Raw genomic sequence first — 144,179 nt, forward strand, 5'->3', positions numbered from 1 at the left:
CTTGTGCACAGCAAGGCCAAGTGTTGGCTTGTGGCACTGATCCGGCACTGATTGGCAGCCTGGGTGGGGGAGGCCATCCTATTAAATCTTAATCACGCCTGTGGGCTTCCATCCCTGGGGTTCTCCCGCTGGGAAGTCACAAATCGGTGCCAGAGCTCAGTGCCAGTGGCAACTCTCCCTGCCAGGTCTGAGTCAGCATCAGATGCAATTTTTTGGAACTGTTATTTGACAATAAATCTGAGAATTCTGGGAGATGTCTCTTAAAAACTGGAATGAATTACACGCACATCTACCTTGGAAGGGGATGTTAACTATCATGTGAAACTGTATCTTATAAATGATGAATGAGCCAATTTGCCAACATTAATTTTGAAGTTATGGGTTAGGTTAAGACTAGCAAAGTATCCTGTACTTCAGATGTTATGAAACTGTGCCTCCACCAGGACTGGAGGAGGAGATTAAGAACTGAGTTGGCACTCAAGGCCTCCACTGCCCCATTTTTGGAAATGCCCACAAGTTCGCCTTCCCACCAGCCTCCTCCCTTCGGTCACTGTTAGTTGTGTGCTAGCTTTTGAATCATTTCAGCAGGTACCTTGTCTGACAAACTTGGAAGATAGGAAGAACACTCTGTTGTGAGTTGAAGCGTATCCCCCAAAAAGATGAGTTGAAGTCCTAACCCCCAGGACCTGTGAATGTGACCTTATTTGAAAATAGGGTCTTTGCAGATGTGATTAGTTAAGATGAGGTCATACTGGATTGGGCAGGCCTGATCCAGTGACTGGTGTCCTTATAAGAAGAGATCACAGCAAGGTCCTACTGTATAGCACAGGGAACTATGTTCAATATCTTGTAATAACTTATAATGGAAAAGAATATGAAAAAGAAATCACTTTGCTGTACACCTAAAACTAATCCAACATGGTAAATCAACTATACTTCAATTTTAAAAAAAAAAGAAGAAGAAATAAAAAAGAAGAGATCACAGAGACGCACAGGGAGACCACCGTGTGATGTCTGAGGCACAGACTGCAGTGATTCATCTACCAGCCAAAGTGTGCCAAGGATTGCCGGCAACACCAGAAGCTAGGAAGAAGCAAGGGAGGATCCTCCCCTAGAGCCTTCAGAGACAACACAGCCCTGCCAACGCCTTGGCTTTGGACTTACAGCCTCCAGAACTGAGAGGATAAATTTCTGTTGTTTTAAGTCACTGAGTTTGCGATACTTTGTTACAGCAGCCCTAGGAAACTTATACACAATCTACTCCTGGCCCCGCGCTGCTGATTGCCTCAGCCAGCTTGCCTCTCTGCTGAGCTTCTTGATAGGCTTGGTCACCCTTGCTCCTTTCACTTTCTGAGAGGTCTTATACAGGGAAATCCCAACTTGCTAGAAGGTTTTTACAAAGTGGGAAGTCAGACTAAGAAGACAACCTCATCACATCTCAAGTCTTGCGGATGATTTTTGAAACATCTCAGTCCAACTTCTTGCCTAAGTGGAGGTGAGTAAGCACAGTAAGATGGCTCATGGACAATGGAGGATGTCGCTCTGCTTCGGGGGTCATCACTCTAAATTCAAGTATCCCTGGTTGGCATCACAGATACAGAGAGAATAAGACGTTGGCATAAAATTGTACTGACCCCAGCACTTATTCTGGAAACTGAAGTTTTATTTTCACATTCCTGACTAGCTCTTTGTCTCGTCTAAAAGCTGAATGTATAACAACAACAAAATTAGAAAAAGTTAGATTGAGAGTTCAAGCTAGGTGAGTTTCTAGTAACCAAGATTCTATAATATTCTGTTGTAGCTGTGAGAAGGGATATTGAACTTGAGGTCAGAAGACTCGGACTTGAATTCCAGCTCTGCTCATCCTCACAACAGCCTGGCAAGGTAAGTATACTTATCCCCCAATTACACATGGCAGGATGGACTGAGGCTGCCCCCATCCCCTCTCCAAAGAGACACACTCAAGAACCAAAAATGTGTCTTCTGCTTGGTCTTTGTTTTGCTGAGTGGGGCTCACCTGCTGAGGGTAGAGACGAACTGCTCCCGACAACAGAGAGAGTTTTTTAAAGTTATAGAGGTGAAAAGGAGAGAGCAAGAAAATGATTGGCAGGGAAGAGGAATTTGGGAGGATGGATGGAAAAGAAAGGTGTCTGATGGAGAATTTGATTGTGTCTCTTATGTAGTGTGTGATCTGTGTCTTTTTCCCTATATGCCCCAATAGATTTCTAACTAATGTGTTATGGAGTTGAATCTGGTTTGGGATGTGGGCATTTGATGAGGAACGAAGACCACCCATGAGAATCCAATCATCCCAGGGCTACAAGGGAGCTAAAGCTCAGAGAGCTTGAGCACCTTGCTCAGGGTTACACAGCCTTAGGTTCTGAAGTCAGATCTGTCTGACCTCACACCTATGTTCTCTCCTGTAATATATGGCTTATCCTCATGGTGAACTTGCCAAACTATTTCAGACCCAAGAGGTAGTACAGGTTGAAAATTTAAATATTCCAAAATTATCTGTGTAAATGCCCTGAACAACAAACAATAATGGCCTATTAATTGTAGCTTTCATATGGCTAGAGCTTTGCAGTTTCGAGAAATGGCCTCTGCTTATTGAGCGTTTACTCAGTGCCAGACCCTTTCCTGCGCATTTTATGATCTAACCTTCCAAACAGGTCTGAGAGGTAGACATTTTTATCCCTATTTTACAAATGAGGAAATATTAAAGAGTGACTAGTCCAGGTCACTGTTGGAAAGCAGCAGACTAATACCTAAACACCAAATATCATGTAATTTACTTTCCCAGTAGGTAATACATGCACATAGTACAATGTTTACCAAGGAGAAGGCCAACAGTGAAAAGTTAGAGCCTGTCTCTCCACCATCCCCCAGAGGCCCTGTTCCCTTCCCTGCTACCCTCACACGTCCTGCAAAGACATCCTCGGTATTTACACATATGACCACCGGTGCCTCCCTCAGGGGAAAAGAACGTTTGAAGTTAACCCAAGGAAACAGTGCCTTCCCTCAGCCCTCTCTAAGCTTCAGTTCAAACGTCTGGAGCTCAATATCCAGGCGGAGCGTGTTTCCATGTTTTCCTGGGGGCTGGCGAGGGATACTGAACAGAGCACGCGGTCTGGGATCTGATAGGACTAAGTTCAAGTTCATGCCGAGAGCAGGGGACTTGACCTCTCTAAACCGTTTCCACACCTGAAAACGGAAGCAAACATCCCTACCTCCAAGGGCTGCTGTGAGGATAATATAAGAGAATAAAGGTAAAACATCGGGCATATCCGGTATCCTCCCTCCCTCCCCTCCTGAACAAGAGCCTACAGTTTTCCTGATGCATCTTTAAGAATACAGAGAAAGGGAAAAGCAAACTCCCCAAATCTACATGCAGTTTAGTGATCAGCTTTGACCTAATTCTACTACAAAGCATTTCCTTCTCTTTCCTAACCTCCCATTACCTCCCACCCAGCTGCCAAGTATAGAGAATACATGAAAACTTGGGCCAAATGGGGACCTGGAATGTTAAAGCCTTTGAGAAAACAGCTGTTTGTTTGTTCATTTATTACCATGTTTTTGCCCCTGTCTCATTTGATCACAAGAGCCTGTGGGGAAGAATAATAATCCGCTGCGCTTAGACTACTCTACACAGGGATCTTCCAGCCTTGATTTCACTCTGCAACAGCTCTGTGAAAGAGGCAAAACTGCAGCTCAGAGATTAAATGCTTTGGCTCAGAGGAGCAAGGCAGAAATAGGGCTAGAACCCAGGTCTTCACTGATTTCCTTGCCTTTTGCTGTCTCTAGTAGTTTTTTGTGTGTAATCGCTACTGCATCCATTAGGATGCATGTGGCTGCAAGCAACAGAAAATCCAAGCCACACTTGCTCATGTAGCTGGAAGTGCAGAGGTTGGATGGCTTCAGAAGCAGAGGACAGTGGCTCTGTGCTCGTTCTGTTCCTCTCTTATTTCTTCCCTCCTCCGTGTATTGGCTTCATTTTCAGGCTGGCTTCCCTCATGCCAAAATGATTTATTGCACTCCAAACACCACACCAACACATCACAATGTCCAGAGGAAAAGAGAGTCTCTTCTTGTGTCTGTCTTATGCATGAGGAAGAGAGTCTTCCTAAGAAGTCCCAACAAACAATGCTGTTGTGCCTCATTTTCTCAAACTGGAGCCAACCTTGTGGCAGAATCTGTCATACTTGTTACCACTCTGGCTCTTTTGAACACTCATCCTTTATTAGGACAAGTTTAAAATGTTTAGTCCCACCTCCCCAAGGTGGAAGCCAGATTTTGCTCTCCTGACACAGACACAGGACATTTACTCCAGCTAGTGATGCAAGAAGAAAAGTACAGAGCCTGCTTCTCCTCCCTCCTCTCTCCCTCCTGCAGTGCAGGCATCAGTGGTTGCAGTAAAGTTGAGCTCCTGGCACAGAAGCAGCTGGGGTACAGTCTGCAGCGCCCGCATCCAGAGCTTGGTGGTGGCAGCAGTTTTCTTGTAGCTCTGCACTGTGGAGTGGTTTGGGCCAGCTTGGCCTGGAGCCTGGCTCTCCAGCTCTCCTTATGATCTTGTGAGCCACCCACCCATTGTCCTTTTAATAAATTTGTAAAGTGCTGAATCACCCAGAGTCAGCTTCTGTTATTGCAGCTAAGAACTTGACTGATCCACACACCCGTTCCTGAGCACACGGCTGGGGCTGGACCCGTGCTCTCTGCTGACCAGCACATACCTGAGTTCCTGAACCAATAATGGTGGTGAGAGGGTTGGGATCGCCCTACACCAATCAAGACCAGCTCCGAAGTTCAGGGTGAGATCAGTTTCGCAGGAAGCACAGGAGGACGTGTGCGAAACCTATGTAAAAATTGGGATTTGTGAGAGAGGGAATGGATGCTTCATGGACAGCCAACAATCTACCAAGCCCTGCCGTGAGAGGCTCTGCAGCTAAATATGTTCACCCTCACAGCACTCCATAAGGTAGGCGTCATCCCCATTTTAGGGACATGGAAACAGACATGGAGACATTAAGTACAGGATGATAGAATTTTGTTTGTTGGTTGGTTTTGTTTTTTTGAAATTAATTAATAGACTTCTTTTTTTGAGGAGTTTTAGGCTTACAGAAAAATTGAGAAGTACAGAGAATTCCCCTATACCTCCTCACCACCACCACCACCATCCCTGACTCAGTTTCCTCTATTATTATTAATATCTTGCATTAGTATGGTACAATTGTTACAACTGATGAACCAATATTGATACATTACTATCAACTAAAGTCCATACTTTACATTAAGGTTCACTCATATCGCATAGTCTGTGGGTTTTGATAAATGTGTAATGATGTATATTACCATTACAATATCATACAGAATAATTTCACTGCCCTAAAAATCCCCGTACTCCGCATACTCATCCCTCTCTCACTTCTCTGAACCCTTTGCAACCACTGATCTTTTTACTGTCTCCATAGTTTGGCCTTTTCCAGAATGTCACGTAGTTGGAATCATACAGCATGTTGCTTTCTCAGAATTAATAAGCTCAAGTTCAACCTAGGTCTATTGGACTCTAAAGTCATTTATACACTCATTTTTCTCACTCGCAGGTCTGTGGATCAGCTGTGGCTCTCCTGAGACCCACTGGGTTTGGCTCCAGCTGCAGGTTGTGTTCAGAATGGCTCCACAAACCTCCTCATTTTTCTTGGGCCAGTGGCTACTCGGGGGCCACCCAGGTTCTCAAGGTGGAAGGAGGAGTGCATGGGACCAAGTAAATTGCACAAGCACATTTAAGCTTTTGCTGGCCTCATGTCCACTAACAGTTCATTGGCCAAAGCATATCACATGGCTGTGCCCAACATCAGTGGAGCAGCGACATATTCTTCACCTACTCTGTAACAGGTACTGCAAAGTTAAATGGCAAAGGACATGTATGTATAATAACTGTAACAAGAAAGAGTAAAGAATTGGGAGTAATAATGCAATCTATATGATGTGGGATCCTTTTTTTCTCAACTACTTTTTGCCCATATTCATTCATGATTTCAATAGGTATTTATTGAGCATCTACTATGTGCCAGGCACTGTTCTAGGCAGTGAGGCTACTGTGGCGAGAAAGGCAGATTTGGTCCCTTGTTCTCGTGGAACTTACAGCCTAGTGAATTCTTCCAGTGTGTATATATATTCCTTTCAGTGTCTTCAAAATCTTGCCAGAAGAAGCCAGCAAGGGAGGACAGAAGAATGGAGGAAAAGTCGAGATGGGGGGAACTGGAGAGGCAGATCAGTCTGGGGCCCAACCAGAGGCCATCCTACAGCTGAGCCTCTCTCACCTGCTCTCCTTACCTACTCCTACCTCTGTATCTCATTCTGCCTGCCTTTCCTGTCCCAGGTTTGCTAGGTTCTGCTACTCCAGGAGGCCTGGCCTTTCCCCCTTATAATCTGTCCATGTTGTAGTAGATGTTTGTCTTTTGGGGGATGTCCATCATTCCCTCCAACTTCAACTTCATACCGTTTCCTTAATTTCCCTTTGGCAGGCTACAGTGCTGTGCAGGCCTGAGCACTTCCATGGGGTGGCCCTGCCTAAGGCTCAATTGCCTGGCCACTGACCTACCTGTGGCTCTTGTCCCACTTTCCAGGCCCAGCCCTTCAGCCTCTCCCCTTGTGGATTCTGGAAGCCTCCACTATCTTGCTGATAATTTCTTCTTTGTTCAAGAGGGCCAGGGGCAATTTCTGTTGTTTGCAATCAAGAACCCCAATCATAGACTATGACCAGACAATTCCACTTCTAGGTATATATCCAAGAAAAATGATATATCCATGCAAAAACTTGTACACCCATGTTCTTAGCAGCATTCATCATGATAGCCAAAAGTGGAAACAACTCAAATGTCCATGAACTGATAAATGAGTAACTGAAATGTAGTATATCCATACAATGGAATATTACTCAGCCTTACAAAGGAGTGAGGTGCTGATACATGCTACAACACGGATGAACTTTGAAAACATGCACTAAGTGAAAGAAGCCAGCACAAAAGACCACATAATATATGATTTCATTTATGTAAAATGTCCAGAACAGGTAAACCTATAGAGATAGAAAGTAGATTAGTTGTTGTCAGGGGCTTGAGGGGGAGGGTGATTACTAATGGATATGGTGATGATATTGGTGGTGATAAATGTTCTAATATTGAGTATGCTGTTGGTTGTACAATGCTGTGAATATACTAAAACCCACTGAATTGCACAGTTTAAAAGGGTGAATTTTATGGTATAGGAGTTATATCTCAATAAAGCTATTATTTAAAAGCCAAAGAGCCCTAATCAAAACGCCTTCTGGTGCAGGGAGCTCAAGGGGGGAAGGTGGCCTGGGCTACTAAGAAGAACACCACACTGGGCTCTGGAGGATTCAGTTCTAACCCCAGGTCTGCTTCTTGCCAACCTTAAACTTCACCCTTTTGGACCTCAGTTTTTTCAGCCCTAACATGAAGAGGCTTATGAGACCAATGTTTTCCATACTACAGTCATTTGTGAGCCGCCTTCATGACTTTTGTTGTATCGTTGTGCCAACTGAACAATTATCTACCTAGTTCTTTAAATTAATGCATTTATTTAAACCTAGCGTCATTCTAAACAAAAATATTCATAAAATCATGCATTTGTTATGCTGGTTGTATTTCCCAAAACACATTAAAATCAACACTAGATAGTAAAGTTAGAAATGTTCACTCCCCCTGTCACTGTCTGACTTCTACCATTTGGGAATCCTGGACTAGGGTCTTCAAGGGTGGTCTACAAACTAGCCCATTGGGTAGAAGACCAGGCCTTGCCTTTGTTCCTCCCTCAACTAAAGTGTACTTTTAATTATTGCCTCTTAGGACGTGACCTTGTCCTGTGGCCGCACCTCACTCTGGTTGCAGGGATTTTCAGTCATAGAAAATGAGGGCGTCCCAAGGCTGACTCCATGTAGTAACTCAAGGGGCATTTCCTGGAATTCTGGGGATGGTTATTGTTTTTCTAATTTTACAGAGGGGGAGATTGTCTCAGAAACATTAACTAACAGACCAGAAGGGGAAGAGACAGGATTCAAAACCAGATCTTTTCAAAATTCTTTTAACTATATCATAATAGACCACGTACTCTTTTAACTACAGCATAATAGACCATAGGGCCAGATATTTTGGGGTGGACATAACTTGAAATGAATCAGGCCATACACATAACCGCCACCTTTGCCTATGGGCGGGAACCGCATAGAGGAATGGGACACTAATGTGGCTTCTGAGATGAAAATTGTATCCGTTGAATTTCTAGCATTTCTATATATCAGTAATAAACAGTAACAAACTAACTCCCCTGTACTTCCTCATTACACACATCCCACTAATATCTACTAGTTCAAAATCTCTATTGCCCACTAGTCAGGGACCGTGTCTTTCTTATTCATTGCTGTGTCCGCAACACTTGGCCCAGTATTTGGCACAAAGTAGTCCCCTAATGAGTTTCCGTTTAATTCACCAGCCCCTCACCGCAAAGATCCTCTAGCCCAGGTGTGCGTGGTTGGGAGGTAGAATGAGGTGGGCTGAGACAAGCCCACAGGCAAGAGCAGGACTCACCATGCCCACGCTGTCCAGGCACCTGCACAGCAGGCAGGAGGAGGCTGGTAAGCCCTTCAGTCGTGTTCCATACATGGATCACGTGTATCCTGCATCCTCTGCCATGGAGCAGACTGCCGCCGCCACCCAGATCTATCTGTGGAGGTGGTTTCAATCTGTCCAGATCAGAGAGCAGAGCAGAGCAGTGATGCATTTATTCCACCCAAAAAAATAACTGTTGACAGCCAGCCCCATGCAAAGCCCCGTGCCAGGCACCGTGGAGGAGACAAATGTAACTCAGGCTCGCACTGACTCCCATGCCAGGGCCCTGAGTACACAGATCCACCAGCCTAGGTCCGCCAGTTCCTTGTGCAGTGTTCTTTCCACAACAGCACTGCCTTCCGAAAGTGATGCCCGAGCTGCCAGGGTTAGGAGCATTCTTCCTGCTGTGTCCTCTGGAAGGATGCAACTGAGACTTCCCCACGAGGGACCTGCAGTGAGCTAGTGTGAGGGTTCAAGGGAAACAGGACTCATCCCACCCCAGGAAGCTTCCAGTGGTGGCTGGGTCAGTATCTAGGTGAGATGGAGCAGGTAAGAAGGACCTGCTCTCAGAGGGCTGGATGGGGTAAGATGTGGGGTTAGTGCCTGGGGGCCAGGAGCAGAGGGAGAAGCAGGTATGTGGGGCATGTGAAGCACTCTCTTTGGGGCTTCAGTGACCTGGGGCTTTCTGGCTGGTTCCTGTCAGGGGAGGGGGCACTCCTCCCTAAGGTAACAAACCCACAAGCTCCTTCCGCAGCCTCTGCCCCTCTTGGGACCAGCAATGACAATGGACCTAAAGCCTTGTGCTTTCTGCTTCTGGCAGTCAGCACTCTTTTCTCATGAGGTTTCTACCCTTTAGGCTCCCCAAGAGCCAGGGTGTGCTCTCAGGATGCCTGTGCTCCCCTCCGTGGGATGGGCCACTGTGGATACAGCAGCCCACCCCATTGTGAGGCATTTCAGTTGCGCAGGCAGATCAAAGATGGAGAACCAGGTAAAAGAGCTTTCGGGAATCCTAAAGAGATACTATAATGGGTGGTCTACACGGGGTTTCTCAAACTTGGCACTATTGACATCTGAGCCAGATCATTCTTTGCCCTGTGCAGTGCAGAATGTTTAGCAGCTTCCCTGGCCTCTATTTACTATGTAGTAGTGAGCAGTTCCCCAGTTGTGACAACCAAAAATGTTTCCAATCATTTCCTATGTCCCCTGGGGGGTGAAATAACCCCTAGATTAAGAACCACTGCTGTATAGTCTTCAAGGTTTTAGGTTTGAATCCTGGCTCTATCATTTGCTAGCTGTGTGAGCACTGCAGGTTGTTTAATCCAGGCCTCAGTTTTCTTATCTGTAAAATGGGCATAATAATAATACCTACCTCATAATATTGTTATGAAATAAGTTAACATGTGTAAAGAACAGTGTCCAGCACATAATAACCACTCAATCAGTGCTATTGCTCTTATTGCCAGAAACCAAATGCAGATAAAGTGGAATGTCAAAAAGACTGCTCCATAAACACTCACTGTGGTAAAAAATAAGAAATTTAATTCATTCATTCATTTTCTGCCCTGCTTATTTCTGGTAAACTATTTGAGGCAGCTTAAAATAAAAGCACACACACTACTGAGCAATTTAAAGAAAAATTTTTTTACAATACAAGGTTAATTTTAATATTTAAAGAAATTATACAGATCATAAGTAAGCACTAATATCACTTAGATTAATGAGGACAGGACATAAAGCACAAAAGTTTATAGAAGAAAATAACATGAAAAAAAGTTCAACAAAGATATAAAAATTAAATGGCAACCAAAAATAACCTATTAAAAATGTCAGATTAACGGATAAGAGGCAATGAAACTGATACTTTCATATATTGTGGTTAGAAACATGGCAAATTAAAATTGATTGAGATTAATAACCATGAAAACTAGAGAGGGGAAGTTAATTTCATCAAGAACTCAAAATCAGATGCAGTGTTCACTTAAGCAACAAATAGAAACCCGAGCTTCCTAGCAGCCACTGCAAAAATAAAAACACAGCCAAGAGAACTCACCACCAGGACCTGCAAGGTCCACCTAGATTTACTTAAATGAACATAGTCGACCATTCAACCATCTTTGTTTTCCCAACTTCCAAATGAGATAAACTTTGTTCACTAAGCCCAAGAGGAACTTTCATCAAGTGAGTCCTAACACAAGGGCCTTGAGTAACAGAGTTAGACAATGTTTCAACAGCAGTTCTGAGGCCATGTATCAGCTGCAATTAAAGCTCATCTAAGGCACCACACACAACTCTACACCTCTGCTCTGGCCCCTCCTCCTGCATGGATGAATGAATTCCCTGGATATGCCTACCCATCTAAGCACAAGTTGGGGCTGTCAGGAGAAGCAGCCTCTCCCCACTGCCTGCCCGGCTGACGTGCAGGCCCCTTCCAGGCTGACTGGCAGGGCTGGTGGCCAGGGCATGCTGCCAGCTGCTTAAACACTCCTGATGGCTTGGCTCTCTGACTGCAGCCCCTCAGTAAAGGGAGGCCCATAGCAGAGCCTGGCACTGAGGGCAACACTGTAGCCAAATTCCCCCAGCACTGTGCTGAATGGTTCCCTGTGGGCAAGGAGGCAGGGGAAGGGGCCAGCTCTGAGTGTGGAATAAAAGAAGTAGGGGCTAGAAGCACCCCAAGGCAAAGGAAAACAGTCACCTGAACAGGACATAATGAAAGCAGCTCCTTGGGACCACCCTGGTGGCACAGTGGTTAAGAATTTGCCTGCCAATGCAGGGGTCACAGGTTCAATCCCTGCTCCAGGAATATCCCACATTCCGTGGAGCAACTAAGCCTGTGCTCCACAACTACTAGAGCCCGCAAGCCACAACTACTGAAGCCCACATGCCCTAGAGCCCACGTGCTGCAACTACTGAGCCCACTCACCGCAACTACTGAAGCCTGTGCACTCTAGGACCCGCATGCCACAATTACTGAGCCCGCATGCTGCAACTACTGAAGCCTGCACGCCCAGAGCCCGTGCTCCACAACAAGAGAAGCCACTGCAATGAGAAGTCTGCGCACCGCAACAAAGAGTAGCCCCGCCGCTCACCGCAAGTAGACAAAGCCCATGCACAGCAACGAAGACCCAATGCAGCCAAAAAAAAGAAAAAAGAAAGCAGCTTCTTGCCCTCTTAACCTCACTATGCCTCAGTTTCCTCTTTTGTAAAATGGGGATAATATTGACCTATGTGGTTATTGTGAGGATTAAAAGAGTTCTACATACAAAGTGCTTAGAACAATGCCTGGCACACAGTAAATGTTAGCTACTATTATTGTTATTATTTTTGCCCTCAGCACTCTTCTGTGTATATCCTAGACTCAAGCAACACATCTCCTGGAGGGTCTCACAGTGCAGGGAGGTGATAGGAAAAGGTTTCTGAACTTTGAATCACAGTGTAACCCTCAGCCTAGAGACTAGCAATGGGACCAAGTACTAGTTCACAATACACAGGAGGAGCCTTAAGCATGGAGTACTAGTCTAGCCCTGCCACTAACTGGGGCCTTGGTGCAAGGGCCTGGGGCCTTGGGCATATCCTTGCTCCAATCTGGGCCTCAGTTTACTCACCTACAAAATGAAGAGAAGGGACTAAATAATTCCTAACTTTGACTATGCATCCAAATCACTTCACGACATCATAAAATGCAGATTCCCAGATTCTGGCAATTGAATCCAAGTCTGGAAAGGGAGACCGAGAATCTGCATTTTAATGAGCTCCTTGGAGAATCTTGATGTTCAGTCAGGTTGGAAAGCCACTGACTAGCTAAGCTCTAAGGCCCTCTCCAATATTCATGTGCTAAATTAAAATCATAGACTCATGGAGCAAAAGGAGCTTGCAGTGATCATGCACCTTAGGGGCCCAGGGCAGATGGCCACTTGCCTGTGAGAGAGCTCCAGAAGAATAATGCTAATGCCCTTGATGCTCTCCCAGGGTTTAATCAACCCTAGAGGTGAGAAGTTATACTTTCTGTCTAATCAGACACTCTATCTCAGCAATCTACCTCCAACCCTGAGGGCTTTGTTCTCAGAGTTGTAGAGCAGGGCTACTTGGCGCCCTTCCGCACGACCTTCATGACCTTGAGTGCTGCTTGAAGTCAGCCTGGTCCCAACAATACTACTGGTGAGATGGCTTTTGATTTTGGCCCTTTCTTTCCATTCCCACTGCTGTTGCCCTAGTTTAGGCTGTTAATACCTCTTGCTTGGACCATATAACAGCTTCCCAGCTAATCTTCTGCCCTTCGATCTCTCCTCTCTTCAATCTCTCCTTCATGGCATCAACATTTTCCTAACCCCAACTCTGATTGCATTACGTCTCCAGCCTACAATCTTCCATGCCTACCCATCAAACCCTAACTCCTCAACCTGTCATTCAAGGCCTTTCAGCACCAAAACCAACCCACATTTTTGCTTTTATAGCTTATTGCATTTCTCTTCCATAACCCCCTCTGGCCAAGAGCCAACCTGGGCTACAATTGACTTTCTTGAATATTTTTGACAGAGGGTTTCCCAAACTTGAACACTGTGGAACATCCTCTCCCCACTGCTGTCTGTTTTTCACGGCAAAATACTGATAACATCTCATGGATACTAAGTGATTCACGGAAGTCAGCTTGGGAAACACTCTCTATGATCTTCCACCTGCTTATCGATGACTTGACTCTCTATTCTGGGGTCTGCCCAGGTCTTGAACTCCAACTCAGAACAAGCACCTAAGGTTGTCATGCCTGCTCTCTCTCCATCTGGCTGTTTTTGAATACTGTCAAGGTCCTACAGCGACGTGGAACTAGAACACTAGTCTATCACCACCCTTATTCCTTCTTCGCCTTCCTTCTTGAGCTGGTACCACATTTTCCCCCAACGTTGAATTTCTCAAGGTCCATCTTGATTTCCTTACATGAGCGTGGGAGGCCATTCAAACATTTTTGTTTTCCCAGCTTCCAAATTAACAGCCTCCTCTTCTCATTAGCAACTTTAGCAGGTAAATATCTACCCCTCTGGGGACTACTCCCCTTTCCCACATCTACAACAGACACTGTTGACTGATCACAGCACTTGCTCCTAAGCCCCAGACGTGATGATGTAGATTCAGAATCCTTCTCAACACTGTTCCCCAGGCAGGTATTATCAATCAATCAAAGTTGGCATGCCAGTTGAGACAGTCCTACTTACCATCAATGACCTAGTTGAGTAAATAGCTAATGTGTTTACTAGAAAAGCTCTGTTGAGTTTCAATTTCAACTCTCTACGGAAACTTAAACCAGTCTCTACTTACAGCCTATCTATTCCAAGTCTTTTAGGCTGGAGGATCTGGGCTGTGGGAGAGGCTCTATTAGAAGTCTAATTTGGCATAAGAATTAGAATAAGATTGCCAAAGTCAGAAGGGCTTCAACTAAGAACTGTCCTGGAGCATTGTCCACCTCCCGTCTTTTTCTCCTGCCAAAACCCAAAGAAGTGTCTGGTGAGCTGGCTAGGCTCTAGCCATAAAGAAGAGCACCTGAGCGGCTACAAGACAAATGAACTACCCCTAGAAAGATGAATCTCTGGGGCAAAGAGCAATTGGAGATGCCTTTGATGTCCCTCAGCAGCGGCAAGGTTTTCAACTTGGCCTGAACAAACGGAACCATCATCATTGGAAACACTGATATCTTCAGTCAGGTAGCAGGCTGCTCCGGTTTCTTCTCTCTCCTCCGCCCCCTCCTTCTCCTCCAAGCTGATCACATTTCCTTGGTGATTTTCATGCTTAGTCAGTAGGTCTTAGGGCACAAGTCTCAATTCCATAGGGACCTTGTCCATATAAACTACTCTGTACTAATGTTATCCTCTGTACGGTATACTCCTTCCTTTCCTCCTTCCATAAGCGCTGATTAAACACCTACTATGTGCTATGTGGTGAGCACCACTGTGGAGAAGAAAGCCCTTGAACAGCAACGGGAGCCACCAGGGGAGGCTCTGTGGAGACAAAGATAATGTCACTGCTCCGATCAGCAGAAAAATGAATTTCAAGTTACTTTCTCTCTTCTTGAGATCTCAAAAGAGCTTTAACTGAGTGGGAGCAAATTGAGAGCCTGGCAGCTAGAACGCAGGAATTCCAGGGAATTCTACAAAATCACGAATAGTCCCCATAAGGTGAACACAAACCAGTCTCAAATCCAGCATACAATTAAGAGAGAGATCAACAGAATACTCTCTAGCCTTTAATTATTACCAGGGACTATTTAAAGTGTTTTACATATATTAACTCTCTGAATCTCCACCATAATGCTATGAATTAAATATTTTATTATCATCATTCCAAAGATGAGAAATAGAGGCACAGAGAGCTTAAATGACTTGCTCAAGGCCAGCAGCTAGGAAGTGATGCAGCCAGGACTTGAACTCATGTAGTCTCATTGCAGAGTCCTAAACTACCTGAAATATGTACATTTAACAACAAAGAAAGTGTTAATTCATAGATTGGAGTGGCGGGGGGGGGGCGGGGGGTGGATAATAGCTGGATGGAGCTTTTGATCCCAAGATAGTCTATCAAAGACAGAAGGGCTTTTTTGTTTTGTTTTGTTTTTTTGGGCACGCTGTGTGCCTTGTGGGATCTTGGTTCCCCGACCAGGGATTGAATCCTGGCCCTTGGCAGTGAGAGCGTGGAGTCCTAACCACTGGACCACCAGGGAATTCCCGATAGAAGGGTTTTGGTAGATGAGAAGCTCAGAGTGCCTAACATGCCCTCATACTTTTAAGGAAGTCCTCACAAAGGCCAGCCACTCCCCCAGACCCACCCACATCTCCTGGTGTCCCCTTGACAGATAGCAGACTGGGGCCCCAGTGCCTGAGCCAGCTTACAATGTTCATGTTCTTGAATGCCAGACATGGAGACAGATCTGCATGGGTCCCTGTAATAGCAAACCATATTTTTGACTGGAAAAAAAATATGATGTAATTAGTACCTAGTGCAGCAATGTCACTGGTCCTAGAAGCCTGAAGCCCTAACCTCTAGACTGGACTCTACCACCTACTGTCCCTTGATTTGGTTTCTTCATCTGTAGATGTTTTTACATTCCGTAAACAATTTTGAGCGCCTCTCTGTGCCAAGCACCACTGCTAAACCCTGAAACCACTAAGTTGAATTCAGTAGTTGCCCCCAAGGAACTCACTATTTGCTGGTAGAGACAGACAGGGAAAAGGGTCTTTATGATGCCCTGTGTCCTCTCAAGGCTCCGGAAACCAAGGGAGGGCCTCACCCTGTCCCTCCGCCCTGGGAGTCTGTGAGCAGCAAATGAGATCACACAGGGGAAAGTGCTTTGTAAACAGCAGAGGGTGAGAATGAGGTATGCCGGGAAAGGGGAGGGCCATAACCCAGGAACTGTCTGCCATGTCTGGAGAACTTGGGCAGGCAGCTGACCAAGCTAAGTGCTCCGTCTGGGTCTGGGAGCCTGGGCAAGGCCTCCTGGATGTGAGGGGACAAAGCCTGAAGCCCTGGGCTCACTCTCCCAGCCGGCCAAGCCCAAACCTTGCTGCCCAGGCCAAGCTACTCTGGGCTCCGCGTGGCAGGAACCTAAACCTGTGTGATGTTGCTTGGAACTAGGCGCTTTTGCGGACCCCTGCCGCCCGTGATCTCTTCAGGGTTGTAGCTTGAACGTGACAAAGGCCAGGTCTCCCCTCTGTTGTGCAACCCGAGGAGCCCGATTCCCATGAATCCCCTTATATAATGAATATCCCTGAGAAATGTTGGCCCGAGGGACGCCAGCCACTGCCATTCTCTGTGCTGAAGCGCCACCTAGAGGCCATCTCTAGCTCAAACGACTGTGTAGGTACGTTTCAAAATTTGCCTCGGCAGGGGGAAACGCGAAAAAGAGATGTTAAAAGGACTAAAAGGCAAGAAAACGGCAGAGGACCAGTAAGAGGAGCCCATCAGTCCCTTCACCAGGCCTCCTGTCGTTTGCTGAGACAGGAGCTGAAATGTCTCAGCTTCTCACTGGACAGGGTTTCCTCCATGGCTAGGGACCAGTGTGAGAATGTCACTGTTTCTCACATACTCCAAATTCTAGATCCGAAGAGCAAACATGCCAAGAAAAGCCTCCAGTTTGCCCTGCAGCCCGGACCCCAACCACCTGCCCCTCCTCTCCTACCCCAAAGTTCAGACTCTCTGGCTAGCTTGGGAAAATGGTTTTTCAGTGGATAAGTCCTCCTCTTGGGGAGAGTTTGCTGATTCTGCTTACATTTCTGGAATCAGCTACCCTACACTGAGCGTGAACACACATTTATCGTGGGCCATTTATTCAGAAGTAGCTGGGTGAGTCTACAAAGGCATCAAAGATAAGCCAATACTTCAAAATCAGCACAGAGTTATTTTTGCCTGAAGAAAATCCAAGCCAGATGGTAGCAGAAAAGTATCAAGAAAAGTAAGCCAAAGCTCTCAAACTGAGCAAGGAGTTTTTTTTTAAACCCTCTTACTTTAGGTTTTTCTCTTCAATCTTTTGCCAGACCTGCAATTTAGTTTCCTACTACTGAGCTTACTGAACTCAAGTATAATTGGAAAACAAGATACGTAAAATATTCAAGCTCTCATTGTCCATCAAAGCATCCTAGTTTATGCTGCTTAAAGATGGCACTATGTGCAGTATCCATGGAATACCCACAGGGGCGACAACACGTCTTTGCCTGCAAACAGCTGCTGGTCCCTCTTCACCCCAAGGACAATTCAAACTCAGGGTAAACCCTGAGGAGCCTGGGGAAAACTAGAATCCATTAAAAAGCTACAGCTGTTTCTCATGGATAAACTGCAGTCCACTGACTGGCCAAAGAGCCCAGAGGAAGTGAAGTTGTCATTTCCTTCACCTATACTCTCAAATAAGTTAGATTTACCAAAACTGAAATTTGCTTCTCCCCGGTAGAAACAATTCCACTTGGTGTTCACAGCAATCTCGATGTGAGATCCTGAGATGAGTATTATTATCATTGCTGCCTTGCAGAGAAAGAAATGGAGGCTAAAAGAAGGTAATTTTCCTGTAAGTGAAGTAGCCAAGATTTGAACTCAAGTGCTCTGCTTCCAGTTTTCCCAAGGTCACCATCTCTCTTGGCATGAAGTCAATGTATTAAGTACTGAAGAGAATATTCTGAAAAGTAATTCAGTTTGCCACAGATTGTTGCAAGAATTCTTACAGTCATTAGGACTACACTTTAAGGTGGAATTTGTAGACCAAGGATGACCCTCATTCAGAAATAATGCTCACTGGAGGTCAGTTCACACAATACACTTTCTGGGAGACTCAATGTTTCTCAATTAAACAAAAAGACTTCTTTTGATTTTGTTTCCCACTTCATTCCTTTCATTTAAGCTAGACAGGCTCTTTGTCCGCTATAAAATCCCATGCAAGTGTTGTAATTATTATTCTCTGATAAAGTGAGTTTCCTCCTGGGAGAGAGAAGAAGAACAACTAAACAAAAAATTGGAAGAAACAAAGGCAAAATAGGGACAGTGGTGAGGATGGTCTCTTCACCCAGAGAAATTACAGTATTTCAGAGCTGGAAGGGACCTCTGAGAGCATCTGATGACAGTCCAAATGCTCTCTTGGCAGATGATATCAAGACCCAGCAGTTAAGCGACTCCCCAAGATCACAGCTCTGAGTGGCAGAGCTGATCAGAATCCCAGTTCAACTGATTCCTAGCTGAGGGAACTTTTCATTTAATCAGTTTCAGGAGATTGTATCTTGTTTCTAAATAAAATCCAGCTAGGAAACCAAATCTCCAGGGCTACCCCTGAAATGACTCTTTGGGGAAACTGCTGACATTCCCCATCTTGAGCTGTTCCAGATGGGATGGGATGGGATGGGAAGGGGAGGGGAATAGAACGGAGAAGAGGGGAAGGGAGGGGAGGGGAGGGCTCCTTTCTGAGTGCCCATAACAATAGCCAATAGTGAAAGTTTGTTGAGCTGTGCTGGGCACCGTGCTTAGTACTTTAAATGCATTAGCTCCTTCCTCCCAACAACCATATAAGGTAGGCATGATTCTTTCCACTTTACAGAAAAGGAGAACGAGGTACAAGGAACTGGCTTAAGCTTTTACAACTTGTAAGAGGGGAAGGTAGGATTGGAACAGCTCTGTTCTACATCAAAGTCCAAATCAGTGACTTAAAAACCATGTAGTAAATGCAGGGCCCAGGGAAACTCAAATTTTGGCTGTTCATAGGGAATCCTCATATACTAGTCAGCTGTCTCTGCAGAAAACCACAGACACGGCCTAGCTTGAAAGAGGGCATTTCCACCATGGATGGCAGATGCGGGACTTAGGAGTTTAGTTTCTTGCTTCTTCTGCCCAAACTCTCTTACTGGATGGGTGGGGGAAGAGTAGGATGATCAATATGGAAGAAAACATTCAGGACCGGAGGTTTAGTGGGGACAGGAAGAAAACAGGCTTGCTTTTTAAACCAAAGGTATTCTAAAAGCCCACTCTGCCTTCAAGAGCTACGGAAGAAATTCTATGCCATTCTTAAATTCTTTCACTACCCCCAGTAACCATTTCACTAACAAATCTTACATATGCTAGAACTTGAATTAGACACAAGAAAGGACTTCTGGGGAAAACGAACCAGTTATCTCTGTAAATTGGAATTTCTCTGTATAGAATCCCTTTCCTGGAGGGAGGAAATATACCCAGCCAGTTCTTAGGGCCTTCTCTAAATTAAGACTGCCCAAAGGAAGAAACACCAAGACATTCAACAGGGGAAGAGGAGGAGGTAGTTTTCAAACTTCTTGTCTCCTTGGGTATTAAAGTCTTTCCAGCTCAAAGGGCCTTCAGGAAATGGTACAAACTCAGAGGTAAGACAGGTGACTAATGTGTCAGAGAAAACTGGTGCTGTGGAGGAGTGGGGCCCAGGATGCCAAACTCCTGCCAACATGATGCATTGCTTTTTCCCCAAATCTGCAGTTTATTGTGATTTGTGCTTCTCCAAAAGTCAAAAGTTCTCAACATTACACACTTGAATCTTTTTTAACATCTTTATTGGAGTATAATTGCTTTACAATGCTGTGTCAGTTTCTGGTGTATAACAAAGTGAATCAGCTATACGTATACATATATATCCCCATATCCCCTCGCTCTTGCGCCTCCCTCCCACCCTCCCTATCCCACCCCCATAGGTGGTCACAAAGCACCGAGCTGATCTCCCTGTGCTATGTGGCTGCTTCCCACTAGCTATCTATTTTACATTTGGTAGTGTATATATGTCCATGCCACTCTCTCACTTCGTCCCAGCTTACCCTTCCCCCTCCCCATGTCCTCAAGTCCATTCTCTGAGTCTGCATCTTTATTCCTGTCCTGCCACTAGGTTCTTCAGAACCTTTTTTTTTTTTTTTTAGATTCCATATATATGTGTGTTAGCATACAGATTTTTGTTTTTCTCCTTCTGACTTACTTCACTCTGTATGACAGACTCTAGGTCCATCCACCTCACTACAAATAACTCAGTTTCGTTTCTTTTTATGGCTGAGTAATATTCCATTGTATATATGTACCACATCTTCTTTATCCATTCATCTCTCGATGGGCATTTAGGTTGCTTCCATGACCTGGCTATTGTAAATACTGCTGCAATGAACATTGGGGTGCATGTGTCTTTTTGAATTATGGTTTTCTCTGGGTATATGCCCAGTAGAGGGATTGCTGGATCATATGGTAATTCTATTTTTAGTTTTTTAAGGAACCTCCATACTGTTCTCCATAGTGGCTGTATCAATTTACATTCCCACCAACAGTGCAAGAGGGTTCCCTTTTCTCCACACCCTCTCCAGCATTTGTTGTTTGTAGATTTTCTGATGATGCCCATTCTAACTGGTGTGAGGTGATACCTCATTGCAGTTTTGATTTGCATTTCTCTAATAATTAGTGATGTTGAGCATCTTTTCATGTGCTTCTTGGCCATCTGTATGTCTTCTTTGGAGAAATGTCTATTTAGGTCTTCTGCCCATTTTTGGATTGGGTTGTTTGTTTCTTTAATATTGAGCTGAATGAGCTGTTTATATATTTTGGAGATTAATCCTTTGTCCGTTGATTCGTTTGCAAATATTTTCTCCCATTCTGAGGGTTGTCTTTTCGTCTTGTTTGTAGTTTCCTTTGCTTTGCAAAAGCTTTGAAGTTTCATTAGGTCCCATTTGTTTATTTTTGTTTTTATTTCCATTACTCTAGGAGGTGGATCAAAAAAGATCTTGCTGTGATTTATGTCAAAGAGTGTTCTGCCTATATTTTCCTCTAAGAGTTTTATAGTGTCTGGTCTTACATTTAGGTCTCTAATCCATTTTGAGTTTATTTTTGTGTATGGTGTTAGGGAGTGTTCTAATTTCATTCTTTTACATGTAGCTGTCCAGTTTTCCCAGCACTACTTATTGAAGAGATTGTCTTTTCTGCATTGTATATCCTTGCCTCCTTTGTCATAGATTAGTTGACCATAGGTGTGTGGGTTTATCTCTGGGTTTTCTATCCTGTCCCATTGATCTATATTTCTGTTTTTGTGCCAGTACCATATTGTCTTGATTACTGTAGCTTTGTAGTATAGTCTGAAGTCAGGGAGTCTGATGCCTCCTGCTCCTTTTTTCCCCTCAAGACTGCTTTGGCTATTCGGGGTCTTTTGTGTCTCCATACAAATTGTAAGATTTTTTGTTCTAGTTCTGTAAAAAATGCCATTAGTAATTTGATAGGGATTGCATTTAATCCATAGATTGCTTTGGGTAGTATAGTCATTTTCACAATATTGATTCTTCCAATCCAAGAACATGGTATATCTCTCCATCTGTTGGTATCATCTTTAACTTCTTTCATCAGTGTCTTATAGTTTTCTGCATACAGGTCTTTTGTCTCCCTAGGTAGGTTTATTCCTAGGTATTTTATTCTTTTTGTTGCAGTGGTAAATGGGAGTGTTTCCTTAATTTCTCTTTCAGATTTTTCATCATTAGTGTATAGGAATGCAAGAGATTTCTGTGCATTAATTTTGTATCCTGCAACTTTACCAAATTCATTGATTAGCTCTAGTAGTTTTCTGGTGGCATATTTAGGATTCTCTATGTATAGTATCATGTCATCTGCAAACAGTGACAGTTTTACTTCTTCTTTTCCAATTTGTATTCCTTTTATTTCTTTTTCTTCTCTGATTGCTGTGGCTAGGACTTCCAAAACTATGCTGAATAATAGTGGTGAGAGTGGACATCCTTGTCTTGTTCCTGATCTTAGAGGAAATGCTTTCAGTTTTTCACCATTGAGAATGATGTTTGCTGTGGGTTTGTCATATATGGCCTTTATTATGTTGAGGTAGGTTCCCTCTATGCCCACTTTCTGGAGAGTTTTTATCATAAATGGTTGTTGAATTTTGTCAAAAGCTTTTTCTGCATCTATTGAGATGATCATATGGTTTTCATTCTTCAATTTGTTAATATGGTGTATCACATTGATTGATTTGCATATATTGAAGAATCTTTGCATCCCTGGGATAAATCCCACTTGATCATGGTGTATGATCCTTTTAATGTGTTCTTGGATTCTGTTTGCTAGTGTTTTGTTGAGGATTTTTGCATCTATATTCATCAGTGATATTGGTCTGTAATTTTTTTTTTGTAGTATCTTTGTCTGGTTTGGTATCAGGGTGATGGTGGCCTCATAGAATGAGTTTGGGAGTGTTCCTTCCTCTGCAATATTTTGGAAGAGTTTGAGAAGGACGGGTGTTAGCTCTTCTCTAAATGTTTGATAGAATTCACCTGTGAAGCCATCTGGTCCTGGACTTTTGTTTGTTGGAAGATTTTTAATCACAGTTTCAATTTCGTTACTTGTGATTGGTCTGTTCATATTTTCTATTTCTTCCAGGTTCACTCTTGGAAGGTTACACTTTTCTAAGAATTTGTCCATTTCTTCTAGGTTGTCCATTTTGTAGGCATAGAGTTGCTTGCAGTAGTCTCTTAGGATGCTTTGTATTTCTGCAGTGTCTGTTGTAACTTCTCCTTTTTCATTTCTAATTTTATTGATTTGAGTCCTCTCCCTCTTTTTCTTGATGAGTCTGGCTAATGGTTTATCAATTTTGTTTATCTTCTCAAACAACCAGCTTTTAGTTTTATTGATCTTTGCTATTGTTTTTTTGTTTCTATTTCATTTATTTCTGCTCTGATCTTTATGATTTCTTTCCTTCTGCTAACTTTGGGTTTTGTTTGTTCTTCTTTCTCTAGATCCTTTAGGTGTAACGTTAGATTATTTGAGATTTTGCTTGTTTCTTGAGGTAGGCTTGTATAGCTATAAACTTCCCTCTTAGAACTGCTTTTGCTGCATCCCATAGGTTTTGGATCATCGTGTTTTCATTGTCATTTGTTTCTAAGTATTTTTTGATTTCCTCTTTGATTTCTTCAGTGATCTCTTGATTATTTAGTAAAGTATTGTTTAGCCTCCATGTGTTTGTGTTTTTTACTTTTTTTCCCTGTAATTGATTTCTAGTCTCATAGCGTTGTGGTCAGAAAAGATGCTTGATATGATTTCAATTTTCTTAAATTTACTGAGGCTTCATTTGTGACCCAAGATGTGATCTATCCTGGAGAATGTTCCATGTGCACTTGAGAAGAAAGTGTAATCTGCTCTTTTGGATGGAATGTCCTCTAAGTATCAATTAAATCTATCTGGTCTATTGTGTCATTTAAAGCTTCTGTTTCCTTATTAATTTTCTGTTTGGATGGTCTGTCCATTGGTGTAAGTGAGGTGTTAAAGTCCCCCACTATTATTGTGTTACTGTCAATTTCCTCTTTTAGAGCTGTTAGCAGTTGCCTTATGTATTGAGGTGCTCCTATGTTGGGTGCATATATATTTATAATTGTTATATATTCTTGGATTGATCCCTTGACAATTATGTAGTGTCCTTCCTTTTCTCTTGTAACATTCTTTATTTTAAAGTCTATTTTATCTGATATGAGTATTGCTACTCCAGCTTTCTTTTGATTTTCATTTGCATGGAATATCTTTTTCCATCCCCTCACTTTCAGTCTGTATGTGTCCCTAGGTCTGAAGTGGGTCTCTTGTAGACAGCATATATATGGGTCTTGTTTTTGTATCCATTCAGTGAGCCTGTGTCTTTTGGTTGGAGCATTTAATCCATTCACGTTTAAGGTAATTATCGATATGTATGTTACTATGATCATTTTCTTAATTGTTTTGGGTTTGTTTTTGTAGGTCCTTTTCTTGCGTTTCCCACTTAGAGAAGTTCCTTTAGCATTTGTTGTAGAGCTGGTTTGGTGGTGCTGAATTCTCTTAGCTTTTGCTTGTCTGTAAAGCTTTTGATTTCTCCATTGAATTTGAATGAGATCCTTGCTGGGTAATCTTGGTTGTAGGTTCTTCCCTTTCATCACTTTAAATGTGCCATGCCACTCCCTTCTGGCATGTAGAGTTTCTGCTGAGAAATCAGCTGTTAACCTTATGGGAGTTCCCTTGTATGTTATTTGTCGTTTTTCCCTTGTTGCTTTCAATAATTTTTGTCTTTAATTTTTTTCCAGTTTGATTACTATGTGTCTCGGCATGTTTCTCCTTGGGTTTATCCTGTATGGGACTCTCTGCGCTTCCTGGATTTGGGTGGCTATTTCCTTTCCCATGTTAGGGAAATTTTCGACTATAACCTCTTCAAATATTTTCTCGGGTCCTTTCTCTCTCTCTTCTCCTTCTGGGACCCCTATAATGTGAATGTTGTTGCATTTAATGTTGTCCCAGAGGTCTTTTAGGCTATCTTCATTTCTTTTCATTCTTTTTCCTTTATTCTGTTCCGCAGCGGTGAATTCCACCATTCTGTCTTCCAGGTCACTTATCCGTTCTTCTGCCTCAGTTATTCTGCTATTGATTCCTTCTAGTGTAGTTTTCATTTCAGTTATTGTATTGTTCATCTCTGTTTGTTTGTTCCTTAATTCTTCTAGGTCTTTGTTAAACATTTCTTGCATCTTTTCGATCTTTGCCTCCATTCTTCTTCCGAGGTCCTGGACCATGTTTACTATCACTATTCTGAATTCTTTTTCTGGAAGGTTGCCTATCTCCACTTCATTTAGTTGTTTTTCTGGGGTTTTATCTTGTTCCTTGATCTGGTACATAGCCCTCTGCCTTTTCATCTTGTCTATCTTCTGTGAATGTGGTTTTTGTTCCACAGGCTGCAGGATTGCAGTTCTTCTTGCTTCTGCTGTCACCCCTCCGGTGGATGGCTATTGTTTTTGAGAGAGAGGAATTCACATAGGCTTTGATGGAACATTTAAAAGGGACACACAATTAAACTATTTGATCTGGCATATGACTCAAGAGCAGCCACTCATTCCACATATGGGGTTGTACTTGTTGATTTAAAAAGCCAGCTTCTCCTTGGGAGAGAAGAATAAAATAGAAGCTTAAAAGCACTTACTCTTGAATGCTCCAAATACTTTGCTTCTTTGTTCCCAGATGCACTCAACTTACAATCATTTATGCTGTAAACACGTGTCAGTTTTTTGTGTTCTGGCAAAGCATCGTGCAGTGCCTCAGTCTCTTTTGTTTGAACTGCTGTGTGGCTGGGGATGTGTGGTGCTTCAGAACTGCAAGCATGCCAGCCAGTGTCTTTGTCAGTTTCATTTCCAGTTCCTCTACAGTTCATTTCAGTATACAAAGCATTGACTGGGGTCTGAGAAGCAGCAGCAGCTCAGTAGAAGACCATGGGCTTCAGATCATGTGACTGTAAGCAACTTATTTAGCCTGAGTTATAAGAAAATTCTGCCAACCTGGCTGGGTTATTGGAAGGCTGTATTTAGTTTGCTCAGGCTACTGTAACAAAATACCACAGACTGCATGGCTTAAATGACAGAAGTTTATTTTTTCACAGTTCTAAAGTCTGGAAGTCCAAAGTCAATGTGTCAGCAGCTCTGATTTCTTCTGAGGCCTCTCATTGGCCTAAAGATGGCTGCTTTCTCGCTGTGTCCTTCTCGCACATGGTCTTTCTTCTGTGCACATGCAGGTCTGATGCCCAAATTTCCTTCTTCTTATGATGACACTGGTCATATTAGATTAGGGCCTACCCTAAAGACCTCATTTTAACTTAATTACCTTTAATGATCTTATACAGTCGCATTCTGAGGTACCGGAGATCAGGGCTTCGACATACGAATTTGAGGGGCATGGAATTCAGCCCATAACAAAGACTAAATGACAAAGTAGGGCCTTGATAAAAGCTCCCATTTTTTCCTTTCTTTGACATGGGGAAAGAACCTGTGCTTTGGAATCATAAAGCATAATTTCAACTCCTGGTTCTATTGCCTGCTAATTATGTGAATTTGGCCAAGTTGCTTGTTTCAACATCTGTAAAATGGGAATAAGACTACCTCCCTCAATCCACTGTTGTGAAGATAAAGTGCTGAGTATGTAAAGTGCTTAATACCTGGAAGGGGTAGGCAGAATGTATTTGCTAATTTTGCATTACTTGTTCTTAGCAATAATTGTGATTAATGCTTCCTACTTGTCTCTTTTTGTCAAAGAGCTCTGGCAACTGGCCTTGATGATGGCCTGTGAACTAAATAAACAAAGTGACCAAACTTGGTCCTAGAGATTTCAAGATTTCTTGACTGGCTGAACAAAGCAGCAGAGGTGGCAGATGGCACATCCCCAACAGAGCCTTGATTACAGAAGTCCACATCAGACCCCCAGAGCATCAGACCATCTCCTTCCCAGTATGACCACCCCTGTACTTCTGCTTTCCTTAGCCTATCTCGTGACAGAATTTCCCCTATAACAAAAGTCACAGGCAGCCCGTCCTGAAAGCACTGGCAAGAAAGACAACAGGACTGGAACACAAGCAGCATCTACAAAGGACTCTACCACACAAGGGAGGAGCTTTAGTGCAGGGGGAGGTAGCTGAGCTAAAAGGTGTTGTAAGTGTTACTTCTAGTCAGGGAAGACTCTAGACAGAAGCCTAGTTCTCCGTTTCAACCACTGCAAACCAGCAAGTTTAAAGGGAACCTCCAGAAATGAGCAAGACCAACCCCCATCATGACACATAACCGGGTTACTACATGGTTGCAGCAGTGCTACTCCAAAAGCGGTCTGCAGATCTTGCCTATCTGCCAACTCTTTGCTACTAGTTCATGACAAAGCACAGAATAAGCACTTAGAAACTTTAACAGCAGTTTGACAGAATAATTTTATATGTTAAATCTATAATAAAAACTTTACACTTTTATTTTGTGTCCTTTATTTTTCTAGAAATTCATTCTTATTATATTTTACAAAAGTACTGGTCCATGGCAACTGGCCCTGCAGCACAGACAACTTCAGCGCTAGGTTACAAGCTTCTAAATAGCTGAGTGCGAATAAATATCTTTCATAACTCAGCAGGACCCTACTACTTGGGCCCTAGTACATCTCACTTCAAAACAAAAAATATGATAAAACCATGGCATTTTTCTTCATTCCACCTAATAAGAAAACGATAGTCAGGAATAAAGTAAAAATCAACTTCCAGTATACATTCCAGTCCAGACTTTCACCATATTGAAAGTGATCAATGTCCAGAGGCTTTTATTCCAATGTTTATAAAGACTGGAGACATAATACTCTGTTCAGAACTGGAAGGTATCACAGTGGGAAAAATCCTGAATATGAGTCAGAAATTCTGCATTCAAATTCGGGCTTTAAAAGCTTTTTGACATTGTGTAGGTGATAATCTAACTGAGCCACTTTTGTTAACTACAAAAAGTGGAGATTAAAATCCTCTGCCCAATCTACATCTTAAGAGTGCTGTGAGAGTCAAATAAAATAATGTCTGTGGGATGTGCCTCATAAAGTGCCACACAGGTGACGATGGGATCAGTATTGTCAGCTGAGCCTTCAAAGAGTTGACAGACTCAAAGGAAACAGCCCCTAACATGGTACAGTGAGGAAGCTGACCAGAATACTGACATTCTTTAAATATCTTGTTAAAGATTTACCAGATTAGAAACACTGCCTTCAAATTCTTCTCGGTGCAGAAAGCACTCTTGTTTTCTAACAAACCGTTAGGTGTGTTTGTTTTCATCCTGCCAAGTGTACAGCACCCTGGTGGGCAGCACGAAGGAGAAAGAAGAGAGTGCACAGTGCCTGCCTGGAGCAGCTCACAGCGCGGGGTGCGCCAGTGGCAGGCTCGAGGCTGTGTGTGTGACTCTTAAACATGGCAGGAACTAGAGAAGGGCAACTCTTTCCCATTTTAACTTGCACAGCTATTTGGAGACCCTCTCAAAAGGATCACAAACTTAAAAATGAATCATTTCATTCCTGTCCTTTAGGCAAGAGAAGACCAGAAAACCATAATGTATTTTAGCTTTATTGAAGACATATTACAGTAGACAAACAAGTAGACAAACACATGCTTTATAAAATATACATTCTCATGTGTGAGAAAATATAAATAGACACTAGGAAATGGCCACAATGAACACAACAACTTGGCTTATAACTCTCTTTAGGTACATCTAGTACTAGGGCTGCTCAGACTGACATCCTCTGATAGGGGTAAAAAGGGAGAACAGGGGGAAAGTAGAGGGTAGAAGTAGTCTCTCAATGGATCAAGAGGCCACTTTAAGTAGCCAAAAGATATTCCAAGAGCACTTGACCCCTTGATGATCAATTTCTCTTTAAAGACAGAGTTGACAAAAGATCAGTCTACTCCTTACATTTGAAAACAGGCTCAAATCAAGCTTTTTATTCACCTTCACCCCACCTATTGCTGGAGATATTAGGATTGCTAAGAAACACTCAACACACAACCTTGAAGGAGCAGGTCCAAATATTACTCCTCACCCAAGCATGCACGCACACACACACACCCCTACCCCTTACTACCCACAAAACCTCCAGATGATTCATGGGCTTTCAGGTATTGTTTTGTTAAGAGAAGCTTGTACCATATCTCAATTCAGAACATGTTATTTTTGTCAACAAACGAGGAGGAAGGGAGGAAGGGGGTAAGGAAGGAAGAAAATTAAGGCTAACTGATGTTGGCTTAGATCGTACTCCAAACAAAAAAGTTTTAAATTAGAAGAAGCAAGAAGGAAAAACATCTGCCACAGTGAACTGGGAAAGAGACCACGTAAGGGAAAAATGAAACATTACTTACAGGTTGCCTAAAAATCTTAGCTCAACTTTCTAAGGTCCAACTGTTTCACAATTACTTCGGTAATCTGCATCAAGAAGCAAAGTAAGAAATGGAGGCTGTAGCATAAAATGACAGCCAATTTACCTCTGATACTCCATTACCCTTTTGGCATTTCTGTGGATATTAAAATGATAAGAAGATGCCATAACACACTCGGGTAAAATACTGGGTATAAACTTGAACATCACAATTCTAACCCCATTCCAAATGGAGTCCCACTGATACAAAGAAACAGGAATAAAAATTAAAGAGTAAAAGGGAAGGTTATAATACATTATAGGCTTTAAAAGTTTTTATTATGGTCATACCATTTGGGTTAGGAACCTTATAGATTTTCTCAGAAGAATAAGCCCAGAGTTTCATGTTTTCAGCCATTAACACAAAACAGGCTCCTTTTGTCAATCAAAGAACATAATCTTTTAGTTAAAAAAAAAAACTTTTTAAGTGTTCCACACTTACTGTATATAAAGAATTCTGAAAGACAAAGTTTTAAGCCTGTCTTGCTTCTGAAGATTTCCAATGATAAAACTGAAAGAGAGCTAAAAGTCATCTTGCCCATATTTGATTTCAATGCAGAAATTTCTTCAATGCTATTAACAGATGATTATTTAGCTTCTGTATACACTTTTTCCATGAAAGGCTGATTATTCCAATTGTCAGACAAATCTAATTGTTAGAGTGTTAGCTTATATAGAATTATTGGCAAGCGTGTACTGCATCTCCCTGTAACTTCTTCCCCACTGATATGACCCCTGTCCGCTGGAATAAAAAGAGTGAATCTAATCTGTTTCATATGACAATCCTTTAAGTAACTAAAGACTTTTATCATCTCTCCCTTTTCTTAGGAAAATGGATAATAGAGTCTAAGTTGCTTAACATCTTAATGTTTCTTCTTTTATAACCTGCCAATGGGCAATGTGAAGGCAACTGTTTTTAAACACGAAAGTTACCTTACAGAGAAAATACACATTTAAAGCATTCTAAGATGGCACATTAGAGGGAATGGCACACTGGGCTGGGTTTCTGGTATTTCCTATCCTACAGATTAACTTACATCTAGGGAAAGCACTTTAGAGGTTACTGAGTGACAGACAGCCAACGGGTCAGGCATAGACTCTGTGGCAGGAAGACTTGGAGTACAAGCACAATGTTATTTCTTCTTCCAGGTATACTTACAGAATCAGTCTAAGAGGGGCACAAACAAATTAAGAGAATTTATGTATCCCTACTGATGTGAAGTGGTAATTGGGACAATATTTCTCTCAGCATTTTAGTTTGCCTTGCTTTTGCAACATTTTTGATTAAATTGGTGGCAGGCAGACATTACACTGATGGGAAGAAACACGGATGAGCCACTAATCCAGTTTATAGTAGAGCATTTGCTATATGCTCTACATATGCAATACTGAAAAATTTCAGGAATTCCATCTCCTAAGATTAGAATTTATTAAATTTACTATATTTTTAAGACCAGGGATAGGCTATTCACATTTAAACAAATTCCTGACTAGTTTTTTAGGCAAGTTTTTTAGTTATTTAGGAAAGCTAGGAATACCTGGGAGGACATCTCAACCATTTGAGTTGACAGAGAGAACCTGGCTATTCAGGAGACCAGCCTGACACCACTGGCTAAAGCAGAGGCAGCAATCACGTATTTTAAGTTTTCTAGAGCACTGGTTTGCAGCCTGTTTTTTGTCCTCTCACATGTAACAGCTGATGCTCACTTACAGCCTTGTTCTAACTCCACTTTTTTCACTAAATAAAGTCCATCAGAATGTAAGAGTACTATAATTAGAGAGATGACCTTGAATACATTAGAAAGGTAAGTGAGTCACAAACTAGTTACAAATTAGTTGTGGCACACCTCTCAACTGATTCTGGTACTCTGGTGTGCTGTAACACTAGCATTCAGACCTGGTGTTCTGGAGGGCAATGGGTGGTTCTCAATCTACTAAAGATTCTTTATGTTTACTGACACTGTTTTAGAAGCTGAATATTTCTTCTCCTCATGAGGATTTCTTATAGCATTACTCCTGCTAGAGAGGAAATAAATCTGGCTCAAGTCAGAGTAAGCAGCATCACTCCTGTTCTACTCTAAAAAATATTTCATGAAAGCAGCTTTTTATTAGAGTAGATAATCCTCCTTGATTCCAGGAGGGATCACAGATTCATAGAATGTTACAGCTGGAAAGGGCTTTAAAGCATCTAGTAAAATGCCCTCATTTCATAAATGAGAAAGTCAGGCTGAGATGTAAAGGGACTTGCCCTTGATTACACAACTAGTAAGCAGCAGAGCTAGGAACTAAATCAGGTTTCGTGATTCTAAGTCAGTCCAGTACAAATTATACTACAACCTAGTAAGTAAGAAGATGGATCAGAAATTGAAGGGAGAAGAAAATAGTGATACTTAAGGAGTTCAAAGTGAAAATGAAGAGAGGCTGACAATTTAAAAAGGAAAAAGACAAAGGCATGGTGGCATAAAACAGCTAGAAAAGTGCTGCTGCTTATGGGAGAAAAATTTAGGATTGAAAAACAGTATGAAATTCAGCTAAACTTCCTGGCAAAGAGCTGAGAAATTATGTGAGTTTAAAACCCTTGAAATGCACAATGACTTAGAAATAGATTATTTTCATTTAAGTGGTTGAAGTCGTCTAGTAACTAGTCCTCACTAAATTTAGAGGACAGAATCCGGCAGCCTTTCTTTTTTTCTGAAAGCAGAAAGAAAGAAGAGCTTTAGTCCATTACACTTTATTAGAGCACTAAGTCTTTTGTTTACATAAAACTTTTTGCTATCAGAAATTCAAGAAAACTTTTTGGCTTAAATAATCACTTGTACAAAACAAGGACCACTCTAAAGCTTTACAGTATAAGAATTTTGCACGTTCTTCTACTCCCAAAAGCAGTCTTCCCTTCTTAAGACATACTGTGCATTGGTAGAAGAGATATTATTTTAAAAAACAAACACACACACACAGAGAAAAAAAAGCAATCTTTGGTTTCCTCATCAACTAAATACTTTGCTGAAAGAAGATATTCCCCTAACAAGTTTTCCTTTATCTATGTGCATATGACAATGACAAGACTGCTAGTCTTTTGAAAAAGCCTTTTTATGCTTGAAAGATTATATTACCTGGCACTTGTAAACAGATGACAAATGATTAGCTGTACAAATCTTTAGGTATAAAGAAAGTGGTTAATTACACCAAGATTGTGTTTGTGTGTACACAATCACTAGGTACCCTGCTTCTATACTTATACTTCTTAACAAATATGTATTTAAAACTTTAAACAAAGTCTTTGGATTCACTAAACCAAGTTGTACAAAATCTGTGGTCTGAGAAGCTGCTGTCAATATTATAACTGAATATTATATATAATTTTGGCATATCAAAAATATTTACATTGCAACACATATGACCAATGAATACAAAAATTATTTATAAATGCACATATATATACAGTGAGATCCCTGGGCGATAGGGACCAAAAAAAAAAAAAGAGAGAGAGAGAGAAAGAGAGAGATTCACAAGAATACAAAACCCTCGACCTGGTAATAATTGGTCAAGTCTGGGATTCTTGTCGAAGACCTTGAATATCAAAGCCCCACTCTCAACTATAGGATTAAAACCACTGCAGAATCCCAGGCACACTTCCCGGGGGGCTCCAAAGTTATTTTTGTTCCTTGGAAGGCAAAATAGAACAGCGTTGTTTACTCAGGATCATTCTGTAGGTTGAGACAATCCAGGGTGTTAAGCAGCAAAGAGACTCTCCCTAACAGGCAATGCGCACCTGGGCACATCCCAGTAGAACCATAAGACAGCACTCTGTCCTCTACCTTCCTCCGCCTGTGTTGCACATTTTCTATTAGATGTACCCATTTCTGTCAGCCATTACCCTTTCTTCGTCAAGTATAAGCCCAGACAAATGTCTGGCCCCCCTTGATGTGGTCAGATGTAATTGTAGACAAAGAGCAAAGCAAATGCTGACTTTGGGGTTTCTTCCGAACTCTGAGGTAGTAAATACAAAATCAACTAATTTGAGTCTGCCCAGATTTCATTCTGGAGTGAGTTTCATGTGCCCTCACTGCCATCTTGAATGTTCCGAGTCCTACTAAAATCAAAAGTGTGGTCGTGTAACCTGTGACAGGGCATGGGAGAAGTGGAACAGTCTGGATCACTCTCTGCCAGGCCCTCGTTTTGATGGAGTTGTGGTGACTCAAAGACTGACTGCTGCGATAAAGGAGGACGAGGCATACCTGGTTCTTTGTTTATGTTCCACAGAGGCCGCTGCAAGGGTTCTGAGAATGAGAGACAGTAATAATTATCAGCGGTGAATGGAAGTTTAAAATTAATTTTCTAAAACTTAATTTTCTTCTACCCAAGTCTTCAAAGAAATAATAAGAAATAACCCAATATTCCTGAATAAGGACGTTAAGATAAAATGTATACTTGCCATTTTCTTAGAAAAAACAAAAAAAAGAAAACAAAACAAAAACTGGAACCATGGTCTTTCAAACCCTTCTACTCAACAACTTTACCAATTAATTACTGAAACCATGCTATGTGTCATCTACTTTCACCTATTACTGGTGTTTCTACTGCCATAAAACTTAAAACTCTTTAGACACATGGGAACAGACTAAAAGAGAATTAGTATCCATATAGTAATGAAAGTTGCACAATACATAGGTAAAAATTATTGATTCAGTGCAGTCGTTGTATCTATAAATAACAATTAAATGCCTATCTTAAAAAAAATCATTTTGGGCTTCTCTGGTGGCACAGTGGTTAAGAATCCGCCTCCCAATGCAGGGGACATGGGTTCGAGCCCTGGTCCAGGAAGATCCCACATGCCATGGAGCAACTAAGCCCGTGCAACACAACTACTGAGCCTGCGCTCTAGAGCCCACGTGCCACAACTACCGAAGCCCGCATGCCTAGAGCCCGTGCTCCACAACAAGAGAAGCCACCGCAATGAGAAGCCGGCGCACCACAATGAAGAGTAGCCCCCGCTCGCCGCAACTAGAGAAAGCCTGCAAGCAGCAACAAAGACCCAATGCAGCCAAAAATAAAATAAATACAATAAATAAATTTATTTTTAAAAAATCATTTAAAAAAAAAACAACCATTCCCCTCCAGCTTCTAGCAAGCCAATAACTCTCACAACAAAATAATAACCAAAAGCTGGTATTTTAAATCAGGTTATCTGTACTTTGGTTTCAAAAATATGCATTTCTCATTATTATTTACTGCAGTGGTGGGCTCTTTCCCCAGAGAACATTTACTGAAAGTTATATTAACTTCATGGGGATGTATTTTGGAAAAAGCTAGCCAAACAGTCTAGAAACAAACACTCAGAAATAAAAATAAAACCCATGTGCAAAGTAAGCTAGAGCAGGGTTTCTCAAGCTTTAATATGCATACAAATAACCTGGAGATTGTGTTAAAATATAGACTCTGGTTCACTGGGTCTGGGGTGGGACCCATGCTCTGCATTTCTAACAAGCTCCTAGGTAATGCTGATGCTGATAGACCACACTTTGAGTAGCAAGGAGCTAGAGCACCCTAGCTAAGGAACAAGCAATGCATCAAAGCACTCTCATTTGCTGATTTCCTCACTTACAGGCCAGATTAACAATTAAGACATCCCTAAAGTTGGGGAAAGATACTGCATTTTTAGTTCTACTTAAAGTTATTTTGTGTGTGTATATCTCTTCTAGGACACGGGGAAATGGATTTAGTGTTGGCGCCTTTCTTTCATGGACACAGAATTTTAAAGACAAGAGACTAACTTCAATAACAGGATATTTTTCTCTGACCTGTACCCTCTTTAGAAAACTTTAGAGGTGGTCTCTTAACTAAGAACAACAGAGCACATCTTAAAAGTCCATGTCATTTCATTCACTCCAGCCAGAACCATCCCTGGAAGCACCACTATACAATGTCTTCCACTGTAAACCTGCGGTGCAAAGCCCCACCCTATTTCCAGTGCTCTTTCATTTCAGGCTGACAGGAGGGTGACAGTGGATAAAAAGCCTGGATGGACAGGAAGACATGCTCAGTAGTGCCCTTCATGGTCTAGAAAGAGTTTTGTTTTGTTTTGCTTTGCTTTATTGACTGGGTTGTTTCAAACGCCTCGTCGGCACAATATAACATGTGTTTCTTTTCCTGGACTACTATCCCCAAACTGCTTTCCCACTTATGGCGCTGACTGTAATACTTCACAGATGAAAGCAAATACCTGCCAAGTGATACTGACATCCAACATTTACCTGATAGAACAGCAACCAAGTAAAACATTTTTAAATCTTCTCAGTGAAAATCTTCATCAAATTATGCCCAAATCATTATATCCTTAGCATTTCAAGTCTCCATTATTTAAATAAACATGGAAGAAAGAAGTAGTGCCTGTATGAAACTTCTTTATAGAAACTTTTTCTACATGGCTTCTGAATCTTTAGAAGTAAGATCTTGTTACTCCCACAAAAGCTGTTTTCATCCTACAGATCCAGACTTCTTTCTAAATCTAATCTCTAAAATCTCTGGCTCTAGTTTATACCAATTAATGGTAGCTAATTACTCCATTATACCAACTTGTTTGCTTCTGTCAAATGAGAGTGCTACCTATATGACAGAAGGAAAAATCAAGTAGGTGAAAGTGAAAACAAACCAAAATAACAAAAAACACTGTGCCCTTTACCACTGCTCTTCTGTGTGGAGGAAAGTTTCTTCTCATTTATCCTCTCATGGTTGGTGGGAAAGGCAGACATCTCTCTATCTGCTGATGATACCAGGCTCTCCAGGGTGGTGGCATCTTGGGGAAGATGTGCCAAATAAGTCTCTTTGGGCATCTGGACCATAAGGCTGGACAGTGTCTGATCTAGAACATCCTCTTCAGCAATGTAGGTGTACGGACAGTATTCTCGGGTCCGGGAGTAGATGTTAGCATTGTCATAACAATCTGAGCAGATAACCCGGGTGCCAGTGCCACCTAATGACAACATGGGAAAGAACCCAAACATCCTTCAGTTAAGGAATCAGTTTTGCCAACTATCAGTTTTCTCTAACAGTTGTCATCATATCTGGCATTTGTTCAAAACTTGCATTATAAACAGGATGAAGTTTCAAGGTCTTTCTGCGAACTAACTAATTTAATCCTTATAACATCCCTAAGAGGTAAGTATTATTATTATCCCTATATTACAGACAGAGTAACTACAACACAGAGAGGTCAGGTAACTTGCCCAAAGACATACTGCCCGAGTGAAGAGCTGCAATTTAAACTCAGGCCCTCTGGCTCCAGCACCCATGCTCTTGAGTAGTACATTAAGCCACCTTTGTCCAGCCTGGATAACGTCATGCTCAAATCAAGGGAGCCAAGATAAGGCTGGCACTGTGCTACAAGACACATGTTTGGCTTAAGCAAACTAAAACAGAGAACAAGGAGTTTTGATGATTTTATTTCACAAAAGCCCACATAACTTTCGTTAAGTCAAGAGGTTAAGCAACACTAATTGCTAAAAGGACCCCTAGAGAAAGCCTCTGATGGTCAAGAGTCCTGCCTGACAACTGTGTGTTTGGCAGAAGTAAAAGTTTAATAATGAGCTCCCTGGACAATTATGTGCTTTGAAAACTGAATGATAAAAAAAGAGGAAAGTGAGAAATAGAGAGTTACTTATTCATGTTCAAGCAACAGAATGTTAGAACTGGAAAAGAACAGGAAGTAATTAAGTTTAATCCAGAAAGCAGTGTTATTTCCTACAAATTTCAAAAAGTAGAGGCTTCTAAGTATTCTTTAAAAAGCTAGAGGGGGACTTCCCTGGTGGCGCAGTGGTTAAGAATCTGCCTGCCAATGCAGGGGACACGGGTTTGAGCCCTGGTCCGGGAAGATCCCACATGCTGCGGAACAACTAACCCCGTGCGCCACAACTACTGAGCCTGCGCTCTAGAGTTCATGTGCCACAACTACTGAGCCCGCGTGCCACAACTAACGAAGCCTGCGTGCCTAGAGGCCATCCTGGCCGGGGAACTAAGATCTCACAAGCCACACAGTATAGCCAAAAAGAAAAAAAAAAAAAAAAAAGCTAGAAATACCCCCCTTTCCATGGAAAGCCAAAATAATGGAATGGAGTTTCCATGTGTATAGTACTTGAAGTACTACACAGATTTGTGGAAAGAATATTTAAGAATCGTGAGAGAAACGCTTTATAAAATATTGTTTCTTTATTTTTAAAATGAGGAAAGTAAAGCTCAGATTTTAAGTAACTTGTTGGTGACCACATGGCTGGAAAGAGGAACTGGGAGTCAAACCCAATTCTACCCCTTAATTCACTTCCCTGTGTTCTGTCACTCCCTATGGGAAGAGTGGACTTGGGAAAAGTAGTGTTGAGAAGTCAGGTTCACTTAACTATTTTATATCTCTCTGATGTTCTCCAATATAAGCTGAGAATCATCAATGCCCTTTAAACTTTGGTGAATGTCTACCTGTCAGCAGGAGATACAACCTCCCCTGGATATGGTCTGAAGGGTGTTCATGCCTGAAAAGGATAAAAGACACCTGAAAAAAGTTTCTAGAGCGTCTCCTTCCCATAACAATACTTTGGTTTGGGAGCCTCTGCTGTGTTCTCCAATCTCTTAAGGATGTGTTACTCCTTTCTGTCAGAAGATTTTCTCCTCTCTTAAGACTTCAGAGCCTGAACCAATATGGCAGAGTACAAGGACGTGCTCTCACTCCCTCTTGTGAGAACACCAGAATCACAACTAACTGCTGAACAATCATCGACAGGAAGACACTGGAACTCACCAAAAAAGATACCCCACATCCAAAGACAAAGGAGAAGCCACAATGAGACGGTAGGAGGGGCGCAATCACAATAAAATCAAATCCCATAACTGCTGGGTGGGTGCCTCACAGACTGGCGAACACTTATACCACAGAAATCCACCCACTGGAGTGAAGGTTCTGAGCCCCACGTCAGGCTTCCGAACCTGGGGGTCTGGAAATGGGAGGAGGAATTCTTAGAGAATCAGACTTTGAAGGCTGAGGGATTTGATTGCAGGACTTCAACAGGACTGCGGGAAACAGAGACTCCACTCTTGGAGGGCACACACAAAGTAGTGCGCACATCGGGACCCAGGGGAAGGAGCAGTGACCCCACAGGAGACTGAACCAGACCTACCTGCTAGTGTTGGAGGGTCTCCTGCAGAGGCGGGGGGGCAGCTGTGGCTCACCAAGGGACAAGGACACTGGCAGCAGAAGTTCTGGGAAGAACTCCTTGGCGTAAGCCCTCCCAGAGTCCACCATTAGCCCCACCAAAGAGCCTGCAGGTTCCAGTGTTGGGTCGCCTCAGGCCAAACAACCAACAGGGAGGGAACCCAGCCCCTCAACACTCAAGCGGATTAAAGTTTTACTGAGCTCTGCCCACCAGAGCAACAGTCAGCTCTACCCACCATCAGTCCCTCCCATCAGGAAACTTGCACAAGCCTCTTAGATAGCCGCATCCACCAGAGGGCAGACAGCAGAAGCAAGAAGAACTACAATCCTGCAGCCTGTGGAACAAAAACCACATTCACAGAAAGATAGACAAGATGAAAAGGCAGAAGGCTATGTACCAGATCAAGGAACAAGATAAAACCCCAGAAAAACAACTAAATGAAGTTGAGATAGGCAACCTTCCAGAAAAAGAATTCAGAATAATGATAGTAAAGATGATCCAGGACCTCGGAAAAAGAATGGAGGCAAAGATCGAGAAGATGCAAGAAATGTTTAACAAAGACCTAGAAGAATTAAAGAACAAACAAACAGAGATGAACAATACAATAACTGAAATGAAAAATACACTAGAAGGAATCAATAGCAGAATAACTGAGGCAGAAGAACGGATAAGTGACCTGGAAGACAGAATGGTGGAATTCACTGCTGCTGAACAGAATAAAGAAAAAAGAATGAAAAGAAATGAAGACAGCCTAAGAGACCTCTGGGATAACATTAAACGCAACAACATTCACATTATAGGGGTCCCAGAAGGAGAAGAGAGAGAGAAAGGACCCGAGAAAATATTTGAAGAGATTATAGTCGAAAATTTCCCTAACATGGGAAAGGAAATAGCCACCCAAATCCAGGAAGCGCAGAGAGTCCCATACAGGATAAACCCAAGGAGAAACACGCCGAGACACGTAGTAATCAAATTGGCAAAAATTAAAGACAAAGAAAAATTATTGAGAGCAGCAAGGGAAAAACGACCAATAACATACAAGGGAACTCCCATAAGGTTAACAGCTGATTTCTCAGCAGAAACTCTACAAGCCAGAAGGCAGTGGCATGATATACTTAAAGTGATGAAAGGGAAGAACCGACAACCAAGATTACTCTACCCAGCAAGGATCTCATTCAGATTTGATGGAGAAATCAAAAGCTTTACAGACAAGCAAAAGCTAAGAAAATTCAGCACCACCAAACCAGCTCTACAACAAATGCTAAAGGAACTTCTCTAAGTACGAAACACAAGAGAAGAAAAGGACCTACAAAAACAAATCCAAAACAATTAAGAAAATGGTCATAGGAACATACATATCAATAATTACCTTAAACGTGAATGGATTAAATGCTCCAACCAAAAGACACAGGCTTGTTGAATGGATACAAAAACAAGACCCACATATATGCTGTCTACAAGAGACCTTCTTCAGATCTAGGGACACATACAGACCGAAAGTGAGGGGATGGAAAAAGATATTCCATGCAAATGGAAACCAAAAGAAAGCTGTAGTAGCAATACTCATATCACATAAAATAGACTTTAAAATAAAAAATGTTACAAGAGACAAGGAAGGACACTACCTAACGGTCAAGGGATCAATCCAAGAAGAAGATATAACAATTATAAATATATATGCACGCAACATAGGAGCACCTCAATACATAAGGCAACTGCTAACAGCTATAAAAGAGGAAATAGACAATAACACAACAATAGTGGGGGACTTAACACCTCACTTACACCAATGGACAGACCATCCAAACAGAAAATTAATAAGGAAACGGCAGCTTTAAATGACACAATAGACCAGATAGATTTAATTGATATTTATAGGACATTCCATCCAAGAACAACAGATTACATTTTCTTCTCAAGTCAGCACGGAACATTCTCCAGGGTAGATCACATCTTGGGTCACAAATCAAGCCTCAGTAAATTTAAGAAAATTGAAATCATATCAAGCATCTTTTCTGACCACAACGCTATGAGATTAGAAATCAATTACAGGGAAAAAGAAACGTAAAAAACACAAACACATGGAGGCTAAACAATACGTTACTAAATTACCAAGAGATCACTGAAGAAATCAAAGAGGAAATCAAAAAATACCTAGAGACAAATGACAATGAAAACACGACGATCCAAAACCTATGGGATGGGGCTTCCCTGGTGGTGCAGTGGTTGAGAATCTGCCTGCCAATGCAGGGCACACGGGTTCGAGCCCTGGTCTTGGAAGATCCCACATGCCACGGAGCAACTGGGCCCGTGAGCCACAACTACTGAGCCTGCACGTCTGGAGCCTGTGCTCCGCAACAAGAGAGGCCGTGACAGTGAGAGGCCCGCGCACCGCGATGAAGAGTGGCCCACGCTTGCCGCAACTAGAGAAAGCCCTCGCACAGAAACGAAGACCCAATGCAGCCAAAAATATAAATAAATAAATAATTTTTTTAAAAAACCTATGGGATGCAGCAAAAGCAGTTCTAAGAGGGAAGTTTATAGCTATACAAGCCTACCTCAAGAAACAAGCAAAATCTCAAATAAACAATCTAAACTTACACCTAAAGGAACTAGAGAAAGAAGAACAAACAAAACCCAAAGTTAGCAGAAGGAAAGAAATCATAAAGATCAGAGCAGAAATAAATGAAATAGAAACAAAAAAACAATAGCAAAGTCAATAAAACTAAAAGCTGGTTCTTTGAGGAGATAAACAAAATTGATAAACCATTAGCCAGACACATCAAGAAAAAGCGGGAAAGGACTCAAATCAATAAAATTAAAAATGAAAAAGGAGAAGTTACAACAGACACCGCAGAAACACAAAGCATCCCAAGAGACTACTATAAGCAACTCTATGCCAATGAAATGGACAACCTGGAAGAAATGGACAAATTCTTAGAAAGGTATAACCTTCCAAGACTGACCCAGGTAGAAACAGAAAATATGAACAGACCAATCACAAGTAATGAAATTGAAACTGTGGTTAAAAACCTTCCAACAAACAAAAGTTCAGGACCAGATGGCTTCACAAGTGAATTCTATCAAACATTTAGAGAAGAGCTAACACCCATCCTTCTCAAACTCTTCCAAAAAATTGCAGAGGAAGGAACACTCCCAAACTCATTCTACGAGGCCACCATCACCCTGATACCAAAACCAGACAAAGATACTAAAAAAAAAGAAAATTACAGACCAATATCACTGATGAATATAGATGCAAAAATCCTCAACAAGGGCTTCCCTGGTGGCGCAGTGGTTGAGAATCTGCCTGCTAATGCAGGGGACACGGGTTCGAGCCCTGGTCTGGGAAGATCCCACGTGCCACGGAGCAGCTAGGCCCTTGAGCCACAACTACTGAGCCTGCGCGTCTGGAGCCTATGCTCCGCAACAAGAGAGGCCGCGATAGTGAGAGGCCCGCGCACCGCGATGAAGAGTGGCCCCCGCTTGCCACAACTAGCGAAAGCCCTCACACAGAAACGAAGACCCAACACAGCCAAAAATAAAAATAAAATAATTTAAAAAAAAAAAAAAAAGCATCAGCCTCAAATCCAACCCATTCCTTTCTTATAAAAAAAAAAAAAATCCTCAACAAAATACTAGCAAACAGAATCCAACAACACATTAAAAGGATCATACACCATGATCAAGTGGGATTTACCCCAGGGATGCAAGGATTCTTCAGTATATGCAAGTCAGTCAATGTGATACACCATATTAACAAATTGAAGAAGAAAACCATACGATCATCTCAATAGATGCAGAAAAAGCTTTTGACAAAATTCAACAACCATTTATGATAAAAACTCTCCAGAAAGTGGGCATAGAGGGAACCTACCTCATCATAATAAAGGCCATATACGACAAACCCACAGCAAACATCATTCTCAATGGTGAAAAACTGAAAGCATTTCCTCTAAGATCAGGAACGAGAGAAGGATGTCCACTCTCACCACTCTTATTCAGCATAGTTTTGGAAGTCCTAGCCACGGCAATCAGAGAAGAAAAAGAAATAAAAGGAATACAAATTGGAAAAGAAGAAGTAAAACTGTCACTGTTTGCAGATGACATGATACTATACATAGAGGATCATAAAGATGCCACCAGAAAACTACTAGAGCTAATCAATGAATTTGGTAAAGTTGCAGGATACAAAATTAATGCACAGAAATCTCTTGCATTCCTATACACTAAGGATGGAAAATCTGAAAGAGAAATTAAGGAAACACTCCCATTTACCACTGCAACAAAAAGAATAAAATACCTAGGAATAAACCTACCTAGGGAGACAAAAGACCTGTATGCAGAAAACTATAAGACACTGATGAAAGAAATTAAAGATGATACCAACAGATGGGGAGATATACCATGTTCTTGGATTGGAAGAATCAAAATTGTGAAAATGACTATACTATCCAAAGCAATCTACAGATTCAGTGCAATCCCTATCAAATTACCAATAGCATTTTTTACAGAACTAGAACAAAAAATCTTAAAATTTGCATGGAGACACAAAAGACCCCGAATAGCCAAAGCAGTTTTGAGGGAAAAAAAAAGGAGCTGGAGGAATCAGACTCCCTGACTTGACTATACTACAAAGCTACAGTAATCAAGACAATATGGTACTGGCAAAAAAACAGAAATATAGATCAATGGAACAAGATAGAAAGCCCAGAGATAAACCCACACACTGATGGTCAGCTAATCTACGACAATGGAGGCAAGGATATATAATGGAGAAAAGACAGTCTCTTCAATAAGTGGTGCTGGGAAAACTGGACAGCTACATGTAAAAGAATGAAATTAGAACACTCCCTAACACCATACACAAAAATAAACTCAAAATGGATTAGAGACCTAAATGTAAGACCAGACACTATAAAACTCTTAGAAGAAAACATAGGCAGAACACTCTTTGACATAAATCACAGCAAGATATTTTTTGATCCACCTCCTAGAGTAATGGAAATAAAAACAAAAATAAACAAATGGGACCTAATGAAACTTCAAAGCTTTTGCACAGCAAAGGGAACCACAAACAAGACGGAAAGACAACCCTCAGAATGGGAGAAAATATTTGCAAACGAATCAACGGACAAAGGCTTAATCTCCAAAATATATAAACAGCTCATGCAGCTCAATATTAAAGAAACAAACAACCCAATCCAAAAATGGGCAGAAGACCTAAATAGACATTTCTCCAAAGAAGACATACAGATGGCCAAGAAGCACATGAAAAGCTGCTCAACATCACTAATTATTAGAGAAATGCAAATCAAAACTACAATGAGGTATCACCTCACACCAGTTAGAATGGGCATCATCAGAAAATCTACAAACAACACATGCTGGAGAGGGTGTGGAGAAAAGGGAACCCTCCTGCACTGTTGGTGGGAATGTAAATTGATACAGCCACTATGGAGAACAGTATGGAGGTTCCTTAAAAAACTAAAAATAGAATTACCATATGATCCAGCAATCCCACTACTGGGCATATACCCAGAGAAAATCATAATTCAAAAAGACACATGCACCCCAATGTTCACTGCAGCACTATCTACAATAGCCAGGTCATGGAAGCAACCTAAATGTCCATCGACAGACGAATGGATAAAGAAGATGTGGTACATATATACAATGGAATATTACTCAGCCACAAAAAGGAACGAAATTGGGTCATTTGTTGAGACGTGGATGGATCTAGAGACTGTCATATAGAGTGAAGTAAGTCAGAAAGAGAAAAACAAATATCGTATATTAACGCATATATGTGGAACCTAGAAAAATGCTACAGATGAACCGGTGTGCAGGGCAGAAATTGAGACACAGATGTAGAGAACAAACGTATGGACACCAAGGGGGGAAAGTGGCAGTGGGCGGTGGTGGTGGTGTGATGAATTGGGAGATTGGGATTGACATGTATACACTGATGTGTATAAAACTGATGACTAATAAGAACCTGCTGTATAAAAATATAAATAAAATAAAATTCAAAAATTCAAAAAAAAAAAAGACTTTAGTCAATTTTCATCCTATTTTGCATGGGGCAAATGTTTTCATTGAGTAGCTTACTTTAAAATATTGCTTCAGATTACTGGGGAAAACTATACACTTAAAAAAAAACTAAACAGGGTAGGCTGAAATTGTAAGCATACATAATAAAAAGTCATTACCGTCAGCGCCTTTGTGTAAATATCCATTGGCAGGAGGCATAAGTTGCTGATGACTGCCTGCCTCAGAGTTGCTGTAGCCTTCCTGTGGCTCAGACAGTGTTCCTTGGGAAGACAAGTAGCTGGGAATGTCTGCAGGCAGATTGAGCTCGTCTGTAAAAGAGACATCTGTAACTCTCAAATAAAGTTAGGCAATTTAAGCCAAAACTCAGAAGACTATCTTGCAAATGTATTCTACTTTGGTACTAATGGCCAGGAAAATGTTATGTACCTAGGAACTCAACAACTCCTAGAATTTTCTCTGAAAATTATTTCTCACTAGAATTCTCCCCCAAGCCTCATTTTAAAAGTATTACCAAAAGAAAAAAACCCTAAAGTCTGAAATCTTATCCATAGACACACTTTAGCAATCTCTCTGGCTGTACCTCTTCTCTTACAGGATTTCAGGGTGAGGGACAGGTGTGAAAGACTGATCTCTGTCATAAGGACTCCACTCTTCCCCAAAGGAAAATTACAATGGAAATGAGCCTTAGGTATTAAAGAAAGAAGGTGCACCTGCAACTGTTTATAAGAACAAAGTTTTGGGGGACTGTCTACAAATTCTTAAACTTATTCACTAGAGCGGTTCCAATACATCAAGGAAGTAGGACATTTTAACAGAAAAACTCTTCCATCACATATAAATTATCAAAGCTCCTTAGTTTTTTATATTTAACAACAAATCCTACACTACATTACTGACTCAGGTATAAGCCACAAGGGTCAACCGGGTACCACTCACCTGTGTTCGTGATACTATAGTCTTCATTTTTCCTTCTCATGTGGTAAATAACAATGACCCAGATCAAAGAGGTACCCACAACACAGCAGACCACAACAATGATGACAATGCCAACTGTGGTCCACCCATCGTCTTCATGCCCAATGCTACTCTGGGAAGAGTCACAATTGGGGGTTGAAATCACATTTAGGTAAATGTGACCACGTTCTGTCCCAAGGGTGTTGGACATAATGCACGTATATTTCCCAGCATCTTCTAGCCCAGCATCTACAATGATGAGAAGCTGGTTGGCTGCAGCAAAGAAGTGCCGTTCTGTCACCAGCAGTGGTCCATCATCTTTGGTCCAGTTGAGGCGAGGGGCAGGACTCCCTCCAGCTATGCACTGTAATACTGCAGTTTCACCTCGGGTTACTGTCTTGTCCTCCAGCGGTCTAATAAATGAGGGTGTCTCTAACAGAAAGATGCATTAAAAAATATTAGGCAGTTTTATTCCTAATTGAATTAGACTAATTAGGTTATGATGAAATAAGCACTTTCATATGCTCATGGGAGGATTAGAAGTTAATGTTTCAGAAAAGCAAAAGCCTCAAAAAATCTAAATCTCATCTCAGGAATTCCATCTTGAGCAAGCTATCCTAAGCAAAGAATTCAAAGATTTATATACAAAAATGTTTATTACAAAATTAGTTGTAATTTTTAAAGGTAAAGGGAAAAAATCTAGCAGAAAAATGAGTAAGTAAATTATACCACAGCCACATGATATTCATGAAGACTTAATGACAAGGTAACCCTGGGATACAATATTAAGTGGAAAAAAGTAGGTATACATAACCACATAAAGATGAGTGTTTTATTTTATTAATTTTTTTTTAGATTTTTTTTTTTTGGATGTGGACCATTTTTAAAGTCTTTATTGAGTTTGTTACAATATTGCTTCTGTTTTATGTTTTGGTTTTTTGGCCGTGAGGCATGTGGGATCTTAGCTCCCCCGACCAAGGATCAAACCCGCACCCCCTGCATTGGAAGGCGAAGCTTTTGTTTTGTTTATAAGTATTTCTTTCATTGATCTTTTTAATTCTTTAAATTTATTTATTTATTTATTTTTGGCTGCGCTGGGTCTTCATTGCTGCGTGCAGGCTTTCTCTAGTTGCGGTGAGCAGGGGCTACTCTTTGTTGTGGTGCGTGGGCTTCTCATTGCGGTGCTTCTTGCTGCAGAGCATGGGTTCTAGGTGCACGGGCTTCAGTAGTTGTGGCTCACCGGTTCTAGAGCGCAGGCTCAGTAGTTGTGGCACGTGGGCTTAGTTGCTCTGCAGCATGTGGGATCTTCCCGGACCAGGGCTCGAACCCATGTTCTCTGAATTGGCAGGTGGATTCTTAACCACTGCACCACCAGGGAAGTCCCAGAAGGCGAAGTCTTAACCACTGGTCTGCCAGGGAAGTCCCAAGATGAGTTTTGTGGGGTTTTTTTAAAGATTTATTATTTATTTATTTATTTAATTTATTTTTGGCTGTGTCGGGTCTTAGTTGCGGCATGCGGGATCTTCATTGAGGCATGCGGGATCCTTCCTTGCAGCACGCGCGTGGGCTTCTCTCTAGTTGTGGCGTGTGGGTTTTCTCTTCTCTAGTTGTGGTGCACGGGCTCCAGGGCGCGTGGGCTCTGTAGTTGTGGCACGTGGGTTCCAGAGCACATGGGCTCTGTAGTTTGCGGCACGCAGGCTCTCTAGTTGAGGCGCGAGCTCAGTAGTTGTGGTGCATGGGCTTAGTTGCCCTGAGGCACGTGGGCTCTTAGTTCCCTGACCAGGGATTGAACCCACATCCCCTGCATTGTAAGGCGGATTCTTTAGCACTGGACCACCAGGGAAGTCCCAAGATGAGTGTTTAAAAAGTCCAGAATATGTCAAAATCTTTAACAGTGTCTGAGTGACTTTCCCTCTTTTTTTCTAATTTTCTACATTATCTTAAATTTTTTAAACAATAAACTTATTTTTCTGATTACACAAGTAATTATACAAACCAACACATTTTAAAAAACCCTAACATCTAGAGGAAAAGAGAATTTGCCTTGAATTTGAGTCCCATGAAGAAAAGTGTTCTCCAAATGTATGGACGCCAAAGGGGGAAGGGGGTGGGGGGTGGGATGAATTGGGAGACTGGGATTGACATATATACACTAATATGTATAAAATAGATAACTAATGAGAACCTGCTGTATAGCACAGGGAACTCTACTTCACTTCGCTGTACAGCAGAAAATAACACAACACTGTAAAACAACTATACCCCAATTTAAAAAGAAAAGTGTTCTCGTAAGAAAACAAACTGGCTTGTCAGGGGAAATCTATGGGGAAAAGACATTTTACCAGAGGATAGGATTAACAGGAGCACGCTGGAAGGAAAACAGGAAATCTAACCAGAAGACAGATCATTTTTTTCCTCTTATAATTTTTTTTTTAAAAACGAACTAGGGGGGAAAGTTACATTGTCTCAAGTTCTCTGTGAAGCAGTATGTGAGGCAGTATAAAAGTGTAAACTCACTACTGAATAGTAGAAAAAACATATACATGAAGTAGAAAACTTACAGAGGGAAATATAACAGGATAAAGGGATTTGAATTTTCAATTCATGGGATAAAAATCTCTAATTCTGCCCTCAGAATTTCCCCAGATTTCAGTTAACTGATCCACTAATATCCTAGGCTGACATAACCCTGCATAAATTGGCAGAACAAGGAAACAAAGATATAAGAATCCCAACTAAAATCTCAAACATAGATTCTTCTTGCCATTAAGACCAAGAATCAATCCATAATAAAAAGACTCCCACAAAAGCAGGGACCCACGTAGCAATAAACATACCTAACACGATTAATGAAGCATTTGCTGAGAGGCCGCCTGCTATGTTCTGTGCCATGCAGCTATAGATCCCCATGTCTTCTATTTTCACATTTGCAATGAAGAAGACATCATCCTCAGGCATGACATGCATGCGTCTCTCTCGAGCCGCAGGAAAGTCAGTACCACCATCTTTCTGCCAGGAAATCTGAGGTGCAGGGTGCCCCTCTGCAGCACATTCTAATCTGGCCATGGCACCAGTGCGAATAGTTAGATCCATTGGAGTTTTCAGAAAAGATGGCATCTCTGTTCCAAAAAAGATCACCAAGAGAAAGTGGGTGGGGGGGAAAGAAAAAAAAAAATATATATATATATACACATACACTCATACATACATACAAGGGAGACTCTATTAGGCAAAATACCAACTGTTGTAATGCTCCATTTCTTTGAGAAGACATGCTCCCTGCATTGACAATAAATTCTACTTCAGAGGCCATCTTTTCTCCCAGAACCTCAGAGCATGGAGTACAGTGATGACTAACTCTTCTAGAATGCATGGCAAATCTACCTGATCTCCTTGATAGGGACAGAAAAAGCAGAAGCCACAAACCTTTTTGAACATATATTTTAGAACTTAATATTTACTATGACTCCCTTACTTAAGAGACTAAGTGGTGCTTCCCAAACAAACATCTACAAAGCTGTCAAGGAAACTGCATGATAAAAAAAATTTATGCCTTCAAACATCTCATGAAACAACCCAGGAGCAAGACATATGTACATCCTTCGGTTGCACAAAGCCTGAAGTGTTGTAGTTCTTCAGCCTAACAGGCGATAGATCAATCAAGCTGTTTTGTTTTTTTCTTTCACAGCCACAATGAAAAAGAGCATTGTTTTCAAAAATGGTTTTGTGTGACTACATTTAGACAATGATAATGATCACTGGACCCAGAAATGTTCTCAATACTCCCAGTTATTGGACGGCCTGTGAACAACGTCAGGAATAAATTTCATAGTTTTTAGAACAGAATTATGGTTCTGGAAAGAAAATGGAGAATTAAAAATTTTTTTTTCCAAAAGCATAAATAAAAGTGAAAGTAGCCCATCTCCTAGAGCCACAGAATTCACCTTTACCCCTCAGTCAAAGACTGATTAGGGACAGTAAGTGGGTAAATTAGCAATCCAGTCTGTATACTGTCATAACCCTAAAGACAAAAACAATAAGGCCGCCCCCTGCAATGTCAGGTTTATCCTAATTTTCTTGGTCGAAGATTCAAAAATTAAACATGAAAAATCCTTCCAACCACAAAACTATCAGGGAGCATAATTTCTTACCATTCACAGTCAGTTTGGCTTTATGAGAATAGTTAGAACCAAAGTGATTAGTAATAATACACTGATATTTTCCTTCATCTGTGAAATTTACATTGAAAAGATGTAAGACACTAGTGTATTCCAGAGCTTCTCCAGCTTGTTGCTGATAACGAACAAAATTCTCAATATCAGCATCATACAAGATTTCGCTGTCTTTGCGCCACACAGTAGACATGGGTGAATCACTGCTGCTCACTGCAGTGCATGTCAGAGTCACGTTCATGCTTCTTAGAGCAACTGTGGTTTCAGGATGGGTTCTTATCTGCGGCTTGAGAAAATCATCTAAGGAGAAAAAAATGGGGCAGGAGCCAAGTCAGTTATTTATTTTTGCTTCTATAGATTCAGTTTTAAAACAAATAATGTAAAATTGCATGGTATGTTTACAAAATGTCACGTTAAGGTTGAAAGGGACTATAGAGCTAGAATCCAATTTCCTTGTTTTAAGATGAGGAAGATGATGCCCAGAAGGGTCAAATGACTTGCTCTAAGGTATGTAAGTCCGCAGCTAAGCCTGGACTGGAACCCAGGTTTTCAGACTTCAGGGCTTAGCGCTCTTTCTACCATCCCTTACCGTCACTTATGCTTTGAATGTACTTCTTAAGTATTACCAGTTACCGAGAAAAGGAGAAACCTAAATTAGAATTTTAAAACAAGCTCTAATTCTATTACCCCTTGTGTGTATGTGTATGTGTGTGTTTGTGTGTATATATAACATATATAAAAATAGGTATTCCTATTAATAAAACATACTATTTGAAAATACTTTGTGCATAACTTTCACCTAAAATAGTGAAAAATTCCAAACATGTCAAATGTCCAAATGAAGACTGGCTTAGGACTGGCTAATAAACTATAGATTCATAAATAATAATATATTATTGGACTGATTCAGAGAAGCAGGTATATGAATTCTTAACCAATGTCTTCACTGGGTAACATTTCACTGTGCCATAAAAGTGATAACTAAAAAAAGAACATAAAATGTATGGTGTATGCTTACGTTTAAAACTAAGTAAAGTCAGAAGGGCATTCATGGCAATGTAAGCAGAATTTAATCATTACTAGATTCTTTGTTTTCTTCCTTAAAATTTGTAAAAACAAGTTAAGTATTTTATGTGCCTGAACTTCCAAATGTCATAAGCATCTTTAAGTAGACTGTGGAAATACATCTGGCAATATACAGGTATCTAAATGATCAGAGTTACTAGTGATATGCAACACAGATACACTAATCTAAAAGTTCCACTGTGTAAAGCTAAGAATTAGTTACTTTAAAGGAAATGTAAATGTAAAAGAAAAATTTCCAAATTGAGAAAAAACAATATAGATGTATACTTGAAATTATAATTAAGTGCTAGAATCAAGACAACTTGTCTATGACAACTTGTCTGTCTCCCTTCCCCTCCAAAAAACTCCCAAACCCTGCTGCTTCTGTCTTAGGAAAATGCATCAAAAATAGAAACCAAATGAAACTGGTACATTCATACATTGCTGGTGACAACATAAACTAGTGCTATCTGTTTGAAAACACCGGGTAGCACTTTTCAAGATCTACTAAATATAAAATCATGCTTTTGAATGAATTCATGAAAAAAAACTCACACTTTTTGATTCAGGAATCTTACTACTAGATATTTATTCTAAGGTTAATAATCTCCCTAAAAGGGAAAGGCCTACATTCATAAAGATGCTGTTATACTGACAGTATTTTAAATGATCATTTAAGAACACACAGAGGGAAAAAACTGCTTATGATATATTAAGTCGAAGAACACAAAATTTAAGCTACAATTACAATACAAAAATGTTAGATAAGAATCTAAAGAAATGGAAATAGATATGCTAGTGGGAAAGCATTCTATTTAAATTTTTTTAAAATTCTGTTGTTAAGATAGTAAGTGCGTAATATACAAAATATTAAAACAAAAATACAAACCACAGACAAAATCTTTCAGATCCACATTCAGGATGCTTTGCCCTGCTAGCCATTCAGGGTGTGCACAGCTTACATTCACAGAATGTTGAAAGTTATTATCAACCAGCCACTGAAGCAACCACTTCAAATGGCAGTCACAGAGCAAACTGCTTGTGTTCAGAATTCTGCAGAAACAAAGAGGAAGAGAAGTGCCCTTTACTTTTCATTCCAAGTTTCTCCAGCATTAAAAGCTTACTACACGGGACATCCCTGGTGGTGCAGTGGTTAAGAATCCGCCAGCCAATGCAGGGGACACGGGTTCGAGCCCTGGTCCGGGAATATCCCACATGCCGCAGAGCAACTAAGCCCATGTGCCACAACTACTGAAGCCCACACACCTAGAGCCTGTGCTCCGCAAAGAGAAGCCACTGCAATGAGAAGCCCGCGCACCGCAACGAAGAGTAGCCCCTGCTCCCTGCAACTAGAGAAAGCCCACACGCAGCAACAAAGACCCAACACAGCCAAAAATAAATAAATTAAGAGAAAAAAAAAAAAAGCTTACTACACACCTAAGCATTTTTATTGCCAAAAAAATGTTTAACCTGGATCTAACCATGAAAAAACAAATTTAGACTGTCAGCCTTGTTTCCTCAAATATGAGTGTCATGAAAGACACTAATAAAAGGGGTGGGGGGAATAAGGGTAAGGGATTTATTTTAGATTAAAGGAGACAAAAGAGTCATTACAACCAAATGTAAAGCGTGATCCTTCATTAAGAAAATATATATACACAAAGAACATTTTTGGACATTAGGGAAATCTGAGTATGGACTGCATATTAGATAATATTATTTTATCAATGTTAATTTCATTGGGTGTGATAATAGTGCTGTGGTTATATAAGAAAATAACCCTGCATAGGAAATACATGCTGAGATATTTTAGGAGTGAAGTGTCATGATGTCTGTAGCTTACTTTCGACTGGTTAAGCAAAATAATAAGTGTATGTATATATGTATATGAGTGTGTGTGGAAAGAGGGAGAGAGACAGAAGGAGAGAGAAAGGGAAAGAAGGAAGGAGGGAGGGAGAGCAACAGGTAACAAATTTAGCAAAGAGTTAACAATTGATGAATCCAGGTAAATGGCATATGGATGTTCATTGTACTGTCCTTTAAACTTCTGACGTTTAAATTTTTTCCCAGAGAAATTTGGGGAAGAGCTTACTATATATATTGGGACACAGAGACATCTTTGTTGTGGAGAGGATATAATTATTTTCAAATTATTTCATCAAGACTAAAAACATTTCAGCCCTGTGGCAATGTGTTCTGTAACCTAAACTAAGAACCACTGAAAAATGGTTTGTGGTTATAATAGGCCTATAAAATATACGTGAAAAGTCAGTGTTTCATTTTAATGACCCTTAAATGTCTCATCCACTTGGAAGTAGGGAAAGCAAGTGATTCTGACAACATTATAACCTGCTTTGCGTGCATCACCAAAATCCTCAAGTAATTTTAAAGTTTGGTATAAAAATACCTAAGATCTGATTCCAAAGAAGTTTCAAACAGTCTTTAAGGGTACCCCAAAAGCCATACTTTATCAAGGGCAATTTTAATTAAGCAGGCCAAAAGTTACCTTTTGCATTTCAGAATTCTTATGTTATATGCATTCATTCACCGAGAAATATTTGAGTCTACTATATGCCAGGCACTGTTCTAGGCTGTCGCACTACAGCTCTCACAAAGCTTATGTATTTAGAGCCAAGGAATAAACAAACAAATGCAAAGTATAGTGTCAGAAAGTTAAGTCCTATCAAGAAAAACAAAGCTGGGCAGAGACATAGAGACAGCAGCTACCAGTTTAGATAAAGCAGTCAGCGAAAGATTCTTTGAAGAGATGGCATTTGGGCAAAGACCTGAAAGAATCGAGAGAGCAAATCACATGAAGATCTGAGGTAAGAGTGTCACAGACGGAGGAAACTATGCACAAAGACCTTGAGGCAGATGCTTAGTGTGCTCCAGGAAAACCAAGGAGGCCACTGAAGCCAGAGCACAGAAAGTGAGGGGACAGTGACGGGAATGAGGTCAGAGAGATGGGCAAGAAGGACCAGGCCATGCAAGCGCTTTATAAACTAAGGAAAGAACCTGAGTTGTTTTTTTCCTATGTGTGCTGGGAAGACACCGGAAGGTTAAGAACAGAGGAATGATATGGTCTAACTTTTTTTTTTTTTTTAATTTATTTATTTTATTTATTTATTTTTGGCTGCGTTGGGTCTTTGTTGCTGCGCGTGGGCTTTCTCTAGTTGCGGCGAGCGGGGGCTACTCTTCATTGTGGTGCGCGGGCTTCTCATTGCGGTGGCTTCTCTTCTTGCAGAGTACGGGCTCTAGGCATGCAGGCTTCAGTAGTTGTGGCACGGGCTTAGTTGCTCCACGGCATGTGGGCTCTTCCCGGACCAGGGCTTGAACCCATGTCTCCTGCATTGGCAGGCGGATTCTCAACCACTGCACCACCAGGGAAGCCCTAACTTATGCTTTCTCAGGTATAACATAAGTTGCCTCATGAGACATGTACTTACATCCTAATTCCACTACTTACCTTAGGCAAGATACTGAATGCCTCCAAAATCTCAGTTTCTATTCCTGGAAAATGGGATTAAGAACACCTACCTCAAAAATTTTTTTAAATAAAGCATTTAGCATAGTGTCTGGCCACAGATACCACAAGATTCACTTAGTTCCCTTCACTTCTGTTTCTTTTGCATCTTTCCACCCTTCACATGCTAATGAACTCTGCTGTACCTAGTGGAGTATATCCTGCATTCTCTCCGCAAGTATATGGATAGATATATATCAAATATCAACAGTGGTTGTCTTTTGAGTACTGGGGATTTGGGGTCTTTCTCTCCCTCTTGGTTTAACTATCTAATTTTCTACCATGATTACATAATTTTAATGCAAAACAATTTTTAATTCATATTTGACTCTCCCACCTCTCCCCAGTATTTATGCAAAGCACTGTGAAGGATACCAAAAAGTATTAAGAGATACTTTAATAAATGTTGATGTGAAATTCCGTATTATAAATATGACTTAAATTTAAAGTAACCAAGAGCAACTAAAACTTCTCAGTAAATAAGCTGCATTAGAGTTCTTGAATTAGCAGCTTGTTCAAACCAACTCAAAAAATCACCAAATGACTCTCTGAAGAATGAAACTACGATATTTGCTTTCACCTACTATAAAAATTATATTTTAAACTGATTTCTCTTAACAAGAGTTAAAACTTTCTTGCTGGCCCTCAGATTATCACAACCAAAAAAAGGTAATACTGATATGCAGTAAGTTGTGCCTTTTCAAGTTAAAGTAAGTCTTAGGAGAAATAACTCAAAATATCTCAAGAGACCCAAAAAAAAAAAAAAAAAAAAAAAAATAAGCAAGCCACTTTAAAAATCTGGCAGACGACAGCAAAGGAAACCATAAAAAAGACCAAAAGACAACCCTCAGAATGGGAGAAAATATTTGCAAATGAAGCAACTGACAAAGGATTAATCTCCAAGATTTACAAGCAGCTCATGCAGCTCAATAACAAAAAAACAAACAACCCAATCCAAAAATGGGCAGAAGACCTAAATAGACATTTCTCCAAAGAAGATATACAGATTGCCAACAGACACATGAAAGAATGCTCAACATCATTAATCATTAGAGAAATGCAAATCAAAACTACAATGAGGTATCATCTCACACTGGTCAGAATGGCCATCATCAAAAAATCTGGAAACAATAAATGCTGGAGAGGGTGTGGAGAAAAGGGAACACTCTTGCACTGTTGGTGGGAATGTAAATTGATACAGCCACTATGGAGAACAGTATGGAGGTTCCTTAAAAAACTACAAATAGAACTACCATACGACCCAGCAATCCCACTACTGGGCATATACCCTGAGAAAACCATAATTCAGAAAGAGTCATGTACCAAAATATTCATTGCAGCTCTGTTTACAATAGCCAGGACATGGAAGCAACCTAGGTGTCCATCATCGGATGAATGGATAAAGAAGATGTGGCACATATATACAATGGAATATTACTCAGCCATAAAAAGAAATGAAATGGAGGTGTTTGTAATGAGGTGGATGGATTAGAGTCTGTCATACAGAGTGAAGTAAGTCAGAAAGAGAAAAAGAAATACAGTATGCTAACACATATATATGGAATCTAAGGAAAAAAAAAAAAAAGGTCATGAAGAACCTAGTGGCAAGATGGGAATAAAGATACAGACCTACTAGAGAATGGACTTGAGGATATGGGGAGGGGGAGGGGTGAGATGTGACAGGGTGAGAGAGTGTCATGGACATATATACACTACCAAATGTAAAATAGATAGCTAGTGGGAAGCAGCCGCATAGCACAGGGAGATCAGCTCGGTGCTTTGTGACCGCCTGGAGGGGTGGGATAGGGAGGGTGGGAGGGAGGGAGATGCAAGAGGGAAGAGATATGGGAACATATGTATATGTATAACTGATTCACTTTGTTGTAGAGCAGAAGCTAACACACCATTGTAAAGCAATTATACTTCAATAAAGATGTTTAAAAAAAAAAAAAAAAAAAAATCTGGCAGACGACTTCCCTGGTGGCGCAGTGGTTAAGAATCCGCCTGCCAATGCAGGGGACACAGGTTCGAGCCCTGGTCCGGGAAGATTCCACATGCCACGGAGCAACTAAGCCTGTGCGCCACGACTACTGAGCCTGCACTCTAGAGCCTGCGAGCCACAACTACTGAGCCCGTGTGCCACAACTACTGAAGCCCGCATGCCTAGAGCCCGTGCTCCACAACAAGAGAAGCCACCGCAATGAGAAGCCCGCGCACCGCAACAAAGAGTAGCCCCCGCTCGACGCAACTACAGAAAAGCCTGTGTGCAGCAATGAAGACCCAATGCAGCCAAAAATAAATAAATAAATTTATTTAAAAAAAAAAAATCTGGCAGAAAATAACAAAAGATGATCTCCATAACATTTTAACTTTTGTTACTATCTTAGTTATTCACCTTTTACTATATGCCAGGCTCTGTGTGGAGCATCTTCTCAAAACCCTCAAAAGCTTTCTAATGCATTTAGGGGGAAAAAAGTCCTAACTCCTCATGGCCTATTAGGCCCTACATGATCAGGCCTGCTTATGTTTCTGACCTCATCTCCTACCATTCTTCCCCTTGCTCTTGTCTTCCAGCCGCACCAGTGTCTCTGCTGTTCTTCAAGCACAAAAAGCAAGCTCCTTCCTCAGGGCCTTTTCACTTGCTCTTCCCTGTGCCTGGAATGCCCTTCGCCCAGTATAAAATGGTTTGCCATTTCATCTCACTAAGGGCCTGGCTCAAAGGCTGTTATCTTCAGAAAAGCCTTCCCTCACTACTTCAAAATAGCAATCCCTGTCACTATGTACACCTTTGACCCAGCTTTTTCTTCAGAACATTTATTATCTGATGAGATATTATATACCTACTGGTTTATTAATTATCTTCCTTATAGAATTTATTGTAATATGCTACGAGGACAGAGACTTTGTCTTGTTCACTACTGCGTTTTTAGCATTTAGAACAGTACCTTACATAGCAGATGACAATAAACATTTCTTTCATAAACAAATTATCTCATTTTATCCTCACATAAGCCTGAGGGCAGTGCTCTTCCCATATTGAGAAGGGAAACTGAGTCTTAGGCTAAACACACAGTTGTAAAGAATGGGGCAAGAATCTAAACCTAGGCAATTTGAACTCACATACTTCCAGTGCATCTCAAACTATATGTGGAGAAGGACCAGTTTTTTAAATTCCCAATCTGTTATAGATCAATTATAAAATTCAACACAAGTGTCACAGTAAGGTCAAATTGTTCTATAAGTTTCTAAAAAGCTTGTTCTGAATTTCTATCCTTCTCTCGTCATGAATCAGCTCTGGTCCACAGACCTCCCTTTGAGTAGCCTTCAGGCAAGGCAAGATAAGTTGATATAGCCCGTTGATTCTTACCAGTGGCTCAATATCCGAATCACCAGAGTTTAAAATTAAGAGCAACGCCCAACTAACCACCCCACCCCTGGGAAATCCCCCCTGGGAAATAAGAACAATTTTTAAAAAATCATGAATGAAAAAACGTTAAAATGATATGTACTTTTCTATCATAACTATTCAACAGTTTTGGAACATTTTAGTAGTTTGAACAGATTAGAGACATCCTCTGTGACCACTATACTGAAAGTGCTAGATCACCTCCAAAAATTACATAATACCTTAATTGTAACTCACCCCAAGAGACCACATGTCTCCAATAGTCAAAAAAGGAAGAGGGGAATAAAAAAGGAACAGTAGGGTAAACATAAAGCATAAGCAGCGTTGCTAAGGTCTCTTTAACTATATGCATCAGCAACACAGGAAAAGAACAGAAGGTCCTGGAGCCACACACTCTGGACTTCTCAATGTTGAGTTATTTTTAAATTACATCCAGCCACTAAAATAACTGAATGTTAACACTTTCTTTTTTCCTGCCTGAATTGTGTGCTTTGGGAAACATCTGGGTCACATTCATCACACTTTAAGCACAAGCGTGGATAATGATCTAATAGTGACAAAAAAAGACTTAAGTTACGTACAGTTCTTTCAAGCGAGTCTGGGAAAAAGCATTTTCTTGGATAGACATTATAGCATTGTTGTTCAAATCTCTGAAATGAAGAGAAATGAAACATTACCAGTCACCGTTTCTACAATTAAGTTATATAAACACTTTAAATGGTCATGAAAACCTCTGCTAAGAGCAAAGATTATTTATATACTGAGCAAAGTGGCTGAAAAATACTTACAGATGCTCAAGGGATTCAAGACCAATGAATGCTTTCTTTGTAATTGACTTAATCTGATTTCCTTGTAAGATTCTGAAATACAAACAGACCTTTCTAATAAAGCTCTCCACTAAACAAAATTAAATTCATTAAAATAAACATTTATCTATAACGAGTGAAAATAAGCTTAACATGCATTTTTAAGAAAGTCGTGAACCTTTATTATTAACCAGTGTGAAGCATAGAATAAATGTGTCTATTAAGATGTCAGCACTCAGTGAGGTATCTGTAAACAACCATCCTGACCACAGATACACCTGTAGTTTTCATATAATAAACTGGATTACATTCCCAGTTTCTCCCTTCTCAGCAAAAGATCATCCGGTCAAAGAAACTCAGACAAGTGTGAAGCCTGGGAGACATTCTTATGGGAGAAGACCTAAACTCTTACTTGAGAGAATCCTCTCTTGCTAAATTACCCATAAATCTCACATGATTAAACAGATCATGGTTCAATTCTGGTTTCAGTGCATTTCTTTTACTTAAATCAAAATTCTAGTTCCATAAATAACTTCTCTTTAAGTGACATAAGGAATGTTCTTTCAGAAAGTGCCCCACCACAAAAAAACAAAATGAAAAACAAACCAAAAAACAAAAACCTTAATAAACAACAAAGCTTCTTCCTTTAGTGGGTGAACCAGAAGGCTCAGACTTTCTAGCCACAGCAAATAGACACAATCCAATCACATCTACAATTGGTTCTTTAAAATATACCTTCATAGACATACATAAATATCATAAGTACGTACAATTTAGTGAGACTTGTGAGTCCAGCAAAGGCTTCACTAGCATCTTCTATGGCCCATGAAATTTCATTGTTTCTTAAGTTTCTATGAAAATGTCAGGGATAGACAGGTTATGTTAGTCAACATGACCATTACACCATCAGGCATCATTCTGACATAGCAATGCTAATTTTAATTTTGATCCTTAGAGTAAAGGTTAAGTTATTTATGATAAACACCCAACTCTTCTTTTTAAAGAATACCTGAGATAAGCATGTAAGAACTAATTCTCGTAAGCTAAGAATTAAGCCGACCTTGATAAATAAATTAAGCAACCTGTTAAGAGTATTAATCTTCCTAGCTAATAGCCCGTAATTGTGTTAGCATATTAAAAATTATAGTCAGGGCCCTACAAAGAGCAGGAGGATTTCAAGATGCAGGGGGTATGGCTTACAAATCTGATTTCAGACTAATGGGATTTTGGGGTGATCCAAGCCTTCCCCTGAGCCCTTAAATCTAAAATGGCTGACAAAAAGTAATGTCAATACAGAGCTTCACAGCTCAACAGCAATTAAACATGCCCCCTGGGAAGTAAGAATGATATACCCATGTGCTAGAGTGATCACTCTGTTTTCTTTAAAAGGAAAAGTATGGATCTTTTAAAATCCACTGTTCCATTCTCAGACGAAATGCAATTGCACCACACCATGTCATCATGGAAGAAGTGCCAGTTAAAGATATTTAATCACTTTTGCTTCCTTAAGTCATCTCATAATAAAGCACAAAGTTTTTTGCTTTATAAGACATATGTAAAGTTATGTGAATAACAGTAAGGAGATAGGAGATCACTCTTCCCATTTAGCTATGTCTTTACCTGAAGTGAAAGCTAAGAAAGATCATTTTATTTTACTAAAGAATAAACACTGAAACAACTGATGGCTCAACTCTGCAGGACTTTTCCCTCTCCTCCACAGAACAGCATAAATAGAACTCACTCACCAAAGTGAGTAAGAAGTATATCTACTCTGGCAAGAGCATTGGTCTAAAGCCGGAATATCTCAGATCTGTTCCTAATTCTGCCTTAACTATCTTTGTAGCATTAGATAATCATTTACGTCTGCAATTACTTTCCTAAACTTTATACTAAAAGTAATAATCAGTGGTGTCATAAAAGAACCTGTCTGCCATCCCATGCACTGCCAAAAGACTACAGCTGCATCTAATATAAATTCCTGAGTTTGCACTGATCTAATTTAACCTCTGATAACACAGAAAAGAGAAAAATTTTTTAAAAAAAGGAAATCACTTTTACTTTTTCAAGGCCAAATCTAAAGGAGGACTACTTCATTAAGTTAAAAAAAAAAGAAAAAAAAACATCAAACACACACTTGTGCATGCATAGACACCTTCACAAAATTATCATGCTTTCTTTGTCACTTATGGTTAGGTCCCAAAGTTGGGAACCTGCCTCTTTTCTGAGACCATTTATCAACTAAACCTGATGACCAAAAAGTCCCCTGTTCAGGAACCTTAAGAATCTACAAATTCTACTAATTACTCTTTTTCTCTTATTCTGCTCTATGTTTGAGATTACTATATTTCATTAAAATACCTCTTCATTCAATTATATTCCATGATCAAGGTAAAACATTCAACTTACAGAACAACAGAAGTTTAGAGTTGAAACTGCCTTTTGCAACCATCTAATCCTATATCCATCCTTCACTGGACATAAAAAAAAGAAAAAAAAAAAAGGGCTTCCGTGGTGGCGCAGTAGTTAAGAATCCGCCTGCCAATGCAGGGGACACGGGTTCGAGCCCTGGTCCCGGAAGATCCCACATGCCGCGGAGCAACTAAGCCCGTGCGCCACAACTACTGAAGCCCGTGCGCCTGGAGCCCGTGCTCCGCAACAAGAGAAGCCACAGCAATAAACCCGTGCACCGCAACGAAGAGTAGCCCCTGCTCGCCGCAACTAGAGAAAGCCCGTGTGCGGTGACGAAGACCCAATGCAGCCAAAAATAAATACAAATAAATAAATAAATTTTTAAAAAATGAAGTTTATTTAAAAAAAAAAAAAAACCCCAGGAAACGCTAAGTGATTTTGTTCGTCTGACAGTAAAATGAAAAGCACATGAGGGACTTCCCTGGTGGCACAGTGGTTAAGCATCCGCCTGCCAATGCAGGGGACACGGGTTCGAGCCCTGGCCCGGGAAGATCCCACATGCTGTAGAGCAACTAAGCCCGTGCGCCACGACTACTGAGCCTGCGCTCCAGAGCCTGCTCACCACAACTACTGAGCCCACGTGCCACAACTACTGAAGCCCACACGCCTAGAGCCCATGCTCTGCAACAAGAGAAGTCACCGTGCACCGCAACAAAGAGTAGCCCCCGCTTGCCGCAACTAGAGAAAGCCCGCACGCAGCAACGAAGACCCAACGCAGCCAAAAATACATAAATAATAAATAAATAAATACATAAATTTATTTTTTTAAAAAAAGCACATGAGCTTTAGTATGAAAAAGACCTGGAAAAAGACCTGGGTTCTAATCCTGGCCCAAACATTTACAAGGTATATGACTTTAAACAAATCATTTAATCTCTCTGAACCTCAGTCTCCCAATATGGAAAAGAGCAATAATATCCCAGTACTCTGAATGCACCTGGCACATATCAGATCATTAATAAATGTTAGTTTTTTCTGTCCAAAGTCATACAGCAAATTGGTAACAGTGAAGAGGTCTCCTGCCAGAGCTGTTTCCACTATACGTCCTGCATCCTTTTAAATGAGAAGTGGTAGATCTGGTACACTACTGGTAGTTCAAGGTCAGAGGAGTAAGAAAATGTGCATTCCTGACACTAGCAACTGTGTTTTATTCCACAGTAACTGGCACAATAAGAGATGCTTTGTTGTTTAGTTAACTCAGAATTAAAGTACAAACTGAAATGGCTAGAGATACATAAAATTTACATATAGGGATAGAGATAAGCAAGACTGTCTTGTCCCAAGGCATAGGAGAGAAGAACTGCAAAATATTAACATACATAATATGTACACTGATTAGTTGTTTTGCTTTAGTGCTTTAAAAAAATTATTAAAAAAAAAAAATCCCGGGGCTTCCCTGGTGGCGCAGTGGTTGAGAATCTGCCTGCCAACGCAGGGGACACGGGTTCGAGCCCTGGTCTGGGAAGATCCCACATGCCGCGGAGCAACTGGGCCCGTGAGCCACAATTACTGAGCCTGCGCGTCTGGAGCCTGTGCTCCGCAACAGGAGAGACCGCGATGGTGAGAGGCCCGCGCACCGCGGTGAGGAGTGGCCCCCGCTTGCCACAACTAGAGAAAGCCCTCGCACAGAAACGAAGACCCAGCACAGCCATAAATAAATAAACAAATAAATAATTTTTAAAAAAATAAATAAAAGGACAGATATACTTACAGTGTCTGAAGATTGGAAAGAAACCTAAATACACCATCAGCAATGTGAGTGACCCTGTTGTCCCCTAAGTTCAATCTCTCCAGTAAGCTCAGACCCACAAAGGCAGATTCATCCAGGCGGGTCAACTGGTTATAGGACAAATCACTAAAAACAGGAAACATGGAAGGTAAAAAATTCACTCTCTTCTAGTTCAACTTTCATATTCTTATTCTACTTACATGATAAATTTAGGGCTTTCAAACTTCTAATAAAGAGGGATATTAGATCTCATTACTGGCCATGGGAATGACTTATTCAATCTGCTCTATCTCACAGCTTCCACTGAAATGCCATCCCACACTTACAGTTCAGACAGTCTTTGGCAGAACTCCCATGCATCAGGGCTGATTCTTTCAACAGCATTCTGGCTCACATAGAGCTGTTGTAACATTCGCAAGCCATACAACCACCCCTTGTTCACTTCTGTAAGGTTATTATGCTCCAGTTCTCTGCAGAATTAGAGAAAGAAAGGAGGAAATATGTTTCAAAACAAGGCATGCAGGACTTCCCTGGTGGCACAGTGGTTAAGAATCCACCTGCCAATGCAGGGGACACGGGTTCGAGCCCTGGTCCAGGAAGATCCCACATGCCGCAGAGCAACTACGCCCGTGCACCACAACTACCGAGCCTGTGCTCTAGAGCCTGTGAGCCACAACTACTGAGCCCGCACACCACAACTACTGAAGACCACATGCCTAGAGCCCGTGCTCCGCAACAAGAGAAGCCACCGTAATGAGAAGCCTGCACACCACAACGAAGAGTAGCCCCCGCTCGCCACAACTAGAGAAAGCCCGCGTGCAGCAACAAAGACCTAATGCAGCCAAAAATAAATAAAATTAAATCTTTAAAAAAAAAAAAACCAACAAGGCATGCAACGACAAGATTCCAAAAATCTTCATTAAGTCTTGCACAGAGAGGCATATACCTTTGCTCAACCCAAGTGAGCAGACAAATTCTATTCATAAATATGTACATGTTTCTTAAGATTTAGTGCAAGAAGCCTATAAGACTGTCTAAAATATCATATCTATAAAATCAACTCACCAAGAGATATAGTATACCTGTTCTGGATAAATCCTGATAATTTTCATCAGCCAAACATTAAGGGAATATAAACTTTTCACATGAAATGTTTGGAAGAATGATGACAAAAATACCAGTTAGATAACAAAGCTTAAATCTTAATTTATTTCACATAAGAGAAGGGAGGAAGAGCTAAAGTACTTTGTTATAATTAAAGCTACTATCCTAGCTGTTCGGCACTGAAAAGCCCCATACTCCCTTCCTAACAATCTCCTATTCTAGTTCATAGTACTTACAATTCTTCCATGTTATCCAAGCCAAAAAAAGCTCCATCCTTGAGTTTGCTAATTCCATTCCGCTGCATTTTCAAAGATCTTAAGGAGTCTAGACCTTGGAATGTGAGACCTTCCACAACTTTAATCCTGTTTCTTTTAAGTTCCCTTTAACAAAAATAGTTTTACAGTCAGAAAACTAGTTTGCTGATTTGCCCTAATAATAATAAAAAGAAACAGACACTATAAGAAAAAACAATCTTCTTATAATCCATCTATTTAGTTACTCACAAGAATTGGAGGTGAGGTAGCCTGAAGATCTTGGGTGGAATCATGCTAATTCTGTTCCTGTTTAACTTTACCACTAATAAGGAACTTGACAAATTATCGAAGCAACCAGTCTCCAAGATGGTTATCCTATTATTGCTCAAATTCCTAAAATGAACAAGATAACAACAAAAAAAAATTCAGTGAAACTAAACATTCTACCACTGTAAAGCTGCCTCAAGTCTATGACTGAGCCCCAGCTCTACCACTTAGCAACCGTATGCAACTTTACAAATCATTTAACTGCTTTGTTTCTTCAAGTACAAAATAAGGATAATACCTACTTCATTTGGGTTGAAACAGTATGTGTGAATATGCTTTGTAAACTGTAAAACACTAGCACTCACGCTAATTATCACCACCATTACACAGGTTAAGCACTGTTTAACAAACTACTCCCATTTACCTTTTACATAACTGTTAGTAAAACACAATCCAGAATTAAATCTCAAAAATTACCCTGGATACTTAATATTTTCTGAAAATAGTGTACTCTTTAAGGGCAGAAAAAAAAACAAAAAAATCTAACCTAGGTTTGTTTCACATAAGCATATCAAAATCACAATAAATAAGACATATCTGGGAAGATAAATATCAATGAATAATAAACATGCCCTTCAAATTAAATCTAGTTTAAACTCTATTTTACTTACAGGTATTTAAGCTGCATTCGAGGAAATGAAGATGTCTTGACTTCTGATATTATATTTGAGCTGAGATCTAAACTCTCGAGAGCAGGGTAAAACTGGAACGCTTCTGCGTTTATTTCTGGGATTATATTATGGACTCTACAAAACAAAGATTATATTGAAGCTATTGCCAGTGATCCACCCTTAACCACAAAAATGTTAAATAATTAGGATCAACAACAAGGGTACCTAAAACAAAAACAAAAAAACTGTGTACTATGCATAATTTAAGTAAAAGACCTGAAATCTTATTTACTTACAAAGAGAGAAGAGTAATATTAGTGGTTGGTTCTCCAAAATATGGGATTTCAGTTAGCTCATTATAATTCATTTTCCTGAGTAGGGGGAAAAATAGATATAAAAATTTAGTGAGGGAAATGCTACCTCGAGTTCTAGTTTCTGGCTAGTACATATTCTTTAGGATAAATGCCAAATTTGAAAAAAGCCTATGACCCAGAATGAGTTAGACTAAATATTTTCTATTGAGAAATTAGAGATTTTAATAAAAAAATGTTTTCATGGTATAGATCTATGATTTGATACCAATATTAGAAAGGTTAGGAAATATTTTACACATTAAATATTTTTAATCCCAGCAAGGTTCTTTGAATAGTTACTTTTATGACAGCTAATTTAAGTCCTTCTTAAACAAAGAAAGAATAATTCATATCTCTCTATATATATTTATTTATAATAAATAAATTTATATAGAAGTTAATTAAGTAAATTTTTAAAATACACACGCACACACACATATTTTTTTGTTACTCAAAGTTAGGGAAAGTTGCTTGAGACCACAGACCTAACAGATTATCTCAATTGTTTTAGTAGCAAATCTAATGCAATCACATCTCACCAACCTGTTTTTCAATCACTGAACAACCTCAACAATCTAGAATACAGAAAAGAAGCCAGAAGTAAAAGGCCTCCAAGTAACCAACTGAAGTTACAAAGTCCATGTAATAAATAATAAAGCTCATGCACTTCCCACTGAGCATTTTCCTTTCCTCAGGACCTACTCTTTCAGCTAATAAGCTTGTCAACTGTTCATTCAGTCCACAGCAGATTAGGGGCAGCCAATTTGAGGCAGGGAAGGAGAGAATGCAGAGACAATGAGAGCACAAAGTACCCCTTGTCAGAAAGAAATTCAAAAGAAAAATTCATTTGAGGATTCTGAGGGTGTTTAGTATAGAGGTAAACAGGCCTCAACAGTTGTGCCTCTGGGAATACCACAATGCAATAACTGATATTAATAATATTTTAGAAACTTCTCTCCAGAAACTACATAATACATCTCAGTACTAAAGGAAACACTTCAATGAAGAGGAAAACTGAATTATATTAACTATCATATTCCAGGTGATACCAAAAATATTGCATTTCATATAAACCTACTTCAGACATGATGCTTCCACCTTAGACAAGTCAAAACATTAAAAAAAGAAAACAAAAAAAAATTTACACAATAGAGTTTCACTGGCTGAAACTCTGGCAAAAAAAAAATAAAATATATTCACTCTGAAGAGGGAAAATCTTACTTTAGGCCCCAAGGAAGTAGAAAAGTATTTCTACGCAGTTTACAACTTGAAATCACCAACGCAATGGCATAATACCCAGAGAGTTTGTGATACTAACAAAGCCAAAGACAAGTTTAGGCTTTTAAACATGTTTTAATCTAAAGTTTTCTTTCCTTCAATTTTTTGACATTTTTCCATTGAACATCCTGAAATTCATAATTCATCAAATCACCTCAAAGAATTTAATGTAAGTTTAAATAAATAAAAATAACTTACACTTCTTGTAATGTTTGAGATTCCAAGCTGATGTTCCAGTTAGACAGCCGATTATGACTCAAATCCCTAAATGGAGGATAAGAGATCATTCTTAGTTTAGCCCTGAAAAGCACACTTAAAGGAAAGGGAAAAAAAAAACAAAAAACGAAACGAAAATAGGAATCTAAAAGCCCTATCAAATGTGAATTTGAGTAGTACAGATAAAAAGAAATGTTTATAAAGGATGAATAAAAATTTATGTAGATTTCAAAATAGCTCTTTTACTTTCTCCTTTTTATGAGGGTTTTTTGTTTTTGTTTTTACTAACTAGGAAATACATTCACATGGTTCAATAATCAAAAAGTATAAAAGGATATACAGTAAAAAGTCTCCCATCCTTGTCTCCAGCCATCCAATTTCCCTCCCCAACAGCAACAAGTGAAAATACACCATTTCTTTTACAGCCTGTCAGATACTTTATGCATGTACCAGAAAAGTTTTACACAAATGGCAGAATAATTTACACATTATTTTGCCCCTTGGTTTTTTCACTTAACAACACATCTTGTAGATCATTCCACAGCGATATTATAGTTTCTTTATCCCTTCTAGTGATTATGTTACACTTTATTATAATGCAGTATGCTTTACATACTTTTGAAAGAAATATATACTTTTAAAGTAACATAATATAAAGTAATATATACTTTTAAAGTAATATATACTTTACATAATATATATTATAATATATAATATATTACACTTTAGCTATAGATAAACTTGAAGATGGATTAGATTTCACAAGTCAAGACAGTGAGCTTCTGTATTAGAATTGGGGTTGACCACATCCTTGACAGAGATGTAGTCTTCCTTAAAAGCAAAAAAAGCAATCTAGCTTCAGGGAAGGGAAATTCATCTCACTCCAAGTTACGTTAATGATGATGATGGTGGTGGTGGCGGCAGCAGCTAACATTTATTAAGTGCCAGGCACTCTTCTTTGCACTTTATACATATAATCTGCCTAAATCCACACAACAAATTTATGAGGCAAATACTTCTACAATCCTCACTTTCCAGACACAGAAACAGACAGAGATTAATAATTTGTCAATCCAAGGTCACACAGCTAATAAGTGAGGAAGTCAAAAACTTGAAATTCCATCTCACTTCTAGTGAGTAGTTTATTAGATACAGCAGAGATTTCACTGAAATTAGTCATGAGTCTAAATATTTAAATAGGCTTAAAAATTCACCTTGCTGCTTTCTGGCATATTTTCAAGACTGAGGTGGAATCTAGCCCACACAAGCTGTCTGCCCAAGAGATGTATTACACATTACAATATGGCTAGCAATAGGGATACACTAGAGAAACATTACAGATCACTTTATCTCACTGTACCACCACGGGCAGTTGACAGATGCATGCAGTTTTGAACGATGTCTCTATCACAGCACAACAATTTGTTCTCAGCTAGTTTCGTGTCTGTCCATCTGTAAAACCTAGCCACTTTCATTTAAGAGCTTAATTTACACCATACTATAACTAAGGCTAGATCAACTGTCACTTTTTCACACAGTTCTAAAACCTTTATTCTAAGATATGTGGCACCAGGTATCAGCTCAAGGACACTCATGAATGGAGGGGTGTGTTGGGAAATGTTAAGAGAGAAAAACATGAATTCACTCCACATAAAAATCTTATATGCAGACACTGTCATCCAATTCACACTTGCTACCGAACAACAAACACAGAATTTCACACGAGTGAAAAGATGTTTATTTACTGTGGTGTTTCAACTTAAGGAGAAGTGCGACTGCTCTAATTTAAGTTAGATACTCCATATTCTACTCCAAGGTGGCTGGTCTGGCAAACAGCTAATATCATCTGTATAGTAGGTTACCACAGCATCATTTACTTCTACATCTCATGCTTTCTGGAATTTTCCTTTTACATATTAAGGGCTTTCATTTTAATCAGTGCCGCTAATGCCTTTCCAAACCCTAACCTCCTTGACAGTATAACTTTTTTTTTTTTAATTAATTAATTAATTTATTTTATTTTTTGACTGTGTTGGGTCTTCGTTTCTGTGCGAGGGCTTTCTCTAGTTGCGGCGAGCGGGGGCTACTCTTCGTTGCAGTGAGTGGGCTTATCATTGAGGTGGCTTCTCTTGTTGCGGAGCATGGGCTCTAGGCGCGCGGGCTCAGTAGTTGTGGCTCGGAGGCTCTAGAGCGCAGGCTCAGTAGTTGTGGAGCACAGGCTTAGTTGCTCTGCATCAGGTGGGATCTTCCCAGACCAGGGCTCGAACCCGTGTCCTCTGCGTTGGCAGGCGGATTCTTTTTTTTTTTTTTTTTCTTTAGTTGGGAAGGAGGAGAGAGGGGAGGAGAGGGGAAGGGAAGGGAGGAGAGGAGGGAAGGAGGGAGGAAAAAAAAGTGTCTCCAGCAGGCGGATTCTTAACCACTGTGCCACCAGGGATGTCCCAGTACTGTGATTTAACAGGCTGATTATCTTAAGTACTCTTGGAGTATACTAAAGACAGGGATCCCAAAACAACTCAAAATTCTGTCTGCTTTTAGGTTTACTTTTCCTTTATCACTAACAGCTTTATACCAAAAGCTATCTCAAAACAGCAGAGTCTCAAAAACAAAAAAGATTAATGATGACTCAAAAGTGTACATATATGACTGGGCAGAAGAAAACTTCAACATCTCCATTGCTACAGGACTTCTTTGCAATTAGCTTGCAGAACTTGATTCTCCTCAAACTGTTGTGATTGCTCTGCATATCCTATAAATTATTTACACCCTGATGGTACAAAATGGCTACATTAATGGCACCTCTGGCTCCACATGGTATCAAGAACTTTAATAATTCATCTTTTATTACAGCTACGTCCCTGTAGATTAGCATGAGTGGGAACTGAGTATAACAGTGAGCTAAGTAAGGCCTTCTCTGAGACCTTTACTCTCCAAACATCGTATCCATAAATATTCAGATGTTAGTGCTGTTAAAAAATAAAGATTATTGACTGTTAAAAAGCTAGACTCTTTAGGCTATGTTTGTCAAGCATTAGATTACTTCACGTATTTAAGTGCATTTTAAGGATATTTCAAGGGGAAAATCTTTGAAAGACATTCTCCATTTCAGGACTTGAACTTAAAAAACAAAAACAAACAGATAAACTAGCATTAGTTTATGTGAACTAAATGAAATTAATGACTGGCCACTGGCAAGAATAGAGACTTTCATTTTGAAAATTATTCAAATTCTTAATCTAAGAGTTTTACATCTGATATTTGAAGTCTTCAAATTTATCTTCTCAGTCTTTTTGGACTACCTTAAAAAAATAAATTGGAAATTTCTTATGGAGAGCAAAAGTGTGTCTGTGTACCTTCATATACCCATGTCATATTAAATGCCAGAGTGAAATTTAGATATAAAAGAAAGTTAATTTACGCATTTTTCAGTGAAGGATAGTAGTTGAGTTGATGTTGAATTTATGTTTACCATTTTGAAGTGACTCCACAGAGTACTACAAATGTTGCTTTCAAAAAAGACAAAAAGGTTACTAAAGTTGACAGTGGTTGTAACCTTAGCACTTAGCACAGTGTCTGGCACATGGTTCAGTAAATGCTTATTGCATGAATACCTGGTGATCAGGTAAGAATATATGCCTCATTCATGCCTCAGCAATGAAGACCCAACGTAGCCAAAAATAAATATATAATAAATAAATAAATAAATCACAGTACTATAAATGAGCGAAATGATAATCCTAAGTATTATTTTTTAAAGTAAATTATGCTGGATACACTCTAATTAGCAAAACAGGGATTTCCATTCACAAAAGAAAGGGCAAATTATGCTGGATAAATACATAAAACATTGTCATACCCAAACTATTGGATATACAATATGTTATTATCTTTTAACTTTTTGCAAAGGGTCCCTTTATCAGAAATTTTGTTATCGTTGAAGTTCACAGTTCAGCCTATTCTCAAAAGCTTGTATTACAGCATGAAGCATAATGCTATTCCAAATTAAAGTTTCATCCTTCAACTGCATTACTTATTTACACTGTACAACACTTTTTATATGAATCCAAAAAGTTGGATGTGGTAGGAAAATGGGAGCATTAATTTTCAAGAATAAGAGGCATATCTTATTTTCTTCCATTATCTTTCCCTGGGTTCTGAATGATTGAAAACATTGCTTCACTGTGGGGACTACAACAACAAAACAAGAAATATGAATTCTACAGTTACCTTTAAGAATAGAGTTTTTGCACTCCCAGTTCTGGTACCTGGGGCAAGTCATTTAACCTCTCTAAACTTCAGTCTCATCTACCATTAAATGAGGATGCTAGTACCTACCTCAATGGATTGCTCAGATGATTAAAAGGATATAAATAAAATGCTTAGAATACAGGTCAGTGTGTAAATAGTAGGTCATTATATAATACTAGATTTGAAATAGAATGATGGTCCAGCACTCTCACCTTTTCTAAGTATTTATCTTTTGTACACACAGGCATAATCCACTTCCCAAGGTGAAATCTTAATTAATTGGAACTACTCCCCTAAATTAGCTTATTAAAGTAGTAAGTTAAATATTGCTTCTGAATTCCAATTTCATGAGAAAGATGCCAATAACAAGGCAGCCCACCAAAGATTCGGTCAAATTATTGAGGTATAAACCTATATCACAAGATATGATGTTTTAGAATAACCTAAGAATTCTATTCTACATATAGTCATATAATTATTAAGAGATAGCTACCAGGAAGTTACTGTAATAGCAAAATCATAAAATAAAAAGAAACTTAAATGTTCAATAAAATGGGATCAGTTAAATAACTTATGAAAGTTCCATACTATGGAAATCTCTGCAGCCAGTAAAAAGCATAGCATAAGGAATATGGTCAATAATACTGTAATAACTTTGTACGGAGACAGATGGTTATCATGACACCAGACTAATCATGGTGATCACTTCATAATGCATGCAAATAAAAAAAAATGCATGCAAATGTCAAATCATTATGTAGCACACCTGAAACATAATATTGTAAATCAACTATATTTCAATTAAAAAATAAAATAATAACAGATATTTATACATAGTGCATAGTACAGCTTTGTGGTGGGGAGGTGTTTCTAAAGAAAAGGGAAAACTCTGTGAAAACTCTGTAAAACTCTGTGGAAGTACACCCAAGAAATAGTTAACAGTGAATTTTCCTTAGGTGGAACAAGGAACTTGTTACTTTTCCATTTTATATGCTTTTGTACTGTTTTAATAGTTTATCATGGGAAAGTATTATTTAAAAATAAAGTCACACATAAAATCTACCTTTAGCCCAGAATGTGACTAGGAAAGATTTTAATTGTTACTTTTCTAAGAGACTAGAATTCTTCTTACAGAATGTTTTCAGAATAATGCTCTAAACTGACCCAATCAGATTAATTATGACACTAGACAAAGGAAAAAATAATAATTAGATGTATTTTGCATTCCTAATCAGTAGTATACCTCAGAAAGATAGTGGAACACACATACTAGATTTAGTTTTTGGACTGATCTATGAAACAGTAAATTGCATTTTAGAACCTACTGTCTGGCCTTCAAATTTCAAGCCAATGAACAGCTGAATTTTTAGCAAGCAGTAAAAAACCACAGCATATTAATCCCATGTTTTTAATGTTTTTTCCATTTAGAATAAAAATAATTCAGCAATAGCAGAACAAAGACTGTTGCTTATACATGAGAATCTACAGAAAGCTAAGATACTTTCCATCATCATTAGTGAGCATTTTCTGACTATGAACTGGGTTCACATCTTATCAGACTATTTTATATTTATATTTGGATAGACTATATTTTATTATAATTATTAAGTTATTATATTTTAGGGAGTGGACAGATATTAAACTTAATATAAACTGTCTTATCACTTATGTTATTGGCAGAGAAGGTCTAATCAAAGCCAAGCATTAGTTGGGTTTCTCATAATTATCTCTTAATACCCATGTAGCTTAACCTGGCACCAAGTCTAATATTTCCTCAAATAAGCATAATTATGCTCAGGGTTGGCTATGCTTTTCCTGCTGCAACCTGCCAAGATTTTGATTATATAACTAAGATGTCATAGTGATTTTGAAATGGATATACAAAAAATAAAAATGTATAAGAGAAAGCCAAAGTTAAGAAGCGTTTAGCTACAAATTTATTTACACCACACTTCATTAATGTTGCACTGTTTATGGTTTAACCTTAAAACTACTCATCACTACTAGTTATTCTGACAGTTATTCCGGCATTTAAGTTTATTACAAACAACACAGTTACAGTCTCCTTTTTGGGGAAAAGTTGGGGAAGGGCAAGAGAAGGAGAGGTAAAGAATACACACACTTTAAAAAAAAACAGGTTTAACAATTTAACCCTATCCTTTTTGTCTCCCACAGTTTATTTTGCATTCCTTTTTTATGACAAAAAATATACCACTTCCTCAGGAGTTGCCCCAGCCCACTTCTCCGACCTTATCTTATACTTCCTTCCTACTCTTTTCATTTACCTCTGAGCCCCTAATTGTTCTATTCCTCTAACTTTACAGAACGAACAATGACTTACTTCCCTCCTCATCAATTTTGGTTTTCTTGCCTTTCTTTGAGCATGTAAACCATGCTTCTCTTAAAGGTATTATCAGTAAGGAAGCTAAATTCTGGTGTTTGCTGTGCATGTTAAAGAGATATTAAAGGAAGAAAAAAAATACATTGTTAAAAAAAAAAACAAAACAAAACAGGTTTACAGCATAGTAAAGAAAGCTTACATTAAATATTCTGGTTTTTGTCCCAAACATGAAATTAATAATTTGGATGGAATCTATTTACTTAAATTGCTTTTATTTTTTTTAATATTTATTTATTTATTTAGGCTGCACCGGGTATCAGTTGCAGCACACAGGATCTTTGTCGCAGCATGTGGGATCTAGCTCCCCGACCAGGGATCAAACCTGGGCCCCCTGCATTGGGAGCGCCGAGTCTTACCCACTGGGCCACCAGGGAAGTCCCTAAATTGCTTTTATTTTTTATTTGCATCAGCTGAACATCTTACCATTTTTGATGACTGGAATAACACAGAATAAACAAGTTAAGTCATTTAGTTTGGCACAGAAAAGAAAACATCATACAAATGCATTCAGATTTTTTTTTAAACATTTTTGCTAAGCTCTTTAATATGATTTGTTTTCTCTACTGCTTAAATGCCAGTTTTCCATTAGGATTAAAGGGCCTTTAAAAAAGAAAGTATACCATATAAAATGTCATGGTCCTAAGATGAGGGAAATATATTTTCTAGCATCAGGAAGCCTAATGATTATCTTAATGTACAAGTAATTAAGTAATTCTTTGATTATCCATGTGCTTACTATATATGTTGTATATAAGGAAATGCAAAATATTTTTAATATAGCGAAACATAATTAGGACAATAATCTCTATAAAAATAAAAGTGTCCTCCAAAGCATAAAGGACTTTTAAAGAATTAAGTAAAGCACAGATCTCCTCAATTAACATTCAGTAAGCAACAACTGTTTATGGTTCAGTAGTTCTTCACCACTGCTGCACATCAGCATTACCAGGGAAGATTCTAACACACTGATGCTGGCGTCTCATCCAGACCAATCAAAGCAGAATCACTGGGGTGTGAGACCTAAGCACTGGTATTTTGCTAAGGCTCTCCAAGTGATAGTCTAACATGCAGCCAGTGCTGAGAACCCTTGCGCTTCTCCAGAAATCTAATAGCCCAAAGCCTGATGGCCAGACGATGCTCTGTTAAGATTCTTTCAATTCTTTTCCTTTTCTCGCCTTACAATGAAACTGTCCTCAAATATTTGACATCTACCATATGCCGGGCACTGCACTAAGTAGTATGGAACAAAACAGACATTTGGGGAGTATATATAATCCCTCCTGGAGTTTACAGGATCACCTTAAACTAAAGTCTCACTGACACCAAAATGCCACTAAATTATATTTACTATCAGGATGAAATTCCTGTAAATCCCTATTTGTACCACAGGAGAGTGGGATAGAAGAAGGAATGGGTGCTTTTATTTCTATTTAATTCTCTTCTGTATTGCTTGATTTCTTTTAATGAGAATATATGCTCTTTTATAATTTATGTATGTTCCCAAAAATAAGATTTTAAAAATGAAGTCTTAGGTAAACGCAGCAAGACATACTAGTACATTGTTGGATAGCTCCTTGGCTACATATCTCACTGGGAAGGAGAGTAAGGATTTGGATTTAGGTATGGGAGTCTATAGCAAGGTGAAATGACCCTAGGTTTCTTTACCACTTTCCAGTAGTAGCCTTGTTTGTCTCTCTTCATCTCTTAATTATTGTTCACTTGCCCAGAAAGATCTTGTCAAAAAGGGCGAAGGTCAACGTTATAAAACTCCTTAGGGATATACTGAGCACACTACTCTCCTCTTTCCAAGTGGTTCTAACATCTAAAATCAAGTGCCATTCAGGGCAAGGGAAGCAGTGAAGACAAAGTTAACATTAAGAGAATCAAACAAATTGTACAAAGAAAAGCAATTAAAACAATATGATTTTTCCCCTACCAAATTAGCAAAAAATAATTTAGATGATGATAATCAATGCTAGGGAAAGTATGGTAAGACAGGCACTCTCAGTGTCAAAATGAGTTTAAGGGGGCTTCCCTGGTGGCGCAGTGGTTGAGAATCTGCCTGCCAATGCAGGGGACATGGGTTCGAGCCCTGGTCTGGGAAGATCCCACATGCTGCGGAGCAACTGGGCCCGTGAGCCACAACTACTGAGCCTGCGCGTCTGGAGCTCGTGCTCCGCAACAAGAGAGGCCGCGACAGTGAGAGGCCCCCACACCGCGATGAAGAGTGGCCCCCGCTCGCCACAACTAGAGAAAGCCCTCGCACAGAAACGAAGACCCAACACAGCCAAAAAAAATAATAAAATAAATAATTAATTAATTTAAAAAAAAAAAAAGGAGTTTAAGTTGGTAAATTATGCTGGGCTCAATGTAAAATATCAAGATAATTCAGTGTAGACTTGTGTTAACAATGAGATCTAAGTGATCTTCACCAAATATGTATTAGACAAGATTTCTTAAGGCTCTGTCATTATAGGCTTTCTTCTTTAGCTATTTTCTGAACTAACAAAAATGCCCTGAAGATTACAATAAATTTCATGGGCTCACATCTTCTGTTTATCACTTTCCCAGGCAGACCAGGATAAAGAAGATGAAATATGTTAAAATCCTTAATGCAATGCAAGAAAGGCATATTGTATATGCTTTGAAATAATTGTTGGAAGTGAAACAGTTCGATATAACAGTAGTATGCAAGCCAAGAACAACAGATATTGAATTTTGGAAACACCATAGCAGTGTATTCCCCGTTCCCCCAAATGTGCTTTAGGGATTTACCAGTGGGTCTGTTTCTTTTAAAGAATAAAACTGGTGTTTCTGCTAGCGCCTAGAAAGATAGGGTACGTGAAAGACATCCAAATGCCTTTGAAGGATCTCAACTTTAGAAATAGATGGCTGGTGTACAGGTTGGAATGAAGTTGTAGACTATTAAAAACCCCTCAAACTATGGCTGCAAGCTATACTGACACTTTGTGCAACTGATTATTCACTAATATTTAGTAAATATCTAATAGACGCTGCAAAGTCCTATGAAAACAAAGACAATCAGAATGAAAGATTATTTGTTTACGCAAAAGTTTTTCTGAATTTTGGTGCAATTAAACAAAACATCCCAGAGTGAGATGGGAGTTAGAATTAGTAGTAACTTAGTATGCCTATATTCAGAAATTTTTCTGTTTTTTTTAAAAAGATGATCTTAAAATACAAATAATTAGCTAAGATAATATACTGATTCACTCAAAATGTTTACTATGGGGAATGAGGTACACTGAAAAGAAATCATCTAATAAGGTATTTTAAAAACTAGAGGGACTTCCCTGGTGGCACAGTGGTTAAGAATCCGCCTGCCAATGCAGGGGACACGGGTTTGCTCCCTGGTCCAGGAAGTTCCCACATACTGCAGAGCAACTAAGCCTGCGAGCCACAACTACTGAAGCCCGTGCGCCTGTGCTCTGCAACAAGAGAAGCCACCTCAATGAGAAGCCCACGCACCACAACCAAGAGTAGCCCCTGCTCGCCGCAACTAGAGAAAGCCCACGCGCAGCAACGAAGACCCAACGCAGCCAAAAATAAATGTAAAATAAAAAACTAGAGAAGTAAAGGGGAAACGTTGCGGGGGGCAGGGGGATAAATTAGGAGCTTGGGATTAACCCACACACACTACCATATATAAAACAGGTAACCAGCAAGGACCTACTGTACAGCACAGGGAACTCTACTCAGTATTCTGTAATAACCTATATGGGTAAAGAATCTGAAGAAGAATGAATATATATATATATGTATAACTGAATCACTTTGCTGTACACCTAAAACTAACACAACATTGTAAATCAACTATACTCCAATAAAATTTTTAAAAAATGAAAAACAAAAAACTAGCGAAGCAATTGAGAAAGGACTGCTTTAATTTCTTTGAGAGTTTCTCCTAATCTCCTTCAAAAGGTTTTCTTTAATTCAATTATTTGCTGCATTCATTCAACAAATACCTTTGAGTACCTACTGCTGGTCACTGTTCATCTATAGCAATGAATGAACAGATAAAACTCCATGCCCCCGTGACATTTACATTCTATTGAAAAGACAAAGTAAAATACGTAGCATGTCAGAAGATGATGCCTACTAAAGACAAAAATAAAGCCAAGAAGAGGGCTGGGGCTTTCTATGGAGAAGAGAGTTAACCTGTAAGTCCTGAGTTTCTTGTGGAGACTGGTGTGAACAAGAATAAAGGGCATAATGAGCCTGGGGCTGATGGTCTCACAGCAGATACTGGTTGGTAGTGAGGATGTGAGGGTTAGGGCAAGGAAGGCATGGGGAATCTTCCCAGGAATAAGCACAGTTCTTCTTTACTCTGGAGTGTAGAATTGGGATAGGATGATATTATTCAGAGCAAGAAGCGTTTCCTCTTGATTCCTACCTAAGGAGGCCTAGAAGCCAAGAGAGGGAAGTCCTACTTTGGTTTGATGACAGAGTAAACCACGTTTCTAAACCCACGGCCAATCTCACTGTGCTCAGCCCCGCAGTCAATCTCACTTCTCCATAAAGTGCAGTGAAAATATCATGGAACACAAAATGGAAGAAGGAGGTATAAAACAAGGGTAGATAGTAACAAGTGGGGTAAATATGAGGGACCTTAATAGAGGGGAAATCTAATCTGTACCTTTTTTAAAGGGACTCATTTTCAGTTCACCACCTTGTGGTTTGAAGCAATTAAAGTGGATTCTTCTCTTCGCATCCCAGCTGGATTATCCAATTGAAAAGCATCAAGTTATGTCTAAGTTATGTTTCTGCCTCTCAGTTTTCTTCACAACCTGTATCCTCTACATGCAATAGAAGGTTGAAGAGTTCATTTTCAGAAAAACAAACATCCTCAAATCAACTCCCCTACCATATTACCTTTCTGAAACCTAAGAATATTTTCCAAAGAGTATCTCAATCCTTACCAGTATCACTAAAAATGTAGAATGGAAGGATACTACATATTATTTTCCCTTTTAGGAAAGAAATATGAAGTATAGGCAAAGCTCTGCGGTTTTTGCTTGACATCACGCAAGCCATTGGTAGTGAGCTCAGGACCTTTGAAGGAATCGAGGCTAACTCCACCTGTAACTAACGGTGAAAACATTTTACCAATGTCACTCACACAGAGCAACAGCTAAAGAGGTTAAAGCTCAAGTTATGTGTAAATCTGAAAGACTTCCTGAAGTGATTCAACATAAATTGCCCTCTTCCTATGCTAAAGAACTAATCTGTTCACAACTGCTCCAAAGAACAATGTGGACAAATCTTAAACAGTAACTATTATGAGAACAGAGGAGACTAAGAAACTAGAAGTAACAACTAAATGCATATGAAATCCAGACGTATTTCTCTTGTACCCTCTGAGGCACAAAATGACAGTAAGTATTGACAGAAAAATGTTCTGTCTGCAAGCAAAAGAGACAGAGATGGCAGATGGCTGTCATCTGCCATCTCTTTCCAATTAATCTAGTACAGCAGTGGTTCCCAAATCCACGATGAAGTTTTCAGCAGTCAACAGTAAAATGAAAATAATAAGGTCAAGGTTACAAGCTTTCCATAAAGCTAAATATAATTAATCTACAGAATTTTCCTTAACTCTAAAATCATGTATTCCTGGGACTTCCCTGGCGGTCCAGCGGTTAAGACTCCACAGTTCCACTGCAGGGGGCACGGGTTCGATCTCTGGTCGGGGAACTAAGATCCCGCATGCCGCGTGGCCGAAAAACTAAACAGATAAATAAAAATTTTAAAAAATAAAACAAAATCATGTACTTCCTAATTTTTTGGTGCTATCATGAAATGACCATAACAGCAAATAACTGTTGGAGGAGAGGGGTTCTAATGCCCTTACTTGAAAAAACAAGAAGTTGACTAACATACCTGGTCTTTCAATTCTTCTGTGTGTGTGTGTTTGTGTCTGTGTCTGTGTGTGTAAAATCAGAACAATGTGACACAGAGCTCTGCCATGGAGAATCCAGTCAAGTTTTAAATAACCAAATAAAATTTGAAAGAGTTTCTGACATATAGAAGCATAAAGACAGGGCTTCCCTGGTGGCACAGTGGTTGAGAATCTGCCTGCCAATGAAGGGGACGTGGGTTGGAGCCCTGGTCCGGGAAGATCCCACATGCCGCGGAGCAACTAAGCCCATGCGCCACAACTACTGAGCCTGCACTCTAGAGCCCGCAAACCACAACTACTGAGCCCACGTGCCACAACTACTGAAGCCTGCATGCCTAGAGCCCATGCTCTGCAACGAGAAGCCACCGCAATGAGAAGCCCAGGCACCACTACGAAGAGTAGCACCCGCTCACCGCAGCTAGAGAAAAGCCCGCACGCATCAGCTAAGACCCAACGCAGCCAAAAATAAATAATAAATAAATTTATTTAAAAAAAGGAGAAGAAGCATAAAGACAGTATCTAGGGAATTCCCTGACGGTCCATTGGTTAGGACTCGGTGCTCTCAACTGCCAGGCCCAGCTTCCATCCCTGGTTGGGGAACTAAGATCCCACAAGCCGAGTAGTGTGGCCCAAAATAAAAAGACAGTATCTATGAACTGGCACAACCACTATGGAGAACAGTACGGAGGTTCCTTATAAAACTAAAACTAGAACTACCATATGACCCAGCAATCCCACTACTGGGCATATATCCAGAGAAAACCATAGTTTGAAAAGATACATGCACCCCAATGTTCACTGCAGCACTATTTACAATAGCCAAGACACAGAAGCAACCTAGATGTCCACTGACAGAGGAATGGATAAAGAAGATGTAGTAAATACATACAATGGAATATTACTCAGCCATAAAAAAGAATGAAATAATGCCATTTGTAGCAACATGGATGGACCTAGAGATTACCATACGAAGTGAAGCAAGTCAGATAGAGAAAGGCAAACATCATATGATATCACTTATATGTGGAATCTAAAAAAAAAAAGAAAGATACAAATGAACTTATTTACAAAACAGAAAGACTCACCGACTTCGAAAACAAATGTATGGTTACCAAAGGGGAAACATGGAGGGGAGGGATAAATAAGGAGTTTGGGATTAACAAATACACACTACTATACATAAAATAGATGATCACCAAGGACCTACTGTGTAGCACAGGAAACTCGTACTCAGTATTCTGTAATAACCTACATGGGAAAAGAATCTGAAAAAGAATGGATATATGTATATATATAAATGAATCACTTTGCTGTACACCTGAAACCAACACAATATTGTAAACCAAAGATAAATTCTTTTTAAAAAAGACAGTATCTAAGTAAGGTTCTGCCTAGGAAAAAACTCATTTCTATCTTTACTCACACACACAATGCTCCTGACACCAGATATTTTTGGGTTTTTTCCCCGACACCAACCAATTCTCCAACACCAGCTGGATATCCTGCAATTCAACTCTGACACCAACTGGAGTTACTGCAGACCCCACAAATTAAGGGCTCAGTCCCACAAGACTTCCCCCTACACCAATCACAAAGAGTAGATCCCCATGTTACCCACAAATTCTGTCCGAGCTGGCTACAAATTGGAGGTTCCCCCTCCTTGGAATCAAGCACCTGCTAGAACAGCTCACAGAACTCAGAAAAACATTTACTTACATTTACTGGACAAACGATATGATAAAGGATACAGATGAACAGTCAGATGAAGAGATACACAGGGCAAGATCCAAAGGTCCGGTGCAGGAGCTTCTGTCTCCATGGAGTTGGGATGCACCACCCTCACAGCATACCTCCTAGTAGGTGTGTTCACCAACTCACAAGCTCTCTGAACTCCATACTTTGAAAATTTTTATGGAGGCTTCATCACATGGGCATGATCAATTACTACCTCAATCTCTAGCCCCTCTCCTCTTCTGTAGGATGGGGGGGGGTGGGGCTGAACGTTCCCAGCTTCTAATCACGGCTTGGTCTTTCTGGTGACCCACCCCAATCCTGAAGCTATCCAGGAGTCCACCAAGAGTCACCCCATCAGGTCAAAAGACACCCCTATCACCCAGAAAATTCCAAGAGATGTAGGAGCTGTGTGTCAGGAATCAGGGTCAAAGACCAAATATTAGAACAAAAGGCACTCCAAATACTCTTATCACTTTGGAAATTACAAGGGTTTCAGGAGCTGTGTGCCAGGGGCAGAGATCAATATATATACTCAAAAGATACTGGCACGTTGTTAGAATCCCATTCATTCATTAATAACTGGACCAGTCCATCATCATATGGTATGAAAAATAATTTTCAGGTAAGGCCACTCGGGTTTTCAGGCTTCCAGTTAATCTTGTCAGGTTCCAAATGCAGGTGTGGTCTAGGCAAACATATGGTTTCACTCTTTCAGTCATCTGGTGTAACTGAATTGAGATATAATAGACTACTCTGAGCCCTTTTGAGGTGTTGTTATTGGATTTCCCTCACTACACAACCCATTTATTTGTTTCTTTATCTTCAGCTACTACCGCTCCTCCTCTCCCTGTATACCCAAACTCTTTCCACTTTGGAAGGAACATCAGGTTCAGCCACTGTGCTGGTCTAGATAGCAAACAGCAACACTAGTTTAGCAAGTTCCTCCCCTTCAGTCCACCGTTCATTTAGGGTAAGGTTACACAGTTACAGAACTACCTGGGCTATTTTTACCACCAGGCAATATAGTGGCATTCACTGTTAACCTCAATTTTGCGAGATGGGGTGAAGGCACAACCCACCCCATCAGGTACTTAGGAATCTTGAGCCCAAATTTAAAATTACAGTTAGCTTCTTGCTTAGGAATCATCTCTGTTTCCAGCACTTATATTTGCAGGCCTGGTCCTATGACCACTGCATCAAGCAGGGGGGAAAAAGTTAATAGGGGGAAGAAAGAAAAAAGTATAGTTGTTACACCAGAATACTTCTCCCTTGGTAAGAATTGCATAGTCATTCCACACCTTCTTCCCCAGACCCACCAGAAAGAGGACTCTACACAGTAGGGCCACTCCTTTAGCCCCACCCCATGTTGAATATGAGTACACTTTCATGGTATATATAAGCCAGCCCTTCATGTCTTTTTCTCTCCCATTTTAGATAACCAATGTTTTAATTGCCCATTCTAGTTCTCCATCAAACTAGTACCCTGAGAAGGCTCTCTCTCTGCCCACTCTTGGACATTATGGGCTATAAAGTGTATTCCTTGGTCTGAAGAGATGATGGTCAGCCATCCAAATTGGTACAATTATCTTCTGTTCCAGTTGTTTTAAAGCACTCTTGTACATTTGCATCTATCACCAAGTAAGCAAAGCCTGGTCCAGAGTCAGTGTCTATTCCTATCAGGACTCATTTGTAGCCCCCCAGGTCTACCAACATCAGTCTCACTTACTAGCTATATTCAAGGCCTTTCCCCCAGAGGAATCTGACACTTAGCCATCTGCCATCTCTGTCTCTTTTGCTTGCAGACATAACATTATTCTGTCAATACTTACTGTCATTTTGTGCCTCAGAGGGTACAAGAGAAATACGTCTGGATTTAGCCCATCTCTGCATAGCTGCATTGCCCCCATATCCACTCATTTCATGGACCCACGTGGCCATCTCAAGTGAGCACACAGGGGTATTTGCCTGGTGATTCTAATCACCTTCTGAACTTAGAAGGGGCTTCTCCTGGTGGACATCGACAAAGCCCTACTTTAATGCACCCTTCAAATTCCCACAGTAATTCCCATAGGGCTATGCCCCATAAGGGCATCCCTTTAATAGGCCAGGTTTCCACTGCTCTTCTGCCTGACCATATGGTCTGGCCATAGGCCGTTGTCCATGAGTCAGTAAAAACTCAAACACTGTTCAATTCTTGCATTACTCTAGGAACACAGCATGCAATTCAACCCAGTGAGCTAATGTCTTTACCTTCTTCTATCGGTGGTGGCCTTCAAAATAGGATGCTGTCCATTCACCTTGCAACTGTCATTCACCAACCAAGCAGCTCTTTTTTGGTCAGTTATGAGCTGTTTATAGGACACTTTCAAGTGACAACATAATCCAGCAGCTCCTCACACAGTTCCAGAGTCAGTCCTAAGGGAAAAGAGGCTCCCTATTCTTTAGTATCTCCTTCTTGCATTCCCCAGGCAGTATGATCCTGTGTAAACCATTACCATTTTATTATGAAACTCTTCTGGGCACTGTCCTCCCCCACTGGAGTGTTTATCAGACATTATGCAAGACATCAAGATTCTTTTCAAGATTACTTTATGACTTTTAGTCATACTGGCAGCTTCGATTAATGTCCAGAGGAAGCCAATAACTACCCTTCAACTGGAAATTCTCCAGTCCAAAGTCCTAGAAGCTGTTGCTGGGAGGCACTCAGGTACACACAGGGCTATCACACAGAGAATTTTCCCATACCAACACTCCAGCTTCTATTCTATGCTATGTGGGCTTGGGCCACCTTACTGGTTCCCATTTAGCGTGTCCAATTAGTAATATTGCTTGAAGTGTAATGTACATGCCTTCTGTTTTACAACACTAAGTAGAGAAAACATTCCCCAACCAGATACAATGTCCATCTTCGTTATACAATCAGGTCAAAGTCTGATCAAATATACCATTCTCCTACAAACTTTCACCTTACATTCTTAACTGTAGCCTCCATTAGGGCTTATATTAACAAATTTTGGTTTTAGAATACCAGGTAGGGGAAGCAGTCCTCATTCAGACATAACACCCATTCCTATAAAACACTCAGGTAAAGAAGATACAACTTCTTTACATAAAGCCTGCTTAAACATTCCAACTTTCATAATCCTATCAACCCTTATATTTTTATGTTCTCAGCTGTATCAGGTTTCACCAGCAGGTTTTGGTACCACAGTGCAAGATGATCTCCTATCAGGAAATCCTGGGAACTTCTCTACCTTCTGACCACTTTATCCACTCTACTGCAAAAGGTTTTGGGGTCCCCCGCTTTGTGGGTTGAGCCAAGGGACCCTGGCCCTTTTGTCAATTTTTTTTTCTATTTTTTGGCTGTGCCGCAAGGCACGTGGGATCCTAGTTCCCCGACCAGGGATCAAACCCGCACCCCCTGCAGTGGAAACACGGCGTCCCAACCACTGGACAGCCAGGAAAGTGTACCTTTTGTCAATTTTTATCTCATTTAATCTGTCTAACCAATGACCCAAGCGTGTGCTGGTCAAGTTCCTCACTGCAATCTCAGTCTTTGGATTTTTAGATTTCTTCAAACTAAACAGAGCAGACTTCTTTGGAGACCTTTAATGTTGGGGATCAGAAGGAGGTCTTTTCAGCCTGCCCAACCTTGGGTAGTGCAGTATTAAAAGCTTTGTTTTAACCCCACTAATGTCTGTTTTATTCATCCCATTTCTTAAAACCATCTAAAGCCTTCCATTCTGCTGGGTTGAATTCCATGATTCTTCCCTATTTCCTTTGTTTTGCTCCTAACAATATTTGCTTTATTCACCTTATTTCTTAATAACTGTTTAAAAATGTCCACCTTGCTAAGATCAGTTCCCTGACTCTCTCCTTTGCCTTTCCTCATCTCTTGTTAACTAACCTAATGTTTTTATTAGCATCTTTGTAAGATCCAGAGGGGAAGCTGAGGCAGCCAATACATAAGGCTTCCCCAACTGTCCCTCGGTTTTGCAGCAGTAAGGTTATATGGGGTGCCCATGTAAGAGTTTCCCCTTAACCAAAGCATTTACCATGGACTGGGTAACAGGCACATTCAGCAAGTGAATATCCCAATTATCATAAAGATAATCCCACATGGCTTATACACAAAACATATCATCTGCTTCCACTTGGCATTTATTGGAGGAGGCGGACAGTCCTCTTTCTCAGGGATAAACAGACCTTACAGTGGCTACTGCCCAATCCATTAGGCTGGCTGTTCCCTCAGGAATAAACTACTTTGTGTCTGGATCACATATGGCCATCAGTGATTGTTCCATAGTGACCTGCGGATCCTCCATCAACCCAAACACGCTTTTCCCCACTGTAGCGTCTAAAACCAGATACTCCTCCTAAATTAATGACTCTCACAATCCATTTTTATTTTTTTATTTTTTTTTTAAGTCTTTATTGAATTTGTTACAATATTGCTTCTGGTTTATGTTTTTGGGTTTTTTGTGGCTGCGAGGCATGTGGGATCTTAGCTCCCTGACCAGGGATCGAACCCGCATCCCCTGCATTGGAAGGCGAGGTCTTAACCACTGGACCGCCAGGGAAGTCTCTCACAATCCATTTTAATAAAGGTTCTTCAGGAAGCTGATGTTACTGATCCACAAAATGAAACAACTCCTTCACACTGTACGCCCTGATTTCAGTAGTTTCTTGGTTTTGCCCTCCCCCCACACTGACTACATTCTTGGTGACCAGAGGTCTTAGAGGTACTTTCTGTTGTCCTTGCTTAATTTTTCCCTTGGTGGGCAGCTTTGAGGCTAGTGACCAAAGCTCAGACTTAGTGAAATCTGAGCTTGGTCCAGCATCAAGGTCTGACCCAGCACTCTCTTTTAATTTCACTTTTACATTATTACTTATTATTACATTATTTCAATTTTAGCTATTGTAATTTGGTTACCACAATAACCAAGGGATTAACCACTTCATCTTTTTCTTACTAGTTCCCATCTCCTTATGCATCCAGTGAACCAACATGCTAGGAATTGGATCCATCTCTAAATTCCATTGGTAACTTTTACCTTCAGTAACTTGAGAGCAGCACAGCTGCTGCTCCATACCATGGGTGACCATGTGGTCGCCCAGGAATCAAAGGTTCTGGATCCCCTGCCTTTTTATCCTCTCCCTTCCCAAACCACGTTTCCATTAGCCAGATCCACTCTAGCAAATCTCACTCCTGTGATACCAAATGTCTAGGAAAAACTCTGTGTTAAAAGAAAAAAAAAAAAAATTCAATGACACGTGTTAAAACCTGGTAAGAAAGACTTTATTCAAGGTGGTGCAAGTTATCTCTAAGGGTATAGGGACCACTATGATGAAATATTGCAGTGGGGGAAAAAAATTGGGCTCAACTCCAAATACTGCATGGGCAAGTGTGAATTTATAGCCATGGAGCAGGGTGGACAAAATCAGTGGATGGAAAACTGGAAACAAGGGTAAGGGGGGTTCTGGCTAAATAGACCTAAGTGGATTCCTGCTGAAGACAAGCCATGGTGATCAGACATCACCTGGAGGATGGTGGAAGACGAGAAACCGGATCAGATATCAAGGGTGATCAGGTATCAAGGGTTTCTTGCTAAACTGACTTAGCAGGATTCTTGCTAAAACTGCATTTTACAAGGAAGTATACAGATGAGCCTGGATGAAGGTGGTTCAGGAGTCAATTAAAATTTAGTCAAAGAATCTTTGTCAGGCCCCTTTCTTGTTCAAGGAAAGAAGAGACATTCTTCTTTCCTCTGAACAATATGTCTATTTTCTCATTCAGTAGCCTTTTGCTCATTAAGGACCAGGTGAACCTTCTGTAGGGACTTGGTATTATATTTGCTCAATGGTACCAGCAGTCAGGTATTTAATGAGGGGAGTTTCTATGAAAATAAAAGAAAAGCCAAAATTAATAGTTAGAGATCCAGTTTCTCAGTCCAGAGGGTAGCCAGTTGGGATCCTTAGATTTGAACTTGAAGCATCTTTAAATGGTAGAATGAGAATGGCAGTGGCCACCTGAAGAAGTTTCCTGGTTTGCAGTTTGAATGTCTCTGGTGATGGATGGCATTAAATGTTCTGGTGAACTCTGTAAGTGGTCCACACAGCAGGAGGCACAAAGGTTGCCCATATACAATGTGTTGTGGTGTTTTTTTTTTTTTTTTTTTAAGTTTATATCAAGTCATCCAGCTTCAGCTTGCAGGATTTCAGGAAAAGGGCAATTTTAGTTCTCAGTGATCACGTCAGGAGGGTGGGAAAAAAAAAAACTGGAAACATTAGTTTGGAGAGTTAGAGTCAGATACTGGAGGAAACCAGAATTGAGAATGTGGTAAGGACTGGCCAGTGTGCAAGATGGAGGCCACAAGGATGCACTACAGTTTTACACTGAAACAAAAAAAACCTTCTCTCTATAGTTAACCTTTTATTTCTTGTTTACATAATTCTGGTCTCATTAGATTTGTCCTGATTATTCACGTAAGTGCAGCAAGAATAGTTATTGACCATATAGGCAGGCTCTTTTTGAGTTGCTTTTGCTGAAACTTTTCATAAGGAATCTCAGATTAGGCTTTTAAAAGCCTCTCGAGGCTAGGAAGCCAGCTCAGGAACTAGCCACCAGACTTCATCTCCCATTCCTAAAGATTCAGGTGAATCTCTCTCTTCTTGATGTCCCCAAGATATCCTAAGGTTCATGGGCCTGCCAGGAAGTGACTTTCCTTACTCACCTATGAGGCTGAGAACACTGTAAGCCAGAGAGCAGGCCAGTTTTTCCAAGAAGGTTGGAAAAACTGGTTCCATGAAGGCAACCTTAGTCCCTTAAACCAGATTCTATGCACAGTTCACTCTTAAATTTAACATTTCAGTCAAAGCCACGGTAATATAACCTATATTTCCAATTGTATCCTCTTACAAGAGCACATTCTTATTGAACTTAAACTACCACATTGTCATGAAAATAAGAATACTGGCTAGAAGTTTCTGAATTCTGGAGGAATCAGGTAGGGAGAAAAAGTAATTGTTTCATCTTTGTTCACAAAGGTATTATCTACCAGATTACTGTTGTAAGCTATAGATAACATAAGAGAAAAGAAAAAGGTTATTTATTTTTTGTTTGTTTGTTTTTTATTTGTTTATTTATTTATTTATTTTTGGCTGCGTTGGCTCTTCATTGATGCATGGGGGCTTTCTCCAGTTGCAGCGAGCGGGGGCTACTCTTCGTTGTGGTGCGCGGGCTTCTCATTGTGGTGGTTTCTCTTGTTGTGGAGCACGGGCTGTAGGTGCACGGGCTTCAGTAGTTGTGGCGCATGGGCTTAGTTGCTCCGCGGCATGTGGGATCTTCCCGGACCAGGGCTCAAACCCGTGTCCCCTGCGTTGGCAGGCGGATTCTTAACCACTGCACCATCAGGGAAGTCCGAAAAAGGTTATTTAAATCTGAAGAACAAAACATTAAAGAACCAGTAATGTTTCAAACAAAGAGTGATAAAAAAGTTATAACCATCCTCATCAGTTTATTCAGTCCAATGTAATTAATTCTTGTTCTACTTGATCTTGGGTTAACAGTTCCATAAATCCATCAGCTTCTTCATTACTTCTGGAAATTCTCTCAATCTCGTGGCATGGCCTTACTGATGGGCATCATGGAGCATTCTTGCCTGTGGCTGACTGTTTATGCTTTCAGAGAAGAATGAGAGTAAAACAACAACTTGTCCGTGAATGAAAAAAGACTTAAAATGGCCATGGTTAAAGTTCTGATGAGAGTTCATTTGATAAGAAAAATTAGTTATCTCTGTGGCATACAATATTTTATCATAATAACCAGACAACAAGGCTATTTCAAATCTCTATGAACTTCATACTTCTCTGGAATACCTATTATTAGTAACATATATCCGCACGTCTATAACCTAAGAATATTTGTCCTCATTTATTTGACTACGCTTCTCATGTAATTTAAAATACCAAATAAACCTAATTAGTTTAACATATCCTTTTACAACGTGAAAGACATATCCTTTGAGATTTTCCAGGGGCCTCTGGAAAGTCTCGAAGTTAGTTCGAGACTCCATTCTAAATGGAGTCAAAAAGACTCCATTTAGAATCTGATTTTGAGAAGTTGTCAAAAATACTGAAAAGTTTAAACACTTGACTAAATAAGATCACAGGTCACTGTGAAACAATACTTAGTTATCCATTTAAACAAAGTGACAAAAGATTTCAAAGGCAAATACGGAAAGTCACATAGTTGTTTTAAAAAAAAAACAAAACTTAGCTCTTCTAATATTGAGAAAACTCAATGTTTTAGAGTAATCAAAGACCTGATAAAGACAACATGAAACACAGGAAATTATTTTGATAAGACACAAAATCTTTGTTTCCTAGGCAGACTACTTAAAAGGTAAACCTTTTTACAGTTCCTTAATAAGAACAGACCAACAATCCAATAAAACTTTGGGATTCTAGTTTTGCATCAGTACACTTTTGTGTTTGTTTTTTGGCCGCACCGCGCAGCTTGCAGGATCTTAGCTCCCCGACCAGGGATTGAACCCACCAGGGATTGAACCCAGGCCGAGGCAGTGAAAGCACCGAGTCCTAACCACTGGACCGCAAGGGAACTCCAGTACACTTTTGATATTAAAGTTCACTTTTTTTGTAACTTATAAATAAATCCATTCAATCTTAGCAACTTAACCAAACACAAAATTCCTGTTCTGCAAATCTTCTACAACCATTTTTCTAATATCTATTCAGTTTTTGTACTGTATTTTTCCTCTTTCTCATTCTGGAACTCATTCTACCTTAGAATAAAAATCTTTTTTTCCCTTAACTAAAACACATCCTTCATACCTTGCATACAAAGTTATTTCTCTTCATTCTTACAGTTTCTAGTAGTTTCATTTACATATATTATGATTTTTAACCATTAATAACCTTTCTTTTAACAGAGAAAACTAGGAAGTAGGCAATTGTGGTCTGTCATGTATCAGTTTTCTATAGTAGACTAGTATATTTCTGAATATACAATTTTGCAATTTCTAGAGGCATATGATTCCTCTTAGTACAATTTTTCAGTGTAGCAAAAGAATGTTTACTAATAGATCCAAATATCTTGTTTCTTTATAACATGTAAAAACAAGATGCCAAAAGTATGTAAACTTAAATTTAGGTTCAATAATGAATGTTTCAGTAGTTTATCTTACTTACAAATGACCTTGATTTTTATTTTAGGCAGACACAACACCAAACAAAGCCAGCCATCATCTGAAGTTATTTCCCTATTAACTATTTTTTATAACACATGCATGTTAGGCAAACATCACAAAAGCAAAAACCTAAAAAGTTACATACATGGTATTTCCCCCTTTTTTCTTTATTTTACTGCCGTGCTTGACATACAGGAAGCAATTCATTTTTTTTGTACATTTTGTTCTTAGTTTAGATTTAATGTCTGCACTATATTTAATGCTGACAACTCTGAAGACATGCCTGTTTTTATTTTACCAACAATTTTCAAATTAGATTTACAAAAAATTATCCCAGATCATGTAAACTTAAAACACTGAGCTTCTCTGTTTCTGAGAGTTTCAGGAATACTTAATTTATGTAATTGCTCATTTATCTCTAAGCTAATTTGAACAGGATTGGATTTTATAAATTAATTTGGTAATACCATCTAGAAGTAGAAAAACAGCACACCTCTACAACATATATACAGACATACATAAACATACAGACAGATGCTAATAGAGATCTTAAGTTTTCACTGGAAAATTTTAGTCATGAGTTAGTAAAACATAGTAATACAAACTCACTGGTTTATATAAAATAATAATCTCTTGTCTTTTCTCTACTCTCTGTTTTTATGTGAATTGTGTTTATGGCAAATGGGACAAGTTTAGGTTACCTGTTTACCAATTTTGTACAGACCACCTTCCCTTGCCCGGATATGTAATCTTATGGAGGCTATGGACCAAATTTTAGGTGTTGACCAAGGAGACATCTAGAGGCATCTAGAGGCTGTCTGCAGGTCTCCAAAGCCCATCCAACTGCTGAAAACATCCAGTCTATTTCCAATTAGCCTTTTTCCTTTTCAGCTTCAAGTAGTTGTTTTGGGGGGTCCCTAAGTTTCTTAACAGCCTCCAGTGGAGGGCAGGGGGTCCAAAGATCAAGTGACTATAAAGACTGAAGTTGGGCTTCCCTGGTGGCGCAGTGGTTGAGAACCTGCCTGCCAATGCAGGGGACACAGGTTCGAGCCCTGGTCTGGGAAGATCCTACATGCCGCGGAGCAACTGGGCCCGTGAGCCACAACTACTGAGCCTGTGCGTCTGGAGCCTGTGCTCTGTAACAAGAGAGGCCGCGATAGTGAGAGGCCCGCGCACCTCGACGAAGAGTGGCCCCTGCTCGCCGCAACTAGAGATAGCCCTCGCACAGAAACGAAGACCCAACACAGCCAAAAATAAATTAATTAATTAAAAAAAAAAAAAGACGGAGGTGGAAAACGGTCTGGCAGGGGATGGAGGATGAAGGGGCTTTGAGAAGGACATATCATAGTATTCAAGGGAATTGGAGGGAAGACTGAAGGTGGTGAGAGGGCAAAGGAGGAGCAGAAGCAATGAGAAGGGAGACGTCTTAGCGGAGCTAGTGTGAAGAGATCACAAGTTTCCGAAAGAAGCCAGTGAAGTTCCACATTATCCTCAACAAAAGCATGCCAACAAGAATGGAGGTAGACAGAGAATATACTCAGCAGGGGTTCAAGAAGGGGGCTTGAGCCATCTGATAAGTTCTCATGGGAAAAGCAGGACCCAAGAGAGAGAACAAAGAGGCCTCACAGAGAGCCAGGAAGAAAGACTTCCAGCATAAGGAGTCAGGGAATAATAAAAAAAGAGCCAGGAAGAAGAGACTTCCAGCCCAAAGAGTCAGGGAATAAATAATCCCCACTCAGGAAAAAAAGAGCCAGGAAGGAGAGATTTCCAACCCAGTAAGTACCTTTCAGACAAAGAAGCCTAGGACTCTAACTGAGCTTTCTTACAAACAGAGAAACCTGGGACTCTAATCCAGCCTGTGTTTATCTGGGACTCTATCCCAACTTCTGGAGTATACAGTTGACCTTTGAACAACACTAAGGTTAGGAGCACCGACCCTCTGCAAAGTTAAAAATCCACATATAACTTGTAATTGCCTTCCATACGTGCAGTTCCTTTGTATCCAAGGTTCTGTGTCCATGGATTCAACCAACCATGGACCGTGTAGTACTGGAGTATTTACTATTGAAAAAATCTGCATATAAGTGGACCTACACAGTTCAAACCCATGTTGTTCAAGGTCAACTGTACTCAGACTCTTAACAATCAAAATCTGTCCTTACCAGCTTCCACGGACGTTTGTCCGGAGCAATGGTTCAGGAGTCGGACTCAACAATGGATCCCCGATCAATCAGTCAGGAGTGAAGATAAAGGCTTCAAAGGTACGCACTTAGGGTCCTGGGTGAGAGGTCCGGGGGTCCAATGATGAATCTGATCCTATCCCGAGTTGTGGCACCATAACTGTTAAAAGGAAAAAAAATACTCAATGATACTTGTTAAAGCATGGTAAGGAAGACTTTGGGGGATGGGGCTTTCTCAATACATAAAGGAACCACTACAATGAAACTTTAAAGTGGGGGAAAGAGATTGGGCTTAACTCTGAATACTCCATGAATAAGAGAAAACTTACAGCTAAGGAGCAGAGCGGGGTCGGTGAATGGAAAACTACTAAGAGAAAACATCTGGTAAGGGGGTTTTTAACTAAACAGACCCAACAGGATTCTTGCTGAAGACAGGCCAGGGTACTCAGATATCACCTGGGGGATGGTGTAGGAGGAGGAATCTGATCAGATGTTGAGGGTGGGGGATTCCTGCTAAACTAACTTAGCAGGGATACTGCTAAAACTGCATTTTACAAGGGTGTGCACAGATGGTCCAGGATAAGGTTCAGGAGCCTGACTAAAGTCTGCTCAAGCAAAAAATTTTTGTCACTGGTTTCTTCCTTTACTCACACACACAGTACTTCTGACACTAGATGTGTGCTTTTTCCCCACACCAACCAATTCTCCAACATCAGCTAGATGTCCTGCAATTCAATTCAATTCTGACACTAACTGGAGTTAGTGCAGACCTCACTGGTTAAGCTCTCAGTCCCATAAGACGGCCTCCCACTTCAGAAACCAATTACAATTAGTAGCTCCCCATGTTACCCACAACTTCTGTCCAACTTGGCTACAAATTGGAGGTTGCCACGACCCCCCTCCTTGGATTCAAGCACTGTTAGAACACCTCACAGAACTCAGGAAAACACTTCCTTATGTTTACTGGTTAACTATATAACAAAAGACATGATAAAGGACACAGATGAACAGCCAGATGAAGAGATACACAGCACGAGATCCAGAAGGGTCTGGCGCAGGAGCTTCTGTTTCCATGGAGTTGGGATGCACCACCCTCACAGCATACCTCCTGGTAGGTGTGTTCACCAACTCACAAGCTCTCTGAACTCCATACTTTGAAAATTTTTATGGAGGCTTCATCACATAGGCATGATCAATTACTACCTCAATCTCTAGCCCCTCTCCTCTTCTGTAGGATGGGGGTGTGGGGCTGAAAGTTCCAAGCTTCTAAGCACAGCTTGGTCTTTCTGGTGACCCACCCCAATCCTGAAGTTATCCAGGAGCCCACCAGGAGTCACCTCGTTAGGTCAAAAGATACTCCTATCACCCAGAAGATTCCAAGAGATGTAGGAGCTCTGTGCCAGGAATTAGGGTCAACGACCAAATATAAAAAGGAAAGGTGCTCCTAGGTCTCCTATCACTTTGGAAATTATTGATACAAGGGTTTCAGGGGCTCTGTGCCAGTAACTGGGGGCAGATACATATTTTAAAACCCAGGGTTAAGGAATTTTGTCTACCATCTTTTTGATGATTGCTGCAAGTCTGAGCATTTGAGTTTGAATCACTAATACATTTAAAGCATTGCATGTGTTTTAAAAATTCAAAATTACATAAAGAAAACCACATGTACCTGTTTTATAGCTGAAGGCAACTGATGAAAAATATTACATTTCTCAGTTTAAAACAGCACAACCTCATCTTTTAATATTCTAAGAGTTCTTCTGCTAATGTAAGACTTCCATCCAATTACATTTCTACAAGAGAATTGCTCTCCAAGGCATTTCACTTCAACTGAAAATGTCAATTTCATTATAGGACATTTAAAATTTTTGAATGTCATTTGGCTTTAGGCAATTTGTCTTGATTAAAAAAAATCAAACCTAGACACAAAATAAATGTATCTTACATAAAACTATTTCTAATTATTGTTTATCTACCAATGGAGGATCTTAAAAAGTAGGCCACATTTATTTCAATTACAGCTAAATGAAGTTGTGTTGTTGTTAAACCTGCACCAGATTTAGTCTGTCATAATCAGATTCAGTTTCTCAGAATCAGGTAGTTGTTCCAAAAATTTCTTAGAAAAAGGTAGTTACCGCATTACTAAGATGTTATGCTAGGTTTAATTCAGACTATGCTGCAACTGATATGAATTTCTAAATGTTATTTGCATCAACAGAACCAGAATTAGCTACAGGTGTCACTATCATAAAACAACAGGAAACACCTTATTACACTGCAAATCTATGCTACTACATTTGGTTATTTAAGTTACCTTAATTTTCTCAAGGAATTTATGAGGTGGCTTCCTTTCCTATCTAACATAAGCTATTTGCAAATGTATACACACTTTAACCTCTGCAGAGAGAGACCTTCTATTTGTATTCCATTTCCAATGGAAATCCAAACATCCCCTCATATTTTAATCACACCTCGAGCTTTTTTTTTTGTGTGTGTGACAGGTCTTTTTTTAGAGATGACTCTGTTAGAAGTCTGTCAATTAATAAATACATTGCTCAGTTAGCGGCAGAGAAATAACCGTATGTTAGTGGTTAACAAGCCCCATAATTGCAGCATTTAATACCTACTGTTGCTCCTAATGCCACCAGGCTGACTCAGACTAATGAGCTCTCCAGGTGCCACTGTCTAACACAGGCCTGTCAAGATGAGCACTCTGCAGTGGAGTCTCCGGAAGAATTCATCCAACCATTGTACTTGCTTCTCATACATAAACAAAGAGGACTGATTTTTAAGTTCTTTGCCACAAGGAAATGCACTGAAAACAAAACATCACTTAATTTTGTAACAGATACACCTTCCCTTCTTTACAAGGTGAATCCTAAATTAGATCAAAAATGCTATTTGTAAAGATATTTGTTCAAGGTGGTACTGGATGTAGTTAACACATGAAGTTTTAACCCAGTTGTCAAAAATACAGCACAAAATTAGCCAAAACGTGAACTACAGCCAAAAAACAGTTCATAAGTCTTTATGATCGTGGTTATAAAATCACGTGCTTGGGGACCATTCAAGCTGATGCACAGGATGATGCAGCCCAAAGTGAGCGAGGAGCCCCAACCATTCAAGAGCCAATGCCGGAGCCCAGGACCAGTGAGCCCTTAACAGTATCGCCGCCCCAACTCAGCCCAGGAATCAGAGACTCCCTGCTCCCAAGAATTTTAACCCTGGTCTTCGTACAAGTCTCCAGAACCTGAACACCAGGTTTTCAGGCTCCAACCACCACCACCCCCCACAAACAAAAGTTCACAACATCGCAATGGCATTCCCCTTCAGAACTTAGGCTTCTGGCCGCGCCCTCCGACCAGGCCCGTCACCCTCCTGTCCCTCGAGGAAGGGGAGCACCCCCTTTCCTTTGGTCCCCCGCCCGGCAACTCTACTCACAGGCTGACGGCGTCGGGGGGCAGCGAGCTCGACAGCGCCCTCCAGCTGGGCGCTGGCAGTTTCCTGCGACTGCAATCCAACAGAGGGATGCGGCAGGAGCAGAGCGCGGGGCAGAGGCCTGCCCGGGCGGCCGGCAGCAGGAGGAGGACTGCCTGGGCGAGGAAGAGCAGCCGGGAAAGCAGTCCGGACCCACACTCCAGCAGCGGCTCCTCCCGGACGCCTTGGGGCGCCGGCGCCATTTTTCCCCACCCCCCGACCTGGACCCAGCCCAGAAGAGCCGCCAGCTAGAAAAGGCAGCTCGACGGAGACGTTTGGCGGCTGTTCGACCACCTAGAGAAACTGCTGTCGCCTGTACCCTCTAAAGGCAGGCGAGGGGCGGATACGGGGCAGCAGCGGGGGCGGTGGCCGAGAACACAGGGCTGAGGCCCTACAGAAAACGCTCCTCCGCCCCGCCCCACGACGCAACGTCTTCACGCACAGGAGCCAACCAATCGGTGCCACAGGACGAGGTCGCGTCGGGGGCGGGACTCCACGAGGGGCGGGGTTGGAGACAGCGAGCTCCTTAAGGAGGACTTTACGGTGCTCAGCTCTTTGGGGAGCCACCTGGAGCTCCGTAGCCGTTCCTCCGCTGGAGGGTGCAGTGGCTCCTTAGGAGGGAGTGAGGGCTGAAGCGCTGAAGTCCTAAGTCCTGATTTGAGATGTATCTACTATAGTAGTAGAAAAGGATCTTTTATCTTCTCCCAGCACCAAGAAAGGGGAATGGCAGAAGGGGTGCCTTCCAAGTCGCAAACACTAAGGGGGCGCGGGAGCTTTCACGTAGCCCACGGCCTCCAGAGCCGAGCTGGGTCCTCCTCTGCCCCTCCTGGTCTGCGGCTCCTGCAATCCTGCAAGTGGAAGGAAACTCCCACTCTCCTAACGGGAAGCAGGTTACCACTATCAGTTGATGGGCTCTTAAGCTCCTCGAGGCAGATGCCCTGTTTTTGCATCTGTGTACCTCCAGCTTCTATTGTCTTGGAATTCAATAAATGTTGATTGGGCCGCACTTGCAAGGCATGTCTTTACGGAAAATACTCTTCTTTCCTCTGTTTTGGAGAATGCTGTCCTATATTTACACTCACTCTCAAAAAAGCAAGCAGGGCATGTAGATAAAGAGGGTGTCGAACTGTCAACAAAGTAAAGGCTGGATGTAAGGAATTTTTTTATTCTGAAGAGGCTGTGGAAAACCTACCAGGAACAGTGAAGTCTGGCCACCTTGTTAGCGCAAGCTCGTGTGCCCGATGCACAGTGAGGCCAAACAAACCAAAACGTCGGAGTCTGGAGCAGAGAAAGGTTTATTGCAGGGCCATTCAAGGAGACCGGTGGCTCAGGCCCAGAAAAATCCCTGAGCTCCCCAAAGGGTTTTGGCAAAGCATTTTTAAAGGCCAGATGAGGGAGGGGAGTCTCAGGGTATGTGATCAGCTCATGCACAATTCTCTGATTGGCTGATGGTGAGGTAACAGGGCGGTGTCACAGGGGTTAACATTATCAGTCTTTAGGCTCCAGGAGGCCTGGGGCTATGTGCTCATGGTCATCAAGTAGTTAATATCATCTGTTTGGTGGGGGGTTTTCACACCTGTAAAACAACTCAGGAAATGTGCATCAAATACTGTTATCTATGTACTTCAGAGAAGAGCTAAAGCAGAGGATATGGGGGAAGGCCTGTCCTGGGAAGGCAATATAAGGTCCTACTCAGTTACAACCTTAGACTCACTCAGCCGTGCATTATACCCAAGATTATGGATAAGACTTTAAAAATAACAGTGATAGTTCACTTACATTTAGTGCTTTTATGCTCTTCAAGGAGTGTTTGCATCTGTTACATTGTTTGATCCCTGGACTACTGTGAAATTGGCAAGACAGTTATTGCTGCTGAGGAAACAAGCCCAGACAGGTTAAACTAACCTAGCCAGAAAGAGAGGTAGGCTGGCATTACTATGGGTTTTCTGACCCTTGTAAATTAAAAACCTGAGCAGGTTAAAAGGAAATGATAATGCCTAGAACATAGGGTTGTCCTAGAAAGTAACTGAAATCAGTCTTTCCATGGCAGGTTTGGAGTCACAATTATGCTTTTAAAAACCTTTTTCTGTTTCTTAATATTGAAATATTTCTTGGAATCAAGGACAATGCTCCAATCCAAACTGAACTTTTAAAACCAAGACAGCAGGGGACTTCCCTGGTGGTGCAGTGGTTAAGAATCCGCCTGCCAATGCAGGGGACACGGGTTCGAGCCCTGGTCCGGGAGGATCCCACATGCCACGCACGGAGCAACTAAGACCGTGCACCACAACTACTGAGTCTGCGCTCTAGAGCCCGTGTGCCACAACTACTGAAGCCCGCACGCCTAGAGCCCGTGATCCACAAGAGAAGCCAAGGCAATGAGAAGCCCGCGCACGGCAATGGAGAGTAGCCCCCACTCACCCTGCAACTAGAGAAAGCCCCTGCGCAACAATGAAGAACCAGCACAGCCAAAAATAAATAAATGAATAAATAAATTTAAAAAAACAAAAACCAAAAAAGACAGCAGAGTGAAACTTACTCTTAGCCTCACTTCCCCGGCTGTTGAAAATGCTTCACAACCTCCACTAAGAAACTGGGCATAGGCAAGAGACCCACCAAAAAAAGGGGGAGAGGCATGTTAGTACCACTCTGCATTATAGTTTCAAAGCTTCCCTATGGGCTCTTTAGAAATTCATGCTCTCTATCCTGTGTCTTCCCCAATAAGTGGTGCAGGTCACACCAGCTAGGAGTCCCTCCCAGCTCTTAATTCCTTCTGCACATTATTTTTTTACCATATTTGATTGCACTTATATGTACCTTATATATCTTTGTACTCCCATATGGACTAGCACAGTAACTGTCACATAATAAACATTCAATAAATGTTTGTTAAATGACTAGATGATGAGATTATTTTACACTCTACTTAATAAAGTTATCTAAAAATTTTTCTTTTAAAACTTTCTTGGTATGAAAAATATACGTAGCAATAAAGAGAATCACAGTGTAAGCCCCCATGTAGCCAACTAGATTTACCAAATACATGTTTTTAATAAAGAGTTTAGGGACTTCCCTGGTGGCGCTAGTGGTTAAGAATCTGCTTGCCAATGCAGGGGACACGGGTTCGAGCCCTGGTCTGGGAAGATCCCACATGCCACAGAGCAATTAAACCTGTGTGCCACAACTACTGAGCCTGTGCTCTAGAGCCCATGCTCCGCAACAAGAGAAGCCACCGCAATGAGAAGCCCACGCACAGCAACAAAGAGTAGCCCCAGCTCTCCACAACTAGAGAAAGCCCACGCGCAGCAATGAAGACTGAACGCATCCAAAAATAAATTAAATAAATAAATTTTAAAAAATAAAATAAAATAAAGAGTTTAGTGATCTGTTTCTCCTTAAAAATGGAATAAAGAGTTTTTGTATTCATTGCTCTAGAATTATCTAATTAATCCTTGGGTGCCAAAGTACCTGGGGAGAGTTTTTAGAGTTCAGTGTGACCTATAAGCAGAGATAACTCAGCTCCAGACTCCTAAAGAAAACTGCTCACTTTGGATCCCTTGTTCCAGACCTTTGTATAAATACCGGACCTTTGTATGAACACTACCCCCTTAAAATTCAGCTGTCCCATCTCCCATTATCTATTTCCCATTAACTCTCCCATTGTCTCTATTTCAGTACAGAGACATATGTACTGAAATAGTTGTATGGTTTTTCTTCTTTGATGCACACATATATACAGTATATGTTATATAACATAGGTCACATATACCATATGAGATATGTAAATATCTACTATATGAGATATACATGTGTGTAAAACATAATATTCTAGACATATTCATTATGAAAACTCTTTGCCAACTTGGAATATATGAACTTCCTTAAGCTGATAAAGGGTATTTACCAAAACCTACAGCAAACTTCATACTTAATAGTGAAACATTAAAACTGTTTATTTCACATTAGGATCAAGACAAGAATGCCTATCACTGCTTCTATATAACAGTGTACTAGAGGTTGGAACGCAAGTAAAAATATTAAAGGTATAAGGATTTTTTTAATTGAACTATAGCTGATTTACAATATTATATTAGCTTCAGGTGTACAATGCAGTGATTCAATATTTTTATAGATTATACTCCATTTAAAGTTATTACAAAATTTCCCTGTGTTGTACAATATATCCTGTTGCTTATCTATTTTATTAACTTTTTTTTTTAATTATTAAATTTATTTATTTATTTATTTTTGGCTGCATTGGGTCTTCGTTGCTGCACACAGTCTTTCTCTAGTTGCGGAGAGCAGGAGCTACTCTTCGTTGAGGTGCACGGGCTTATCATTGCAGTGGCTTCTTTTGTTGCAAAGCACGGGTTCCAGGCATGCGGGCTTCAGTAGTTGTGGCACGCGGGCTCAGCAGTTGTGGCTCATGGGTTCTAGAGCGCAGGCTCAGTAGTTGTGGCGCATGGGCCTAGTTGCTCCATGGCATGTGGGATCCTCCCAGACCAGGGCTCGAACCCATGTCCCCTGCATTGGCAGGCGGATTTTTTTTTTTTTAAATAAATTTATGTATTTTCTTCTATTATTTATTTATTTATTTATTTTGGCTGCGTTGGGTCTTTTGATGCTGCGTACGGGCTTTCTCTAGTTGCGGTGAGCGGGGGCTACTCTTCATTGCTGTGCACAGGCTTCTCATTGCGATGGTTTCTCTTGTTGCGGAGCACAGGCTCTAGGCACACGGGCTTCTGTAGTTGTGGCACGCGGGCTCAGTAGTTGTGGCTCATGGGCTTAGTTGCTCTGCGGCATGTGGGATCTTCCCAGAGTGGGGCTCGAACCCGTGTCCCCTGCATTGGCAGGCAGATTCTTAACCACTGGCAGATGGATTTTTAACTACTGCGCCACCAGGGAGGTCCCTTGCTTATCTATTTTATGGATAGTAGTTTGTGTCTCTTAATCCCATATCCCTATCTTGCCCCTCCCCTTTCCCTCTTCCCAATGGTAACAACTAGTTTGTTCTCTATATCTGTGAGTCTGTTTCTTTTCTGTTATATTCCGTAGTTGGTTTATTTTTTAGATTCCACATGTAAATGATAACAGAGTATTTTTCTTTCTTTGTCTGACTTATTTCACTAAACATAATACTCTCTAGTTCCGTCCACATTGTTGCAAATGGCAGAATTTCATTATTTTTTATGGCTGAGTAATATCCCATCATATTGATATACTACTTCTTCTTTATCCCTTCATCTGTTCATGGACACTTAGGTAACTTCCATATTTTGGTAATTGTAAATAATGCTGCAATGAATATTGGGGTGCATGTATCTTTTCAAATTAGTGTTTTTGGTTTGGTTTGTTTTTTTTTTTTTTTGGATATATACCCAGGAGTGGAATTGGTGGGTCATATGGTAGTTCTATTTTTAGTTTTTGAGGAACCTCCATACTGTTTTCCTTAGTTGCTGCACCAATTGACATTCCCACCAACAGTGTACACACATTCCCTTTTCACCACATTCTCGCCAATATTTGTTATTTGTGGTCTTTTTGATGATGGCCATTCTGACAGGTGTGAGGTGATCCCTCATTATGGGTCTGATTTGCATTTCTCTGATGATTAGCAATGTTGAACATCTTTTCATGTGCCCGTTGGCCATCTGTATCTGTTCTTTGAAAAAATGTCTACTCCAATCTTCAGCCCATTTTTTTGATTGGATTGTTGGTTTTTTTGGTATTGAATTGTATGAGCTGTTTATATATTTTGGATATTAACCCCTTGTCAGTCACAACATTTGCAAATATTTTCTCCCATTCAATAGGTTGTCTTTTCATTTTGTTGATGGTTTCCTTTGCTGTGCAAAAGCTTACTTTTAGGTCTTTAATCCATTTTGAGTTTATTTTTGTATATGGTGTAAGGAAATGTTCTAGTCTCATTCTTTTACATGTAGCTGTCCAGTTTTCCCAGCACCACTTATTGAAGAGACTGTCTTTTCTCCATTGTGTATTCTTGCCTCCTTTGTCATAAATTAATTGACCATAAGTGCATGGGTTTACTTCTGTCTCTCTATTCTGTTCCATTGATCTATGTGTCTTTTTTTTTTTTTTCTGTGCCAGTATAAAGACATAAGGATTTTAAAAGAAGAAACAAAACTACCTGTACTTACAGAGGATATGATTGTCTGAAGAAAACAATCCAAAAAATCTTCAAGTAAACTATTGGAACTAGTAAAAAGTTTCCACAAGGTTGTGCCTACAAGATAAACATACTGAAATCAATATTATTCTAGTAGGTGAGGAATAATAAAATATAATTTTTAAAAGATAGCATAGGCAATAGCAGTAAAAACTAAAAGAATCTTAGAGTAAACTGAAAGATACCTAGATCAAACAAAGAAGTGCAAGAAAAAAAGTATCAATATATAGAGAACATTATAAAACATTATTGAAAAGTATTTTTAAAAGACTTAAGTAGATGGAGAGTTTTACTATGCTTTTACACTGAAAGAATGATTATTATAAAGATATTGATTCCCTCAGGTCAGTTTGTAGACTTAATGCAATCCCAGTAAAAATCCCAAATGTACATTGTATTGCAAGGGGAAACTAATAGCAAAGACACTCTTGGATTAAAAAAATGTAGAACTTGCTTTACCAGATATCAAGATAGGTTTTAAAGTTGTAGCAATTAAAAAGCATAGGTTTGGGGTAATTTCCTGGTGGTCCAGTCCAATGATTAGGACTCCACACTTCCACTGCAGGGGCATGGGTTCAATCCCTGGTTGGGGAACTAAGATCCCACATGCCACAAGCATGGCCAAAAAAAAAAAAGTGTAGTATTAATTCGGAGAGATACATTCACCCCAATGTTCATAGCAGCACTATTTACAATTGCCAAGATATGGAAGTAACCTAAGTGTCTATCAACATATGAATGGGTAAAGAAGATGTGGTGTGTGTATATGTATATACACAATGGAATACTACTCAGCCATAAAAAAGAGTGAAATTTTGCTATGTGAAACAACATGGATGGACTTGGAGGGCATTATGCTAAGTGAAATAAGTCAGACGGAGAAAGACAGGCTCTGTATAATACCACTTATATGGGGAATCTAAAAAACAAAACATAATAGTGAATATAACAAAAAAGAAATGGGGACTTCCCTGGTGGCTCAGTGGTTGGGAGTCTGCCTGCCAGTGCAGGGGACACGGGTTCGAGCTCTGGTCCGGGAGGATCCCACATGCTGCGGAGCAACTAAGCCGGTGCACCACAACTACTGAGCCTGCGCTCTAGAGCCCGCAAGCCACACTACTGAGCCCATGCGTCACAACTACTGAAGCCCACGCGCCTAGAGCCTGTGCTCTGCAACAGGAGAAGCCACCGCAGTAAGAAACCCATGCACCGCAACAAAGAGTAGCCCCGGCTCCCCGCAACTAGAGAAAGCCCGTGTGCAGCAACGAAGACCCAGTACAGCCAAAAATAAATAAATAAGAAGAAACAGACTCACAGATATAGAGAACAAACTAGTGGTTACCAGTGGGGAGAGGGAAGGGGGAGAGGCAAAGTAGGGATGGCGGTTAAGAAGTACAAACTACTGTGTACAAAATAAATGAGCTACAAGGATATATTGTACAACACAGGGAATATAGCCAACATTTCATAATAACTATAAATGGAATATAACCTTTAAAAATTGTGAACCATTATGTTGTACACCTGAAACTTATATAATACTGTACATCAACTATACCTCAATTTAAAAAAAAAAAAAGTGTAGGGTTGCCACAGGGAAAATTAAATAGACTTTTGGTACATAAGAGAGACCTGATTGAACATTTGACTTATGACACAGCTGAAACTTCAGATCAGTAGAGAAAGGACAGACTTTTCAATAAATGGGGCTGAGATCATTAGATAATCATATGGGAAAAAAATGAAATTGGATCCTTTCTCACACCATATACAAAAATCAATTCAAGACCTAAAAATGAAAAGCAAAATCATGAAGCTTTTAGAACAGAATAGTAAAGACTATCTTTTTCACTTTGGAGTACAAAATGATATCTTAAAATGGAAAAAATAGTTGTTCTAAATAAAAGAATGATAAATTTCAATTCACAAAAGACACCATAAAAAGATATTTGCAACATTCTTAACCAAAAAAGTATCCAGAATTTGCAAAGAATTTCAACAAATCAATGAGATAAAGGCAAAAACCCGAAAGAAAACTGAGCATAAGATTTTAACATGCTCCTGAAAAGAGAAAAAAATACAAATAGCCAAAAGCACATGAAACATTGCTCAATCACATTATTTGCCAGAGAAATAGAATAATAAAACCACAGTGAAATACCACTACACACATCAGATTGACAAAAATTATTGACAATCCCAAGTGTTGGTAAGAAGTGGAGCAATGAGGTGTCTCACCAAAGGCTAGTGGGAATGGGAATTAGCATAACCCACTGGAAAGCAGCATACCATCATATAATAAAGCTGAAAATGTACATATGTCATGATCCAACAATTCTACTTTTAGGTGTCCACCTTAGAGATAGGCATGCTTATGCACCTAGATACATGTACCAAAATGTTGATAGCAGTGTTATTATAATTGCCAAAAACTGGAAACAACCCAAACATAATGTTGAGACAAAAATCCAAATTACAAAAGAGTGCATACTATATTATTCTTTTCATATAAAGCTTAAAAAAAAGGAAAACTATTTTATTTAAAGATGCATACATAGGCAGTAAAACCATCAAGAAAAGCAAGGAAATTATAAAAGCTAAGAGTGGTGACTTCTACAGAAGAGGAGGACGATTGGGATGGGTGCCACTTGCAGCTCTGGGACTTGACATTAGGTCTGTCTCCTCCATGCTCTCCTCTTTCCTGTTGGTTAGAATCTGAATATGGCAGTGACCCAGATTTGGCTATACGAAATAGTAATATGCCCAGGAGCATGACAAACCCACAAGATAGCATGAACCTGTGTCCCTCATTGCCTATGTACAACAAAACCAGCTCAGCAATGAGGACTACTCATCTCTGGACTGTTTTGTGAGAAAGAAATAAATGTCTCTGTTCTTTAAACCACTGTATTTTAGGGTCTGTTTGCTCTGGCATCTCCGTCTTCACTAACAGAAATATTTTGTAACCATGACTCAAAGAGCACCAACTAGATGGGGAAATAATAAATATGACTACACTAAAATGAAAGATATCTATACCACAAAACACCATAAATACCATGAAAAGACAAGCTGTGGTTGAAAAAAGATACTTAAAATGCATATCCAGAGTAAAAAAAAATTCCTCAGATCAATGGAGAAAAGATAACATAATAGAAAAATAGACAAATGAAATAAACATGAAATCACAAAAGAAACCAAATGGCCAAATAAACATATAAAAAATGTTCAACTTAAACAGTAATCAGATAAATGCAAATTAAAACTACAAAAAAATACCATTCACATCCAAAAATTGGCAAATATAACAAATATATTAAAGTCTAACTATACCATATTTGGCATGAACAACAGGAACTCTTGTACCCTGTTTTTGTAGCAACTTAATCAATACAACTACTTTGGAGAATAACTTTGAAAGATACAGTAAAGCTGAAGTTGCACATTACTATCATCCAGTAATTCCATTCCTACATATACATTCTAGAGAAACACTTGTACCTTGGTACAAAGGGACATATACTTGAATGTTAATTGCAGCATTATTTATAATAACTGAAAATTGGAAGCAACCTAAAAGTCCATCAACAAGAAAATAGATAGATACAGTAGCACCAAACGTAAATCTTTAAACTTAATGGCAAATGGAAAAAGCAAACTGCCAATAGATATGTACAGCATGTCCAAAATACACAAAGATAAAAATACACAAAAAAATACTATCTAGTAAATATGTAGTAAAAAAAATGCGTGTGAATAATAAACACCAAATTCAAGAATGTTGTGGCCTCTATGGAGAGGTGTGGTGTGGGGGGTGTGTGTGTGCGCACATGCTTTAAATTGTCTTTGTATGAGAAGAAATCAACCTCTGCATGTGGACCTCCAGAGAGGGAAGCAAAACTTCAAGAAAGGGGCTTCCCTGGTGGCGCAGTGGTTAAGAATTCGCCTGCCAATGCAGGGGATATGGGTTCAAGCCCTGGCCCAGGAAGATCCCACATGTTGCGGAGCAACTGAGCCCATGCACCACAACTACTGAGCCTGTGCTCTACAGCCCGCGAGCCACAACTACTGCAGCCCGAGTGCCACAACTACTGAGACTGTGCTCTAGAGCCTGTGAGCCACAACTACTGAAGCCCGCACGCCTAGAGCCCGTGCTCCGCAACAAGAGAAGCCACCACAATGAGAAGCCTGCTCACTGCAACGAAGAGTAGCTCCCACTCACCACAGCTAGAGAAAGCCCACGCCCAGCAACAAAGATCCAACTCAGCCAAAAATAAATTAATTAATTAATAAAAAAAAAACTTCATGAAAGAGGACTTCTCTGGTGGCACAGTGGTTAAGAATCCTCCTGCCAATGCAGGGGACACGGGTTCAAGCCCTGGTCCGGGAAGATCCCACATGCCATGGAGCAACTAAGCCCGTGCACCACAACTACTGAGCCTGTGCTCTAGAGCCCGCGAGCCACAACTACTGAGCCTGTGCTCTAGAGCCCGCGAACCACAACTACTGAGCCCGCATGCCACAACTACTGAGCCCGCATGCCACAACTACTGAAGCCTGCACGCCTAAAGCCAGTTCTCCGCAACAAGAGAAGCCACCGCAATGAGAAGCCCGCGCACCGCCCACTCGCCGCAACTAAAGAAAAGCCCGTGCACAGCAACGAAGACCCAACACAACCAAAAATTAATTAAATTACTTAATTTAAAAAAAAAAAAACTTCATGAAAGACCCTTTTTATGTTCCTATAGACTTGCAAACAGTCCTATTTACAATTCTGTTTTAATTTAGTCTCCTTCCCTACATTGTAATTTTTTTCAAGTTATATACAAACATACAGCAATGGTTCTTGAATTTCAGCAAGTATCAGAATCACATGAAGGGCTTGTTAATACACCAACCCCAGAGTGTCTGATTCAGTAGGTGTGGGGTGACACTTGAGAATTTGCATTTCTAACAAGTTCCTAGGTGATGCTGAAGTAGCTGGTCCACACTTTGAAAACCACACTTGGAGACCTACAGTAAAGTCTATTATACACAGCACATGTGTTTTTGTGGTTGTGGGAAACTAGGAAACAAAGCAGTGAAAGAAAATGAGGCATTCTCTGCATTTACCTTGGGCTGAGGTCAGCACAGAAGCTCAAAATTTTAGGTGGCGAATGGGAGTGCTGACAGTACAGCAGGTAGGAGCCAGGTGTCAGTGGAATGAGTTTGATTTGAACTCCCTTTTCCCTAAATATATGCCTAAACAGGTGTGTGTGATGTAACTGGCTGAGAGAGTAACCTGGCTGGCTTCCCCTCAACCCTCACTGTCCCACCTCCCCCATCCTCAGTATAGACTCCAGTTTCACACCCTGATGGTGGGGGAAAAGGGGGTTGAAAATGCTGACTCCATTGTGTACCCAACAAACCATCTCTCCCTGGGCTGCCTGAGCTTCTGAGTTAACTTGTTAGTCCATTGGCTTGTTTTCGGCCAGCAGAGCCACTCCCCGGGCCTGCTCCTTTATCCTTCCCAGGTTGGGAGGAAACCTACTCCCACTCTGGATGAGGCACTTGTGATGGTTTAATGGGCTCTTGGGAACCTCGGGGTTTGGATATTCTCAGCAATCAGCACGAGCAGTCGTGCGTTTCTGGGCCCTCCAGCTTCACTCTGTTCACCAGCCTTCCAGGCCTGGAATGTACCCACAAACTTTTTAGCTGACTTAAAACCCAGGGAACTTGCGTACGTGCCTGCGTGTGTGTGTGTGTGTGTGTGTGTGTGTGTCCATGCCCAAGGGGGAGCCAAAGGCCAGAGGCTTCTGGCTGGTCATTATCTCCAGGCCAGAACCTTCCAGTCCCTAAATGGGACCCTGATACTCTGCCAAACAGCCAGACTCTCACTCTGTATAATGAAGTGCTCACTGATTATCCTGATGATGCCCCGAAAGACTGAGGCCCATGGTGGCCCATCCGCTGCCAACTCTGCTTCCTTGTTCTACTCCCCTGTGGAAATGAGGGTGTCCCTGCAGCTCCCCTGCCGCCTCACTTCCCCAGCATAATGCGCATCCCCACGGGACCCTGCTCCTGGGGGTTGAACTAAAATGACAGCAACAGTTTATTAACTGGACTAATGAGAGGCTTAGGCAGGGAGAGAAAGAGAAGCTGGAAGAGTGAGAAGGAAGGGGATGAAGACAGGAATATCTACAGCACAGGAGTTCAGGACAAGATTTCAGATTGGAACGAGCGGCTCACTTTCTATGTGCTCGGGGTGTGGGCAGGCAGGGATTTGGAGGATGGTTTCACAACACTCACGCTTTTTATAGGAAACATGGTAATTTTTCATCAGCAAATTGCAACATCTTCATTTCCTGAAAGCCTGTGATCTGGGCAATTTATTGTTTTAGGAACATTATCTCAGTTAATCTTCACAAGATCCATATGAGATGGGAATCTTTATATTCATTTTGCCCATGAGACCCAAAGAGGTTTGCCCAAAATCATACTTGTAATGAATAACAGAGCCCAAACTCTTTACTACTGCCATTGTGGGAAGTGGTAGGGAATAAGGCTCCAAGCGTACATAAATGTAGCTCTTATTGAGCATTCCTCTATTTCAGGCAGAGAGCGCTAAACCCTTTATAGGTAGCAGCACCTTCAACCCTATAAGACAAGTAGGTTTATTGTCCCTGTTTTACAGATGAGGAAATTTAGGCTCAGAGAGGTAAAGTAATTTGCCAAAGACCACACAACTCAGGTGGGTGGAGAGCAGGGGTTTGCTCTCCGCCTACCTGAGTTCTTACCTTATTTCATTGCCTCCCTTAATCTCTCTTTGCCCTGAGCTCTTGCAGGCATCTTATGTAAGAGAAAGCTAGCTGCAGGAATGGTGAGACGGTTTAGTTCTCTCTGGTGGAAGCTCCAGTTTGACCTAGAGGATAGGGATTGCCAGGAGATTTAGCCTGTGGAACTGAAGCCTAAGCAAGCAAGCATGGAAGATAAATTGCCAGGACCTGGGTCTAGAAGCTTATAATGGATGCAACTGCAAGTGTTCCTTCAGGGCAACCTAAATCTGGCTCACTCCCCTCTCCAGGCAGAGACTTGAGGGAGTTGTTAATAGCAAGAAGTTTTCCTCAACATTTTAAGATTAAAAAAGTGTTCTTCTGTCAACGAGGCCAACAGGGTAATCTGCACTGGTAGCTGCGTTCTTCCTGTTTGTCCTTCTGAAGCAGTTCCAGCTGACCAGCCACTGGGAACCTGCTGCTTAAGCAGCTGGTAATGGACTGCAAAACAACACAGGAAGGGCCTGGTGGGCAGGGTTCAGCGCCCTCCGAGGACTGTGGGCCTGCCTTGCAGAGAGAGGAGTCAAAGAATAAAGACACAGGAGCACAGCTGATATATCTAGCTGTCCATAGCTAGTGCATATCTAGCTGTCCTCTGCTCTGGGCTTCTTTTGTTTTTTGCAAAAAATAAGAAATGCTTGTAAGGCAAGTTCAAACCATATGAAAGAATATAAAATGTAAAGTGAAACTGCCCCTCCCAGATACTCCCACCCACCATAACCACTGCTAACTATCTGCTGTCTATCTTTTCATACCTTTTTCTGCTAAATCTTGGCATAACTACGAGCTTACATTTTTTATTTTTTATTATCTAACACAAAATGGGATTGATATGTTGACCTTCAATTTGACAACCAGCTGTCCAAAATTTTATACCAATTTACACTCCCACCAACAGTGTATAAAAGGGCACATTTCCTTTCATCCTAGCCAACAGTGACTTACTTTGTAGTAAAAAAAAAAAAAAAAATGCTAGTATGTAAATTGTAAAAATACCTCTCCCACTCTTTCCCTTTCCTTCTGTCCTTTCACCTACTTTCTATTAAATTCACAACCTCTGACCCATGCATATTACACAGAATTCCAAAGGTTTGTCAGTAGATGAGAAAACAAGGGGAGGCGGAATTTATGGCTCATCAACTGGGATACACAGAGATGCAATACTCTGTAAAAGGTGATGCCAACACATCATATATATTGACTAGAGTTCAAATGTACAGCTCATTAGCAGGCAAAAAAATGTATGGTCAAGACTTCTTGTTAGGTTTGGGATCTCATTTGATCCTCAGATAATCATACAGTTAGAAAAAGCAAGCATTTGCTTTTTAGAGATGATAAAACGGAGACTAACAAATTTGGGTGATTTGCCTAAGGTCACAGTGGCAGTCAAAAGTGGAACTCTAAATCGGTGCTCTTCCCCTTACACTACATCCACAATTTTTATATGTGTGTGTATAGATATACACACTATTATACCATGTGTAATTTGTGAACACTTATTTAGATTATACCCCTATTTTATACCAATAGACATATACTAGGTGTAATCTCTGTACATATAATACAATGTATATAAAATGTGGTAGATTTTATATACATTCTGTGCAGGAGACACTAAGAGGTGACTTAAAGATAAAACCCCTGCCTAAATGTCACCTGGCAGGCCCTGACAAACAGTATGTCAGGGACTACAACATGACAAAAATAATTAACACTGCTGTATGTTATATATGGAAGTTAAGAGAGTAAATCCTAAGAGTTCTCATCACGATAAAAAGAATTTTTTTCCTATTTCTTTAATTTTGTACCTATATGAGATGAAGGACGTTCACTAAACTTCTTGTGATAATCACTTCATGATGCATGTAAATCAAATCATTACGCTGTAATCTTAAACTTATACAGTGCTGTAAGTCAATTACATCTCAATAAAACTGGAAGAAAAAAGTATGTCAGAGACTAAAAAGGGTTGGGAAAGGAACTCTAAATGAGATCTCTTATAGCCATGATTCTGGAACAAACAATGTGTAACAGGGTTTAAGTGCATGGAATTTTGGAATCAGATACACCTGGGTTCAAGTCCTAACTTAACCACATACTAGATGCATGACCTTGGACTACCAAGTTAAGTTCTCTGGGCCTCACTTTTCTCATCTGTGAAAAAGAGATAAAATTCTCTATTTCATAGGATTATTATTGAGAGGATGAAATGAGATAATGCATGTAAAACACCTTGTAATATGCCTGGAACATATAAGTCTCAGTAAGTGTAGTTATTATTAATTTTTATTATATGTTTGCCTATATTCTTTTTATTTGTTAGATTCAACATAGTTCAGCTGTACATAAAACTAAGCCTATGACTGAAGAAGTGGCAATAACGAAAGATTAACCTAGTAGTTCTCTACTGCTGCCCTGGCTGCTCACTAGAATCATCTGATGAGCTGAAAACAAAATACTGATGGCTAGGCCAAGAAATCAGAATCCCTGAAGGTGTTGAGAATCACTGCCATGTGTGTGAAGTTTTGGGGGCTACTAAGAATCAATGAATGAGGTTATCAATGAATGAGGTTATATTATATGAGGTTATATAATGAGGTTATATAATGAGGTTATATGTTCAGATGACTCACTTTAACTGAGCGAGTCGTCTGAATCTCTGACACCTGATGGTAGAGGATGGTTGTTGGTTGACCCCTTTTCACTTTCCCAGTAATCCTATTTTACATGGGGAGATCTGTGTAGTCCTAGGGAAGCTGACTCCTCCCCTGACTTCAGAGGTCAAGCAGGAGACCCTTGAAGGCTAAGGTAGCCGTTGCATTTTATCCACTGCCACTATGATTGGTTTAAAGTGTGCATGTGATCAAAACTATTGTAATCACGTGACTTTCAGGACTATTGTTGGGAATACTGGGACAAAGATGCTGTCTTTCCTCCTGAGTGTGAATGAGAAAGCAGGTAACCCTGGGAACTGTTTTTAGCCATCTTGGGACCCCAAAGGGAGTCAGCTTTAGTAAGAAGACAGCAGAGAAGAAAGAAAGACATTGTTTCACTGCCAGATCAAGCCTCATCTAAAGCTAAGCTGTCTCTCCGGATATCCCTGGTGGGAAGACTCCACCCTTCCAATGCAGGGGACGTGGGTTCGATCCTGGTCGGGGAACTAAGACCCCACATGCTACATGGTACCGCCAAAAAATTTAAAAACAAAAAATAAAAAAATAATAATTAAAGCTAGTTGCCTCTGGACTTCCTAACATCATGAGCTGACAAATTCCTTATTCAAGTCTATTTTTCTGTTTGAAAGCATCCCAATAAAGTACTTCTTATGTAGGTAGCAATAACAGTGGACAAGGAATGCCTGGTGTTTCTTTCTATTTCACAGGAAAATAACAAGTATTTTGCTAGAGCCTCTTCCTGCTCTTTCTAGAACCCATACCCCAAGGTTGACTTCCCTAAGCAAAAGCAAATAAACAGTAAACAAACAGAGCAGTGACTACTCTTCTTTCAAAGTCATAACCAGTTCGAGCTCAGGGTCTCTTGAACTTGTGGCAAAAGTCTTAGGTTCTCCTTGTTAAGTTGTTGAGGGGCAGTTACACCAGCATCATCACCACAGCTCGGACCCTGTTACTCTACTCACACACTTTCCATGGCTCCTCAACACCCCTTAAGGACCCTTACAATCTGCCTCCATTCTCAGCTCCTGCTACACCACCCTATTCTCTCGTCAAACTATTTGCTATTCTCCAAATCCAATATGCTTTCGTGTTTCATTCTCCAGTGCCTTATGCACATGCAGATCCCCTTGCCTGCCATACTCGTTCCCCCTTCTCTACATGGTAAATCCACCTTCAAGGTCCAGCTCAAGTGTCACTTTCCCCATTTTCCAGAGGCAGGGCAGGAGGGCCATCCTTGGTCCTTTCATGGTCCTCTGTGCACACCTTCATCATAGTGCTTCTCACATGCTAGGGTCCATGTGTTCCTGCGCCAGTCTTCCCCACCAGACCATGGTTGCCTCAGGAGCAGGGCCTCTATCTTTATCATCTCAGTATCCCTAAAGAGGCAGTATAAAGTGATGGTTAAGTAAACTGGTTCTAGAGGAGGATTGCCTAGTTTAAAATCCCAGCTCTACCACTCATTAGCTCTATTACCTTGGGTAAGATAATTCTCTTTGCCTCAACTGCCTCATCTGTAAAATGAGGATTTAAAAATAACATCCAGGGCTTCCCTGGTGGCGCAGTGGTTGGGAATCTGCCTGCCAATGCAGGGGACACGGGTTCGAGCCCTGGTCTGGGAAGATTCCACATGCCGCGGAGCAACTAGGCCTGTGAGCCACAATTACTGAGCCTGCGCGTCTGGAGCCTGTGCTCCGCAACAAGAGAGGCCGCGATAGTGAGAGGCCCGTGCACCGCGATGAAGGGTGGCCCCCGCTTGCTGCAACTGGAGAAAGCCCTCGCACAGAAATGAAGACCCAACACAGCCATAAATAAATAAATAAAAATTTTTTAAAAAATAATAATAATATCCATATCACACATGATGATTAGAATTAAACAAGATACTGCAACTAAAGTCCTGTGGCAGAGTTCTTTGCACAGGTTAGCTATGACGATGATTACAACTAACAGCAAAGACAATCAGTTCCCCTCCTAGTCCCTTGCATGTTCTAAGTACTAAGTACACATTGTTGAAAGTGAACAACAACCAGAGTTCTTAACCTAAAGACCTCTAATTTAATCCCAGAGAGGCAGAATGCTATTCTCTGATTACTGCTGAGTCCCAAAGACTTTGACCCCAAGGGAAGAGGAACATGAGGAAACCTTTGAGAGAGCTTATAGCTCAGCCTTTGCAGTTCTAACTAGGCCACCTCTGAACAGCTTCTTACAGTGGCCTTTTTTGTTCTGCATGCAACCATTTTGAAAAGTTTCACCAAATCCATTAATTTCTGGGTTCAAAACAGCCTTTTTTTTTTTTGCTTGTGTGAATGGTTTTATTTTTAAAACATTTTGTGTTAACTTTTTATCTTTTTTTATAAAAATTTAAACAGCACAAAAAGGAGAAATTAAATTATCGCCTCCCCAGTCCTAACTTCAGAGGTAATTACTGTTTATAGTGTCCTGTATTTCCTTTCACACATTTTCTTTTTTTAACTTCAGCTTTAATTGAGGTGTAACTGACATATCATAAACTGCCTATAGTTAAAGTTTACAACTTGGTGAGTTTGAACACACATATACACCTGTGAAGCCATAACCATGATCAAGATAATTGCTCCCCCTAAGTTTCCTCATGCTCCTTGGTAATCTATCCCTCACTCCCCCACCCACCAACCCTGTCCACAGGCAACCACGGATCTGCCTTCTGTCACTATAGCTTAGTTTACATATTCTAGAGTTTTATGTAAATTAAATAGTGCAAAACGTACTCTTTTTTTGTCTGGCTTATTCCATGCAATGTAATTATTTTGAGATCCATCATGTTATTGTGTATATCAATATTTTATTCCTTTTTATTGTTGAGTAATATTCCATGGTATGGATGTATCTCAGTATGTTTATCCATTCATTATTGATAGATGTTTGAGACATTTCCAGTTTTTTTCTATTATAAATAATAGAAAAAATGTCTGTTTTTAGTAGTCATACTAAATATAATGAAGACCCCTTCTCCTCAGGGTTTTTCATAGGATTTTCTTTAGAACCATTCATCCAAAATCTCCTACCTGTTCGATCTGTTTCTAGACTTAATTGCAGGATGCAATAACATTCTTATTGATTTGGAGTAATTATTCCAAAACAGCAAGATCTTTTTGAATCTTGGCTCTGTTAGCTAATTCATTAGATATTGCTCCCAAATTTGTCATCTACCAATTTAATAAAAATACTTTCTTAAGTCCTTGATTAAAACACCAAGGAGGGGGACTTCCCTGGTGGCGCAGTGGTTAAGAATCCGCCTGCCAGTGCAGGGGACACAGGTTCGAGCCCTGGTCCGGGAAGATCCCACATGCTGCGGAGCAGCTAAGCCCGTGCACCACAACTACTGAGCCCTAGTGCCACAACTACTGAAGCCCACGCACCTAGAGCCCGTGCTCCACAACAAGAGAAGCCACCACAATGAGAAGCCCACGCACCGCAACGAAGAGTAGTCCCCACTCGCTGCAACTAGAGAAAAGCCCGCGCGCAGCAACAAAGACCCAAGGCAGCCAAAAATAAAAATTAATTAATTAATTAAATTAAAAAAGAAACACCAAGGAGGACAGGACCAAAGGCCCTGAATCAGTTCACATTGACATGAGCTGTTTAACCCATACAACCCAGCACACCATATTAGAATCTTGTCACATTTTTCATCATTTCCATAATGATATCAATGAATTCTGCAACTGTCTTGCTAAAATCAGGATAGAGTATAACTATTGTATCGCCCTAATTCACACATCTAGTAACTTTATCATGAAATAAAATAGAGACAATTTGACAGGAAATATTCCTAGAAAACTCATTCCAAGTGTCAACATCTTTCTTTATGAAGTGTCAACATCACTATTTAATACACTGTTCTGAGATTTTTTCCTGTGATCAACATTCTGCTCCTGAGGTTCTGGAATCCACCCTTTTCTCATTTATGAAATTTATGTTTTCATGTTTCCTGTCTTCTGGCACCCTTTTGTTTTTACCACAACTTCTCAAGAGTTTTTTAAAGTTAAAATGTTTATAACTTTATGGTCAAAGATAGAAAATTGCTAGTAGATCCATGATCCCATCAACAAATTATTTTACTACTATGAAATATAATTCTCTGGGCCCAGAGATTTGGGGGCATTTTTAAAAAACTTTTTTTTCATGGGGGGAGCATTTTTAAAAAGCTCATTTACCATCTCCTTACTCCCTCTGACTTCAATTTCTTCTCAGCATTGTTCATGTCTTTACACTTGCTATGCTAGACCCTTTCTACCTTACAGTGTCTGCAGTGTAGATGAGTTTTTGGTCTCAGTGCTTCCTTAGTGTGGGAAGGAAAAATAGGAAACAACCAAATAAACAAAAATCAGTCTTGGCCCACACTCCTCCTTGTTACATCTCTCCATTAATTTTAAACTTGATAACTTAAAATTCATTCATCAGGTATTTGATGTATAATTTTTTGAACCCTTTGAATTACTGGCATTTAAATAAGTAAAAGCATGTTAATTTCTAGTGACATTTCAAAATAACCATGAGTGACATTAGGCTAACTGCTTACCCTCTCTGTGCCTCAGTATTTTCATCCATAAAAATGGGATAATAGTACCAGCTTCATACGATTATTATGAGGATTAAATAAGTTTGTATATGTAAAGTACTCAGAATAGTATGTGATACACAGCAAGTATTATTTGTTGTTTCATTAATTGTTAGGCTAAGGCATTTATGTCTGTAGCAGACATTACTGAAGACTTGGGGAGACATTATAGAAATACTAACACCACAAACTGAATTTGATCATCATTTCTCCCCCAAAGCCTCCTTGCTTATCCAATTTTCAGACCCCACTCCCCTTCCTTTGACCTCTCAGAAACTCAGTTCCCCTCTCTCCGTTATGCAAAACAACTGACCTGTCCACCCGCTAACTCAACCCCAGGCCTTCTCTGCAAAGATAGACTCCTGACTATGCTCTGCTAACCTGTGAGCATTTTCCCAGAGCCAACCCTCCAGGGCCACTCAGAAAGCTCTTTTCCTTTCTTCTTCCCCAGTAGCCCCTGGGAGGATCAGGAACCAAGACAGAGAATTTTTTTTTTTTTTTTTTTTAATTTATTTTTGGCTGTGTTGGGTCTTTGTTGCTGTGCGCAGGCTTTCTCTAGTTGCGGTGAGCAGGGGCTACTCTTCGTTGCGGTGCGCAGGCTTCTCATTGCAGTAGCTTCTCTTGTTGCGGAGCACAGGCTCTAGGTGCACAGGCTTCAGTAGCTGTGGCTCGCGGGCTCAGTAGCTGTGGCTCGCGGGCTCTAGAGCTCAGGCTCAGTAGTGTGGCACACGGGCTTAGTTGCTCTGCGGCATGTGGGACCTTCCCGGACCAGGGCTCGAACCTGTGTCCCCTGCATTGGCAGGCAGATTCTTAACCACTGCGCCACCAGGGAAGCCCAAGACAGAAATTTATTTCCCTATCAGTGTGCATTTTGTCACCTTCCTTAGAAGGAAGAAGCTATAACAATCAATTCTCATTTTAAACTGCAATTTTAATTATTGAGACATAAATATTTTAAATACATATTTTAAACACATTTTAAAGTACACATTTTAAACATATTTTAATATATTTTATTAACTTCCTTAATATGAGATGTCATCAGTGTGTTGCCTAGGTCTTGATATTTTAATGACTGATGTCTCTGAAAAGTGAGGTTTTGAAAGCTCATCAGGGTTTCGTAATTCTGAGGAAAAAAAAGTCAGGAAGGATGTAATTGGCTCATTAACCCACAGATATAGTCCTGATCCTGACAAAGAGGGGAAGGAAATAAAGTAGAACTTGGGGGGTGCTGCTTTCTCGGCTTCAGTGAACACCTGGGCATCGTCTCCTTTGCTCTCTCAAGCTTTCCTTGCTGCTGTTCCTCCTTCCAAGTAAGGACCTGGCCAGACCTACAGAAGACCTTCTTGAACAATTCAGAAAGGTGGTGGGAAGGTCTCCAAGGAGATATTGGACTTCCCGCCACTAAAGAAAGTTAGGGGCTAGGTGATAAATGGAAAATTAAAAGATGAGACTATATTTATACCCTAAGCTACAAGGCATGTCATACCAGTTATGCCTGATTATGCAAACCAAAGTGTCCCAAGACTTCATTAGCCCAAGACTAGAGAATCAGGTCACACTTTTTAAATATACACATTACAATGACTCCAAGTCCTCTTCTCTAGAATATGAGAAGCTGATTCTCATTGGAACCCACTTTTCTTTTTTTTTTTTTTTAATGTTTATTTACTTATTTGTTTATTTGGCTGCTCCGGGTCATAGTTGTGGCACGCGCGATCTTCAGTTGTGGCATGCAGGCTCCTTTAGTTGTGGTATGTGAACTCTTAGTTGTGGCATGCATGTGGGATCTAGTTCCCTGACCAGGGATGGAACTGGGGCCCCCTGCATTGGGAGCGCAGAGTCTTAACCACTGGACCACCAGTGAAGTCTCTGGATCCCACTTTTCTTTCTTGTTTGTTTGTGGCAGGAATCACGGAAGAAAGCCAACATGATCCTGGCATTTGCAGGTTTCCTCGCCAGGTACATTTGCTACCTTTGCGGCTGTTCCACATCTCCAAGGCCACAGGATGCCATCCAGGCACTATCTCCTCCCCAACACTGGATACTGCTGCTGCTCTCCCCAAGGTGTGTCTCCCCAACATGGACACAGGCTCTGCCCTTCCCGCCCCAAAATAGCGCTAAGACCAGCAAGCGGGTGTCAAAAAAAGTCTGACAGAGCCTTAAGTCTCACGTAAGGCCTGCCACTGAAATGGAGAGACACCTAAACTGGAGGGGACATATCACAGCTCTTTGAATTGGTTAGTCCACACCCTCCCAAGGGGAGCCTCTACCAGAGATGGCTCCATGGATTTTCAAGCTGTGCAATCACACAGGCTCCCACGCTTACAAGGGGCCCACATGTAATGTTCTGCTATTGCCATCTTGAAATTCTTAATAAATTTTTGAACAAGAGGTCCTGTATTTTCATTTTGCCATGAACCTTGCAAATTATGTAGCTACTCACACTCTCCATTTTTTAAATTGATATGTAATTCGCATATATATAAAACGTTATATTCATTTTAGGTATACAACATAATGATTCACTATTTGTGTATACTGTGAAATGATCACCACAATAATTCGGGTTACAATTAACCACCATACATTGTTACAATCACACCCTCTATGAACAATTCCTCTACCCAACTCCCTAGCTGCCTATGTTGGCAGAGACCAGATCAGTCTCACCCGCCAAAGTGTCTACGATTATGCCCCTTGTACTTAGAATTCTGGTCCAACTCCAGGCACAAACTGCTCCAGAGATGCAACCCTGCTCACAATGAAGACAACCAAGTAGATCACTTATGAGAGATGAAATTGTCCTTCAAGTACCATAGGCAGTGTATAAAGTGCTTTGATATTTTTAAATTTATATTATTTATTATTTATTTATTTATTTTTGGCCACGTTGGGTCTCATTACTGTGCGGGCTTTCTCTAGTTGCAGCGAGCGGGGGCTACTCTTCACTGCCATGCACAGGCTTCTCATTGCGGTGGCTTCTCTTTGTTGCAGAGCACAGGCTCTAGGTGTGTGGGTTTCAGTAGTTGTGGCATGCGGGCTCAGTAGTTGTGGCTCGTGGGCTCCAGAGCTCAGGCTCAGTAGTTGTGGCGCAGGGGCTTACTTGCTCTGCGGCATGTGGGATCTTCCCAGACCAGGGCTCAAACCCGTGTCCCCTGCATTGGCAGGCGGATTCTTAACCACTGCACCACCAGGGAAGCCCAAAGCACTTTGATTTTAATACAAATAGATAACCAGCATATATCTGGGGTCATACAGATCCCATCATCGAAATGTGGTTATCTAAAGATCCAGATATTTGGTCGCAAGGAGACCAAAAACCAAGAAAACAACCACAGGTTTATCTAAGATGTGTTTTGGTTGAGGGACTTGGAATCACATAGACTTACTCTGCACATGAGGATGTTTTGGGGAGAGGCCAGAATGTTCCACGATACCAGAACATTCTGAAAACTTTGGCTGCTGCTCTCATCTCCTCCCCACCTACACTCCCATCCCCACCCCCACTCATCATCTCCCTAATCTCCCACCCTCTCCTTCTCCTCCCTTCCTCCACTCCACCCTACCCCTTTTAGGGCAGTTTAAGGAATTTTCTAGACTGGACCCTCATGGTATCTCCCCAGCAGGAGTCCTATAATCTGCAGAAGTCCCAAGAGTTGGGGATACGGGGGTAATGGCCTACGGGTGCCCGGCTCCAGTCACAGCTGGGAAGTGGCAAAAACAAGAACCAGGAGGAAATGGGTCACTGCCCAGTGGTTGGCAGGAACAACTGCTGTGCCTGAGCTTTTATTCCAGGAACAAATCTTTGCTCTTTTCGCCAGTGACCTGCATGAACCATAATTCCCAACAGCAATAAAGTGGGGCAATAAAGAATGGCTGATTCCACATCTGCGGTGTATGTGTTCCCTGGCAAGAGAAGAAAGATCGAAAGACATAATGCTTTCATGGAGACAAAAGGAAAAAAGGGACTCTGAGAAAATGAGATTTTTTAAAAAGTCTGAGCCTTGACCAACTGCCCCTAGATACCATCACACCAAAAAATTTTCGTGTTTTTTTTTTTTTTTTAATCCCTCTTCCTATTTTAAACACCCCTTCTTTTTTTTCAAGGTGAGGTAATGGGGAAAGCGTGGCTGCAGCGCCAAATCAAGCTGAGAGTTTGTAATCACGGGAGCCGGTGGAGATCTCGGCAGAACCCCACTGTTTGTTGGATGGGTCCTGGAAACACCCACTGAATTGGCTTCTTCGTCCTTCCTGCAAACAAGATTGGAACAAGATTCTTCTACTGCCTGAAGTGGTGACTTTGTGACCTCTTGGTCTTAGTCACGTCCTCTCTCCCACCCCAGCCAGCCCCGGGGACTCTTCCGCTTTTCCTTGGCAGTCCCAGAGTCCCGGAGTATTATTTATCAGTCGGCAGCAGAGGGCGATCTGGCCCTGGAGAATGACCGGGTCAACTCCCGCCGCGCGCACACGCGCGCGCCCGATCGCTAATGACTTGCAGCTACATCATAAAGCTACCTCTTCACAAAGGAACATTGTCACTAAGCATTTTCCTTTTCATTCTTGAAAGCTCCACTGCCTTAGCTAACCCCTTCCCCCTCCCTCCTGCCTTCATGCTGGCTCTTTCCTCTCCCAACCCCTTGGAAGCAGCAGGAAATGAACAAGATCCACAGTGGAGGAAAACAAATCCCAGGGCCCTGATGAGGGAAACCATGGGGAAATGACCAAGTGGCATTAACAGCTGTAGGAGCTGTAGGCAGCTGGGGTGGGTGTGTGTGTGTGTATGAGAGAGAGAGAAGGAATGTGTGTGTGTATCCAATATAACAGTACTTTCTAAATTTTAGTGTACATCAAGATCATCAGGAGAGCTTGTTAAAACACAGCTTCCAGGGCCTCTCTGAGGAATTCCGATTTAGTAGGTCCGGAGAGGGGCCCAAGAATTTACACTCTTAACACTCCCAAGATATTTTAACGCTGCCAGTGGTAGACCACATCTCGAGTAGCACTGTTGTACACCAAATGCAGTGAATAGACTATACAGATCTGCGTCAGGGGCTTGCTTGAATAAAATCCTGATAAAGCGAACTCCCTTAGAACAGGCAGTCCAGATCCTTCCAAATCCAGGCCAGAAGATCTCATAGCTCAGCCTACTGCTGTCCCCTCCCCTTGGAAAAGGAGCAGAGACTGTATCAAGCAGAGCATTGTTTGGAGGGGGCTGAGTTCAGATAATAGGCTGGTTCTCCATTAACTGTTTCTTTCATCCCAATAGGGCAGGAGAATCCCATAGGCCCTTCCTTCACAGTAGGCAGGGGATGGAGACTCTATCTACACAACCCTGGCTGTGTTCAATAGCTTGTGCCCAGAGGCCTCTGTCCCCTCCTCAGCATCCTCCAAACTCCAGAACCTCTATAGTCACAGAGGTTGTGGAATAAGCTGGTTATCCTCCAGAGAGCTGAGCACTTAAAGGCATCTAGTAGAGTGACTTAAGGAGAGCTACTCACTTCTGTTTGTGCACCGAAAGATAACAGAGAAAACTCTGATATACCTAGTCCTAGTCCTTAAGGAGCCCATAGTTTAATTGGAGAGAAAGACTAACAAATACGTAAGAGCAAATGTTACCAAAATGTAGTAAGAGCAGAGAGATAGCAAAAAACCCTTGAGGCCATCAGAGGAAAGGGAAGGCATCCTGAAAGAAGAAATTGCACTGAGGTTTGATGAGTAAATATGAGTTCACCAAGGAGACAAAAGGTCAAGGGCAAGAGAAGGAGCCATTTGAGTACTGGGGATGTGAAGAAAATTGGGGAAATGCTGAAATATAAAATGCAGGCTGGGATGAGGGTCCCCTTTCAGAGCGCCTGGTACTTCAGCCCACTTTGGGCATTTATCACCACTACTAAGCCAAAAAGGAGACCAAATGGGAAGGTTTGTTCCACAAACTCCTCTAAGAACTGTCAGCAGGAGGTACTTTCCCTGCGAAGACCCCCTCTATCCCAGGGAAGACACTAGGGGGGGTGGGGTCACTTTTCCCTCTGGAGGCCACTGTGTGAACCATAAGAGGCCTATGGATTTAGGGTCTGATGCTCAGCTTCCTCATATGACCATCTACTTGGCTCTGGCATCTAAAGGGCTAGCAGCTTGCTGTGCCAGACTGTAGAACATAAGCAAAACGGGCAGAAACCACAAAAGGGCCCAGCAGACCAGTTTGTGAGCACAAGAAAGCCACGCCCAGTGACTCCAGAATGACTCAGGAGGACCTTGAAGGAGGGGTAGGTTGTTTAAATACACTGGCGTAGGAAACAAAGAGCATTGCTTGGTTATGGCTACCATGACCCAGTTTCCTCCCCTGGGCACACGGGGGAACCCATTTAACATGGAGATCGACAGGGCTGCTAGGCGTTCGGGCATGTAAATCCTTTGCAAAGGGTACAGGACCATAGTGGTTTCAAAGGACTCAATTTCCAGGTCCTCAATTTTCATTCATGTTCTTGCCTAAAATTGGTGTGCCTCAGAGGACGTCTGCAGCCCTGATTTTCTTTTCCTTATCTCTTTCTCAGTTGTCCTCTTGCCACTTCAAAAAAAAAAGTTTACCTCTCCCTCTTCTCTAATCCTGCTAAATGATGCATTCATTGCTCTAGGGTGTAAAATCCTCTGCGACATGACATTTCCACAATTATTTTAATCCAAGGAACCATAAACACCTCCCCATTCTTTCCATCTCCTTAAGAGACAAATTCCCAATAAAATTTCACTTCTTACTAATTATAAGCATTATATAGTAATAATGCTTACTAATTATAAACATTTGGAATATCTGTTGTTTTGATAAATGCTATTTGTAAGAGTAATATTTTTTAAACAATTAGAACCTTCTGTCAGCGGAAATATTTTTTAATAGCTTTTTAAAAAAATATTTACTTATTTATTTGGCTGCATCAGGTCTTAGTTGCGGATCGGGATCTTCATTGCCAGGTGTGGGATCTTTAGTTGCGGCATGCGGGCTCTTAGTTGAGGCATCCGGGAGCTAGTTCCCTAACCAGGGATCGAACCTGGGTCCCCTGCATTGGGAGCACGGAGTCTTAACCACTGGACCACCAGGGAAGTCCCTGGAAATATCTTTAAATGAATGTCAATTTATGTATTTTTGTTGCAGAAAGGTATGTATAATAGAGAATCAGTAAAATGCTTTCAATTACCAAATTATATTAAGACAAGATTACATGAAAGAGGAATCAAAATATGATTTCAAAGAAAAAAACAATATAAAACTTCCAATTTAGGGAGTTTAGTATGAATTAGCGAAATTGATGATGGTAATATCAAGCTACTATGATATTTCTATGAATCCTTTAGATTTACTTAAAAGAATGATTTCATAGTTTTATTATATTGATATTTACAAAAGCCAGTAATTATATTTTACAACTCTTACAACTCTTTAAGCTTACAATGAAAAACATTAGATGTCAAGTTTAAAATGTACAAAGAGATGTATGGTTTTTCAAAACTCTTTCAGAAAGATACAGGAGCAAAAACATTTGAGGACTCCAGCTCTAGGCTGAAGTCATTTCCAGAGGGGGAACCTAGAAGGGCTGTGACTCAGCACCACTCCAAGACTCTTCAGGGCAGGGCCAGACCAGTCTTCAGTTCCTCCTTAGCCCCTTTCACCCCAGCTCCCAGCAGCCAACACCGGTTACTCACCTTGGAGTCACATAGACTCAGGTGGTTGTAGACTCAGTCACGTACACAAATCCCTGGTTACCCTTGGGCAAGGTATTTAAACTTTCTGTGCCTCAATTTTCTAATTTATAAAATAATAATATTTACTGCTTCTTCCATTTCTACTACTTTTTCTACTACTACTTCTTTTAACTTACATAAGTTACCTTAAAAAGTGCTTGGCAGTGGAAGTCTTTATTGCTTACTTGAATACTCATTTAACAGAAAAGGAAGAATGAGAAACAGAGAGGTCAAGCCAGTTGTCAAAGGTTATTTGATTGGTCAGTTGCAAAGGACTGAAACCCTGGGATGCCAGCATTCAGCCCACCCACCCTTAATTTCTCGCAGTGACTCAGAGCTTGCTGAAGAATCTGGAGGGATGGTCCATAACACGTTTTCCTGCCACAAGCATTGAGAACAATCCATTCTTTCATGGGTTTCAGCTAAGCACTGTCCAGAAGCATCCATGGCCAGAATAGGGAGCCGAGGCTTATACACCAAGGTCTCTTGTCTCCTTGTCCTAAGGCTGGGCCCCCCGATCACAAAACAGAGTAGGTACCTGCTAAAATCTCCTCTCACGTCTCATTTGTTCATTCAATCCTAAAAATCTTAGTTTTTAAGAATCTGATAACTACAAGGGACTTTAGAAATCAAACTCTCCTTGCTTTGTGGCCCAAACCCTTCCCATCAGTCATTCTACAGTAGGGTTTCTAAGACCCATTTCCATCTCTCTCTAGTTGCATCTCCTTGATGCTGGCTGGCCTTAATACCCTGAAACAAAGACAGGTGATTGGAATTGGTGGGTAACGGGAGGCACTTTTGACTCTATTGACCAGTGACTCTCAAACTTTTAAAGCTCATGATGCCTCTTGATTAAAAATTAATAATAATAAATACTGATACGTTCTTTTAATGTGAATTGAAACAGTGTTTGGGATTAAAATATGTGTTTTGAATTTATACTGATCTGCCTTCTTGGGAAGATTTGGGATGCTGAGGGAATCACTCCACCCCTTCACCCACCCCATCCAGACCCCACATTCTGACACATACTGCTTGGCTCCATGTGGGGTACATGCGGCTGACCAGCAAGCAATGAATAGAAAGAGGTGCGAGCACACACATGTGGGTGCATCAGGGCGGGGAGGAGCTGCCGAGAGGCAAGGAGAGGAGTTATAATATATAAGCAGAGGAGAAGAGTAAGGGTGGGGCTCGAGGGAACAGCTCATGAAAATACCACTGTTCTTCCCAACTCATAGAAACAAAGGCAACAGACAGGTCAGAGATTTAAGGCTCAGAAGGTGAGAAGGGCCAAATTGCACAATTCTCTGAAGGATTTCTATTTTGAACCTTTCTGGTGCTCTTCTGTCAGTTCCTCCTGTTCTGTAGTTTGCTTACTGTTTTGAACTGTTCTGATCTCTCTTTAATTCTTGGCAGCCCCTCTTTCCCCTCTATTTTAGTAGTTACACTGCAGTCCTGCCAAATTCACACCGTTTAAGATTAGAGGGGCTTCATTTATCATCCAATTCAATTCTTTAAAAAATTTTTGTTGTGATAACACAGTAAGAAGTACATTTTACACCATGACCTAGTACCTGCATACATAGAGTATACCCAAAACCTTAAGTTTCATGAAGCAATCCTTACCTTACCACAAACAATTACACTATGATTTCAATTTTAAAATGCCAGTTGCCACCCACTAAATTGATAAGAAAAGCTACTAATGGATTACAACTCACATTTCTGAAACACAGACTCATTTTACAGATGAACAAACTGAAACAAAAGGAAAGCCCAAGTCACCACCAGCATCAATACCAGAATTAGAACACTCAACTTTTCTTGCAGGGAGCTAGATTTGACTATGAACAAAAGCTTTGATTGGAATGGGAGAATTTTTAAAATATGCTAGTTTGGTGCATGAAAGCCCGCCATTCTCAATTATTCAGTGCCGGATTGAAGAGACCTAGTAAATAGGTAAACTTTAATGAACTGGGAATGCAAAATGCATTTTCTTCTTCCTTCCTTCCTTCCTTCCTTCCATGAGCAAAGTGGTATTAAATATCAATCACAGGGCTTCCCTGGTGACACAGTGGTTGAGAATCCGCCTGCCAATGCAGGGGACACAGGTTCGAGCCCTGGTCTGGGAAGATCCCACATGCCGTGGAGCAACTAAGCCCATGCGCCACAACTACTGAGCCTGCGCTCTAGAGCCCGTGAGCCACAACTATTGAGACTGCATGCCACAACTACTGAAGCCCATGCACCTAGAGCCCATTCTCCGCAACAAGAGAAGCCACCACAGTGAGAAGCCCACGCACCGCAATGAAGAGTAGCCCCGGCTCACCGCAACTAGAGAAAGCCCACACAGCAATGAAAACCCAACTCAGCCAAAAAAAAAAAAAAAAAAAATCTATCATATACCAGGTCCTCCACTACTTTCTATAGATGGAGTGAAAAAAATGTCTTGAGAAACAAATGCTCTGGCAAGACAATCAACTTGTAATCAGTGGATGACAATGCTACACAGAGGTTAAGACAGTGTGAGAAGGAAGTTTGAGCCTACCCCTAACCCAGAGCGATTGGAGAGGTGATAGGGAAGGCTTCCCTGAGGAGGGGATGGTTGAGCTGACTCTAACCAAATGAAAATGTAAGGAAAGAGGTCTCAGGCCGAGACCCTGCCTGACCATGTGACGGTCTTGCTGTTTTATTACATTAATGTGTAGAATTCCTAACTAATTTTAGGGAAATCAGACCAATTTCACTGATTTTCAACTCCCATCCCTGGGTAATACCTGAACTGGAGAGACAAAGATATCCATCCACCCCTACCTGACCAAACCAGTTTCCAAGGGGACAGATCTCCATGTGGGACAGGGAAGAGAGCACACACACCTATCGTGCTCATTCCTTGAATTTTGAAATTGGTTACAATGGAGGTACATGGTTTTATTTTACACTTTTTGAAATTAAGGAACTCAGAAATCCAGCAAGAATAGCTATTGAATATGCAATTTTTGTTATTACTTGGGAATATTTAAAAAAACAAAAACAACCCCCCACCAACACAATAACCTTGCTTAGGAGGCACTTGCAGTAGTGCTCGAGAGCCAGCCTCCCCCCACTGCTTCCTCCCCACAATCCCTGGAGATATTAGAGAAATAGGGTCATGTGTTTGGTTAAGACCCTGGCACTAGAGCTCAGCATCTGGCCTCAGGTGAGAAAACAAAACAAAACAGGAAAGTCAGGAAAAAGCTTCGAACCCGAAAACTAGGACCTTGAAATATCAAGCTTCCAACCCAGAAGATCTTGGAATGAGAACTCTTAAAAACAGAAATAAACGAAAATTGGGGGGAATTCCCTGGCGGTCCAGTGGTTAGGACTCTGAGCTTTCACTGCTGAGGGTGCCAGTTCAATCCCTGGATGGGGAACTAGGATCCCGCGAGATGGCTGGTGCCCCCCGCCCCACCCCAAGCCCCACAGAAATATTTGTCTCAAGATCTAACTTGAAACGATGCAACTTAGTTCATTCTTGGTGATCCTTAGGTTGAAAAGAATTACATTTTGGTCTAAAACTGATAGAGATGATGTTAGAAAAACTAAATGAAAACTTCTGACAATTTGGTGGCTTCGTCAACATTCTGTCTTCCTGTGGATCAGCAAATTCATTAAGGTCATGCTCTTCTGTTTGGCTGACCACTATCATCTCCTAAAAATATCTGCGGTCTTTCTAGTTTAATTCAACAATTATTTCTTAGAGATAACAGACTTGAAATTCAAAAGAAGGTGTGAATTATGCAAATTGTTTAATTCTGAGGCCTCTTAAATTAATACAAAATGGTAGTTCTCAAGACTTTGAATAAATGGCCTTCATTTAATGCCTATTAATAGCAGGAATTTTTAAAACTTATCCGCTCTCATGTATAACAATCCTAAGAAATAGCTATTTTATTCCATGAGATTCAGAAGTTATGCAGGTAGTGAAAAAAGCAGGACTTGAAATCCAAATGTGTCTCTCTTCAGAATCCATGCTTTTGGGACTTCCCTGCTGGCCCAGTGCTTAAGAATCTACCTTCCAATGCAGGGGACGTGGGCTCGATCCCTGGTTGGGGAACTAAGATCCCACATGCCTCGGGGCAAGAAACATCCTGCGTGCCACAAGTAAGACCTGACGCAGCCATAAATAAATAAATATTAAAAAAAAAAAAAAGAATCCACGGTCTTTAGGTCCTATCACACTGCCTTCTCAACTGAACCAAAACAGGCTCTAATTTAGTTAATTAGCTAAAAGCTACAGGCATCATTCTCAAGCCAGGAGAATACCCAGAGTCTCTCTTGCCCTTAATTTCTCCTTCCCTCTCTCTCACCGTCCCTTCCTCCCTCCCTCATTCCTCAGGTGCTCTGCTATCTTCCCTTTTGAGGCTCCCTTCCCATCAAATCTCCAAAATGCCAGACACTCAAGCAAATCTAACAGAAATGGTGGGAGCAGGGATTTCCAGCAGGGGTTCAGTTTTCACTATCCCACAGGCCACTACCCTGAGGTTCCAAGGAGGCCTGAGAGCTCTTCTCTTCATTTCAAAGGAGCCTGATAGAAATTGTCAGTTCTTTTGAAGCTATTCTGATTTCCTTTTTTTTTTTTTTTTTTTTTGTCTGGAGTCCCATCAACTCAGTGTAGGAGGTCTTGTTGTCTTATGGGAAATGGAATTAATTAATAAATGATATTTGTCTGGCAGGCTAAAATCTTTCCAAGCACTGAGATCCCCCTGAGAGCTACTTAGCATTAAAAAGGTTAGGGCTTTGCAATTTAATCTCCAGTAACAAAGTCTTAGCCCTGAAGGGATCAACTCCTTCAGTAAACATTCAAGCAACAGTGTCATTGTACTGGAGGAGAAGGGTATGGACTGAAGAACTAATTGACCTCGGTATCTAGGTCCACATTGCAGGACCAATAGACTATAGTGGTTAAGATAATGGGCAGAGAAACATCATTCAAATTCTGACTTTGTCACTTGTTATGGGCCATTGACCAAATTATCGAACTTTTCTGTTCAGTTTTCTCATCTGTAAATAATAGTAACTATCTCATAGGATTGCCAACTGAATGCAATGAGATAATGCATGTGAAATACAAGATATATAATAATGCTCAACAAATGCTGTCTTAAATTTTTCTTTAAAGGACCATAACCAAAGCTTAGTCTTTCATTATGACACTGGTACATCTCCTCCTCCTCCATCTGCCTACTAATTATTTCCTTTTTTAACCCTCTGAATTCATTGGATGTCCTGGTTGATGTTAAAAAATGTATAAAACCAAAGCAGAAAGAAAGTGCCAGTCTTTCCACCCTGAGTGAAGGCTATGGCTGGCCATAGCATAGAGGGCATTTGGGCTGCTGGCACAGAGAGGAGAAAGAGGAAAAGAACAAATAAAGGCCCTGTTCTCAGGAAGCACCCCCTGAATGGGGAGCCAGGAGTCATGCTTGGAAAAGAGACCCACCAAAACCAAACTGGGGTGAGTGTAAATGCTGAATATGTAAATACCAGGAGGGAAGTTCTTCCTTTACAGCATGTGATGCAGAGATTCACTGTGGGTCAAGGAAGATTTTGTGATGCTCTGCCATCACCCTCACCTGTTCCTTTTACCCCTCCAAGCTGCCCCTCCCCACCCCACCCCCAGCCACCATAGTAATTGCCCTAAAGCAGTACTTTGATCATGTCTTTCCTCAACGAAACATCTGTGACACCCATAGGATTAAGTATAGACTTCTTAACCTCTCCAATATGAACCCAGCTTGCCATCCATGGCTCCCTGACGTATGCCAGATTGCTGTACTCCTTGTCCCCTGAATTCCTCCTGAGCTTTGCCTCCTCTACACCTTTCTTTAATCTTTCTTCTCTATCTGGAATGTCCTCTTCTTATCTCTCATCTCAGTGCAGCTTCTCCCTTTGAAACGTCCCCAATCCTCTCCTATTCCCTCATTTGTCATTTATCATTTGCTGCCTGAGGTTAAGGTTCTTTGTAAACTTGTTTTTTTTTTCCAGTTATCAGATTGTTAACTACTTAAGGGTAGGTACAATGTTTTACTTTGGATGGTATTCTCTGCCAGCACTTAATATGTACTCAAGAAATGACTGTTGAAATAACAAAGCTAGAGAAGGTGTGGCGAGAAGGGAACCCTCCTACACTGTTCGTGGGAATGTAAGTTGGTGCAGCCACTATGGAAAACAGTATGGAGCTTCCTCAAAAACTAAAAATAGAGTTACCATATGATCCAGCAATCCCACTCCTGGGCATATATCTGGACAAAACCATAATTCAAAAAGATACATGCGCCCCTATGTTCATAGCGGCACTATTCACAATAGCCAAGACATGGAAACAATGTAAATGTACATTGACAGATGAATGGATAAAAGAAGATATGGTACATATATATAATGGAATACTACTCAGCCATAAAAAAGAATGAAATAATGCCATTTGCAGCAACATGGATGCAACTGAGATTATCATACTAAGTGAAGTAAGTCAGAAAGAGAAAGACAAATATCATATATCACTTATATGTGGAATCTAAAATATGACACAAAAGAACTTATTCACAAAACAGAAACAGACTCAACAGACATAGAGAACAGACTTGTGGTTGCCAAGGGGAAGGGCAGGGAATGGAGTGGGAGTTTGGGGTAAGAAGATGCAAACTATTATATATAGAATGGATAGACAACAATGTCTTACTGTATAGCAAAGGGAACTATAGTCAATATCCTGTGATAAACCATAATGGAAAAGAATATATAAAAAAGAATGTATAAGGACTTCCCTGGCAGTCCAGTGGTTAAGACTCACACTTCCAATGCATGGGGCACAGGTTTGATCCTTGGTTAGGGAACTAAAATCCTGCATAAATCCTGCATGCCGCGTGGCACGGCCAAACAGTAAAAAAAAAAAAAAAAAAAGAATGTACATATGAATAAATATAGATATAACTGAATCAATTTGCTGTACAGCAGAAATTAATGCAACATTGTAAATCAACTCTACTTCAATAAAAAAAAAAGAAATGCTTGTTGAATTGAATCAGTGCTGAATAACCTTCCTTTCCCCACAAGACTTTATTCATATTTATTCATTCTCCTAACAATGCCCCTCCAAGTGAAACAGAATTGATTCTTCTTATTTTACTGAGCAGAAAACTGAGGTTTGAAGAATAAAAATAATTGGTCCAGAGGGGGTTTCAGGGTGGGGGTGGGACAGAAGCTGATATGGGAACTTCCAGACCAAAGCAAATCCAGTGGTAATTCTGCTTGTCATTCTTCTGTCTGTTTAGTCTCTCTCATCTCAAGGCTATGGTGACAGCCTAGAATGAAGTAAACCCTGAATAGCAACTGCAGGTCTGTAGGCCTGGGATGAAGTAGTATGTCTCTTTAACTCTCTCCTCAGAGAGAATTCTAAAAAGTAGAAAGAGAGAGAAAAAGGAAATTTAGCCCCCAGAGAAATTTACTGCAATGTCAGATCATACACAGCTTTAAAATTCCATGTTTTCTTTCTCTGAAGATACCCAGGTCAGTTTGTCTCTGCTGTTTTTCATCATATAAATTGCTTTGCTTGAAAGGCAAGTGGGAGTAAATATAGCAGCAGTATCTCTGATGTAACATTTACTGACCTGGCCTCAACATGTCCTTGACATTGTCCTTTAGAAAGGAAAGAGAAAGAGAGAAACTACGTCTCTGCTACTGTGTGTAAGAGAAACTCCTATTCTTGGCAATCATCAGAGTACAGGAGACTGATAAATATAAAGAATAAAAATTAAAAAGTGAAAGATGCTATTGATTTGTCAGCTTTCCTGTGTTTGGCCGTCACTGGCAGGTGGGCCAGAGCCAGAGCCAGTCAATCAGCAGTATTTACCAAGGTGGAGGTGGCCAGATGCTCATGCTGGAAACCACCCACGGCTCAAGTTCCGGTTCTGCTCTTGGGTTTTGAAAAGCGTCCTGCCTAAAACGTTTTGTAGGTTACCGAGTCCCACTTTCCCCTTACTCTTTCCCGTCTCTTTTTTCTTAAAGCAACAACTTAAGGAGAGCAATGAGGAAACTTTACTTTTTATAGGGCTGGAATATACATCTAAATGATAATTGTGGTTATCTCTGGGGAGAGGACTGGGTAGGAGGGTAAGTTCAGGGACTGTGGGGGGGGGGAGGAGGGCTGAGTGGAGAATGGCCCAGAAGGCTTTGCTCTATGTTTTTTTTATTCTTTTACAATGAGAATGATTTAGTGAATTACATATGTAATTGCCCCCTGCATTGGAAGCATGGAGTCTTAACCACTGGACCGCCAGGGAAGTAGGGAAGGAAGGACAGAAAGGATGGATTAAGAAACAGCTCACCTGTGATTTACACATGAAACTTCATTTGGACATACTACGAACTCTCAATTTCCCCCAAGTAAAATATCTGTTTGGTAGATTAACAGTAATTATCTTATTTCCAGTGTCTAGGATAATGTTTCAACTCCTTTTTTTTTTTAAATTTTGCACCCCAGTGTAAAATTTAAATTATGTACCACATATAAATATATAATTTATATATATGTTACTTATAATAAATATACACACATATATATACACACTTCTGTCTACCCATTTCTGTTTATCAATTACTTTCTTGTTTTCTTGATAAGATAGAAATAAGAGAACCTTGTGATGGTACCATTGGCATGCATTCCCATCCCCCATTTTAAGACCACTGGTCAAATTAACAGAGCAATGCTGTGCTAGGAGTTAATGTATACATTAATGTAAACAAAATCCCTCATGCGGAGCCTGGCATATGCTACTTGCTCTATAAAAACTAGGACCCTTTCTTCCCTCCCCCTTGTCCATGCAACAAGACAGGCTGAAACAAAAGAACTTCAATTTGTAAGCATCTGGCCTAGGAAAGTTAGAGCTAGGAAGGGTTTGATATTATTTCACCAATCCTCCTCATTTTCCTTTCTTTCTTTCTTTATTTTTGGCTGCATTGGGTTTTTGTTGCTGCATGTGGGCTTTCTCTAGTTGCAGCGAGCGGGGGCTACTCTTCATTGTGGTACGCGGGCTTCTCATTGCAGTGGCTTCTCTTGTTGCGGAGCATGGGCTCTAGGCACGCAGGCTTCAGTAGTTGTAGCACATGGGCTCAGTAGTTGTGGCTCGCAGGCTCTAGAGTACAGGCTCAGTAGCTGTGGCGCACAGGCTTAGTTGCTCTGCAGCATGTGGGATCTTCCCAGATCAGGGCTCGAACCCGTGTCCCCTGCATTGGCAGGCGGATTCTTAACCACTGCGCCACCAGGGAAGCCCCTCCTCATCTTAAGACAAAGAAACCGAGGGGCAGGGAGAGTTGCTTGTTTAATACAGTTTACAAATCTGCTGAGCGGCAATGCCAGGTGTCTTTATTTTATTTTTTTCTTTTTTTTGGCCGCACCTCATGGCTTAGCAGGATCTCAATTCCCCAACCAGGGATTGAACCCAGGCCACGGCAGTGAAAGCCCAGAATCCTAACCACTAGGCCACCAGGGAACTCCCCCAAGTGTCTTAATGAAGTCTTCTAAACCTCCATGTGTACCTCTGGCTCATTTCTAAACTAATTAAATTGACCAAATTACTAATTTTTAGTTTAACTGTCTTCTCTCTTCCCTTCTCTTAGTATGTCTAAGTTTAAAACTTTTATTTTACACCTCCATGTGCCATAGGAATAAAACTTCAGAGGAGATAGAAATGCAATAAAAGCTTTAAAAATCAAATCAAGTACTGGGCTGAGGGCATCCTCTCTTCTCCCACAGCACAGTATACATAGTGAACAGCAGGTGTGGTTTATTATCATTATTATAGTCATTGTCATCATCACCGCCATCCTCATCAGTCTGGCTTCCATATAAGTGTGAATAGGTTTTCAGTAATGTGTTTCAAAGGTCTGAGCAGCTTCTCTCGTCCTAAGGGAGTAAGCCAGCATCCAGGTGGCTTCTAAGAACAATACCCTTCCCTGACTCCCCCCCAGGTGGCTCTGTGATGCTGAGCCCTGTGAAAATGATGGAAAGGTCTTCCAGAAGGAGCTCCCAGCCCCCAGCTTACTGCCTGGGGCGAGCTCCTGGAAAAGTTTACCTAATTTCCACCTAGAAAAACAGAGCTCTCCTCTGGAATTCAAACACAATTTAGAGAGGGCAGAGAAATTCACAGCCTGGGGCCCATGTCTGCCTGGTGCCAAAACAATCACATATTCTGCTTCACAGTTTGCAAAGCACTATGAAAGGCAGGGGGCCTGAGTAACAGGCAGGCTTGACAAAGTTCACCATTCCCATTTTACAAAGTTAAAACAAATCAAAAGTGGAAATAAGGTGAAGAGGAAGGAAAAGACACTAACATGGCTTGAGAGCCCAGTTGTCCTGGACATCAGGCCTTTTCACATATCTTGTCTCACTATCACAACCTCCCTGGAAGAAAGATTTATCGCCATTTTCAGAAACTGAAGCTCATAGGCCAAGCAGCATGCCCAGGTTTACATAGCAACGAAGTGGCAGAATGAAAATGTAGCCCACGCCCTTTGACCTCTGACCTAGTGAGTGCACCTTCCACGGCCCCACATGAGGCAACCAAATTCCAGAGCATTTTCCGAGAGCCCTGCTGAAGGTCATGCAGCTAATAAATAGCAGGCAGGGCGGGCATCTGCCTGTAACTCAGATCTCAAGCTTGAGGTGGGGAATCATTGTTTAACAAGATGTTTTGTTTGCTGATGGGAAACAAAAAGTGAGGTGGAAGAAAAGAAGATGTTACACATAAATTGACTTGTTTAGATTAGATTAGTTAACTTGGGTCAGGAGCCTGGTTTGCAGGGAGAGGGCCCTAAACTAAAACATCACACTGTGAAATCACAGAGCAAATGAAGAAGTAGGAATGAAATGAAGTAAATCCAGGAGGCTGTGCTGACCAGAAAACAAAACCAAATTTCTCTTCTCAGCTTCAATCAAGTCTTTAAAACAACAACTTAATTTTTTGAATAAAATGATATATATTCATAATAAAAGATACAAAAGATGTAACATGAAAAAAGTCACTTTTCCTCCCTCCTCCGACCACTACACCCCCCAACACACACACAGCCAGCCTGGCCACCACAGTGTATCCAGAGACCTTGATTCAGCCTAAACAGAGAGCGTTCTAGGTGTTAGAAGAGAATGCTCTTTACATGGTGCCAGCTTAAGAAAAATGCACAACCTAAAACTTTCAAGTTGTTTCTGAGCTCTTAGTGAGGACTACAGCCCTCCTGGGAGACAGCTTCTCAGAAAACTGTGAGGAACTGTTCTGAAGAGGTAAGGGAAAAGCCAGGGTATACGAGTTTTTTGCTGGAAAACAAACATGTAGTCAAACATCAAAAGATTACTGCTAATCACAAAAAACAGGTATCTCAAGTTGATGATTTTAGCGCTTTTCTATTTTGGGAAGATGCAAGGATTTGGGTTCATTGAAATTACTCCTTAGATATGCATCTTAACTATCTAGGGCCAATATCCAAAGCACAGAATGCTTCCTGTTTTTCTCCATCCTGAATTCCCCTCAGGGCATACTGTCAGTGCTGCAGTGGCTAGAACTGGGATAGCAGGCAACACTCCCTGTCCACAATGGTGTGATTTGAGAAGTGTGTTAAGATCCAATGCTTTGTCCAAAATATATCTCCACTGGCCTGGTACCACCTTCCCCTTTAACCTACCAGGAAATTCCCCCCTCCCACCCCCTTGTGAGGGCTAACCCTAATGCTAAGCAAAGATGAGGACATTACTTCCAGAACCACACAGGAAAAGGGTAACTGTCAAACTCAGTAATTTTACCTAAAGCATTTCTGTTTATCAACCTAATCATTATTCTGTTTGTTTTTTTTTAACATCTTTATTGGAGTATAATTGCTTTACAATGGTGTGTTAGTTTCTGCTTTATAGCAAAGTGAATCAGTTATACATATACATATATCCCCATATCTCCTCCCTCTTGCATCTCCCTCCCTCCCACCCTCCCTATCCCACCCCTCTAGGTGGTCACAAAGCACCAAGCTGATCTCCCTGTGCTATGCGGCTGCTTCCCACTAGCTATCTATTTTACGTTTGGTAGTGTATATATGTCCATGCCACTCTCTCACTTTGTCACAGCTTGCCCTTCCCCCTCCCCATATCCTCAAGTCCTTTCTCTAGTACGTCTGTGTCTTAATCTGGTTATTTTGTCTCTCCGTTTTCTTCAAAAGACTGTCACCAAGGGGAGTTCCCTGGCAGTCCAGTGGTTAGGACTCCACAGCCCCACTGCAGGGGGTTCGGTCCGATCCCTGGTCGGGGAACTAAGATCCGGCATGCCACCTGGCGCGTCCAAAACCCCCCCCCAAAAAACCAAAAAAAACAAAAAGACCCTCACCAAGGCAAATCTGATTTCAGGATTTTAAATATCATACATTTTCCCACGGCCCACGTTTTCAAAAGAGCAAGCTTGACACAAACTAGATTTTGCTTATGGGTGAAACGTGAGGGATTTACAATCAAGTGGCTTCCTCCCCTTCCCAATGCCCTGTCACCTCGCAAGAGCATAATTTATAAGGACACTTTACCTTCACTCACTTTTTACAAAGTAAAACAACGAAAAGAAAAAGGTAAGAAAGCTGTCTCTTAGGCTGCTACCAACTCTCCGCTGTTAATCAGGTCTTCTTTAGGCTTATAATCAAAATAGCTAAGGAGGCAGAGCTTACACCTGTTTCGTCTGTGCCTTTCCAAACTGGAACAAAGCCTTTGCCCAACTTTGCTGCTCTTCAAAGATTCTGTCCTGTTTCCACCAGTCTTTGGCAAACTCCTCTAACAAATTACCTGCCCTGGCAATTATCTTCACCTCTTAACTTCCAATAATTTGGTTTTGACCTCTATTGAAAATGTAGTTAGGGACCATTATCTACTCCTGAATGGGTGGATTTGAATGCCCATTCTCAGTGTTTACTGACTCCCAGAGTCCCCTATTGAATTTTGTTACTACAAACCACACCCTAAAAGACGGTTCTTGGACTTCCCTGGTGGCGCAGTGGTTAAGAATCCGCCTGCCAATGCGGGGGACACGGGTTCGAGCCCTGGTCTGGGAAGATCCCACATGCCGCGGAGCAACTAAGCCCGTGCACCACAATTACTGAGCCTGCGCTCTAGAGCCCGCGAGCCACAACTACTGAGCCCATGTGCCACAACTACTGAAGCCTGCGCGTCCTAGAGCCCATGCTCCACAACAAGAGAAGCCACCGCAATGAGAAGCCCGCGCACCGCAACGAAGAGTAGCCCCCGCTCCCCGCAACTAGAGAAAGCCCGCGTGCAGCAACAAAGACCCAACGCAGCCAAAAATAAATAAATAAATAAATTTATAAAAGAAGAACTACAAAAAAAAAAAAAAAAGATGGTTCTTTTTTTTTAATTAAATAAATTATAGAAATGGTATAGCAACATTAATACTGTTCTAAATATAGGGCAGAAAAAGTCACCCACGATGCCACTACACCCCAAAGATAAACATTTTTAAAAAGATGTTTACAGGGCACTAGCTCAATACATTATAGTTCATCCTGTAAAATGTTATGCAACATTTGAAAACAATGAGATAAATCTATAGGTATGAAAAAAACTTCCATAGTAATTATGTGAAAGTGAAAAACATCATGATGCACAACAATACCCATCATGCAATACCATTTGTGTATTTTTATAGATATATAGATGGAATAAAATTATTTTTATTTTAAGGGAGTGTTACCGAGTCCAAGCTCACTCTGCTCGCCGCACGACAGGCCAATAAATTGGAGATGAGATGTTGAGGCAGGGAATACAACTTTATTCAGAAAGCCGGCAGACCGAGAAGATGGCAAACTAATGCCTCCAAAAATCATCTTATCGGGGTTTGGATGCCAGTTTCTTTTATAGAACAGAGATGGGGAGGAGATGAGGAAGTAAGTAAAAAGGCCGTAAGATTTGCAAATGTCCCCTGGAATGGCCAGCCTTGGGGAGAGGATGTGTTCATTTCTTCTTTCTTGCAGCCATCCACAGGTGGACAGGGTCAGGATGTTTCCCCGAACAAAGGCACTCTGGTTTAACATTCAGGCAGAGGGGCAGGGTTCCCTGAGGCAGGCCATTGTGTTTAGACTATATGCTTTTAGTGAACAAAAGCAATGGGAAGAAAAGCTTAAAGTAAAAGAAACAGATCCAACATGATTTGGCTCTTCCCTGTTACAGGCGGTCAAGAACATTTTTTTTTTTTTTTCACACACACACTGTATTTTATTTTTACAAGAGATAAATAAACTGACACCAAGCATTGAGGACAAGAACATTTTTAAACATAAAATTCTCTCCTGCCTCCAGCTAACTTTGGAATGCTTCAGAGGGTCCCTGAAGCATCCCAGAGAGAGAGAGAGAGATTAAACTAATTAGAATTATTCGGTATGTTGGGTTACAAGGGAAGCATTGTCAACTGAGTGGAGATAAAACTTCTTAGCTTGCATTGTATGGATAAAAAGTCATTAATATAAATATTCTAGAAATTATATAAAATTTCTAAAAATTGGATATGTCCTGGTATAATGCTATCAATCATAATTCTAATTAGTATCTTAAAATGTTGTATGTCACAGCAATAACTGTTTCTTTGTCAATTGCATTGTAATCAGATTTTTAACTATGCCTTTTAAAGTCTTTTGTCATTCATAGACAGTCATTGTTTTACTCTGTTATCTTTGCAACAATGCCACATCTTCAAGAAGATTCATAGAGCTTTTTGAGAAGTACAGGTTTCTGATAACTTTCAGATCATATTGCTGAACTGGGTAAGAAAGAATCCTTGTGAAAAACCGTATGGCTTCATAAAACTGTTAACAAAAAGGATTAGTTACATAGGGCTTAGTGAACTGGTGAATATGGTTATAATTTTATAGATTTTGTCTGAAATATTACTGGCTTTTAATACGTGTTTTCCAGATACAAGGAAATCTTTCCCTTAAAGCTAATACGGCTTAGGCAACTTGGTAAATTATTCCTTTGTAAGTAGAATTGAAACATTTATTTTTTTCTCTCTTCTTGATCCCTCCAGAATTTGAAAACTCTCAGTGAGCATTCTTATTTTTATGGTGATATAGTTATGTACATAAGTTTAATAAGAATCGGTTCTCCTTATAAAAGGACATAATTGGAAACATTGGTTATATTACCATAACTTTGACTGAAATGTCATATTTGGACAATACATAAAATCAGATATGACCAGACAGCTTTAAAGAACTAAGGTGGACTTTATGGAACCCTAAAGCCCACTGGACAAACAACCTGGTACCTTTTTCTCTTTTTTTTCGTCATTTTATTTTTCGTTGCGTTGGGTCTTAGTTGTGGCACACGGGAACTTTGTTGAGGCATGCGGGATCTTTTGTTCTGGCTCGCGGGCTTTTCTCTAGTTGTGACGTGCAGGTTTTTTCTCTTCTCTAGTTGGGACTCTCATGCTCCAGGGCGTGTGGGCTCGGTAGTTTGCGGCAGGCGGGCTCTAGTTGAGGTGCGTGAGCTCAGTAGTTGTGGCACGCGCTCTTAGTTGCCCCATGGCATGTGGGATCTTAGTTCCCTGACCACAGATCGAACCCGCGTCCCCTGCATTGTAAGGCGGATTCTTTACCACTGGACCACCAGGGAAGTCCCCAACCTGGTAACTTTCTTAGAGGGTTCACAGCAGCCTTTCCAGGTAAATAAGAAAGGCCACCTCCTAACAGGTGTAGGAATCTCAAAATATTTGGGGGACCTTGAGAAGAGAGGAATTCACCCAAATCTGTAGATAGGATAGGCAAAATCTATGACAAGTCCTTGGCCTGGCTTTCCTGGCTTTCAGAGGCCTTTTAAAACTTCAGTCTCAGACTCCTTATGAAAAGTTTCAGCACAGCCAATTTAATTAATTAATTAATTTGTTTGTTTGTTTGTTTATTTTTGGCTGCGTTGGGTCTTTGTTCGTGCATGCAGGCCTTCTTTAGTTGCAGCGAGCAGCGGCTACCCTTCATTGCGGTGCACGGGCTTCTCATCACCGTGGCTTCTCTTCTTGCAGAGCACAGGCTCTAGGTGTGTGGGCTTCAGTAGCTGTGACTCACGGGCTCTAGAGCACAGGCTCAGTAGCTGTGGCGCACAGACTTAGTGGTCAGTTACCTATGTCCAGTGCTCCTGGGTTATCTTGGTGGATTTCTCCTCTCCAAGGCCTTAGAGATTTTATCTTAGAAGAAAGAAATTCTCAGGCTTCCCTGATGGCGCAGTGGTTGAGGGTCTGCCTGCCAATGCAGGGGACACGGGTTCGAGCCCTGGTCTGGGAAGATCCTACATGCCGCGGAGCAGCTGGGCCCGTGAGCCACAACTACTGAGCCTGCACGTCTGGAGCTTGTGCTCCGCAACAAGAGAGGTCGCGACAGTGAGAGGCCTGCGCACCGCGATGAAGAGTGGTCCCCGCTCGCCGCAACTAGAGAAAGCCCTCGTACAGAAACAAAGACCCAACACAGCCAAAAATAAATAAATAAATAAATTTTAAAAAAAAAAAAAGGAAAGAAATTCTAGTACCATGCAAGTGACTGCCGATATCACTCTTGTGAAGTGGGACACTCTTACCTGGCCAATTAATGATACCTGTTCTGAACCTGTCCATAAAGACTCCTTTTCACTAGAAGTTAAATATATTGGGTAGCTGCTAACAGGACCCAATCGATTTATGGAACAAATTTACAGCATTGGCTATCCCCAGGTAGGTTAGGAAGATGAACAATTGGTTTCCCTTGGGCTCAAGGTCACCTACGGGTAACCTTGAAACTAGTCCCTGCCAATCTGCCTTTAACTGGGCATGCTGGGTTCAATCAGTTTTCCAGTGGTATGATTATTTGGCCATGATATTTGTTCCTTCACTTGAAACAGAATATGTCATTACTCATATAGAGCCTTCAACAAAATTCACCCAGCAAGCTTTAAATGGTAGTAACCAAGTCATTAGTTTGCTCAATTAAGAAGTTTCCATGATGAGAAAAGCAGTCCTACAGAATTGCATGGCCCTCAGTATTCTAACAGCTTCTAAAGGGGGAACCTGTGCTATCATACATAGTGGACGTTGTGCTTTTATACCTGATGAGTCTCCTAATGTAACTCGCCTTATGATACATATGAAAAATCAAATTACCATTCTGAATGATCCTCTTCCCAGTTTAAGGGAAATACTAGGAAGATGGTTTGGTTCAGGAGGATGCTGGGTTAAATCTTTACTAATGATAGTTAATCCTATTGGCAATTTTTATTACAGTTTGTGTAACTTTAAAAGTAATAGTTTCTTGGGACTTCCCTGGTGCCCCAGTGGTTAAGAATACGCCTGCCAATGCAGGGGACACGGGTTCAATCCCTGGTCCACGAAGCATCTAAGCCACAGAACAACTAAGCCTGTGCACCACAACTACTGAGCCTGTGCTCTAGAGCCTATGAGCTGCAACTACTGAGCCTGTGTGCTGCAACTACTGAAGCCCGCACACCTAGAGCCCGTGCTCCACAACAAGAGAAGCCACCGCAACGAGAAGCCCACACACCGCGATAAAGAGTAACCCTGCGCGCAGCAGTGAAGACCCAACGCAGCCAAAAAAGAAAAAAGAAAAAAATTAATAGTTTCTTGCCTTTATGCTGTGTATCACCTGCTTCTACTAAAATGATATCCAAACAACCTGAAACTATTGATCACATCTATAGTTCTCTATAAAATAATGGACATGCACAAGGTACATGCAAGGTAAAATTGGCATAAATCCTATTGGACAACTTGAAATTGACTGTCGGGGCTTCCCTGATGATGCAGTGGTTAAGAATCCACCTGCCTGGGCTTCCCTGGTGGCGCAGTGGCTGAGAATCTGCCTGCCAATGCAGGGGACATGGGTTCGAGCCCTGGTCTGGGAAGATCCCACATGCCGCGGAGCGACTAGGCCCGTGAGCCACAATTGCTGAGCCTGTGCGTCTGGAGCCTGTGCTCCGCAACAAGAGAGGCCGCAATAGTGAGAGACCCGCGCACCGCGATGAAGAGTGGCCCCCACTTGCCGCACTAGAGAAAGCCCTCGCACAGAAACGAAGACCCAACACAGCCATAAATAAATAAATAAATAAAATTAAAAAAAAAAAAAAAAAGGAATCCACCTGCCAATGCAGGGGACACGGCTTTGAGCCCTGGTCCAGGAAGATCCCACATGCTGCGGACCAGCTAAGTCCATGCGCCACAACTACTGAGCCCACGTGCCACAACTACAGAAGCCCGTGAGCCTAGAGCCTGTGCTCCACAACAAGAAGCCACCACAATGAGAAGCCCGCGCACTGCAAAGAAGAGTAGCCCCTGCTCGCCGCAAGTAGAGAAAGCCCATGCACAGCAATGAAGACCCAATGCAGCCAAAAATAAATAAATGTATTAAAAAAAAAAATTGACAGTCCTTGCCAGACATCCTACCAGTACAACCCCCCCGTAAGGGAAAACAAAGAACTGGGCTATTAGGAACCAGCACTGAGGGACATGATGGACCAGGGGAGGTAAGCAACCATCCTAGCATCGAGGGACCAAATATTTGATCACCTTTTGATTAATGTTCAAAAGGGGGATTGATGAAATAAAATTATTTTTAAGGCAGGACAAGAAAATTTTTAAACATAAAATTCTCTCCCTGCCTGTTTGAGCCACTACCCCTTCCCCTTTAGTGTGCATTGTGCACCTGCATTATACATTAACTAGATCCCCTTAGAAGACACAGGAATGTCTACTCACCAAAAAAAGCAATTTCCTCCTGGCACCAGCAAGGTAACACCTTAGGAGATAACATTCCTTTTTCTGTCCTGTAAGGGGTCACAATAACCCACTACTCACCTTGTTGGGCTATGTAAACTGTCAGTATATTACTTTGATGTATAACCCTTTGTCTTGAAAACTTATGTAACTATGCTTTGACCTCTAAGGGGCAGAATAGTCCTCAGAGCTTTCAAAACACTGTCTCCTGGGTAATGATCCTCAGGTTGGCTTGAATAAAATTTTCCATTTCTTTCTTAGATTGACTACTAATTTTTTTCATTGTCATGCTGGGATATGTATGCAAAATTTCTGGAAGGACACACGACACTATCAACAGTGATTGCTTCTAGACTCTAGAAAATGGGAATGCTAGATAGGAAAAAGGATTTTACTTTTCTTTTATACTTTTCTGGGTTGAATGATTGATCTTCTGTGAATGTATGTAATGTATTTTAAAATGTATTTATACCGCAACTAAGAAATCTGCGTGCCACAACTAAAGATCCCGCATGCCGCAACGAAGATCCCACATGGGGCAACTAAGACCTGGCACAGCCAAAATAAATAAATATATAAAAATAAATCTTAAAAAAAAGTATTTATAGAGTATTTAATGTATTTAAAAATACTAACATTTAAAACAAAAGTTATATTTGTGCACAATTTTTTGAAACAAGTAAAACAAATGTCCACATATGTATCATGTGAAGCTTATCAATTATAAAATTAATATTCAAAATAAATTTATTACATTTGAAAAGAATTTGAAGGCTAGATTTTGTTTCATTCTACATAAATTCAGAAGATTGCATAATAATTTTTGAGAAATGATAAGCAAACAAATTAAACATTACTTCTAGTTTAAATAATAATTTCAAAAGAAAAATTATATAACATTGTGTCAAAATTTTATAGCAAGATTTAATATTTGATTTGGGATGTGATATTTTAATATGTTTATATGATACTACAAAGGATCTCCAAAGGTAACAATGCCTAGAGCACAAGAGGCTCTTAAGATGACTTGGGTAGCATCAGCTCCAAACTATATATAAAAAAATATATATAGGACTTCCCTGGTGACGCAGTGGTTAAGAATCCACCTGCCAATGCAGGGGACACAGGTTCGAGCCCTGGTCCAGGAACATCCCACATGCCGCGGAGCAACTAAGCCCGTGCTCCACAACTACGGAGCCCGCATGCCACAACTACAGAAGCCCACGCGACAAGAGAAGCCACCGCAATGAGAAACCTGCACACTGCAATGAAGAGTAGCCTCAACTACAGAAAGCTTGCACGCAATAACGAAGACCCAACGCAGCCAAAAATAAATTTATTAATTAATTTTTTAAAAATCACCCAATTTCTGTTAAGATTTCCTCACCAGTAACGTTTAAAAAATATATATATAATATAAATTTATATCTAAATTTGCCTGTGATATTTGATAGAGGACCATTTGATGTGAAATAAGGAATGACAAACTTGTTATGAGAGAAAATTGTTGAAAGGAATTCACTACTTTCTGAATAGACAGTCTATGCTTTCACATTCCTGCCTCTACCTATCTACTCTCACTATTGTCCTCCCTCCTTACCTTGGCTTTGGAACCCAGGCCATCCTGGGCAAGAGACCAATGCTTCTAGAAAGCAGTAGTATGTCTGCTGGTGAGCCATGTAAGGTCTACTTTTCTTTCCACCTTCCTCAACAAGAAAGATACTTTTTTCAAAAGGTAAAATTTATGGTGAGTTCTACTTCAGCAAAAAAAAAAGGAGGATAATTTTCATGCTGGAACAGGAAGAACAAACATAGGTAAGAAATTTGAAATACCACTGAGGAGAGC

The 144,179-nt window shown here is 40.8% G+C and overlaps 1 protein-coding gene across 1 annotated transcript; it reads right to left on the minus strand.

Annotated features, from left to right (window-relative positions):
• Positions 1–31,999: 31,999 nt before the first annotated feature.
• On the minus strand, positions 32,000–95,918 carry LRIG2 (leucine rich repeats and immunoglobulin like domains 2). The gene is made up of 18 exons (XM_061186169.1): positions 95,466–95,918; positions 66,321–66,386; positions 64,788–64,862; positions 64,492–64,626; positions 63,803–63,946; positions 63,536–63,679; positions 62,522–62,665; positions 62,178–62,321; positions 58,768–58,848; positions 57,980–58,051; positions 57,773–57,841; positions 51,152–51,315; positions 49,177–49,497; positions 47,863–48,144; positions 45,008–45,457; positions 44,230–44,379; positions 35,503–35,793; positions 32,000–33,100 (listed from the first exon to the last, which is right to left on the minus strand). The coding sequence occupies exons 1-18, from the start codon at positions 95,702–95,704 to the stop codon at positions 32,874–32,876; spliced, it is 3,198 nt and encodes a 1,065-aa protein (XP_061042152.1). The 5' UTR covers positions 95,705–95,918; the 3' UTR covers positions 32,000–32,873.
• Between the last annotated feature and the right edge of the window lie 48,261 nt (positions 95,919–144,179).

This window comes from Eubalaena glacialis, chromosome 3 (genome assembly GCF_028564815.1).
Source record: "Eubalaena glacialis isolate mEubGla1 chromosome 3, mEubGla1.1.hap2.+ XY, whole genome shotgun sequence".
Classification (NCBI taxonomy): Eukaryota; Metazoa; Chordata; class Mammalia; order Artiodactyla; family Balaenidae; genus Eubalaena; species Eubalaena glacialis.

Bases quoted from the DNA above. Each gene is read 5' to 3' on its own strand.
- LRIG2 (XM_061186169.1), bottom strand. From the start codon at position 95,704: ATGGCGCCGGCGCCCCAAGGCGTCCGGGAGGAGCCGCTGCTGGAGTGT. The intron at 58,849-62,177 runs GTAAGTATATCT...ACATTTTCATAG, and splicing joins CTTTCCAATCTTCAGACACT to AAACTTAAGAAACAATGAAA. The intron at 45,458-47,862 runs GTATGTTTATTG...TCTTTCTGTTAG, and splicing joins TGCTTCATTAATCGTGTTAG to AGACACCCTCATTTATTAGA.